Raw genomic sequence first — 144,179 nt, forward strand, 5'->3', positions numbered from 1 at the left:
AACCATATGCTGCTGTTTCAAACACCTCCAAAAATACCAACAAAATTAACTTTATACTGATGGTGTTTTGCTGGATGGGGATTTGTTGAGTGCACTGCTATGAGCACAGATGTATAGAAAGTTGAGGTAGTTGTAGTAGGGTTCTACACTCTTGATGGTCAGAAATGCAATGTATTTTTGTCAGATGTGGTTCAAATTTATGCCAAAACAGTGCTGAAATCTGGTGTTTAAGACTGCAGAATTGCTACTTGAAAACTTAGTTGACAACTTTTTCTATTTAAAATTTAGTTGTTTTCTGAAACTGTTACTGAAGGTCAGATTGCAAATGAAAAAAACATGGTAAATTATTATTAATTTGTTCTGACAGAAAAATACTGACTGCTGGGATTGACAGAAGTGTTATGCACGTTCACAATCAAGCATCTTATAGTTTGCAGTTTATATGTGTATGTGCACACATGCAGTGTTGTATTTGTGTAAGTACACACAGATATGTATATATGTACATTGCCCCATTGTTCTTTTCTCCCTCTCAGAAGAAAAGTATTTTTTAAATATACTGATTACTGGTTAAAAAATATTAATTAAGGAGAGACAGAATTACTAAAGATAATTTTAAAAAATAAGGAAAAATGAATATGCCTTCAAAATGGCAGCTCCTGAGTCATGTGAATAAGTCAACAAAGAATTGAATTCAAGGTACGAGATTATAGAAGTTGATGGACAAAAATGGATCATAAAAACTCCTCAGATGTCCTCCTGGTGAATTCAAACTTAGATATACACAGCTGGAGCTAGGTGGAATTTGTTTTAAAGGCTCATTCAGTTACCTCTGGCCTTGCTTGCTTTCTTATCCCAGCTTTAAACTTAAGGGATAATGCATTTATCTTGGTTTGAGAAAGAGAAAAGGTTTTGTCTTTTTGACATAAAAGTCACTAGTATGTTGAATAAGGGTTTAGGCATAGTGGACAGTAATTAAAGATTTTGGAGATCTGCAACTTCTGTAGATCTTAGGATTCTGCAGACCACTGCTTTCTCACTGTAAAGCCTTAAGAACAGTGTCAGAAAGTCCATTTGGGTGCAAAATAGATAAGGAAAAAAATTTTTGTTATCCTATTAAAGCCCCCCCACCCCAAAAATAAGCCAAAATCCAAAAACCAAACACCCCCTCAACACACAGAGACAAAATCTGGACATAATTACAGTCTTTTCTATCATTTCTTCTGTTGGATATGTGCTTAATATGACAGAGCAATGAAATTTTCAAGTGCCCCAGGGAAAATTTATATCTAGGTAACAGCTGTATGGGGAAAACAGAAAAGCAGATGCCTGTGGTAGCCTGATAAGTCACTGGATATATATGGTTAAACAAAACAGTTATATTTCTTCATTAATCCTTGATGAAAGGGTATTACTATTATTGTAGTTGCAGACAAAGGTTCTGAAAATACAGCTACCACGTAACACTTGTCACTTTAATGGTTTCCTAAGTCTTTGAATAAAGCATTACTGATGCTTTATAAATAGTAATGTGGAATAGGTTTAGCATGGCTTCCAAAAGTTCCAAACGCTTAAAATTTCCTCAGATTTCTCAAATTTTTGCACAGTAGAGTCATCAGACAGGTTTTCAGGTTAAGCTGAAATTTTGGGAAGTGAAGGTCTGTCTTAAATGTTTTGTATCTTGTCATAATACAGCAGGGAGTAAAAAAGAAAGGATTATTTTGTTTTGACATGTTTTATTGGATGTGTTCCTTATGTTCTCATCTGTGTTTCCTACCTAGTATGACCTTCATATGAAGGATTTCAAAGGCTAATTTACCAACATATAAGTGAAATTCCTTTTCCATTACAACATATAGTGTTCATAAGGCATTTCTAAATGGTACAGTTTGGTGTGTCACACAATTAACCTCTTGAAGACTTTTTTCGGGAAATAGCTAAGATGGTCTTCCGAATTGTCATCATGCCTTGCATGTGAGACCATTCCAATTTTCTTCTTCTCTAATTTCTTATCTGTTAGAACATTCTTTTTTGGTGGAGGATGGAATATATTCACTATTAATTGCCTATGCTACTGTAATTAAAAGCAGATACAGCTGAAAGGTAGGCTTTCTAAAAGTCAAGGACTAATAAAAATTAAGGATACAAAATCATTCTACTTGGACAAATACTAGCTTTTTACTACTGTGTAAGCTCATTAGAAAGATGGAAAATACTCTTTATATAGGGATAATTCTTTTGCCACAATGAAAACTGACTTCTTGAACTGCTCTAATATTCTATAAACAGCTATTTTAGTGGGGTTCTAGGAAAGTATGTTTGTATAGGAAAACTTTTTGTAGCCTTGTATGGCTCTTAAGTAGATGAGAGATTCAGTGAAATATTAGAGCAAAAGTGAACTGTTTTCAAATCATATGGAAAACAGAAAGGACTTTTTCAGAAAGTTGAGGATCTGATGGTTGCACAATGAATGAAGCAAGGAATATAGATACAGTGGGGATGTGTGGTCCTTGAAATCATAACAGGACATGATATCAGATCTTAGGCTCTGAGAGATGTTGTAAAGAATAATTAGACCAGACTTGTAGAATATTTGGGTTATTCTAGGATGTGCAAAATATATGCAGTGCAGTCTTCCTGTGGAAGTTGCATCAATGAAGATGCATCACAGAGGGAATAATTCTCTTTGACGTCTGGTTTTCCTGCCTGTCATATTGTAGGTCTATCACAATGCAGAACCTTAGGCTGGTAGTTTGTATTAGGGAATATTGAAGTTTCACAGAAATCAAAGGATTTTCTGGGTTTTTTTGTTCACAACAGGAATGATGGTTGCATCCCTATGGAGGAAAGAGTGAAGGAAGGAGGGATCCCGGTGTCCTTTGGAGCTGAGGAGGAGAAAGAGATGGAACAAGGTGAACAAGCCTGTGTAGGCAAAATGTTTTATATCTGGTTGGTCAGTGTTTTCTTTTTTTTTCTTTTTTTTTTTCAATGGACCATGTATTGCTCTATCTTTGCAAATATGCATGTTTTCTCCCAAAGGTTGTTGAGCCATTTGGCCTACAGGGAGGCAGAAATGTTTTGTAATAAAAATATAATGTATTATTTATATAAATAATTAATGACTAAGTGACATATTTCAGAATTTTATCAAAATGCTTCAGGTTGTTTTTGAAATACAAGACCTGCAAACTTGTGCTCATCTCGAACTGCACATTTCCACAAACCATTCTGGCAATCAAGGTATATTTAATCTTTAGTGTTCAGCCAGCAAAATACAAGGATAGTGGTTAAATACAAGTTTTAGATTTTTGAGAATGTGTCCTATATTTTAAAGAAGTAAACAATATTTAACCTAGAGACTTTTATAGGCACTAGGGGAAATATATACACTACAGGAAATATTTGAAACTTCTCTTGTAACTAACTTAAAACTAATTTTTCTAGTGGTATTTTCTTTAGATTGTCTGTCTTTTTAAAATGCGTGACTAAGGTTTTCTTCCTTCTATGTGTGATTATTATTCTGCAAAATCTGAAATCAGAAAGGTGCCGTTTATTCCTACATATAGACTGAAAGTCATGTTGAAATAATTGAAATTATCTCTGCAGGTATTGTTTTCCCCCCTCAAATGCCTTATGGTAAATTTGCCAATTTACTGAATTACCAACATATACTATGCTATCTTATGAAGACCTTGACTGCTTGAGAGTTTTTTTAAAGATGATTAATGGTGCCTTTCTTTCCTTTTTCTTGTAGAAACAGTAAAATAGATGCTCTTTCTGAGCATCTGATGCTCTTTTCTGAGTTCAGAAACAAAAAAGAAAAAAGGAGAAAGTTTCTCTTGCTCTGATTATTTTGTAGTCTTGCTATAGCAGAGATGGAACATAAACTTTAAAACTTTTTTTCCCACCTCACTAGATATGATTGCTTTAGTATTTAATTTTTTAAGTATTGGAAAATATGTGAATCACTCTGTGAAAATGATTGCACTGACTTTTTCTTTTGGATATCATGCATTTATCGTTACTTCTAAAAAATCATTCTCTTCAAATGAGTTTTGCTTATTGCATACCAGTGCCAAAGCAAGCAGCAGCTGGCTAAGTCTCAAAAAATGTATTTCATCTTTATAGCTCTCATCTTTTCATGCATCAGTAGAAAAGTCTGAAAGGATGTAAAACTGCACCAGGCAAAATAATGGGCCTTGCACTGATTATCATGATTTGATAATCAAGGAACTGGTTGTCTGAAGTCAAGTGGCACATGATCTGTGATAGGGCAATTTCAATTATTCATGCTATTGTAGGAGGCATACTACCATGTCTGCTGCTGCTGCTTGTACAGTGTCAATTCTCTGCTTCTGACTTTGTTTCTTAGAAGTAACTTTGAAGATGAAAGTCAATTTGTTGCATACAAAATTGAAATAATGTGTAACCAGGGGGTTATACTCATGCAAAAACCCCATGAAAATCTTTGAGATATCTTTGAGGACTTTTAAATGGCATCTCACATTGTACCAGGGTGTCTCAGAAACCCATGGACAGTAAGCCAGTGGACTGGATAATTTACTCAGATTGTGCTGTAGCCCAGTACTTGAAGCAGAGCATGGTGATGCCTGGGTGGGCATCCCCAGGACCACAATCTCTGCAAGCTGTGCAGACCATCTGAGCAGCAGCTCCACACTCTATCCCCAACAGCCAAGCTGCTGATCCTGAAAGAACTTAGAAGCAGGTGTAAACTGATAGGTACAAATTAGGTGAGACCTTTTAAATCTGTAAGAGTAAAGACCTCTTTGAACTTGGCAGTGTATTAGGAGAACCTAGCAGAATGATCAGTTCAGGACAAGGTGCAGCTACCCACGTCTCAGCAGCCTTATCCTCTTCTCTTCTTCGCTCTGTTAAAACACTGTATGAGAGAAGGAAGCCAAACATATTTTGAGAGGTGTCTGAGTCTAGGTAAGCAAGGGACATGATTGAAAATCATACTATGGAGAAAAAAATCTATTCTATCAAGTTTTTCCTATCCATCTGTTCTCATAAAATCTATTCTCATATAATAATGCCACAGCTGATGTATTGCATTTGAATGATTCTCAAAATTGAAGCAGTTGTCACTTTGTATGATTTTCCTTCTCTGTTTCATTAAATCTAATTTCTTGCTCTTACCCTGTCTTTAACAGCCCAACCTCTTAACTTTCTAGTGAATACTCCTTCAGGCATCCTTGCTTCTTCCCTTTGCTTTTCTTCTCCTCCTGGGATGTGTTTCATTTCTGGCTTTTGTGAGAGTCTCAGTGGCCTGTGCCAAGAGTTTAAAATAACAAATTTGATTAAATTAAAAATATGTGTTTTCAGCTCTTTGGAAAACAGATTGTCTTTTATGCACAGCTGTTATCCCTGTTCGAATCTTCTAACTGCTACAGAGTAACAAATATTAATAGTAAATATTGCACAATAGATGAGACATGAGATTTTATGACAGGTTATCTTGGGTTAGATTTAAAGGCAAGAATTTTAGTTGTCTAAAAAATCTAGAGAAAACAGTGGTGTATTAAGGCATCTCATTTTAGTAAAAATTGAATGTGTCTTAATTTTTTAGGTAAATCAATATACCAGATAGTAACCCAGACTTTCCTTAAAGATCTAAACAAAAGAACTATCTCAGTTTCATACAATGACAAGGATGGAGAAAAAGTAAAACATTGTGTATTACTACCTTAAACTAAAGGACCACTAAAAATGCTAAGCTACTAGAAGTTCCTTTGGAAGAATGGAAATATTTTAAATCACTAGGAAAATAGTATTTTACAGTCAAAAAGGTCATATAAGTTTAGATGCCTGTAAGCCTGATTAAATTATAACCTTGCAGGCTGATCTTGGTATTTTTTGAAATTTGAAGGAAATTATTAAGGGAATTTATGAAGAAGTCCATCTCAACAAATAGCTTTTCTACTACACGCTTGCTATTTATTTTTTTAAATTTTAGTGAAGATCATCAGTAAGAGAGGGATTTCAGGAAGTAAACACCTAGAGAGAAAATACCAGATGTTCCAGAAGTCTTCTAGTTGGAATGGAAAACATTTATTAAACAAAAAGGGGAAGAAACAGAAAAAGAGACTGGTGATTTGCACATGAGATTAGGAATAGCTACAATGTATCAGGAATATAATTTCCCCTTTGTTTTACAAAACACAAAATACAAACTTATTTTTAAAAATGTTAGGCAGTGGTAAAAATAAATAAATCACAGATGATTCAAATTATGCAAATCCCATGAACAATAATCACTAAAAACTACACTTTTATGTACATGTTCCACTTTGCTTAGAGCAACTCTCTCTGCTCAGTTTATGAAGGGGGTTTATTATTTTAGGACTTTTTAAGGGCTGGTCTTTCAGAGAATGTTATGGGGAAAAAGGTATTCATACACTCATGTATTTTTCTCATTTTTATTAGTATGAGCATGTCCTTCTGTTTTGATCTGTTTCATCCTTATGATGAGCTGGAAGTATTGTTAGAAATGTTTGATTTCAGAGCAGCTGAAATTAATAATGAGCATATAGAAGCTGCAATTTTGTAGAGGTTTCTGGGAAAATGAAGCTTTTCTGGATATTAATAGAAGGGAAGTGTTTTAGCACTTCACAGTAGCTGGTAATTACCTTTTCAAGAGCTGTGATTTTCTCTGTTTGAATCCTAGCTTTTCTTTGGCATAAGGCCTCTTGGCCATCACAGTAGTTCCTATTCTCATACAGAAATGTTTAATTGACTCAAATTTGGAGAAGCATTTGGAATAATTTTCTACAAATTGCACAAACATCTGGAACGATTTTAATAGGTGGAGCTGGCTCATGAACTTGGTTATCTTTCTACCCTTTCATGTTGTGGACTGCTAGCCAATATTGGCTCTTGGAAATGGCACTTTTTGGCACGTTGATGTCCATTGAAGGAAGGTTTTAAATCAGGGGAAGAAGGGAGGGAAGAGTGTGTTCTTCATTTAATCTGATTTCTTGCTCTTACCCTCTCTTTAACAGTGAAGTGAAATTTATTCATATGTAAATTAAGTTTCAAAATTGTTCAGCTAGGGGAGAGTAACAGTAGACTGGATGACCTCCAGATCTTTTAAGCTTTTGGTTTTCTTCCACTTGATGATATTACAAGTAAGTAAAAGTGTCATAGTCTTTAAAAGTGATTGGGTAGCCAGAGAGAAGAAGAAACTTTTACCCAGTTTAAGATTCAAGTAGCTGCAGAAGTCTACATACCTGGAACTTCACACATCTCTTAAACCCAAACTACTTTTAAAATTGTTTAAGATCAATGTTTAATCATTATTCTTTCAAGCTGACCAGTAAATCCTTTTGTCTTAACCTTTGGAAAGAACTTATATCATCAATCCTATCTATTGTAGAGCAGCAAAAAAGGCAAAAATAATGTAAAAAATATAGTCAAAAAGAAGAACTAGAAATTGGCAGTTTATCAGTTCAGACAGATATGAAGTGATACATTAACATGTGAGCTGGTACATTAACATGGTGACTATAAATCTACTCCTCCCAGACTATTAATTCCTGTATTAACATATTATTCACATAAAAGCAGTACTTTTTTCCTGTAGAAATAGAAAAAGTATTTTTTTTGCCAGACAGTGTTTTATGATTGTATAAAAAAAGATGGCAGAAAATTCTTGTGCCTTTTTTAAATTTGATAACAAAAGTTTTTCCCTGTCAGGTGCTAATGAGAGCAACAATTTATTGGAAAATGGTATATTTTATGGAAACAGTAGTGTAATTTTTATCATTAATGGGTAATGGATAAAATGCTTTTGACATCTCATCTAAAACAGCCATGCATATAATTTAGACAAATTTCATATCTCTGTTTTGGGAAAATGAGAAGTTGATTTGCATTTTTAGCAACTGCAGTCTTTAGTAGCCCAATTTTTTTTCCAGCTTTTGCATGGTAAATGCTGAACTGCTACCTATTTCTTACTTCATAAAAAATAAGTGTGTTTTCATTGCTTATCACATTATCCTAGTGCTGAATAGAATTCATGCTGACAAATCTGTTTCCTAGTTTTCAAATTGTCTGACACTTTTCCCCTTGATTCATCAAAATAAACATAGTTCGGGTTCAATTTATCAACAAAACTATAATTAAGAGCATTCTAACTCAAATAATATTGTAAATTTTCTCAGCTTTCAGGTACCTCACCCTTTTCAATTCTGTTTGCTAATTTAGAAGTATATTCCTCTCTGAGGCTGGTTAATTTGGGATTGCTTTAAGGGGTTTTTTGGTTACAGTTCCTATGTCTCTTGGATCACTACAGATGGAAAGTTAGGGAAATTGTTCTTAAGCAGGGTGTGTTTCTGATGAAATCTGTAATGATATTTGAAACATGTGAATATCTGCTTTATTAACTTAACTGGTCAAGGACTATGGAGTATAAAGGGAATAACCAGGAAAGTGATAAATATACAGACACAATTGTCCAACAAAAGATGATAAAAGAGAAAACAACAAGCAGTAATGTTTTTCAGCTACTAACTGATAAGCCATTAAATAAACTATTCAGATACTGAATTTGGCAAGATGAATCTTAGATTCATGTCAAAGATCAGTAGTGAAAACAGTCAATTTATCCAAGCAACTTATCAGGAAAAGTCTAGAGAGTATATATGTGTGAATGGTGGGACTTGAAATTGCTGTTTGTGTGGGTGGACAAGGAAGTGCTGTTTGTCTCTGTGGGTGCAGGTTCATCATTTACTGTGATGTTGAGTGACCACTGGCTCAGGCTGCCTAGGGACTTTGCAGAGCTTCCCTCCTTGCAGATATTCTGGATATATATGTGGATATGGTCTTGGTTGCCTTGCTAGAGCAGGAGATTTGACCCAATGACCTTCAATAGTCTCTTCCAAACTCAGCCATTCACTGATAATTCACTGTGTTGGAGCTGGAATTGCCAATAACTGTGGTAAACAGCATTCTCTCTAGCTTGAGAAGACACGGAGTCTGAAGCATGGATGTGTGAATAGTGACAAGCAAATGCCATGTTTGATCTTAACCAAACTCTGTACCATCTTCAACTTCAGTTATCCAGGCTCATTTCAAGTGTCTTGCTTATTTGTCATTCTTAGGAGAAGATTTTTACTTAAGTGTATGTTATGTTGTTATGCATAAAGGTAAGCCGAAAGGAATATGCCTTTTCTTTTGCCATGGAAAATAGTGATATTGTGAGCTGAACAGCTTTGCTCTGAAGAAAGTGGCCATGGTTTCCTATTCTTATTTTCATTCTCTTGAAGGCCTTTTTCCCTTCTTTTCACTTGTGGGGACAATTTGATTCCTTCAGAAATGATGTTCATGCTGAACAAACATTTGATGAAATGACAGTTACTAGAGGGGTTACTTTTGACTCCAAATGTGTTGCTTTCATTTTAGTTTACATGCTTTCTTGAATTTAGTCTAATTAAAAGGAGAAATTAATCTGCATCAAAAAGAAGTATTCGAATTTCAATATCAATACAAAAAATATTTTCTTTCTAGTTTCAGTTGGTTTTCTAAAAAGAAACCAATGAATTTGGTGTCTTTTTAGTTTATAATGTGTTATACGATATTTCTAGATGCTTTAAGGAGCAATATTTTATATCAGTATTAAGAATGTACAGGAAATAAAAAATTTTTTACAAATTTTTCATTTTGTTTTTTTCCACATGTCAAATGAAACTCCACTGTTTTCAAAAGACCTCTTCTTAGAGCTATAATGTTCAAGTAGATAATGAACAAAAATTGCTCTTTAATCATTCATACATTAAAAAGCCATTTGTATGTGATTTTCTTCACCTTTGAAGATCAAGATATGAAAATTAAATATAAAAGCTCTTCTGAAGTCTTTAAAAATCAGGTAGCTCATATCCATATACAACCCCACCTATACTTTGACAATGTTCAATTTAAGAAATTTTTAAAAAGTGAAATTCCATGTGTTTTGCTGTATTAATATACTGCTTATGCAAATTTTCTAATGAATATTACGACTGTGAGATTATAAGCATATATGTTTTTATTCTCTCTTCAAATATGTAACTGGTAGTCTTATCAAGAAAACTCATACAAAGTTAGTTCTTCACACCAGGTGAATGTTCAAAGCACTGTTAAGGCTTGTTCCTAGAGCTGCTGACAATGAAATCATAAACACCCTAACAGCAACTGTTTTTTGCAGTCTGCAGATGTAGGCTAGTCACAGACTGGAATAAACTCCTCAAGAACAAGGAATATCTCCGTGTCTGCCCATCTGAGAGCAACCATCAGAATGAAAACAAGGCAGGCAATGGCTCTGTTAAGATGAGGGAAAGGCAGGAGCGAAATAATGCATCTTGTTACAAGCTAGGACATTATCTTCACCTGAGTGCTGTGTTGGCATGGTTACCCAGCTCCTAGGTTAGAGCTGAGCATGCTTGGAGGGCTCAAGGACTAGACAGGAGGGTTCTCTACAAATCTCTCTATGGGATGTGTGCTGTACCCTCAACAGTCACTGAGGCGTAAGGGTTGGAGATATTGACAATATTCAACAGAGAGCTGCTGGAGATATGGTTTGTTTTGCTTAATCTCAGTCCTAAACAATCACAGTTGTATATTTTATTGAAATAGTTAATCTGTGGCTTGCTGGGACTTGTGCTATATCTCCTGGTTTGTTGTAAATGAAAAAAGAAAAAGAAAATTTAAAAAAAGTAAACAAAAAAGGGGGAATGCTATACAAGAGACTTGGGAAGAAAAATTGGTAATCATTGGAATTTCAGCATTTTCTGAAATTCTAAATTATGTTTTAGGCAAGTGTTTAAAAACCAAAACCTACTCTTTTCACTGTTGTTCCCCTGTATCAATCAGTTCTCCTGGCTCCTACTGTTGCCAGTTGTCAATAGTATGTATTATTTTCTATTTGGATGGCAGTGGTCTCCTAACTTGCTTGATCTTTCTAAACAGTGTGATTTAAGAGAGTATATCCTATTTTAACTTAGTAACCTGAAAACATATAGGGGCAGATAAATTCAGAAATCCTGTACAGGTTCTCAGGGACTCATGCACAAGCTCTGAATTTATGGCTTGGATAGCTTTCACAGAACCTTTAACTTTCATGGAATATTCTGAGTTGGAAGAGACCCAGAAGGATCATAGTAGAAGACAATTCAGAAAGAGGCTTTTCTACTTTTCAGGGAGATTTTGCTTTTTATCTGTACCTTTTAATGTGACGTAGCATGGTACATTTGTCTGTTTATCTGTTTACTCCTGCAAAAGAGCATTAGACATGTGTAGCATGACTGGACAATGAATCCAGCTGATCTGGAATGGTGTTGGATCCATTGTGACTGAACAGGGCACATAGGTACTCAGTCAGCAAGATCCATGGATGCATTCGGATTATACCATGTGAGTAACAGTTTTGCTCAGTAATTCAGGGCATCTTGATTGTGTCATTTCCAGGGGTAAGTATGGAAAATAAATCTGTACTCAGGATGGGGTTAGTTCTGCTCCAAGATTTTGTTGGAGAATTTGAGGGTTGATAAAGCTGCTAAAGAAAATTTTGCAGCCTTATTGAAAGGAGAGATGAAAAGTATTTTTTAATTTTTCTATAGTACTGCACAGTTTCTGGTCAGAAGTCCTGAATTATCTTTAACTCAAATTAAAATTTCAGTGGCTTTACTGAGCTCATTCTAGAAAGCATCTCTGTCAAACCACCTGCAATGTTCTGTGAGGGCAGACAGACACTGATTTGCACATGGAGTAATTCCTCTGAGATGCATGGTAGCTATGCTGCATGTTGCTATGGTCTCTCTTATTTTCTTTAATTAAAACATGGCTCTGGCTGAGCAAATCTTTTAAAATATGTTCTGTTCTCTTGCAGTCCTTCCTTGTGATGGATTGGCCATGGGATTCTTTTTCTTTCAACTGATACTTTCTGAGAAATCATTGACATGTATGGCAGTAAGCCAGGCAGTGGTTTCTTTCCTGTTTCTTTTCTGTCTCTTTTTTCAAAAGGTCCCAAATCAAATGCTGTCTTTAAGGTAGGCTAAGACATGCCTGTTTTCACTGGCTGTATTTGCAGCTATTGTAAGGAAAGCACATGACACTGACCTTTGGCCTTCCTTTGTATGTAGTTTTCAGAAATTTGCAATTGCTTCTTGCTAAGATTCCTCATATAGGAAAGCATATGTTATCTTCCTGACATTTAAGGACTTTCTCAACCATTAATTTCTTTCAACATTTCTTTAACTCTTTTTTTCAGTGAAATTAGTGGGAAAATAAGTAATCAATACTATCTTTTTATTTAAACCTTTTAAAAATTCTTATTCTAATTAATGCAGTTGGCAAGTTTCACTTAGTAGGGCTAACACAGGTAGCTGTACAGGAAATACTGAGCAAGTTATCACTTGTTCATGTTAAACAATTCTAGAATAATAGAATATTTTGGGTTGAAAGATCACCTAGTTTCAACCAAAAGATATAAACTAAAATCCAGTAATTGATTGTATAATGGAGATGACTTTATTCATATGCTAGATTTTTTTGGTGTAAATGCTGGTGAAATGCAAATTAAATCCTTACCTTAATTTCCTTGTAGTATATACTTGTAATATAGTCTTATTGTAACTTAAGTTATGTAAATGTAATGCAAACATGCTCAGATCAGAACACATAAAAGCAAAATGAAGTATCCTTTGCCAAAGCATATTTAGAAGTCCACTTTCCTTGTTGTTTTCTTTTTCAGTTTATAATTGTTTTATTCACAGTTTTTAAAAGGACAGACTGTACATAATTGCAACATATTGCTCCCTAAGCTCCAGATAAAAATTGATTTACACTTAATTTAATTGATTCTACACTTAATTTTAAGTGTAGAATGAGGCTGTTGAGTCTCAGTTCTGCAAAAGCTTACGTGTACTTAAGTTCTTGAACTGATCATATTAAAATGCTTGAATGAGTAAAGTTACTTCTGTAGGCATTCCTAAAGAGGTGGTACTGTAATCTGCAATCTCATTAGGCTATGTGGAAAATTATAGAATGGTGGAATAACAGCCTTGTAATTATGATCTATAATTATTATAAAATTACATGAAGCTCTACCATTCTACCTCAGCTGCTACCCTGTAACCTGAGATTTTTATAGGAGAGCAGAAGCCTTCTCTCACTGGCAGTCACTAATATTCCTACAAAAGCAGTTCATAGGGCAAAAGAGAAATTATTCCTACTTATTACCAAATAGATTAGAAGGTCTAATTATCTTCCAAGTGTATGAGTGAACAATAAAATGAAATAATTAGGGTCAAAGGATGGCCTGCTTCTGAGCAGCAATAATTTACAATATGTTGGCATTCAGAGTTCTGAGGATTAATTATTATGATAATTTTGTCACTGTATATAGTACTTGCTTTTTCCCTCTGTTCTGGATGATAAAACAAGAAACAGATACCTTTTAGCTGAATTTGGTGTAATTAAAATTCTTTTGTCTTAGCCCATTATCATTGGGTCTTCATGGTATAGAATGACAGTCATGTCTAGTCACAGCATTATGCATCGCAGCTCTTCACAGAGCACAAAGTTTTTCATTCAGTGAATTAACTTTTTTTTCCTAAATTCCAGCTTTTGATGAGCAACCCAGGTTGGCAATTGCTATCTGTTCAAACTTCACATCAGTCAAGTCCCAAGCAGTTATTTTAATCAAAAGTACAATATATTGCCCAAATGAGCCAAAGCTATTTCTAGAAGTAAAAGTAGCAACGCTAAGCACTTAGTGTACAATAAATTACCTTATATTACTTGATGGATAATGATTATAGACTTGGAGCAGTATGTTAACAGCAGCTTCTAGCACTGTGGATATTTCCTACAGTTCATCTATAATAAATACAGCAGTGTGAGAAACATAAGAATTAAGATTCATGAAATATCCATTCAGTTTCTTTCACAGTTTTACATTTGGTTTTATGTTTTAATATTAATTCTTTTACCATTAGTTTTCCTAGTTCTCTTTTTTTTTTCCCTGACAGAATCAGCTGCATTTTGTAGCATCAGAAAGATTTTGGTGCACTGGACTGCCCACCAGGCTGAGATATGTGCCAACTTACTGTCCTTTGTGAGCTCTGATAGCTGATAGTGATGGGATGCAGACCTGCACAAGTCACAGTAATGGGTTTTGACAGGTCCTGTGAATTGTTAGTTTTTCTTAAGTTTCATTCTTGTCACTATTGCCTGTGGCACTGTGAGCAGAATGACAAAACAGGCAGTGCAGCTCCATTAATGAGCTACCTGTGCTGTTCATACAGGAGAACAATCAGCCTTCTCTTATTCCCTCAGGACATTAAATTAAGCTTGGCAATGCATGCATAACTGCTGCTGAGGCCCGATGCATAGGCTTAGTCTGCAGTCTCCTTAATTGCATCTCTACCTGTAAGCTTATGAAATAACCTGCTTGCATCTGCTGAGGCAGAGCCAGATCAATTTGGAAGCATGCAGGTACAAAAACAATGTTTAGTGTACCTAAATGCATTTTGTAGAACATGAATACACAACCCAACACTGAGCTAAGCAGTTGATATGCTGCAGGGGAGGGATGACATCCGCAGGGAATGTTACAGGCTGGAGAAGTGGGCTCGTGAAAAACTCAAAGTTCAGCAAGGCTGAGCACAAGGTCCTGCACCTGGGTCAATGCAATCTCCGATATATAAGTGCAGACTGAGTCATGAATGGATTGAGAGCAGCCCTGTGGAGAAGGGCTTGGGGAATACCAGTGGTTGAAAAGCTGGAAATGAGCTGGCAATGAGCTGGCAATGTGTGCCAACAAACCAGAGAGCCAACTACACCCTGGCTACATCAAGATAAGTGTGACCAGCAGGTTGAGGGATATGATTTTGGCTCTCTACTTTTGTGAGACCCCAGCTTTTGGCCCACAAGTACAAGAAAGACATGGATTTGTTTAAGTGGTCCAGAGAAAGACCAAAAAATTGACCAAAGTGCTGCAACTCCTCTCCTGTGGACAAAGGTGGAGAGAGCTGAAGTTTGTTTAACTTGAGGAAGAGATCTTATTGCATCCTGTCATGCAAGTGGGTTTACTAGAGAGATGGGGCAAGAATCTACCAGGTCCTGTAATAACAGGACAAGGGCACCAGTTGTATATGAAATAATAACCTCATTGCATCAGGCCCTCAGCTTTCATGTAACAAGAAATAATTTTTTCTAGTGAGCACATGCAGGTAATACACCCCAGGAAGAGTAGTGGCATCTGTGGTTTTTCTGCCCAGCCTCCAGAGAGGAGGTTACAGAGCTGTGAGAGGTAACTGCATAGAACTCAGTGTAGGTCCACATGCAGTCCCCCGAAATTCCCTGATCTGACACCTGGTTTAACAAGCCATGACTAGCTATAACTCATTAGCTCTGAGTTACAAAGCTTAGTTAACATAATTAGACTGCATTCAGAAATGAGCTTTGATTCTTGTGCTGTGGTGCATTATGTGAACTCTTTGTTCATTTGTTTATGCTGTGTTGATCTCAGTTTCTATTTGGGCTTTTTGGTGTTTGTTTGTTTGTTTTCCCCCTATGTTTCATGAGAAACTAAATTCCCTACTGGATAAATCTAAACATGGAAATTGTGAACTTTTCACCCCTACTGTATTTTGTAAAGAAACACATAAAGAAATTAAGCCAGTCTCTGGCTGTTTGAGTCAAACTAGGTAATTCCCCCATAACTATTTGCTCATTGTAGTGCACAGGTGGAAGACCAGGTAGCAGCACCACCAGCAATGTGTTGCATTCTGAGATATTCAACTTTATCTTGAATCAGCTGCGTGTGTGTGTGTGTGTGTACCCCATGACAGCACAGTAAATCCTAATTCTTCTGTTCTGCTCTTCGTGGCTGTCAGCCACGATGGCTTCTCTGGCCTGTAATGAGGGAAGGTAACAGGGTGTCTCAGACAAACAGCACAAGTAGTCATGCTCTCAGACCTGATGGAAATGCATTGCTTCATGTTGTCAGTGGCATCTGTGTAGCTTCCTGGTAGACCAAAAGGGGAAGAGAGTATTCACCATGCTGATTTGTGAAGCAGTAGTCTCACCCGATCAGTTTAGGTGTTGGCTCCTAGACACATTCTGTTTTCTTTTAATATAGATGGAAACAAATTTATATGAAATGGTTTTGATTGTTTAAAAGTGATAGAAAGAAAAACAAAAATATATTTATGAAAATTATATAAAAAGGATGCTCTCTTAAGAGACTTATGGGAAGCTATAAGGCCTGTGGTGGTGGGGAAATAATACAGTTACAGTCAGTTTTGGTTTGGGGTTTTCTGCATGTTTTCCCTGTCTCTGACAAGAGGGAGGTAGAACCTGTGTCTAAGAAATTGGTCTAGAGTAAATGTGATAGTACAGTTCTGCAAATTTTACAGAAATGGGAATGCAAGGGATGTCAAGAGATGTTATGGTCACTTATTCCACATTTAAATAAGACTTCTGAACATAATACACCTTCACCTGTGGAAGATACTTTTTTTTTTGTGGGACTAAGCTGTTGAGCTGGGCAGTCTTAGAGTTGTCCTGTATACTACCCAATAAATGTGATAGTAGCTCAGTAGGCAGGTTGTCATAGTGTCTATGTGTGATGGGCATTGTCACAGCTGCCATGTGTGACTTGCTGAATCAGAGACTTCATAGAATCATTAAGGTTGGAAAAGACCTTCAAGATCATTGTGTTCAACCTTGTAAAGTGATAATGCAAAAAGAGCTTACTTAGCTTTGTAAATGTGCCGATGTAACAGTTGCAAATGTGATTGGTCATCTAAGATTGGTGTTTTCTGTTTATTTAATTTAAAATTATGTACCAAGGAACCTCAAAGACTTAAATAACAGTCCTGCCACAATTACAGTTGCAGTGCCTGTTTTAACAGGCAAGCCAGAGGAGATTCATAATTATTTTTGCCAAATTCATCATTCTTTGATCTCCTTCAGCATGTAGCATTGACATTGCATGCCATTGAAATTGATAACAATGCTTTGTGTAGTGGACAATCTGCTTACTTCCCTCCTGTCCCTGTAAAAAGCTACTCCTTTACTTTGTTTACATTGGTACTCTATCGCCAGGCAATGGTGAATTAAAAATAAAATCAATGAAATAAACAGTGTGTGTAAATAAAAGGTAGGAAACTCACTTAAATGACATTTGAATCACAGGAGTGAAATCTCATAGACTTTATTGCCTGAATTTAACCTTATTCTGTTATTATGTTTCCTTATTTTTAGCACAACTACACTGATTATATATTGGCAGAAGCATTCCTCCTCTTGTGAGGAGGGTAAAACCATCTTGTACCTAGGATTTACAATCTGACTAGGTATTCAGATAGGTAGAGAGGAAATAGTAATGTCTTGTGTAACTTGCATGCTGAAGAGTTCTGGAAGCTAGTGTTATTAATCATCCTTTTCTTTGTCCTGGCTTTCAATGAAGAATATTTTTATTCTGCTGCACACACAGAGAATGACTCCTTGAAGCCGCAGTTCTAGAAAGTACTATTTGTAGTTTAAAGAACTATTCTTGCTCACAGAATTGTAGAGTGCTTTAGTTTTATTTTGCACTTATATTTGCACACAGTGGAATACCTGCAAGTACTCTGTTAGAGAATCGAGCATATGGATCCATCTTGGCTGATTGTGATAAAACCCTGGGCTTGCCTAGTATGGGAATATTTAATGAGTAATTTTCATCCTCTCCTTTTATTTTTCTATATATTGAAAAGTCACTGTATTTAATTTTTTTCTGTGGAAATTAGTACAAGAGCAATATTGATTTATTTTACATGACATTTAGAACTTTTAGATCATGCTTCCTTAAAATATTCTAGCTTCATAAAAAACCCAAACAAAACTCCCAACAACTTAAGTTACCTCTGTATATTTTATTTTCCTAAAATATCTTTGAAAAATTACTTAATAGCATTTCCTCAAAAATTACTGGTGCTCAGGAGAAAATTGCTTCTGTAAATCAGAGTGAACTCTAACATTTATGAATAATGTGAGAATCTGTTTCCCTCTCTGTTCTCACAACTTCATTGAGAAATTAGATATGCCTGTAGCCTCTCAGTTTGATGTGATTGTTAGTGTTTAAATGCCTTACATCTGAATACTAATTTTTATTTTCAGGATTTCAGTCATTTCATAACAGCTTAATTTCCTTTGGCGCTTAGGATCATAGATTCTAAATTGTGTATACTAACTTGTATGCTTTCATTAAAGAAATGTAGGAAAAATTATAGTCAGATAGAACCCATTCACTTAAAAAATACAATTAGAGACTCTGCAGTCCTGTGTGGAAGATCCTCTTTCAGCTTTCCAATATCCAAATTTTAAAGGTGACCTTCACAGAGGTTTAACCAGGGATTTAGTGAAAGAAAAATATGTACTTGCAAGGAAGCCAGAAAACTGACTGAAAAGTGCAGCATGGCCCATCATCTGTAAGAAATATCCTGCTCTGCTTGTTGGAATTGTGCTCTGAGCACTTCTGCCGGGGTCTGATGAGACTTGACACGTCTAATTCTGTTAGGAGCCTGGGATTTTAGCCTTTATTTTTGAGCTGTAAAATATTTTTGGTGTTCAAGGAAATATTTATGAAATCTGGTAAATAATTTGAAAAATTATGCTTATATGAACTGCTACACAAATGTATTAATTTAAACCAGCTAAAAGTAAGGACCTTAAAAAGATCCAATGTATTTATTGTATGCTTGATTATTTTCCTGAATTTCATATGTCAAGTGAAACAAAAGTACTGCACCAGAAGAAATAAACTGATAAAAATACATCACAACAGTTTTAATACAGCAGAAAAATAACAGGAAAAAAAATGGTGTTATCCATAGGATTAGTCTGTAGAAAGGGAGCAACAAATAAATGCAGAGGTAATAAGGGCAGCAATTTAATTATGCATTTTATAGAAAGGGAGCTTTAGTTTTAAATATGAGCCGCAAGCATTTAATTGTTTCAACTTCTAAATGACAACTACCAAATTTGATTTGAAAAATCAAATTTGAGGCACATTTTGTGGACTGCCATGCATCTCATGTCATATAATAAACTTTAAATGGACTAAAAGCATCAAAGGCGTAAAATGTCAGTTGAAGCTAGGACTCAGAAGTTTAACTCCTTTTCAATATTACCAGTGGAAGACGTGTCAATAACCTTTATACAGCTAAAGCTTCAGTGCAATTTCCAATATAAAGATTATAAGAGGCAGAGATCGTTCAGGTCATGGACTTTTTTTTCTTAGATAGTTTTCTCTTTTTAGGTAGAGGTATTTCTTCCCCTTGATGCAAAATTTTCTGTGTGCAATTTCTTATGTGGGTACTCAGCATTGCCAGACACTTTACAGTTGAGCACTAATTTTAAAATATATTTTATTATCTGCAAAGTTTTTTAAAACACTGCTCACTCTTTCCCGATCCTTCATGATTTCTAAAGATCAGACCCTGCAGGTAATTTGCTTAATAAAACAACCATGAGACAGTCAAAAGGCTGTAAGATGTTAAAGAATAGTTCCAAGAAAACAGAATACAAAGGGGAATGTAGCACAAGGCAGTGGACCTATCTGTCTTTCTCGTGTCTGAAGTGGAACAAAGACACAGAATAGAGAAAGCAGGTTTCCTTTCACTGCTCTTTATTAATCTTCTATCTGTAAGATGAAAGAATGGGAATAAGAAAGGCTTTCCTCCGCACCCCCAAAAAGCTGAGAAAAAGCTGATCATTCATACTGAAGGTTCCTGCTGATATTGTCTCTAAATTTCTTAGAATTTTTTTTCCTGAGGTGATTTCAAGTTATGCCTCTGGTGATTTCTCCCTAAGAAGTGGCTGACACCCAGTTCTACTGGCATTTGCATGGTGTAGATGCTCTAGTATCAGGCAAACATGAGAGTGTGTTGTGCCACAGCGTTGTGCTTGCACACTCGTCCCAAGGTATGCAGTACTTTGATCATCAGCAGTATTAGCTTTGTGCCTCTCATTACAGGAAAGACATTGAGGGGCTGGTGCGTGTCCAGGGAAGAGCTGGTGAAAGATCTGGAGCACAAATCCTATGAGGAGCAGCTGGGGGTGTTTAGCCTGGAGAAAAGGAGGCTCAGGAGAGATATTGTTCTCTACAACTGCCTGAAAGGAGATTGCAGAAAGGTGGGAGTTGGTCTCTTCTCCTGGGTAATTAGCAGTAGGAATAAGCTTCAAGTTGCTCCTGGGAAGCTTTAAATTGGGCATTATGAAAATTTCTTTGCTGAAAGGTTTGGCAAGCACTGGAAAAAATTGCCCAGGGAAGTGATTGAGTCACCAAACTTGGAAGTATTTAAAAAATGTGTAGATGTGGTGCTTAGAGCTGTGGCACTTAGGAACTTAAACGTACTACTTAGTGGAAGACTTGGCAGTTTTAGGCTTATGGTTGTACCTGGTGATCTTAAAGACTTTTTCCAACCTAAATAATTCTAAAATTCCGTGTGCCAATTTATTTTTTCTCACTATCATTTGCTCTGTTATGGTTCATCTTCCTCTGCTATTTTAAAAATAGAAGTAATGTGCAGAGAAAACACTGCTGTCATTTAATGAGACTAAATTTTAAAATGAAAATAATTTAAGCAGTGAAATAGGTTTCTTAGACACGAGAGTTTCAGGAGTGAATGAGAAAGTATCTACCAACTGTGTGTAAGTACAAAGGATGTGTAGACAAGGCCTGATTTTGCCTTGAAGTTAGCCCTACTTTGAGTAGGAAGTTGAACTGCTTGACTCCCCTGAGCTGTCCTCCAACATAAACTTTTTCTATGGGGGTATAATGTGCAACAATGTTCAGCTCCTGCTTTATAGATGTAATTCACCATGCTGCAGGAGTTGGTTTTGTTGTTGCTGTCAGAAAAGTAAAATGTATTAAATATTCTGACTTATAAACTGAAGATAACACTGTGATTTTAACAATTAATGCAATGAAAATAATTTTGGGCCATAGCTTCCAGTTTCTTCATGTCAGTTCTCTATTCTGTTTCAAAACTAACATTTTTCCTGTCATAGGCTATGTGTAGATATTCATTAAAAAACTAGATAAAACATTACAGAAGGTGAAAGATTCTAAAGACATGCTGTATACCAGCATCCCCTTTATCCCATATCTTCTTCCATGTGCTACACCAAAGCAACAAAAGGCGAGACAGCCTGTATGGAAATCTCAGTGTTTTCTGCTATGTTCCTGATGATTTTGCAGTCCACTGCCTCTCTACCACTTTAATAGTCCTTAGGGGCGTTCATTAATGAATGATGATTCAGGACAGTTCTTGTTTGTCCAAGTGTTAGTAAAGAATCAAACTGATTCCCAGGAGCCCATGGAGGAGTAACAGGAGCACTGTCTCTGTTTCAGTATTTAGCTGGTGCACAGGCCACAGGATGATGCTTCTGCAAATGGAGCATCCTTGATGAACTGTAAACCACATTATGTGAGAAGACTGCCTGTAAATGAAAAATCTGAAAAGTTGTTCTCTTCTCAACTAATTTAAAGGAACAGATATGGATTGAAGAGGAAAAAAACCACAATATTTTGGCCAATAGTATGATTTCCTTTAAGATAGTGTACAAAAATAAGGACAGTAAAGTCAGTCTTCCTATCTTCTGTCTTTTTGTATTGCCTTGAGTCTGTTGCTTCTTTGAACAAAAAAGTGCAAAGTCCAGCCCACAAGAAGTCCTAACTGTATTCCAAGAAGCCCAAGGGTTTATCCCAATTCTGACTATGACCCTACAGAGAATGCCGCAGAAGAATCATTGTAGCAGCTTTGCTACCTTCTCAAGAAGCTGCTATCTGAACTAAATAAAACCTAAATGAGCCTAAAAATTCGTAAAATAGACTCAGTTTAGCTTGAGTTGTAGGTCTGAGGTACTCATATATGCTCATCTTCCAGCATTGTATAATATGGTAGTTCTGCCTGTAGTGTAAAGCAGAGAAGGATCAGCTTCCTAGTGTTCTTTTTTTTTTTCATACTCCTTTTGGTAAAAATTTTTAGAAACTTTTTGTCAGAAACAGCTAGAGCTTTTGTACAGGTCTACTGTGGATAGGTAGTTACTGGCAATTGGGTCATAGAAGATCTTTTCTTTTTTCCCCTGTAAAGAATTGTGTAGTGAAGTTGAAACAGCAATAAATAGGAAGAAATGATTTATTTTCATTGTAGATAAAACTCTCAGCATCAAATAGGAACTTTGATGTATTTGTATAAGAAAAGTTAGAAAAGAATGTTTGAATCATTCATCACGAAGCATTCCAAAGCTAAAAGGTCAAAAGTTTCTCCCATCTGTCAGAAAACAGTCTCCAAAGCCAGAAGACTGCCAGAAACATGCTCAGTCCAGCTTGATTTTGACCATTGGGAAGTGCTGAAAATGAGGAAAATAAAAGAAAATAGCTTCAAAATTAAAGGGGAAAAGGTATTTTCAATTGGACATTTTTTAGAAAGAGTTGTTAAATTGTGACTCCCCCAAAATGTATATACAGCACTGCAAAAATATGAATCCTAGTAAGTCTTAAAAGCAGATAGGAGTCAAATATTTCTGCAGCCTGCATGTTGCCTTTTCTGTGTGCTTCATGAGATGAAAAAATGATTTTAATAAACAAAGGAGTCAAAGGGCTCTTGGGTGACTCAGAGACAATTCAATATGTCCTTTTGCATTACAACTTGAAATATGAGAGAAAGTGAAGGCAAGTTTTACATAATAAGAAAGATAGTCTAAGCTTGCTGCAGTATCTGGGGAAATGATAGCATCTGGAAATAGAAGGTCTTTAAGTGATACTGCTGAATCCAGGGCCACTCTTGTGAATGATTATAACTTGGTTAAATTCTTATCTTTCTGTATGTTGCAGAAAGCACTAACACTCTCAAATCAAACTTTATTTTATGTTAAGAAAATGAGTTTTGATCAGACTGCTTGGAATTCTATGGTTTCTCTGCTGTGCAGTAAATGTAACTCTTTCTGAAGTCTTGCTGAAGTAATACCTAAATATGTAATATCTAATAAGTAATACCTAAATATGACCTATACTTACAAATATTTCTACTTTTATGATTTTATTTTTAAAATATACCAAATAAGCAATGTTTCTTTTTTGAAATGATTGTATAAATATCATTATATATATAGGCATATGCATACACTACATTCACTTCAGAATTTTTCCTCTTCTTTTTCCTCATTTTCACTAATGTATTAGGTTAGCTCATTACGGTATTTGGGCTTATATTTCTTTTCCTACTTTAGTCTATTTCTATGTTTGAAATCTATTTCCCATCTTATTTGGATTCCTTCTCATTCGTTCATATTTTTCTTATTTCACTCTCAACTTCTGCATTTCTTTTTAATTTTTCCTACAATGATAAATACTGATATGGGGAAGAGATTTAGCTCTGCCCTCTTAGGTCACCTTAAAAACCCTCCAGGGATTTGTCATACTGTCTCCATCTTTGAAATCCATTTGAAAATCTTTCATGACTGATCTTGAGTTATATGCAAACTTTCATTTCCAGTAGGATTTTTGCTTATCACTTTATGAATACACTCTATATGTGTAAAAATATGCTATGTATTATTTCAGTCTTCTTCTCCATTTCCTTAGGCTTTCTATTTTCGTGCTTATTTTTTTTTCTCCATCACTCTCCTCCCCTCACCCCCACCCCTTTTTTGCTAATATACATCCTTTTTCTCTTTGAGTTTCTTTCTCACACAGAATAACTTGTGTTCCTGGAATATACATCTGTTGCAAATTCTCTTGCTGATTTTTCTGTTTCTATTACTACTTCTGTTAATGACAAACCATGACATTGCTTATATCAGCCCCTGCCTTCTCTGTGTTATAGCTTTAAGATTTCTAATTATGTAGTACAGAGTGATGACCTTGGGCTGCAAAAATTCCATAGAAGTAAGCAGCCTTTCACCCCACCTGCAAACTGCAGGGTTACACCCAAATCCTGTGTGATCCTGCACGTGGATGTTTGGGGATCCCCTACTTGCTCCTACGCTGGGCCCTGGAAATTGCATGAGATATAAGGCAGGATATTTCCTCTAGGATTCTGGGACAAGTGGATAATTCAAAAGAGCATATTAAAAATCCCTAACAGAAACTCAGTATTTATTCACTCAGAGGTGTTACATACCACAGAAAAAACGCCTTGTCTATTCACCTGAGTCCCTCTGTTTCTCTCAAGTGTAGGGTGTGTCCTGATCTGCCAAAGGAATCATCCCTCTGTGCCTTGGACTGTCTTTGTAGGAGGTACTTTTAAGACTGAATTATCATCTTCTCAGAAAATGTTTAGCTGTCTAAATTTGTTTTTCAGTCTAAAGCTGTAAGATTTATAATATCATCCATAGACTTTTTGAGCAGCAATCACTCTTTCAGACATCATCACCTTAACTCAATTTCTTATCTTTGGCTTCTGTTGTATATATCCTTTTTTGGTAGCCTCAGGCAGGGTAAAATATAAGTCCTAAAAATGTTCTTGACTGTATAGGGAAGAACTTTACATGCCTGGATCTTGGCAGGAGTGCCTCAGTAAATGTGATGATATGGCTTGAATATGTTTCTCATGGAAAGAGCAGAGCCTCTCAGAGTGCTCTAAATAGAAACAGAGTTACAGAATAATTAGGAAATGGCTATTATGCCTCAAGTTGTGTGTGTATCTGGTGAGGAAGGATTACAGAGAGCAGGGAGTGCTGTAATTTATTTGGTGTGCATATTCTTGCAAATCCAAAGTATTTTCAGATATTTCAGGTGATGCTGAATTCTGGCTAGCAAGAGATAACTGCTCAGGGTACTTTTCCTACTGCTAAAGCTATTTTTTTTCTACCATCTGGAACTTAACCTTATGAAACAAATAAAACTTTAGTATGTTTTTAAGGTTTTTTTTTCCTTAGGCTTAACCCAATATTGTGTTCTTCCTTGAAGGGGATAAGGATATTTAATGTCATGTTTTTCTGATGCTGTAGAAATTGTGGAGGGAAACATAAATACTTTTACATTGATTTTTATTTATTATTTAAAATGCTGCAGAATTTTCAAGGTAAGTGTTTCTGAGATAAACCAAGAAACAACATCTGTCAGTGGGAGGAATTCTGTCCTTAAAACCTTAAAAGCTCTCAAGTTTGGAGCAAAAGCAACATTTATACAGTCTCTAAATTAATTTGTAGGAATAGGATCACTGCCAATGGATCCTTATACCTAAATCCATTTCTCCATTTTCAAAAACTGGGCCTCATTTAGTATTCTGTGCATCATTATCACTTTTTGTTTTGTTTTCTTCTTTGAGTTTTTCTAAAAACATATCCCAGTCAGATGCTTTTAGTCAGGTTGTCGTACCTGTAGCATATTTCTTTTCAATTTTATAGACTGAAAGCAAATATTTGCTCTTTGGGTCTTTAGCAGATATTGTTACTGTTTTGAATCCCACAGCCAGGACAGATATACTGGGTTAAATGCAGCAGGTACAGAAAGGTCACACCTGATAGCTGACATACCTGCTGATTATTGTGTAGCAAAACATTTCTCTTGGAAGCATTTTTTAATAAATGCAAGTGAACACTCCAACAATTTGAGTAAGATATACAAAATATTTAGAATTTCTCAGACCTAGAACACTATGACTGTGCTATCTGTAAGTGTAATGATTCATAAGAACTTCAGAGAAAATAGTAAACAATTTTTGACAATAATAGCAAGCAAAAATAGCAATCTCTAGTAACAAGATTTAATAAAAGTAAAGAGATTGCCAAAATAGACACACTTGCTACAGTAACCCATGGGTTTTGCAGAAAGATATAGACACAAATTACACATAAAAAACCATTTATTCTATTGACAGCACAAAAATTGCCCATCACCTGATTTATAGAGTGTAGAGACTCCCCAATTTAGTTCATGCTTTGTCTGAAACCATTGCATACTAACTAGCAGATATTGCTAGCTTCTAATTTATTATTCTTCCTGCAGTTTCTCTCCACACAAAATAATTAAAAGAACAAATATTTTGTCTTGGAGATGGGTCAAAATAGCAAGAAAATAATTATATTCTTGTACTAATTTTTCTGAATAGCTGAAGCAACCTTACAGTCATTTGTCCTATAACAAAAGCTTCTGAGTCTGTGTTGCTTAATTCTTAAGATTCTGTTAAATATTTCAGGGCTTTTTGTCATATGCCAGAAATGAAACCAATCTCATATGGCAATGCTGGAAAAGATAAATCCATATCTATTAGTGTTTTTATCTTAAGACCTTATCTGAAAATTTTGATAGCATGATATAGTTGTAGAGATTTCTAAATAGCTATTGATCCATTGATTGACAATATAGAAGATTCAGTCAGAAATCTAAAATAAACCCAAACACACAAAAAAGGTAGAAAAGGAAAAGCTGAGGACTTCTTTCCAGAATTTTGCTGAAACATTAATGACTACTCTCCCTAGGTAACCAAACATTTATCCCACCATAGAAGGTTTATATTAAACATATAGAATAGAGAGACAGGTTGGTTCTTGCAAATTTTGTGTAGAATGTCTGATCCTCTGGGATGCAAAGTAGAAGCGTGCAGCAACTAGTCTGATAAAATTTCAGTAAGAGGTGATACAACAAAGGCAAAGGAGTCCAAAATTTGGAGTACCAAATTTTGGTACCAAAGGTGTACCACCAGGCTGAGACAGATCTGTGCAGTCAGCACTCAGTTAAGCTCTACACAGTCACTGGGCTGGTGTCACCAGGGCTCTACCAAGACTAAAAAGTGGAGTCAGAAACTCTTGTAAAGGCAGAAACACCCTCTCTCCACCTCACTTTTCCTCCTAAAAGAGAGAGTGGATGTCTTTTCTGAGTGAGGAAAGTGCCTTTTTACATGCAATACAGTAGTGGCTGTAGCAGTTCCTTGGCCAGAGGGTATTTCTACTCCTTCATTCCTGGCCATTCTTCTAAAGGCCAGAGCTGTATTTTACACTGGGCAGCACAGGGCACGTGTTATGGAGACAGACCTGGAGCCAGTGAGAGAAGGCAGGGCTCCCTATATCTCCTCCTCCCTGCAGCTGATCTCCATTTAAAGTTACATGAGGTGCAAGGACAGAGTGCCTGCCTTGGCTGGAGAAAAGCATCAACCTCCCATGAACAGTCCTGCAGATGGTCACTGGAGCACTGGGCAGTGGAGAGGTGGGACTGAACCCTCTCACTCCGGAGGGCAGGGAATGCCCCAGTCCAAAAGCAGTAAATTTTGGACAGAATGAAGGAGATTTCCATTGTCATCCATCTTTTAGAAGAAAGTGGTCCCCAGCACATCAGTTACATGGTGCAGAGATCTGCAGGAGCCATGGGTGGTGGAAGGCCCAGCTGTGCAGGTGTGAGGTGCTGACATGAGTGGAGTGACGAACCTGCAGTCACTCGAACTGCGGGACACCTGGGCTGGTCCATATCAGCAGCTCTCTGTGCCTGCTGCATGTAAGAGCAGTTCAGGAATTACATTTCTTTATGGCATGAACTGACTGATGGGGAGGAGCAGGGATAAAGTTCAGGATCATGCTTCTGGCCTCCAGCACTTTTTCCTGCCCCTCACAAGTGTAGTGCTGTGATTTTATCTGGTACTTCACCATGGGCTGTGTGGACATGGGACAAAACAGCTCTTCCTCAGTAGCTTTTATTTCTGTAGGGTAAGAGTTTCAAGAAACTGAAGGCCTAGTTTATTTCTAATTTAAAATAATGTATGTGGCTACTATGTGAGAGTTATTTATATATTCCAGTGTATCCTATTCTAGTTACTGACCCATCATACTACTGCTTTCTTTTATGAATATGTATATTGAAGCAGGGTACTCCAGAAGTGTGGAACAGCACTTGAGATGTTTTGAGTTCAACTTCTACTATCCAATCTGTATTTCAGCAACAACATTTTTCTATTTCTGGTGATAGCTGTTTTTCTGATTAGTCATGGGGTGTTTTACTAAGACTTGAAAAAATAAGTTTAGTGGCGTGGATGCACTGAGGCAAGAGGCAAAGAATTTATAATCCACTTGGAGGTGGCTTTCCAGGGTAGCTATATTGAACCTCTTGTGCATGATTCTCTTCTCAGAGTCTAAGAGATTTCAGAAGAGTCTATGAAAGAAACACTGTGATGAACCAATCAAAATTTTAATATTAAACCACCAATCCATTCAAAGAATCCTTCAACTTTAATTTAAACAAAGATAAAGGTTGGGTTATTTGTACGACACTTTATATTTGTGTCTCAGTTTGCTCTGTTTCATACTGGACTATATATGGAATTGAACATCCCCATTCTCATCCATGTCTTCTACTGTGTGGATTTTCCACAAAATCAAGTCTTCTGACTCCAACTTCTATACAATGTCTCTTATGATAAATTATTATTCTTACACAGTTTTTATTATCAAAATAGTGACATTAGTTTTTCTTCAGCTAGATTTTTGCCAAGAAAAGCAAACTCACTCGCAATTTCATCCATGTGACTTAGGATTTACAGGTTTGCCATGGTGGCTATTCTGCATATTCTGCAGCTCTTTGCCAATAGTAGAAAATACTATGTAATAAAATAAATTAAGAAAAATAGAGATGGTAGCTTAGATATTTAGAACTGGAAAGTAGTCCAGATTGTGGCATGAGTCTAAACAGCCTCATTGCTCTGGAGCAATTACAGAATTAAAAGACACAAAACATGTACTCCACCAACAATAAACAAAGCAAATCAAATAGTTCTTCCATCCCCAGACAGTGGAATTTAGGGTTACAGCTCTAACTTTACATCCTGCTGGGCTTCCTGCTAAAGTGCAGAGAGGGGGGTGTGTTTAAGAATATGTGAAGCAAGTGGACCCAGTCAGTGCTGCTTAGGCAAATGACACTCTGCCTAGCTGGAGTGTCACATGGGTGTAGGGTAACTAGCGGTGTAAAAAGTGCTTCAGCCCCCTGACTCATCAGTTATGAATCTCCATCTAAACTACAGTTTTGTATTCCCAGTGTGAGGAAGATGTTAATGTAGTGGAGCAAATCTAACAGATGGCACTAAAATGAATGGAGTGTATAATGTGCAGGAGAGATGGGTTTGTTCAGTCATAAGAAAGCTAAACAGGGACCTTACTGCTGTTATCACCTGCCTGATGGAAAGCTACAGAGAAGGTGAAGCTGGACCCTTCTTGTGCACTTTAAATAGGAATGAGGACACAAGGTACAACAACAGAAAATTCAATTAAATATCAAACATGTGCTTTACCATTATAATGACCAAATGTAGGAATATGTTTCCCAGAGAGGCTCTGCATAGAACTTTCCTCCTTGGGGATATCCAAATCTTAAATAGGTAAACATCTGAAGAAACTGATCAAACCAGAACTGATATGAATCAAAGGCTGGAGTAAATGCTCCTCAGAGATCCCTATGGGACTCTCAGTGGAAATATAAACAGACTTATTACAGCTGTTGTTTAAGAAGATGCAATAGCTGCTTTGACAAAGTAACATTTGTGAATGTTTCCGAATAGTGCTAAGCAAATGTTGCCTAAAATGAGTAGGGAAAAATTATCACAAATGCAGAACCCATCTCTGAAAACCCCTGGATTTGCACCTTTTAGATGTTGTAGGGGTTATTTTTCTGTACAGATTCACACAATCTTAGAATATCCAGGTTTGGGAAGGACCAGCAAGAATCATCAAGTCCAACTCCTGGCCCTGCACAGGATAGCCTTAAGAATCAGTTCATGTTCTTGAGAGCTTTGTCCAAATGCTTCTTGTACTTTGGCAGGTTTAGTGCTGTGGCTGCTTCCCTGGGGAGCCTGTTACAGTGCCAACTAACCTTTGTGTGGGAAACCTTTTCCTCATATCCAGCCTAAAGGTTCCCTGATGGAGATTCATGCTGCTCCTTCGGGTGCTGTCACTAGTCACCAGGGAGAAGAGATCAGTGCCTGCCCCTCTGCTTCCCCTTGAGAGAAAGCTGTAGACTGCGATGAGGTGTCCCCTTCCCCTTCTCCACTTTGAACAAATCAAGCAACCTTCTTATGCTCTGATACCCAAAACTGAACACAATATTCAAGGTGAGGCTGCCCCAGAGCACAGCAGAGCAGGACAGTCCCTCCCTTGCCTGGCTGGTGATGCTGTGCCTGATGCCCCCTGGGACATGGGTGGCCCTCCTGGCTGTCAGGGCACTGCTGACTTTTGTTCAGCTTGTCAAGGATCAGAATCTCCAGGTCTCTTGCTGCAGGACTGTTCTCCAGCCTCCCACTCACTGGTCAGTACGTGCAACATGGTTGGTTTATTCCAAGTGCAGAATCCAGGATAAGTCCTCGTTAAACTTCATATGGTTGGTGAATGTCCAACCCTCTGATTTTGCAGGATCTTTCTGCTGGACCTCTCTGCTTTTAAGGGAGTCAACAGCTCCTCCAGAATATCTGTCATAGGCAAACTTACTTAGCATACTTTTTGAAAATTTTGAAGTTTATGAAGACATAGAAGAATATCGGTGATTATGCTGGACTTTGGTCTTGTGAAGTTGTGCTGGCTGTGAGCAATGACTGCACTGCCCTTCAGGTGTTTTCCAGTAACTCCTAGAATGATCTTCTCTGTAACTTTACCAGGCCCTGAAGTTAGACTGCCAGGCCTGTAGCTTCCAGGAACATTCTTCTTGACCTTCCTGCAAATTAGGACATGAACTCCCAGTTGATGGGCATCTCTTTGGATTCCCAAGACCATTCAAAAATCAGAGGTCTCATGATAATGAGCTACTCAAACATTTATGTAGTCATATAATTTCAGCGAGACAACCAGCAATTCTGAGGATGCAAGTGATTGCCCTGGCATATGAGTCACGCTAGTTTTAGCAGTGCAGAGTTTTTTCTAGCGAAATCAGGATTACCTCAGAAGTTAGGGTTGTAAATGATTGCACTGATTATTGATTACATGGGGAACTGCATAATTGCTTCACCTCAGAACATGATTAATTTGTTGTTAGTGGTTGAATCCTGCTACAGGAGCATTAAAAGGATGCATTTACTACGTGCTTTATCTCTACTGGGTTGATTAATGCTGGGAATATTTTTGTGACACTGAAACCACACACACACATAATTGTAAACAAAGTAATTTTTTTAAAATCCATCACATATATATATATATATTTATAAGGAGGCCTTCAAAATGACGGAAGCATAGAAGGGGTGGGAGCAGGGATGTATGGCCTGAGAGGAACATGAAGACCTGGCCCAATCATGCTTGGGGACAGGGTTAGGAAAGCTAAAGCCATGTGAAGTTGAATGTGGCAAGGGACAGGAAGAGCAACAAGAATGGCTTCTGCCAGTTTACTAGCAGCAGAATGAACATGGGAGAATGTGTGGGCCTGCTGCTGAACGTATCTGAGGGTATGGTGATGAAGGGTATGGACAGAGCTGGGGTACTCAACATCTTCTTTGCCTTTGGGAATCCCACAGCCCTGAGATAGGTGGGGAAATCTCACATGGACTGTATTTAAGCCTGAGGGACTCACTAGTGCAAAGAGAGCTGGCCAACATCGCTGAGAGCCTGTGCTTGATTAGGTGTGAGAGGCTGCAGTAACTGGGAGAGGCTTTTGACTGTGGGTAGATAGCAAATGTCATCCTTCTATGAGGAGATGACTGGATTGGTGGATGGAGTGTAGTACTGTTTTTTGAACTTAGCAAGGCTTTCTAATATATTACGTCCTCACAGACAAGCTGAAGAACTACGAACTAGATATACAGACATTCAAGGAGATTGAAAAGTGGTTAAACTTCAGGGTTTAAGGCGTTGTGACCAGTGGTAATGAAACCCAGTTGAAGACTATTCACATGTTGCACCCAAGGATGGTACTGGCTCCTATACAGTTTAATATCTTTGTTACTTTTTTGGATGGTGGGTCAGAGTGCACCCTCAACAAGTTTGGAAGTGATGCAAGGCTGGGAGGGGTAGTCAATAGACCAGTCATTCAGCTAGATTGTAATAGGTTGGAAAAATGGACTAACAGGAGCGTCCTGATGTTCCACAAAGGGAGATACCAAGTGCTGCACAAGGGAAGGGATAACCCCAGGCTGCAATACATATTGGGGACCAGTTGGATGGAAAGCATTTTTGCAGAAAATGGCCTGGGAATCCTGGTCAATAAACAACCTGAATTAACAATGTGTTTCAGTGATAAAAGCAGTCAACAGCCTCCTGGACTGTGTTAGGAAGACCATTGCCAGCAGGTTGAGATTATCCTTCCTTTCTGTAGTAATGACCAAAGAGATGACAAGAATGCCATGGAAAAAGAATATTTCCTGGAGGCCTTGTTGCTTAGGAGGCAACTTCTACGGTGCAGACTTGTATAAATTTTATATGAAATGGTAATAGTAGATCTTGTTCTGTTTCTGGAGGGTCTAGGTTTAGGTAATTTAGAGATTTTAGGCCTCTGGGTACTTATGTCCAGACCCTGGAGTGAAGGTGCTGTGCTCAGACTGCTAACATAATGCTTTAGGCTGTACAGTAAAGTGAATCTAAAAGTCAGCAATCTGAGTGAGAGGACCACTAGATTTGGATAAAGGGGAAATTTGGATAAAGGGAAGAACAGGATGTCACTGACATTTCATTACTTTACCTAAGGTCTGTGCTTTCAGCCCTGAATCAAGCCCGTGGAAAAACTGCATATGGCACCCATCCAGCTCAGCTTTCAGGAGTTGATTAGAAGCTACTGCTCTCCAGAAATGGCCTCTGTACTTTTATACAATAGCCCTAAGGCTAGAGCACTTTCATCAGATTTGAGAAATTTTGTTTTAGCTACCTCAGTTTATTTTATGTCATAAAAATATTAGATAAACTGATTTACAAATATGAACAAATTTTAAAGGCAAATTAAAAAATAAGCAGATTCTGTAAATTTTTGTCTTTTTATCACCCTTGAAGTGATTTTAAGGACTTCTCTGGAATGAACAGTAATTTAAGTCATGCATTGCTCCTTATTCTTGTCATAATTTTGAATGTGCATAATCTTTCAAAAAAGGCCTCATTTTATGATGGACTGGCAACTTTTATGTCTCTAATTATTATATATGTTAATATGGGACAATTCAGTTGAATTCATGTATCTTTAGAGGCCTTAGAAATCTTGTTACAGAGAACAAATATATTATTAAACTCTGCTCCTTTAGATATAAGTTAGGAATTACATAATTCTGTTGAATAATAATAATAGTGCTGCCCCCATCAAATAAAGGGATTATACTGTCATGGGTAAAACACATGGACTAATAATGTTTTTCTGCATTTACTTTGATTATAATAATTCCCCTTACAGTCAAAAAGTCTGAATTAGTTGTTGCCATTTTTTTCTGGTGATATAAAGGATGTGGATAATTATGAATATTTCTCTCAGGTCTTAACTGTAACAGAATTAAATGTCTGAAAACTTAGCTGGAAGGAAGATGATTGTATTTATTCTTGATTACTATTTGTTCTGTGCTTACTGTAATATTTGATGTAAATATTTAGAAAACGGCTCTCTTGATTTATACCTGTGCTAAGAATGGCAGAAATAACTCTTTGTTAACTCTTTGTTGTGCTTTGTTTTTCATGGGACTTTGTGGATTCTTATCTACTTCTTGCCTATCAGCATCAGGAATGCTGTAAGCATCCCCACTGTATTTCAGTCTTCAAGGGAATAACTAAAATGTATCACAAATCACATATATTTGGCCTGATTTTTCTAGAAATGTGTTCAGAATATTGTATTTACACCGAGTATTTATAAGCTTCAGCAGTAATTACAGCAGATAACTCAGAACTTTGGGAATTAGGCAAGTTCAGGAGTTTCTTTAGCTGAAGATCACACAATTCATAGTAATGATTTCTTATACAAACTTCTGAAAAATTCTCTTTTGATTCTTCTTTTATCTATGGGTACTGATACTTGGAATCACCAGGAGACTTTGCAAGTCTAGCAGTGTTGGCTATGATAAACCACATGCAGTAACACCTTGGAAGTGTTACTGGAAGTATGTACAGAAATACACCTTAGGGTATGCAACACAACACAGAATTTTCATTCTGCCTCTGAGGTTATTGCAGTACACAATCTAAAATAACTTACAGTTCTAGATATCTCTAATAATCTTTCAGTACATAAAACTGCAAAGAGACAGCTTCCATTTCTTTACTCCATGCATTCAGTTCATTACAGCAGAATAAATCCTAGTAACTTAAATTGTCTCACTGTTATCCGGTAATTTTATTTATGAGAATGAAGCAAAATTATGAGATTAACTAATAAGAGGAAAATAACAAATGCTATTGTGTGCCAGCTGGAAACTGGTTCAGGAACTGAAATTAGCTGTACAATGTTAGGCACAATATTATTTTGGAGTAGGATTTAGGCCTTTTTGGACAGCATCAGTCTAGAAATGGTAAAGTTATAGGAGGATATCTGCACTCCTAGCATTTTTTTCCACTGTATTTTTTTTTTGCAGGTGTCACTCTGTCATGAAGATTTTTATTTTAGATAAGAAATCGTGCAAATGGTAAAGTCAAAGGTCAGCTTTAATCCATCGTTAGTTGGACTTCCTAGAATGTATTTAAAGTTTCCTGGTAAAAATATCTGTCTTTTGTGATTTGTGACAATGTGGTCATATTATAATCAAACCATTAAACTAAATGGGCTTCAAAATCTAAAGATGAAACATTATTTGAATTGTGACACAGTTATCAAATTGCAGCTGGGGCCTTGCCATTGTCAGTAGGAAAAATATGCTATAGGATTCAGAAACATGCAATTTAGAGTCAAATATTGATGTTTGTTATTATAGATCATGGATGTTGAAGCAGAGATTACTCAAGAGATTGTAGTGATTGAAGTGTATTCCTTTTCATACCCTGCAAGTGCTGGAATAATCTATTGTGGATAACACCAAGCTATGTAAAATGCAAAGTTGTTCTCATATACTTAAATTTTTAGTAATTGCATGGTGATTTTGAATACTCATTGTGGTGGATTTTTTTGGGTCCTAGCTAAAACAGTGAGACTTTCCAACTGAACTAGTCCAGTTAGTGACATTTGTTACAAGTACTAAAAATGTGGGAGAGAAAAAAAGCCCACCAATATGGTAAATTCCTCAGACTGTGCATTAAACACAATTTAGCCCTTAGTGAGAGACCAGAAGAATGGTTTTAAAACCATCATGCAGCAGTGAAGTATTTTGCAGCAGGAAGAGCTGCTGCATGCACTTCCTGAGCATCAGAGCCCTGTCATGATGGCATCAGACAGAGCAGAACAGAGCACAGTCAATACACAAGCAAAGGAGGTGCCTGTGCTCCAGGGTGGTGCAGGAGATGAGGATTTTGTCTGTATCAAGGACCTCAGGGGGGTAGTTAGGGTGCTAGTCTGAAAGGCTGGAAGAAAGGCTTGGGATAGCTAAAGTCTGACCTCAAGTTTCTGTGGAAATCAGTGTAGCTGCTGTGTTTTATGCTGAGCACACCGCCCAGCAGGACTAAAGACTCTCCTCCAACTGGACCTCTCAGAACATGCAGGCTGGGCAGCTGCTGACTGTGAATGATGTCTTTCAGTCCTCATCCTGAGGTGGAAACTACATTACAGGCTTTCCTGTGTGACAGCAGTTGTGGTCTTGCTCTGAAGTACCATTCAGTTGCCAAAAATCATGCGTTAATGGGCTCAGCAGCAGGTGGAGGACTTGCTTTTTGGTTTAAGGTCAGGAATCTTACCCAGACCCTGGTGTATTTGCCATCTTATTTGTGTGCTTCCAATGCTGCAGTCAAGGTCAGTTAGAGTAACTGTGATGTAAGGCAACCAGAAACTATTTTCAGTGTTGGTGAAATTAATTTTTAAATACCACTCTGCTATAGCTAATTCACTGGGGAAGCACTGGAGAAATTTACTCTGTTACGTACCACACAGAAGTTCTGAAGTCAGAATGAAGTACTTTGTCGTTTGTTTTCTTGACTTGAGAATTGTAATATTACATTTTGAAATGTTAAATGTTAAATATTTCCTGCTGTGGTGAGTTGAACTCAACCAGCAGCTAAATTCCCACCCAGTCACCTGCTTTCTGCTCCCCTTCCACATCCCCCCTTCCCTGGAAGGCAAAAGCAAGAAATACTCATGAATCGAGATGAAGGCAGTTTAATAGAAGAAGGAAACAACCCAACAAGTGATGCAGAGATGATCCCTCTCCACCTGCCACCATCAGATCAATTTACCACCAGTTGCAGGAGGAAATAAAAGCCCTCCAGGCAACACCCTCAGTGTGCTCCTGGGTCCTGACAGAACTGAGCATCAAACTGCTTGGTGCTTGCAAGATGGTATAGATTCTGGACTTTCTCACCAGCAAAACAGTAAGAACTGATTGAAATTTCATATTGAAATATGAAATGTCAGTGGGAATGGGATGTTTCAGGGTTGGGAAGTATCTGAGATGGTGCAGAACTGAGTTCTGGTTTCAAGAGAGAGATTTTGGCTCTGGAATGTTTTTCCAGCTCTGTCCCTGAGTCCCTAAACCCTATATATAGTACATATATGTAAAATGCAACTATTTAATGAATTGCTGTTGAAAATCCTGGATTATTCACTGAAGAGTTTCAGAGCCTTATTAATTCTGGGGTTAAAATCCACTCCTGATCAGTCAAGTGTCTATTGTGCGTACTGATAAGGTGCAAAAGATTACCTTTTAAATTACTGTCTTTTAACCTATGAATACAATTAACATCTGAGGGCTTCACTTTCTGTGAAAAAGACAAAGTTTGTCAATGAAATTATTGGTATTTTGAGCTGAACTCTGCAGAATTAATGCTTTCAATTTAATGAGTGTTTGAGTCAGTTCTTGTAGTGTGGTTCAAGCTGAAACAAAATTCTATTTCTCTCCTGGAAGCTTTCTGTTTCTCCTTTTCCTATGAAAATCCTGATGACCAGAGCTTGTACTTTTGGCCATTTCCCGCCCAAGCTCTGGTATTTCAGCAGAATGTTCCATGTTGCTGATGAAGTCAGCAGAGTAGTACTTAGCCTTCTCTGAACTACAGAAAAAAAATGTTTTAAGGCTATGTAAGTAGTCATCTGTTTCTTAATAACACTCAGTTATTTTCAAACTCACATCCAATATTATATATTTGTTTTATCTCAATTAAAAACAAAAAAGCATGGAAACTAAAGCTGTTCACTCTTCATAAGGAAATTAAGCTTGATTCTTATTTAAGAAGGCTGTGAGCATATGTAAGTAAAGGTTGTGTTCTGCTATATACAAAAAAAGAGTTCTGGATTTTGGCACTTTAATTATTAAGATGAGTGAATAAAAGTGACTTTCTGGTTCATGGGATTTTTTAATTGAAGTCTTAATTTTTATCTTAACTTTTCCACAGGACATTCCTACCTGTCCATTCACATGAACGGAAAACTGACAGTTTGACTAGGTGAATGTGAGCATTACTGTTTCAAAAATAAACCATTTCACAATCCTTCATCTGCTTAGGTAAATTTCAACATATAAGATAAAAAATTATTAACTTATTAGCTGCCTGCAAGTCTTTAGTTTGGAAACTCTAGTGGCTGGGGTGTGGTGCAGAAAATTACTGGACCCAGTGGAAAGGAAAATCAGAAACCTCTGAGATCTTGTCTTGGAGAATGCAACAGCAAACTGACCCACAATGGCTGAAAAGAAGTATATCCAGTTCAGTGAAAACACCTTTCATGATAAAGTATTGAATTTTTTAAAAACTTAAATGTATCACATGTATATACTTAATAATGACCTTACAGAATTGTACAACAATTCTTAAAACATAGCATCTACCCACCCCATCACCAAATAAAAGAAGAAATATAGAAGAGTGATAAAAGGTGTTTAGGATGTTTGTGTTTCCTGCATAACTACATAGCAAAAAAAAAAAAAAATCAATGAGCTTTACTCAAATATGTAGGTAGACAAGGTGTATTTATGTTCTGCTATGTTGTGTATTGACCCCAACCAGAAGGTGGGTGCCCACAGTGCCATTTGTTCCTCCCCACCTCACCTTTCCAGGTGGACAGTGGACAGAATAGGAATGGCAAAAAGGAGAACACCTATGGGTTGAGATAAACACAGTTTAAACAAGTGAAGGAAAGGGTGGAAAAACCTCAAGTAATGCACAGGCAGCCACTCACCACCTCCCATACAAGGAGCAATGCCCTGCCAGTCTCTGAGCAATGACCAACTTGGAAACACTCCTCCTTTCTTCCTTTACACAAGTTTTGTTACTGTGCATGATGTTTCATGGTACAGAATATCCCTTTGGCCAAATCAGATCAGCTGTCCCCTCTGTGTCCCCTTCCAGCTTCTTGCCTATCTCAGCCTACTCGCTTATGAAACTTTTTGTGCATGTAAATCTGATACTTTGGAGCTGTTATGAATTTTTTTTCTCTCTTTCTTAAGCTAAATGCAATTTCTTTAAAATATAGTGGATTTTTGTCTTTCAAATATGAGAGCAGAGATGTGGCAATATGCTCTGAAAGGATGGATTGAACTCTGCTTGCACTAGGGTATCTGCAATTTAATATTTCATCTTGGTCAGTTGTATAATTTTTTCTGTTCTCAGAAAACATGTTTTGACCTTTTATATCTGTCAACAATTTTGTTTATAGGTTTTTGAGTGATGGGTTCTGAAGGAATATTTTTGTTTTCTCTCTCTTTCTTGAAGCCTCAAAAAAAAAATCCAATCTGTTGCCTAAGATTTTTATTCTTGTGAGTATTTAAAGAAAAATGTTCTTGTTCCTTTTTAAAATATGTATTTTAAGACTATTTATGCACTTTGTTACATTATGCATACTTATTATTGAACAAATTTAATGATAATTCTGTCTTATCAAAATTTATATCGAATTTCCATTTTCCATATAAAAGCTCATATAGCAAAGCTCCATACTGCATCTCAGTACTCTGAAACCTTGGACAGAACAAACTCTGAGCTGCTCATGGGTGCTCATGGTGCAGATCTGTAACAATTCTAAGCACAGCATGGAAGAGAAATTAATCCCAATACTCAATGTATGATATCTATCATAAAGTAACTTCTGTCAGTTAGGACACTGGAGATATAGTTAGCATCCCTAAAACTCATTATTAGATCTTACACTGGATTTTTAAACTGTGAATGCTGTTTATTCATATTTGTTTCAGTAGATGATGTTGTTTCCTGGGGTGTTCTTGCTCTACTCCAGTAGTGACTCCATTTGTGTGTGATGTGTGTTGAGAAGAGCACTGGGAGGTGAATTCTCTTCAGCAGAGTGATGTTTTGTGGAATATCCCCAGCATATTGTGGCAGCCTGGTTTAGTTTTTAGGCTACAGTGCTTTGTATGCTGTGTTGTTATAAACAAGACAAGCCTTTATTAGGGAACTACAGAATAAAAATCTAAACTGCATTAGCTATTCTATTTATGGGCTGGAAATAAGAAACATTTTGATGGTTTTTGGGGTATGATGGAGACCTGTGAGGATGCAAAGAGCACAGCTAAATTTATTCTATATAGAAGACAAAGCTATTGATTGGATGCTTCTTTATTACTCTGGTATGGAGCAGCATCAGGTCTGAATGACCTCTCCTGCTCTGGAGTACTACTAATACCCAGGTCTCTGCAGTAGATGAAGAAATTTCTTTTTCTTGGGGAAAGAACTCTGAATATACTAACAGAAAGGACCAAACAGCTGAAACAACAATAATCAAAAGCTGAACCTAATGAAATCTGAAGTCTAAGCCCTCTCACTTCTTCTGTATTTGACTTTCTGCAAGGTACAAAATATCACTGATTGCTGAATTCAGACCCCCTACAACACTTTGGAGAGTAGTTAGTCTCTTAAATGGTTTGATTGTTTGCTGTAGGCCTTGGTGCTGATACTTTGTTGTGGTTTTCTGAAGATGGAGCAGTTCTTGTGGCACTATCAGGACTCTCAGTAATTCTTATACCTGAACCAGCACTGCTACTGTCCCTTTTCCTCTGATCCATCACTGTCAGGTTCTGCACTTTTCCCTGGGACTCTGAGGAATTGCATACTTTAGATAAGAATTGCACAGGATGTTTAGTAAGCCTTGTTACCAGCTGAAAGCAAAACAGCTTTGTCATCCTGGTTTGCTCCTGATCACAGCTACTCACTGGGGCAATCTTTGCCCCATGGTACCAGGAAGTGCAGACCCTGAAAAACAAATCCATTCAAGATTCTACAAGGAATTTAAAATTCTCAGGCTCAATTTGAATGTGAATTTTATATATGTGCAAATTTTATTATGACAATGACTTAATTTTCTGCTATTAAATAATTTTTTAAAAATTTTTTTTGCAGCATATCCACTAATATTTGAACTATCAGTTAAATTTTAGTCTGTTCTTTATATCTATAGCTATTTTGATGTTTGACTTTCCACTTTTTATATTAGAGAGTATATATATATGACCTGCAATTTCAGTGGTTTCTTTCTGGCTAGGAAGAACTGTAGATTAGCATGTTATTACTAGTAATGGCATGTTATTACCACTTATTCAGGCAATTTGGTGACATGATATTCAACCACAAATAGCTCTTGGAGATGCTCTGTAGGCATGCTGGTAGGCAATAAACCTACTTGTTTAATGTTAAATGATTGTTTAAAGCATTTTGAAAGAAAGTTTTTGCAGTAATGGGACAAAATAAAGGATACTGTATAAAGAAGCAGTGGAGATCATCAGCCTAAACAATTACAGAATTAAACCAGTGAACTTACCACTCTGCATGGCACATGAAATTGTCTTTCACAGACAAATCTATGCCTATACTTGTTACTTACCTTTACTGGCTGACTAGATGCTAGGGAAATTTGACCAGATTTTTCTTCCTAGAAACTGTAAGATTATGATGGAGAGATGTCAGCCAGTAAAATCCACATTGGTCTGTCAAGCTCATCTGACCGACTGCTTTGACCTCCTTTCAGATTAGCCTCAGTGCTGTGCTTTAGCAATTATCTGTTTCAATCACTCACAGGGATTCTTCTCTACCTTTCATTAATTCAGAGGGCCATCCATAAGGCTTTTGATGGTGTGTCATCCCCAGGATACTTCTCTGTGGATTTTTTATGTGTTTTGTGATAGAGGGAAAATGCTGAGATCTGTGGAAGGTGAAGGACGTGGTTATTGGCTCCACCCTCCATCCTCTCCCTCACTTGTGAAATGTGCAGCTTCATTCCCTGTTCTGCAACACACATCTCCAGGGGCTGGTTGTGATCCTACTGCAGCACTCTGGAGTGTGCCTTTTGGTAACCCTGGCCCACACCAGCAGTGATAAACATCACTCTACTTCATTTCTACTACCATTTTCCTCTTGAGATCGGTAACCCTGCTTCACTGCTCCAGTAATGTGAATTAGTATGTAGTTTTTTCATATATCCTTCTACACCAACTAATTTGCACTTTTAAGGTCTGTGAAGGAAAAAAGGGGGTGCATGAAACAGGGCAGGAACATCCATCCACTTTACAGTTAAAAATATACAAGACTGAGCATCAAGTACAGCTCCACTTGCTCTATGCCCTCAGAGAAAAAAAAACCCAACAGTTAATATATTGTATTTATTGTAATGATCTCTAAGTGCAGTTTAAAAATGAGGTGAGGATTTAATATGCATTGTGGATGAATCTTTTGAATTTGTCTCTTAGCCTGAATATTGTGATGACTTCATTCTACAATATTCTACTGCTTCTATGTAACATTTCATTAGGTTTTTTTAAAGAAACTGAGAGACAAGACTGTATTAGATTTTAGAAATTGAATTTGGATGAACACAGGTTTTGGAAAGCTGTGTATTTAATACAATTTTCAGACTGTCTGTTTGACTATGAGCCAGTGACATTGTGTCTGTGCACAGTAAACAGAAAGTTGAACAGGACTCCGTAGCCAAATTATTTGATTCACCTTCATAGTCTAAGAAAAGACATATGCAAATTGTTAAGATCAAAAAACTAAATTGACAAACTTTGGAAAATAACAGGACGAAATTTTTTTGGTCTAATTAAAACAATGGGTCAAGTAAGGTTCATTATAATGTCTTTGAAAAAGTACTAAATATTAGAATCATAGAATAGTTTGGTTTGGAAAGAAACTTAAAGCTCATCTTGTTTCAACCCTCCTGTCATGGGCAGGAACACCTCCCACTAGACCAGGCTTCTCAGAGCTCCATCCAACGTGGGCTTAAACAGTTCCAAGGTTGGGGTATCAAAAACTTCTCTGGGTAACCCGTTCCAGTGTAAAATGATGCACTATTTTTCCTGCTAGGCCTAAGTTTTAGGATTTCTTCTCTAGTCTGCTTTAAAAATAATGCATGAGGTCACAGAAAAGATTATGGAGAGTTAGAAGGAGAAATATTTCCATGGAATTATATGATGCATAACACGTTCAGATAGTTGTATCCATGGCCCATAGATGTTACTTTTGTTTAGAGAAGGAAAACCAAAATGGGCCGGTTACTTTTTGTAAGTTCATGAATAGACTTTCTTGGGAATTTTGAATGCAAACTCTGTTAGCATTGAATACTGAGTGCAAAGCTAGAGATGATTTATTGCTGTGCACTCATTAGTCTCATCTTCCTTTCACTCTTTTGGTTTTGACTAATTTTTTCTCTTTTCCTTTCGGAGTTCACTACCTGCTCTTTTTGTAACCCTTGCTCTTTAATGTCTACAACTCTTAGTCCTTCTGCCATCTCACCTTTTATAGACAGGCTCCTCTTGTGTGCAGCCTGAAGGGGACTGTGTGTGCATCATGAAAGGACCTACAGAAGGTCAATCCTTTTCCTCATATCCAGGGGTGGAGTTCAGCACTTGACACCAATGGAGAGAAATCATTGATGAGGGCCCCCACAGAGCCAAGGCAGGCTATTGACAAGGGCATCTCAGGTCCCCACCAGCCTGGGCTGGAAAACTCAAGACGGAATGGTCATATACTAGACATCTGCAGAGCAGCTGCAAAATACACTGTAGGAATGAAACTGGACATCTCTTAGTTTTAAAAAATATGTCCTGTACACATGTAAGTGCAAATCTTCTTATAGATTGCCTGTAAGTTGCCGATGTCTTAAAAGGAGGGAAAAAAACACAAATATTTCTCCTTTCCCTACCTGAAAAATGTCTGAATTTTTTCCCCTTTGTAGAAGGCTGAATTATTCATGGTCAAGATAGAAGCTTATTTTATAAGAGCCTAATTTTAATAGTTTTTGAATGTAAGAACGCTTGTAATATTATATTGTATTTCAACTCTTTTTATGATAGTCAACAGGATAGGAGAAAGAGGCCCAATGAAGGTATGGGTACAGACTCAAAAAGAAGAGTTCCAACTGGAATGTTTCACTCTGTAAAGTAAAAAGTTGCCAGAGGTATAGGAAACTGCAAACCCAATCTCAGAGTGGAAGGAGTCAGGTACTGTGGTGCAAGCACTCTAATTGATGGACAACATATAAACTGAACATTTTTTGTGCTAAACGACACTGTTCTGTCTTCCTGCCTCCTTCTTCTGGCATATTATCTTCTGAATTTCTCTGAGGATTTTTAATGCTTGCTTTAATTTATCTGTCTTTCTTGCTGTTTTCTCCTCTCTGCACTTCCTGCCCTCCCCTGCCCTTGCCTCTCATCCTCTTCCAGGATGTATCAAATTTGGCACTGTACCAGTTAGTCTGCTCAAAGGACAACAGCTATTTCTGAAAACTCATTTGCTGCGAAGGGTGGAGTTTGCCAAAGTCCCTATTCAGTTTAAGGGACAAATAGTTGGCTTCCTGCCTGTCCTAAATGCATATTCAAGCAATTGTCCTAAACAAAGCCAGGATAATGAGAAATTTCATAATGAGCTGAAAGCTGTATATTTCCTCTTTTTATTATGCCCTAAATAGTATAATGATCTCAAGTTATTATTTAGTTAGCAATATGAAGTTAAAGTGAGATGGTTATGAGGACAGTGTTTGATGCAAGAGAATTTTTGAAACCCTTTAAAAATAAAAAAGGGAAATTATTCTCTTTCTCCTTAAGCATGCTCTTTGCCTCAGTACATGAATGAATTAGTGACAAATAAATAATCATTGAGTTTTCCTTGAATGGAATTCTCTAAATATCTCCAGGCATCATCATGAATTGCACTATCACAACCTTAAGTTACCCGCTCTGAATAATAGAAGCAGGCAAACAAAATGCTATCACTGCATATAAGACAAAAAAACCCCAAACCAACCCTTACTGATAATGATTACAAGTGACAGTTACTTTCATGCAATCCATAAGCTGGGGTTTGAACTTGCAGTAGTGCCACATCTCATTATACAAAGTGATTGTGGCAAGGGAGAGGAAAACAAACAAAAAATAACATTCATATAACATGGAGGCACACTCCGTTAAATAGGAACGTTTAACTCCAACAGCCTGCTGTGTCAAAGACCACAATTATTAAGTGTCTGAGATAAATCAGATTTATACGAAGATCTCACTTGGGTTAAAAAATAGCGCACACTTTCATCTTCCACAGCTTAAGAACCATCAGAAAAAATGTTAGGTTAAGAAAGACTAAACTATATAGTGTCTCAAATAATCAAAGAGAAGAGATCACTTCCTCAGAAAAATGAATGAATGAAAGTCTATTATGCAGTCTGAAACCCAGAATCTAACAGAGACATTCAAAATTCAAATGTGTTTCCATGAAAATTTTTAGATAATACCTTTTCTGCCTTTTAATAATAGTGGAGTCTCCAGTAATGTGGTTATGAATTCAGTCATTCTTCTGTCAGATTTCAGCCTGGACCTTGTGTTTGTATTATTTAGGAAAAGGTCTTTCATCCTTTAGACGATCAGGCTGAAGATCAATCTTTTTGATGAGATGAAAATAACACTTATTATTCTCAAAGAAACAAGAAAATGATGGATGGGTAAGTGCTGTTAAAGACTAAAAGGGAAGGAGGGAGGGAAATGTCTCCTGCCTATGTCTCCTTGTGAAAACTTTCAGAAATACCTACTGAGCACTGGTTATAGACTGAATATGGAAATCCAAGTTTTTGCATAATGTCCTTTGTCAGGGATTTTTGCTTCTCTGCATTCATACCAAAATGCATTTTTTAGGACAGAAGTAAAAGTGCTTCTTAGCAGAATGAATCGTGCTATATGCATGTAATTTTTGTTCCATGCATCAGTTAAAAATACACTTTCATCTGCTCCAGACAGCCTAGTGAGTTTTGAAATGTGCCCATGCGATGACATTTCTCATCATATTGAGTATTTCAAGACCCAACTTTTATCCCAAGTGTTTATCTGAAGAGGAAGGAGGCAGGCTTTGAGGTCCACCTTATTTCTAAAAGTATTTTTGGTGTCACCTCAGGTAATCATCAGCAAGAATTTTAGCTTAGCATGTTCTTAATTTGCTTCTCTGGTTAGGCTGTTTACACAAAAGTAAGGAAAAAATACCAATCTCACCATTTGCAAATATTTCAATTACTCATCTCCTAGTGTGTGGCAATGTTTGTGTGAGGTTTTCTGTTTATCCTACAACACCATAAGGGAGACATGCACTAGAACTTGCCTTATGATTCCTGGAGTTCTTTTGTTCTGTAAGTGTCTATATGAAATGAATCAGTGCAAAAGAAAATTACTACTGCTTTGAAAAAAAAGCACAATTCTGATCCTCCATGTACACTTGTCAAATAACAGAAATGTGTTAAACCTTTGACATTAATAAAGGTTTGATCTGCTTCATAACTCTCTATAGTGGATGAAATTCATAATTCTTGATATACAGAAAGTCTTGCAGTTAGGCTTTAGGGTTTCTCTGATTGTTCACCATCCATGGAAAATAATGGGCTAGAAATATATTTGGAATGGTTTTATCTACTGTTGAATCTATTGCATAGACCTGAATGAGGACATATGATATCTTTAACATGTTTAGAAAACTGCTCCGCTGAAGTGGACATGAAGCATGCTAATGTATTTTTTCCTCCTAAGGAAATCTAAATAACTTCAATGCATTTTAAAATGGTGGAGATGAATATTCTACATATGACAAATAATAGATTTTCATTGAAATGCAATGAATGTTAATATGATCAAATAGAGGAGGTCCTTAATAAAACCAGGCCACATCCATTTCAGAGGCTCAGCTTTATACTGAGGTTCAACACACAATGATTCTTTCTGATACATATACTATGTATGTTTGAATATCAAGTGTATATATATGTTTCTCTTTGGAAAATAGGAGCCAATATGCAATAAGATGCAAAACTATGCAATAACTTTGCACGCATTATGTAGGAAATGCTGAAATTTTGTGGAATCCCACAATAACAGTTGTGTGGTTTTTTTAAAAGACAATGTATTTATGCAAAAATGAAAGATAAATTTCATTAAATAAGAGTGGAGATTATTCCTTTTATAGTTTCTCATTAGTTGTGTCACCTTGTGTACATGATGTAAACCAGGAGCCGTGACCAAGGACTATCAACAGGAGCTTTCACAGTGTGATTGAGAATAAATTAAGGACTAATTCTCTTTAAGTTAGAACATTTTTAATGCTAAGATGCTCCTTCAGTTACCCATCAAGATTGCAAGTTGTGTAAAATAATTGCATGCAATGAATATAATTCAGAAGTGATACAGTTTTCCTGTTGAAACTGTTTTTTCCATCTTCAGTGAGATGATAATATTTTAAAGATATGTGAAAGAACTTTGCTATCATTTATTAGTTTCAACAGATTTTTTGACTGTAAAGCTTGGCTGTAAATCACAAATGTGATTTACTACTAGAAATGCAGTTTTTGTTCCCACACAACCTTTCCAATTTTAAGAGGAGATTGCAATATTTTATTGAGAAAACCATAGTTTATGTAGTGATTGCAATTTTTGAAGTAGAGTTAGTAAGGCAATTTTGCATTTTGAGTAATTTTGTATTTTTAATTTGTGAACTCAAATTATATGTAAAAACCTGTTGTTTCTATCCAGTACCTGAAAACCTAGCTTGTGGGATAGATACACCAGTCATTGAATGGGTTTCTCTCTTCTTCCCAAGAGAATTCTTTCTACCAAAGTTTCCTAACATTCAAAGTCTATCTGTTGAATATTCATGGCAATTAAATGCAGAGTGGATGACAATGTCATTGTGATTTTCCTGTCAATTACAAGAAGGGAAATGTGTTGGGGAAATCCTATAGTTACAGTTGATTATGAATCTATCATTGCAATATTCTTGGCATAAGGATCTTGCACTGTAAGGAACCATTTCTTGCCATCCTGAGTCAGCTGTATAGCACTCATCTCTTTTTCCTTTCCTTGTCAGAAATAAGGTACCTGAGCCCCATTAACCTGACTGGCATATTTTCCTTTTGGGAGAAATGTCTGTAAAGCAGAGTAGGTACTTACCTCTCCCTCTCCCCGTTACTCTTGGCGAGGAGCCTCTGTCTTTGGGCAAGCAGTGGAGAGCAGGGAGCTGGAGTTGGGACATCCAAGACATACTTGCCTGCACCTTCCTTTCCAGATTACACCTGCAACTTGTTGCATGTGGCCAACAGAAGTCTCTACTGCCTTCTACAATTTAGGGATGCAAAAGAATAGCAAAGTAACTCTTAACAAAGGAGGATGGAAAAATAAGATCCAAGTATCCGTTTTTTTTTTGCAAGGGAAAGGTCCTTACCAACCCTTTAGTGTTCAGTCCCAAATCACACACTGAGTTGTTACTCATATTTTTAAATTTTTTTACAAAAGTTTTACAAATATTTTCCTCACTGAAGTCTTGGTGTGCCTGACTCTGGCTAGCTAGGTGATATACACCGTGACATATGTGTTTTTGTGCATGGGTTTTAAGTTAAAATAATAATACAGTTTCAATATTTAAAGCATCACACTCCAAAGATGAAGAGAGAAAAAAATAATTGGAAAAAGTTTATTTTGTTCTATTTATGAGTATGATGTTCTGAGGCCTGGGGGAGAGTTCTATCTTGTTGGCCTGGAGTTTTTGTATTTTAAATTTCTTATAAAATAATGGAAAATTAAAAATAACTAGCAGGAAGAAAATGCATGTTTTCATTAAACAGATTGGAAATAAAGCTGATAAAGATACACTGAAAACTTGCAAAGTTTTGCTATGAAATTTTGTTCAAGCCAATGCATAATAGAGAAAATTTATATTTCTTGAATCCACATCAAAATTTAAATTTCAAATGAGAAGGTTTAGAGCTTTTCTAATATATAGTTTGGGTGGGATTTTTTGTTTGTTTGTTCCTTTTTTTTTTTAATTTATTTAAAACACGTCTTTCTGTCATTTTATTATATCCAGAGGAATACCATCCTGAATAAAAAGTTATTTGTTATTTCTAATTCCAAAATTTCTTTAAAATTCTTCCTATATAGAAAAATTAGTGAACCAATTTGCAAGTAAAATTTGCCTAGAGTAGTTTATCCTGATGCTTCAATATTTCTAATTCAATTCGATTTTTAACTGCTGACTGTTAATGGGTTTATGGCTTAATCCAGTTTTTAGGTAGAAATGATAACTAAATAAAAGTTAGAGAATCTTGAATAATATTGTAGTGAATTCCACATAACTAGGAAGGCTGAAGGTCTTTCCTAAGGAGGTAGCACACACATCAGTGCAGTAGGTAGGCACACACAGCAGTGTACAGTTTTTGGAAAAATAAAGACTGAAACAAAAGTGTAAGAGAAATCATTCTTTCAAAACTAATCTGAAGTACTTCTATAGTAAAAAGAATTTGTTGATGGGTGCCAAAGTTACTGGAAGTGCCAGTTAGTTGCTGGAAAATCCTGATATTTATACATTCAGATATTTACATCTATTTCAAGTGAAATATGTAAGCATTGCTCTTCTTGTCTCTTGTTTTCTCATTCAGTAGTTTATCTGAAACATTGTTAGAAGGTCATAACTCAGAAATTAAGAATGATAATAATATAATATGATAAAATAATAAAATAATATAATCTAATAATCTAATAATAAAATAATAAAATAATGAATAAAATCATGAAATTCATGATCAAAAAAGTTAAAACCTGAAAACATAGTTCAATTTAAACAGGTTTTGTGCCCTAACAGAAGGAGAATGTCTTGAGTAGGGAAGAAAATCAGCCACTGTATTATGTGAAATGAATGCGACTAAAGAAACGTTCCTCATTAGATCAGTCTTGGGATAATACCTTCCTCAGGAGTGAATAGCACCTAACTTTCTGCTAAACTCTGGAAGTGCATTGCTGCCTTCACCTTTTTAGTTGTAACATTCTTTTTGTGTTTGTCTTGTCAGAGAGAAGGTTAAAGAACTTGTGAAATGCCAGGTTAGATTTATGTGGTCTTGTTCAACAGTACATGATGTAGACCTTTAATATCAGTTCTACAGCTAGGTTCAGTGCTGAGAGATGCATTTTGAAATGCTGAGAGCATCAAGAATATCTTGTTACTTCAGGAAATTAGCACTGCTATCAGAAAAATGTTGAAAACTGAAATTCTATATGACAGGTAATGAAGCTTTTGTGTTATTAATAATGCAGAAACTGTATTTCTGCAAAGCACACAGGCACATGCCTGTGCTAGAAATGCAGGTCTTATTGGAGAAAGAAAACTACCTCTTCAGATTAAAAGTCTGGACTAAGAAACTTAGTTTTGAGAGGATTCTTTGTTTGGTTGGGGTTTGTTGTTTTCTTTAAAGAATAAAAGGTCTTTTTAGCCCTTTGTGTAAACATATTATCTACACTTGAGAGCATTGCTATATCAAACTAGGAACTGCTAATATCTTATGTAATGAAGAAGTTCAATTTTCTCTTGAATTATAGGTTAATGTTTTTAAATGATGAAGTGCACATGAAAGGAGTGTGAAGGAAGTATATTAGAAAACTTGAAGCAATCACACAGTCATAGAAATGTTCTCCATTTTTCAAACAGATGAAATATTGAACCAGCAGAAGCCATGATTTGGATGTGACATTTACTCGTGTTCCACCACTTAGGTTCCTAATCTTCCTTCTTACTGGACTTTCTTTCTCCCAGAATGTTCTGGAATAAGATATTAAAAGAAGCATAGAATTGTTGGGGGTTGGAAGGGACCTCTGGAGATCATTTTGTCCAACCCTCCCCTGCTCAGGCAGGGTCACCCAGAGCTGGTACTCCAGGACCAAGTTCAGATGTGTTATGGATTGAGTGGCAGCTTCAGGCAAGCCCTGCCTTAGCCTCAGATTTTTGGCAGCAGCTTAAATTTAGGTGGCCTAAACTTGTTCTGGCCTGCAAGTTCTAAGGATGGCAGATCGGGTCAATTATAAAATGAGTTACTTATTGAATAGACAGGAGATAGTAGAAAAAAGGCCTCAAACAGAGTTACTTATTTTACAGTATAAATCAAACAGAACTGCTAGTAGATGACATGGAAGTACACAATCTCATGGTATTTCTACTGAAGCTAGCAAAGAAATAGTGCAGATTAAGAGTCAGTGTAATTTACTGCCAAAATGAAATAGTGAACACAAAGTCCTGTTACTCAGCCTCCAGAGAAATAACCACAAAGTAGGTGTCCCAGCTTTGGGGAGAAATTCCAACACTTTTCCTGGAAACATGCAGAAAATTTCTGCCTTTTGAAAGTTTGGTGTAGTTTGTGTCTGTCAGTCAGAAATTCATTTTATCTTTCCAAACTTCACTTCCACAGCAAGGTGTTTTATTGCCAGCTGGAAGTGTTACTGTCATGGTGCCAAATTAACTCCCTACAGGACAAGCTGTCCTGATTGCGTGATTTCATCAGTTAGCAAGCAGCAGGGGGGTCGAGATGCCCTGAGTTATTTCACCAGCTAAAAGCAACAGGTAAGCTTTTCTGGGGCAAGATGCCCTGCTATATATGGTTTTTGAATATCTTCAAGGATGAAGAACTCCAAAATCTACTGAGCAGCCTGTTCCAGTGCTTAGCTGCCCTCACAGTGAAAAAGTGTTTTCTGGTGTTCTGCGTTTAATTTTGTGTCCATTGCTTCTGGTCCTGTCACTGGGCATCATTATAACAAGTTCTTTTTGTACTCTCCCTTCAGGTCTTTCTATACATTGATAGGACTCCACCAAACCTTCTTTGCTCCATGCTAAACAGTCACAGCTTCTGAGCCATTCCTCACAGGAGAAATGCTCCAGTTCTTTCATCATTTTAGTGACCCTATGCTGCACCTTCTCCAGTAGGGCCATATCTTGAATGTGTCTGTTCCTCAATATACATAAACAGATACTCTCCTTCATGATCACACTTGGTCCCAATGCTCCTTGAAAACTGCCACGGGGTGGAAGCTCAGCTGTTGACCGAATTTATTACTACTGGGCAGCTAAAATAATGATACAAAATGAGTCAGTGGTACATAGCAGAATTAAATCCCTGAGTTACGTGCAGCATTGAAAGGAAGTTAACCATTGCCATACTGAGCTCAGTTTGGGTTGTTAACTTGCATTTCAGCTTTTTTCTTTAAATTCCCCTTTTATTTTTTTTTTTTTTTTTTTGAGATTTCCCATCTATTAGAGTTTTGTCACAATCTGCTCACTTATGAGAGTGATGCCTCATCCTTCTGGAGCTTTTCAGTATTGCTGTAGCACCTATTTTTTTAGTGTCAGCCATCATATTTGAGGATTTTTTAGCACTAAGATATGTACTTGAGCTTTCAGATTTTGTGTACTTATCTGAACTAATCTTCTATTTCTTTGAAGGATGTCTGTTTCTAATATAATTCAAATTATGAATGATTTCAGTATGAAGAATTTTTTGTAAGAGTGCATTAAGAAATGTGAACTTCAGACTTTGTAACTGGAGGAGGGTTGAAGAAACCTCCTGTGTTAACTTTTCATATCTCTCTATAAGAATTTGGTCATGGTAATAAGAAAGTGATTAGATATGAAAACTCTGAAAAGTACAGGACGATTTTTGCTCTTCATTCTAAAGAGGGCTTCAAATACTCCCCACTTCTGAAGGAAAAAAAAAAAAGTGACTAAGTCATTCCAGGCAGTAAGAATTCCAGTTACAGTGTTCATTTGCACACAGATAAAAACGTGCAATGTGATTTTGTGTGTCTTTCAATTTTAAAGTCACTCACAAGTGTGTTAATAAAGTCAGGATCTGGAGAAAAAGTGTCTATTCTGAAATGAAAATATTATAACAAGGGCTGAATGGCCTTAAAATTATGCTTTTCCTGTGTCATAATATTGTTATTAAATTCCTTTTCTTCTTCTAAAGTAGCTGGAAAGCAAACTGGCAGCTACTGTATTTCTCCTTTTTTCTTAGCAAGATGATATTGGTATCCAACCCACAGTTTCACAAGTATTTAAATGAAACAAAAATAACACTCCCTGTGTTTATTTACATTAGTTTATATTGATCAGGATTTTAAAAGCTGTAGTACAATGCAGTGTACAAGCTGATTTCTGCAGCAAATCACTGAGGCAAAATACCAAATTGATTTCTTCTATGTAATCTATGAAAAATGCAAAATCTAAGTTATGAAGACAATGATTTAACTTGAGTTAAATATACACCATAGTTCACATCACTACTGGATATCTACTTGGTGTTTTGAAAAGACTAACTTAGCAATTAGAAAGCAATTATAATCCCATTCAGGTGGAAGACAATTTAAACTGAAATAGAATGATATTAATTGGGAGCAGTTTAAGAACATTTAATTAGATGCCCCCAAAGCCCCAATTCAATAATTGGAAAGGAAAACCAAGCAGTTTAAAAAAGAAATTAGCTTAGAGAGGAAATAAGCTTTGTTTTTAAAAGAAATCCTAGAGAACAGAAAAGGTAGAGGAGAGAGTAACTTATTAAGAACCTGTATTATCATAAACTGGTAATTTCATTTATGAGCTAGTAAGTGGAAGAAAAATAACAGAAAAAAAATTGAAAAAACCGTTAGTGACTAGTGAAGCAAAGGCTCATGTCTTACTTTCTAAAGGATATTAGCAATCATATATGTCCATATCATTCTACTGCTAGCTGAAATTCTTGGAAATCTCTTTAATAAGGATTTTGTTTTCAATAGCTATTACTAATCTATACTTGTGGGTGGGATGCCAGATAATCCCATAAATCCTGATGAAGAAGGAATAGTTGCTTCTCAGTTACAGCTAAAGTGACTGAGAAATGACAGCTAGATACTTTTTAAATTAGGAGTGTGAGATTTTGCATTATTTTTCATCAGAAGAACAACAAAATTTCTATATGACCTGATCTTTTTGGCTTGCTAAATTAGACTAATTGGTAACTAGTTTGCCAGTGAAATCCTCTCAAAATTCCAGAATATATCACATAAGGACTTAAGGAGCTTCAGTTCAGCCTGACATATTTTTTGTCATTATTTTGATAATGGTGGAAAACCAAATTAATTCCTTTTTTATTATGTTTACAAGCAAGTTTTTACTTGTTTGTTCTTATGGGAGATCCTGAGAGACAGGAAAGTGTGGTGAAATTTTTAAATATTTTATAAAATATAAAGACAAGAATTGTTAAGGTAGAAAAGGTCACGTTTGGACCTGATGAAATTTGAGATGAGGAGACTGTTTCTAAAATGTGATGTCTGAAAGGAAGAAGACAAGAATTAAAAAGGGAAAAAAAAAATACCCCTGAAGACCATTCTTATAAGTCTAAATCTGAACTACAGAAGTGATGGTGAAAGAAATCTGTCTCATACCTACATACATACACTACAGCTCATGTAGAAGTAAGATTTGTTCTGCAACTTAAAAATCAGATTTGTCTTTGCAATCCTAATGATCCTTTTATTTTTGAGGATGAGTTGGAGGAGCCTTGTATTAAAAAGGCTTCCACACTACTTTCTAGCCAAATCCAGTCTTAGCTTTGCAAAAATGTATAATGAACTGCTGCACAGACTTGTGACCTTTGGGTAGCTTTGAAATTTGATTCTGATTCTACTCCAAGCTGCCTGATTCCTGTAAATTCTCTGAGAATGTTGTGGGGCATTCTGCATTATTTTGGTTCCAATAAATTAGTCCTCAAGCTCTGTATAAAGTGTTTCCTAATGCAGTAAAGTTTTTGTAAAGATTTTCCTGGACAATAATCCTATCATAGCGTTAAATCTTGGGATGTGCATTGCATACTCTCTCTTAATGTTGAAGTTTAAAATTTTCATTACTGAGAGATTGCCTTCAAAAATATTATCAGCATTTGTCTGAAGAAAGCAACTCCCAACAGATCAATGTGTTCTTTATATACATTATGTCTTATTACCCTCCATCACTTATCTCAAACATCAGAGCTGGCCTAATAGGACTATCCAAAATTAAGAATATGAGAATATTAAGAAGAAGGTATTTAAAAACACTCATCTCGGACTAGCCAAAAATCTGCTTTGGGAAAGCTATATCTTCTGGTTTCACCATTAACCTAAGTTTGGGTAAAAGCCTGTTAGCTTCAGTTTAAGGTTCTTGCATGACCTGTATTTGTTTCAGGTTGCATTGTATAAAAAACTGGACAAACTAACATTGAAGTGGAAGCACCTTTTTTATTCTCTCCACCGAATCAAGTGCTAGTGCTGATTTTCTAGACTTGCTGCATGTAGAAGCAGATGTAAGAATATTTGCATGTGCTTGCACATTGTGTCTATACAATCTTGATAGCTGTGTTGTCAACATTAAACAGTTGTTGACATAACACTTGGAATGGTATCTTGTAATTAAGAAAAAAAAAATCTTCTATGTTGTACTTTCCTGGTAAGGTAAGAAGAGGCTGTTGGTGTTGAACTTCTAGGAATTTGCAACCTCCAGATAAAGCATGTACCTTTATCTGTTAGGTAAAGTAGGACATAGCTTAGAGTATAAAAGATGTTGCTGGGAATAATTGCCTGTGTCTTCCTTTACAGGCTGAGTCAGAGAGTGTCTGAGAGCCTGTGGTACCTATCAGACACATGGGTAGGAAGTCTCAGTGCTCCTCCCAGGGAGGACTCGGTGGGGCTGGGGTTGCTGCTTGCCTCAGCTCTCCCACCCCCACCAGCATTGCTTATCAAGGCCTTGCAGACCCTTCCCTGGCTTTCTAGACTATTTCTCTTCTCAGGTTGCTCCTCCTCTTCCTCCTCACTTCGATGACACCAGCTGTGGTATAGGTGTAAGGTGCAAGGAAAAAAACAGACCCATCATGTATGGGGCAGGGGAGAAGAAAAGGTTAAATCTGAAAAATGGTGGTAGAAGTAGTGGTGGAATTGTTAAGACAGAAGGGTACATAGGAATGCAGGTAGAAAAGTGCCAGTGTAGGCCCTCTAGACTGACCTTTTTTTTTTCTTCCTCAAAGACAGCTGTGTATTTGTCCTTGTCTTCTTATTGCTGTTTGTTTTTCTATCATTTTACAACTTGATTACTTTTATTTGTTTTTTGTATGACATTTTGAATGGTTTTCTCTGGGGAAGTGCCCTCACAATACCTCAAGTGTATCATTTTTAAAAGCTGTATTGTTTTCAGGCTATGTTGAATAACTCCTCCTTGACATATTTACCTTGATAAACAAGAGGTTTTTAGAGTCCTGCAGAATGTTTCCCAGTAGAGCGGCAAGAGCCCAGGATGTTCCCTGAAGGTTGCTTTGTTTAATGTCAACTTCTCTTCAGTTATCCAACTTTGTTTATGAATTAACCAAGGAGCACTTTTTTTATATCCTCATCTACTCCAAATCCTGGCTAGGTAATCGCAAAATTATGACTTTGGGTACTGTTTCCACCTGAAGCATGTGATAACTTTAATACTAACAAGCCTATTCAAGCACACTTCTCATGAGAAAAGTAGTCCTGATGAAAGAGAGAATATTGCCTCAAATTAAGTTCACTTTAAAGTAGTAGTAATTCATAATGAGCACATTAATATTATTCCAGGGTCTTTCAGGAAAAGAAAATGCAGAGAGTGCTTATGAGTATCCTAAATATTGAGTGAGATTCCCTGGTAAAAGGCTCTGTGGAGGGAGCAGGTGCTTTGTTTGGTTACTCACAGGTTAAGGAGATTCATGGCATTCTGTGTGTTGTTCTTTGCTGGTGTCCCCTGTCTGGGGGAGGGCACAGGGAGGTGCTCAGCTTGTTGGGTTCTCAAACCAAGTGCTATCTGGTTTGGGGGGCTGGAAATGGCAAAACAAATTAGAAAACACTCCTGCCCTGAAGGTCTTGTGTCTCCTTGTATTAGAGACAAGAGTGAGTCCTGTGCAGATTGTGATTCATTTTACCTCATATTGGGCACATGAAGAAAATCTAACAGGCTTCATGCACCTAGAGATTACTCTCAGCAGTAGAACATCTTGATTTATGTATATTCTGATCTTCCAGACAAGGTCTGTTAATGGAGAAGGACATGAAGACCAAAACACAACAGAAAAGGATAAAAAGAATGGGGTGATGGTGTTTTCTGGACATTTTTTTTGGTGGCAGTTTTGAATTTGTTTGTTCAGACTAGTTTTGTGTGGTTACTGTAATTCTGAAGCTGCTGTACTCTAGGCAATCCTTCTGCAATGCATTTAATTCTTGTGATGCAATAGAATACTCAGTACAGCCCACCACACCAAAACCAGGTGTGTGTAGCCTGGGTTGCATTTTGACATGGTGCCAGAGCAGCTTCTGCCTTTGCCTGTCTCATAGGCTCTGCTTTAAACACTTGTCTCCATGTTTTATAAACATCCAGATGAGTCATCTCTTCAGCTGTCCTCTGAACTCATACTTTCTGTTCCTATGTGCTTTTGACAAAGTGCTTTATAACTGTTTTATTTAAAACAGAGGTAACTTTTACGGAGTTGAACCTATCAGAGCAGCTTTGAAAAAGAGAGGATTTAATCCAGGATGCAAGGACTGTGCCAGCCAGGCTGCATTGGCCCTGTGCTGGCCACTGTGTTTGCTGGAGCTGAGGGCCTCTGGAAGTACCTCTGCCTTAGCCCTGTGAATTAGTGCTGGATTACAGATGGCAGGTACCGCAATACTCGGGAGGAGGGATGACTTCCCATGGAGCAAACCATGTGCCTGCAGCATGGCACAGTAAATCCCCTGCTGGATGTGGCACTCAGAGCTGAGAAAGAGAGCTTGTTTAGTGTGTATTGAATTGAGACCGTCTATCACAGGGCTCCATCTTTAGTGGGACTTTCTGTTAAATTATTAATAATTAACTATTAAAATGCTGCCATATAGGATCCAAACTTGAGAAAATTACCTTCATGGTAATACCAGGGTAAGTAAAACTATTTTATAATTACACTGAACTACATACAAATGAAAGTTTTCTTAGTCTTTTACCAAAAGTGCCCAAAAAATGAATTTCTAAGCTAATTTTCATTAGCTTATGGTTTCAAAACTTTAAGTTCATGGGCAAAAAGAGGAGGCAGATGAACTGCAGGGAAATAAAAGTGTTTTCCATTGTTACTTGTCTAAAAGCTGTTTGTGGCATGTTTCTTGACATATGTTTAGCATACAAGTGAATTATTCTGCCCTTGGTTTGGTATAATGGACGGTTTTGAAATTAGATGTTGCTGTTGCATCAAAAGAATGGTCTATGTTTCAGCCTCATTCAAAATCACTGAAGAGAACAGCATCATCAGAGCAAACAAAAGCAGTCCCATATTTAATTTATAAGTCTTAAATAACTTTTCCATTTCACAGGAACCACCTGTAGACTAACAAGGTCCTTGCTTAATAGATTTTGATATTCAAAACACTTCCTAGGTGATAAAATTGCCTCATAAAAAAATTAATTCAGTAATAAAAATTATTTTGATCTTGTTTTCTTTTTACCATTTCTTCCAAGTGTTGATTCATTTGCTGAACTGTAAGCTTGAAAGCTTATACTTATGTATTTTATTAGTTTGAAAAGCTATTATGGGTTTTTTTGCACCCCACTAGGAAAGTTGGTGTTGCTGTTGGTTTGATAAGTGAACACTTAGGCTCTTTCATGGCTGGACCAAAATTTTTCCCAGAACAATAGATAAGCATGTTTGAAATACTCCCTTAAGCTTTTTCAATTTTTTTTTTGAGTTATTACTTGCTGCTTCCTGGAAATGTCAACTTAAAGGGAATATATGTGAATTCCAGTCCATGTCAGTACAGTCTAAAAGGGCCTTGTTGTGTGCTAGTACAAAATATAAATGCACTTTATGAATAATAAACTTTACTTATTAGTGCCAGCAGGACAAAAGTAAAATTGAAAGCAAGTAAAATTACTACTTAAATATCAGCCTGTGGGAGTCTACTGCCCTCACCTCAAGATCAGCCTGTGCAGGCTAGTTAAGGAATAATTAGGAAAATTATGTTCTCCAGTATGATCTCTGGGATTGCTGCTTTCTGTAGCTATCTAGTTATGAACCCCGAGAGAATCCCCACAGAGCAGAGAAACAACATGTAATCCAATTTGTTCTCAACAATTCTCACTTCTTCCATAGTAATATATTACATAATGAACAAACTTGGTGTTCTGGGGTTTCATAACATATTGACTGGAAGACTCTAAACTGGTTTTACAGTATTCTTGATGAGATTTTAATGTGAGATATTGAAAAGATGTTTGATGTCTGTGAAATGTAGGGGGGGACTCCTCTTGGAGGTGAACTACTGCACTAGTTCCATGACAAATGATAAGTGCCAGCAGTATCAAAATAATCATCCTGGGAATTACTGTCAAAGACAGTGTTAATAAACATCCAAAGGCATTATGTTATACAGGCATAAATGAGCACACATAGTCCCAAAATTACATTAAGTGGTACAAAATAACAATGAAAAATCTTTTAAATTATGAACTTTTTTGCCTGCCTGAACTATTCCAGCAGAATATGAGAATCTGGGTAGTAATGCATAAAATCAGTGTATTCCAAGCAATTAAATTTCTTTAATGACACAGTACTTCACTGAAAACTGTTCATTGTCTAAACTGCAATTAGTTTGCTAGGACTCCATTCTGTACCTTACATTATCTGAAGTGCAGTGGAAATAGATTCTCAACTTGCAAAACCACTGTATTTTTGATGCTAAACAGTTGAGTGAGAGAGAAAACCACACCCAAGAATACATGATAAAAATTAAGAATTTGTGATGATATCCCTTTGATGTTTAAACTTGTATAATAAGCATGATGATGAAAAAACTCAAGCTTTCTTGAGCCTTGAGTTTTTTCAGTTCATAAAAGTGTAAGTTGAAAAATGGCTGCACAGGTATCAAAAATTTATCAGATAAAATACTGTTTGGACAATAAAGAAGTTGCCAGTAGAACTTTGGAAGGAAGGGAGAGAGTTCACCAACAGTAAGATTGAAATAGATCTACAGATAGAAGAGACCAAAGTAGTTTAACTTTTCATTGTTATGGTTTTGAGGAATGTCTGTTGTAGGCACCCAAGCTTAGGAGGAGGTTGGGTTGTGCCATTTCCCCCCACTGTCAGTGAAGAGGGAGAAGCTCCTTGAGGCAGCATGTTGGAGCTGCAGCTGGACTGACAAGTCCAGTACATCTCTGGGAACCCCACCACTCCCCACTGGCAGCAAATGAAAGCATTTGGAGGTAGAGTTGATAAATGAATAGCCTAAAATGAACACTGGGAAGGTAGATATATTTCCCCTTGTCTCAGCTGTGTTGTATAGTATTTCCTTGAGGCTTTTTGAGGCACAGCAGGTGATTCAGTCAGCCCTTGACCTCTCTCAGGAGGCAGCTTGCATGTGATTCTTTGGTTGGGAGGAGCTGTGAGCATCATGTCAGGAGCTGGCCAATGTACCTGCTGATTCAGCAAGAGCTCTGCTGGGCCTTCTTAATCGTAAATTACTTGGCCTGAGGAGATACTGGAGATTAAAGATGTGACAGTCAAAGTGTAGCATGTGTATTATAAGGGAAAATTTAAACTATTTTCCCCTCCTCCTTAATAAAATGATTTTAAAAATAATTTTGTCTGATCAGAGCTTGCACATTAAAATGTATACCTCATTAATTGCATAGTGTACTTATTTGAAACATGAATATCATACAGGATTAGACTAGAGTGTTCACACATTCAAGTTCTTTGAACTTCAGGTTTATTATTATCATTGTGATTGTGCATTGAAATAGTAAAATATTTCCTTGACTTATGAAACTTGCTTTGACATAATTGCAATATTCATGCTCGCTCAGCTTAAACTCAATATCTAATATATCATAGTATTATGTTGAAATATGGAAATTTAATAATATTTCCACTAGAAAATAAATGGGATCAGACTTCGGAAAGATAGAATTAGACTTCAGAAAACTCCTGTTATTTTGACTTTCTGAAACAGCACTTTGATAATCATTCAATATGATTTTCTCACTATTTTGGTCTATTTTTTTCTTAAAATTCTGTGGAATTTAAATATGTGTAGCAAAGGACCTATTTTTTTTTTAATTTTGGTATAAAAATGGCACAGTGTGGTTCAAGACAGTGAGCTTTTGGTGAGAAAAAGTGGAAATTAGGGTCCCAGTTCTCACTGACTTTCTCACTGACTTTCTCACTGACTTTTAGGATCGGCAGGGTAATCACTGAACAGTCACAAGGAACCAGAGAAAATACTTCACTGTTTGCTGCCTCAGGTTTGTTTGAAGAAGCTGATTGCTCAAATGTTCTTGGTCCTCCTGCTGCCTCTGGCCCCCGAAGAATGGAACAGAGCAGGTCTCAGCTGTCTGTCCATGGGGTGGGGTGTGAGGCTCTGAGAAGCTGTAGGACCTCAGCTCTCTCAATCTAAAGGAGGGCATCAGCTTTTATAGTTTCTGCTCTCTCTTTCCAAAAGTCTATTTCTGCAAGTCACACATCCCAGAAGGAAATAGTCTTAACACTATGTTTTAACTTAGACTTTTTTCTACTATTTTCCTCTGGATTTAGTAAGTAATACAGGAAATTAGTTACTTTTAAAAACTTTTATTTTTTTTACAAGTATTGGTTGCTTGATGGCAGGACTCTTTTTCTTAGGATTCTTTCCTTTCCCTTTGATCTACAGTGGATATAAACTTCAGTGTATTGAGATGCTTTGTAGATAGCAGGACTCAAGCTAGCATGTGACTAGGAAAAAATATACTGACAGATGGGTCCATTAATCTTTCAGTAAAGTCTACTGACACTATTGTCATCTGTACTTTACTTGATAGAAGTGACAATGTGTTGAAACACAGGAGAAAAGCTGCTGCGCTAAATTTTATGCTTTTCTAGCTACAATAAGACCAATAAAAATATTATCATAAAAATGGCCAGAATAAATCTGTTTTGGTAGAAAGTGTTATGGATTTTCAGAAGTACATGCAGTGAAATTGGAAGCAATTGCAAGTGTATTGAGAGAACGCACACCAATAAAAGAGCCATTTTTGATCTGGCTACTTATAAGGTTTACATTTCAACCAGAGAACATATAAAGATCAAAGTTTTGTGTTTCCATGTGTTGAATAGTAGATAATATTCTATCTTGGAAACACTGTTTTGAAGAATTTAATTTTCTAGTATAACTGAAATCCATGTCAAAATATGTAAGAGGTATGTTGATTCTCTTGGTAGGGTTTTTTTTATGAGTAAGATGGTCTGAGAATATAGGTGCATCTCAAAAATAGCATAGAAAATATGTGTTGGAAGTAACTTTTCAGATACTAGCCTTGATCAAACCAGATGCACAGAGCACTCTGCATCATGTTAGCACTACATTCCCTGTAACATCTTGATGTTTTGTGATTTCCTATGGTGCAGTTGGCTTGCAAATTTAGGAAAGGTCATTCATAATTTCTTTATATAGCATAAAATAAGCAAGTTCTTTATGAATTCCCTATACTTCTGCTGCAGGAGGAAAACCACTGTTATCATACAGGACAAGTTTGCCATCTGAAAAAAACCTGACTTTTTTAAGATCAGGACTAGAATATGTACTAGTTTTAAACTATTGTTGAAACTGTACTTTTTAGCAAGCTAATGTTTTTGGACTAGTGCAAAAAATGTTTTCAGTAATTAAAAATGTATTCTTTATTCACACAGGGAATTTCTACTACCCAATATCAAAGACAAAATGTAAGTTGCTCATTTGCACTCTGGGGACACAGTAGTCCAGCTCGCAATCTTTCTCCTTGATACAGGTAGGAGTTCCTCTTCCACAGAGAAGCAGGTGCATGCTGTCAATTATTCTTGTCTTTATTTCCCCTTGGAATGCTTGCTGTCTTATTAAGACTAATTGTTGGGTAGCTGAAAGCAACTGCAGGGCTGCAAGATTGTGCACTGAGATAGTTAACCTTCTGTTTTCTAGACATTTTCATTCATCACCATGACTTGTTACATACTTGTGAGCACCAAATTCTGTCCAAAATGTGACTTTGTACAGAAAGTGTACAAAGCTCATGAAGTGTCTTTCCTGTTATTCTGACTTTCTGAAAGAATGGAAGGAAATACAACAAAATGAAAATCCTTTTTAGTGTCAGCGTTCTCCTTAAAAAACATCCCCAAATGTTACTGAAGGTCACTCTGCTTTTGAATGTGTTACTTCTCACTAAATAATAAAGTCTGTGTGAGCATAATATAAATTGGATTACCACTTCATGCAGTGCTATACATGAAAATGCATTACTTTTCCTTCATCTGGAAGCTTTCCTGACTTCAGAAATAATAAACATTTTTTAATAGATATATGTGTTCATTTTTGGGCACCACAATTTAAGAAGGATATCAAGCTATTGGAGAATGTCCAAAGCACAGAAGGATGATGAAAGATATGGGGGGGAAGCCATGTGAGGCGTGGCTGGGGTCACTTGGTCTGTTCAGCCTGGAGAGGAGGACACTGAGGGAGACCTCACTGCAGTCTACAGCCTCCTCATGAGGGGAGGAGGAGGAGGCAGACACTGATCTCTTCTGTGTAGTGACCAGAGACTGGACCTGAGGGAACGGCCTGGAGTTGTGTCAGGGAGGTTTAGGTTGGATATTAGGAAAAGGTTTTTCACCATGAGGGTGGCTGAGCACTGGATCAGGTTCCTTACAGAAGTGGTCATGGCACCGAGCCTGACAGAGTTCAAGGAGTGTTATACAGCACTTTCAGGCACATGGTCTGAGTCCTGGGGGTGTCCTGAAGGGCCAGGAGTTGGACTCGATGATCCTTGTTGGGTCCCTTCCAACACAGGATATTCTGTGATTCTATGATTTCTGCTCTCAAAGTTGCTTAAAAAAAAAGGTTTCATTAAAGGTACAATTTTTTGAAAAGTTTTTTTCTATTTTATTCCTAATGCACACTTAACACTCATGCACAGCCACAAATTTTTAATATGAAAAAAAGTTTCGTATTTTTTTTTGTTTTCTCCCTGCTTCTAGGGAATTTCTGCCCATGATGTCAACAGCAAAATTATGATTGATTGAGCCTCCATTATTCTGTTGGTGTATTCTCCTGCTGTGAGGTGTGTATATAACTGACTAATTGATTCATTTGTAGTCTTATGATTCCATGACTTAGAAAAGAAACCTAGCAATGTGAAAAGAGCAGAAATGATGCTCAATATCTTCCAGTGTTGAAAAAGTTTTATTTATTTTATTTTTATTTTCTTGGGTTTGTTTGACTAAACTATAAACAAACAGAGTATTACCATTGCTCTAGTGTCATTGAGAAGAGGTTTTGCACTCAGGCTCATCACACTGGACTCTGAAATGATAACAGATGTGCATCCACCCAGGAAATTACCGTTTTCAATAAGAACCAGGGCAGCAAATGGATTTTCATGCATGGGAAAATAATGTAATAAACTGAGCAAGACCCTGGCTTGATGAATTATATAGTCATAGGAGGGAAAAAATACAATTTGTTTAAATTTCTGAAACTTCAATAGAGCTATAAAACAGGAACACTTTCTACTCCAAGTAATAAAATAACAAGCAGAGGCTTACCAAGTAAATACATTTATGAGTCTGAAGCTTCACACTATTTTTATGTATTTCCCTACAGACAATTTTATCTTTTTCTGTCAAGTACTGAAAATAGTTAGGAAATATTAGGTGCACTTTTATATTTTTATGATACAGTGCTCTTTCTCAGGGGACTCATGATGGTAGGAAGAAGGAAAATCATATTCATTCCATTATAAATCTTTCTATTCCCTAATTCCTTACAGAAGTAAATGAAAAATTCTTCACTGAAGTCCAAGGCTGTCATACAGACCTTGAGGATGGAAAAGAAACAGGAGCATTGTGAGTGAAAACGAGTCTAAGTCTGAAATAAGAAAACATCAGAAAAACTGTTTATCAAAATCAAAATTGTTAAAAAGTGTTTTAAAATTAATTGAAAGAAACAAATGGTTATTCAGAGTTATAGAATCAAATATTTTAAATATTTAGAAGCAAATATAATCTATTCTATTACATTATAATTATAATATTATAGCTAAATGGAGCAATATCAATAATAAAAATAACAATAATAATAATTTGATAATATATGTAGTATAAAGATAATGTATTTACAGAACTGAAGAATTGGATTTGGAGGGACCTTAAAGATTATCTAGTTACAGCCCCCCTGTTGTGTGCAGTGATACTTTCCATTAGACCAGGTTACTCAAGCCCCATCCAACCTGTTCCAGTGCTTTACTATCCTCACATCCTCACAGTACAGAATAATGAACATATTTGTGTCCCCTTTTTCCCCCCCATGAAAAACTGATTTCTACCTTACTCATGAGGCTTGTAGTACCACTTTTGCTATGGCAATTCCCTGTTCTTTCTTTAGTGCCTTGCTAATTCTGTTGGAAAAATGCTAATGACTGTACAAAGCACCACGTTAAACCTTGAATCTCCACTGACTGCTAAATAAACAATTTCATTTCTTTGCTCTTAGAATGCACACAACATCACCTCACGGTTTTCTCACTTCTGTTATTTTCTTTACTCCCCAAACCTTCTTTGCATGCATCCAAGGGGATCTCTCTCCTTTCCATCCATCTCAGAACTCACATACATTGCTGTTCTTAGGTGTTATTGTGGTTTGACCATGACTGAGTGACTGGTATGCACCAAAGCCTTTATCACTCCCCTCCTCATCTGGGCAGCAGACAGAAAATACAACGAAAGGGTCATGGGTTGAGATAAGGGCAGGGAGGAATAAATAAAATAATGTTTTGCCCACCAATGGGCAAAACAGACAACTTAGGGAAATCAGTTGAATTTATCACCAATCAAAATCAGAGCAGGATTATGAGAAGTAAAAGAACTCCTAGAACACCTTGCTCCCTCTATTTCCCTTTTTCCTGGGCTTAATTTTATTGCCAGTTCTCTGCCTCCTCTCCATCATTAACCTGGGGAGATGGGGAATGGGGGTTATGGTCAGTTCATCATATGGTTTTTTTGCTGCTCCTTCCCATTCATGCAGAAAAGTCCTTCCCTTGCCCCAGTGTGGGGTCCTGCCCAACTTCTTCAGTGTGAGTCGTTCCCACGGGCTGCCCTTGGTCATTAACTCCTCCTTCCACAGGGTGAAATCCTCAGGAACAGCACAGTGCACGAGTTACAGTAACTTGACCCTGAGTGAGGTCACAAATTTTATTTATTATTGATAAACTGATAAAAATGTGTTATCTGCTTCACAGTCTATAAATCAAGTCTTCTGCTTCAGGGATTTTATAGTCTCCTCTATTAGTTGTTTTTTGAAGGGAAGTGCAGGAAAGGCTCTGCAAGTTTTTTCTCACCTTGTGTTTCTAAACAAAGTACAATGTCATTCTTTTGTTGTCCAGTGAGTAACCTGAGGCATGTTGTCTGTACTCTACCAGTACTCACAGCTACTGGTAGAGATTGCCTGGGAGGTGAGTATGATCCCAGGAAGGGCAAAGTGGCAGAATCAGACTCTGCCTTCTATTTGCTAAGCTGATCTGCATTACGCGTGCCAGCCAAGAAGGGACCAATAATTCACTTACATAAAGTAAAATCTGTAGAAAGGAAAGAGCAAAAGTAATTCCTTTTAAAAACATTGCATTGCTGTTTTAGCATTTCATAATCAATTCATGAATTAGCTGAGTCACATAGACAATCAATTATGCTAAGTACATTTATTAGAAGCTGCCACACTTAAACTAATCACCTTGATGGCTTTGCCATAATTTAAACCCAAGTATTAAAGCAAAATGCGTTAAAACCATCTATCATGAAGCTTAATCAATCACACTTTGGAGCTCTAGGTTTGCTAATTCATGCACTTGGGACACTACTAAAAATTAATTGCAAGATAGAGAATACACGTTATGAATGCAGCCTTTAGTGTGTTTGCCAAAGCAATAACTGTAATGGAGGTCAGAAGATTAGACATTGCTTAAAAAAGTTGATGTCTATTTACTCTAACTTAATTGAATGAAACATTGAGTGGCTTAATGGTTATCACATACTCCATAAGTAAAAAAGGAATGAAACATAATTTATCTCGCAGAAGTTGCTCAGCAATTTGCAGAATTTATAAATATCATATGATTAGAAGGTGAAAAATGAATAATAATTTAAGTAGCCAGAAATACAAAAAAGTAGGGAAAAAATTAATTTTGTTAATTTTAAAATGTTGATTTAAACTCAAAAAAGTCCACATTGTACATTCATAACTTTTCAAAAATTTGCACAGAGAAAAAAAACTAAAGTAGAATTCTTAAAAATTCTTAATTGCTTGAGTCCTCTTCAGAAAGACTTTTATTGAAGAAAAAAAATCTTTACCATTTAAACAAATTATGTATTACATTTAACCACATAAAAAAATGATGGTGGAAAAAAGTTGAGCATGAAATATGAATGCTTGATGCAGCTCAGCAACTGCAAATGAAGGAGTCATTGACAGAGAGCAATCTATGTGCCATAAAGATGCTGAAAAATTAATAGATATACCAGCATTTAGCTTGGGACAAATAAGGAATCCATTACACTGGATAATTTAAATTTAGCAGTTTTCTGCAAGAAATCTTTACAACATAATGTCTGTGCTGTATCCTGCCTCTGAAGAGAAAGACAACAAATAGAATCTGAATTTATGTCTTATTTTTACTAGTATGTTATTTCTTATAACATTAAAGTTTCCAAAAAGGAATTTTGAATTTAGATCAAAATCCACCAAATGGTTGTTAGATTTTTGACTAATTTCCTTCACCACCCTCTGTAACTTTGTATCATTCTCTTTGTTTTCCTAACTTTTATAATTTTTGTACAAAACGCTTCTCTCTGCCTTCCACTGTCATTTGTTCCCTTCATCAGTCATGGGTCATAGCTAAGTAATTTCTGTGCAGTTCTACTTAAAATATTGTTTTTAATATAAATTTGTGTACTAGGATATGCATAAGTAAACCATGCTCCAAAATGTCTATTTCTTGTGTGGCCAGGCTACTTTTTGGTCATCAAGCAAACATCTGGCTGTTTACTTGAAGGGAGCATCCTTGGATAATTTAGTTTTTCTGTAGCACCTTGAGGAGGGCTAACTGTGCAAATAAATCTGAAAGTTGTAATGGAATTTTTTACATGAGTTTACCTATTTAAATGGACCTTTACAAGACCTGTGCTACAATGAAACAGTGTGTTCCTTCCTTGCAGTTACCTTTGTGGACATTTTAGATAAACTCCCAGCAGCTGTGTTTCCATGGCGATTGAATATTGCTTATTGCTTCAAAGGCAGTAATACTTAAAGTTTTCTAAAATCCATTGGATTTTATTTGGAGTGCTCTAAAACACAGTAAAAATGTAGAGACTTGAAAGACACAAACCTGATGCATGGGCACCTGCTTGATGTTCATCTGGTTTATTCCAGGGAGCAAGAGGCAATAAAGGAAGGCTGAACACTGAGAAGTGTTTCAAACTGTGTTGTTTTCCCTGCTGATTCAGTGGGCACACCCTCAGCACTGTTCTCCATGTCCAAAAAGGAGGTGGGTCTGCAGCTTTCCATTTGCGCTCCCACATATGCTGCTTTAGGGTGATGTGTTTTATCAGCACCAGTTCTGGGCAGGGAAATATCAGGCAAGTGATCTTGAACCTGATTTTTTATGGATGCTCTATAATAACTCAGGTTAAAAAAATCTGACTTAAAATTTTCATATTTCTGGTGAACCAGTCTTTCTGCTGATACCAGGATCAATTCAAACCCTGGTGCTGTGTGTATCTTGACAGCTAGCCTACATTGTGCACAGATTGCTATTAATTGTGCTGTTAATTATAACAGTTAGGTGGTGTTCTACACAGGCTGTATGATTTCACTTCTGAAGTACAGGGCTGCTTTTTTCCCGTACTAAATTTCAAATGATAGCATGTTAATAATGATGTGTTGCAAGAATGGCAACAGATTTTATAAATAAATGATGTAACTTGAGCTGGTGCTGTTTCTTTCCCAAAAACCTGTTAGTTTGATCCACACCTGTATTAGATGTGAGAATTCATCTAGCTTTGCATGTTTTCATTTAGATAATCAGCTTCTATTGTCCTTAATCTGTTTTAAGGGGTGCCCTAATTTTTATCTTTTAATTCCTCACAAGAGAGGGCTTTACATAAACCCACAGCAACAAACGGTAAGAGTATAAGTAGGTCTGTCTTATTTGTACTCTGTCTTGATCTTTTTTTGGTGGTAAAAGGGTGACTGAAAGCATTTTGCACTTAAGTGTGTATTGCTATGCTACAGTAGTGTAGCACTGAGCATTGTTAGGGAATGGTACTTTAAATTGATGAGCTGTAGGGAAGGTGTCATGCCTGTTTAAATCTTAGATATTTTTGAAAAATAAATTCTGCTTTCTGCTTAGGAGCTGAATTTGACACCTTTTTCACAGCCTTCTTTCACTCCCTATTCCTTGTTTTTTGTGGTAAAGAAGAAGTTTTATTTGACCATATTTGAATTACTCTGTGTTCACACGCATCTTTCGGCAGTCTTTTATCCAATCAATATTTTGGATAAAGATTGACGGCAAAGCACTCTAGAGAGCAATTTCTGTACTCTAACTGGAAACACATTTGAAAAAAGTCATGTCAATTGGCTGCACCTGAGCCCAGAAACAGAGCAACAAACAAATAAAAGGGTGAAATATTTAAGTTTAAAAGATCCATGAAATGGAAGAAACACCACCTTACAAGTGGAAATAATGGTGCTTCCTGAACTAAAATGGATCACTTGAACTGCAACAAAGACTCTAAGACTTGTGTGGCCTTTCTGGAAGAGCTGGCTGAGCTACTCCTCTAAGTTTGGAAAAAAGAACAGCACATAACTGGAATCAAATTTGAGAACTGATTTTGTTGAAAAATACTGACATAAAGGGAGGATTTTCTGTCACTAACCATTGAGCAGTTGGTAATCCTGACCACTGTAGCATGGTTTAATGCATTTCTTAAGGGCAAAAATGACCTCTCTTCTGCTTTCTTGAGCAAGCTGCCATTTTAATTGCCTCTTTCAGCCCTGCAACTTTTTTCTTGCTTAATCTCTGTCCATGATTTTAATCAGCCATCTGTCACCAGAGGTGCTTTACCCCATAGTATATCTATGAACCTCATTGTAGCTGAAGAGAAGACAATACCAAAAAACCCATCTGAAACAAAAAGTAATGAAAGAACATTGAAATAAAAATACATACAGCTCTGTAGGATACTCAAACAGGTTCATTTTGTAGAAATCAGTTGTTTGTTGAGGACTGAACTTAGCTACTGAAATTCTTCCTAGTCAACATCCATTTCTGCCTTTATGAAACATAGAAGAAGACATAATGGTTGTAAACAAATCTATTTCAAGTGAATAGGGATTTGTGCAACCAAGATGGTATTCTTTAGAATCCAATTTTTGAGAATATTTTAGCAGAAAATTCAGAGCCAGAGTGTGTTTGTATTTATGAGTACGCTTACAGCAATGAAAGCAAATGTTTTCCAAGGTCTTATAAGAGTGGCACTCAGCATCTCACTCTGTTTAATTTACACAGGGCGAGCTCCAGTATGTCAGGTACTATTGTGTGGTACATTTCTGGCAAATGCTGGCATAGCTATAAGGGCTACTGCTGTATCCAGTTTTGTTCTAACTGCAACACAAGTCTTGGTGCTTCCAGGCATTACTGTTTTCTAAGTTAAAAATTTAATTTGCTAACAAGAGATATATACTCTATGGAATAGTATCTGGTAAGGTTAGTTTAACTGTTTATGAAGTGCTAGAAGTTCTAAAATATTTTTATTTTTTAATGGAAAAATACAAAGAGGAAAACAAAAAATAGCACTTTTATTGTTTTAGTTCTTTTTAAGATATGAATTTTAAACTTTTAAAAAAGTATAAAGACAGAACAGTATAAACACTGCACAATTTTTCCTCCTTTAATAATCCAAAGACTAAAGTAGTAGGATTAAAATCTCATTTGTTGATTCAATAAATATTAGTTACAGATATTGAAAATTACAGATATATGAGAACTAAATGCAGGCTTTATTTAACAGGACTGCTGCCAAACAACACAAAATATTTCTGTTGAACTAAAAAGAGAAATTGTTGTTTCATTTTTAACAACATAAGGATGGATTTTTTTAATCTATCTAAAGTCAAGTAATAGTGATAGTAAGTTTCTTGATCTGAAGGTGAACTGATTGATTACATTATCACAGGATTAACTTAGTCTGATGTGTGCAATAATGAGGTTTATGTAATTGATATTTGTTACATAAATTGCAAGATACTTTTTTGATTTAGGACTAAAGACAGAATCATCATCTTAAGTTGTCCAGGTCTGAGGTGACAGATCAATGTAATTAATCTGTGTGGTGATTGTCTCAGAGGACAGAGCCTGAAAATGTTCCTGGATCCACCAGGTAAAATAATGAGGAGAGTCTGGGAAATAACCAACGTCAGAAACAAATTCTGCAGGAGCTGAGAAACCACAGAATAGCTTAGAGTAGATCATTGTACATCTGCCAAGTGATGGACTGATACGAGAGCAGACCTACCTAATTAGTAAAGCCTTCATCCTTCCCATCTGGAGATTTAACTCTGGTGTGTGCACAAGGTGGTCTTTATTAATCATGAATTAAAAAAAAATGCCTATGACTCCTAGGCAACATTTTCAGTAGCTGAGCCAAAACAGTTTCCTTTGGCTAAAGAGTATCAATGCCATACAGTGACTCAGGCTTGTTTTTGGCTATTCCACATAAGCTGAATTAAGGAAAAAATTAGAAAATGCAGACATGAAAGTCATAGTTTTCACAGCTGTCAGATACATATTTTATATTGCAAGACATAGGCAATAAGAACTGGTTTTAAAAACCAGTTTCTATAGTGGCTAAGTGGTTCCAAGTGGCTTCTCCATCAATAGTTAGTTTAATGTCTGTATCCAAAACTGTGGTCCTGAGGGTTTCTCTTTCCAGTTAGTTGCTAGGCAGTGCACAGGTAAGAGTTTCAATGCAGAATTGAGGTGGATTTTTTTTGGACACATCAATAAACAACTCTGTCTGAGTTAAACATCTGTTTCACAGCTAACCTGACCTGAGATAAAAACCAAAACATTTTCTGCATAGGGCCCAGCAGGTGGTAGCCCCACAAAGCACAGCCACAGGAGAATGGCTATCTTATTTCTTATCAAGTGTGAGAAAGGTATAGAAGACTAAATTTCTTTTTCTGATGGGGACTCAGATCCAACTCTTTCATTGACACAGTGACATTTTCTATCAAATGCTGAAACATTCATCATGCCAAGAGAAAGTGTAAGACAACGTGCTGAAAATGTACACATGATGATAAAGAATGTAGGGTTCAGGCCTTGCAAGGTATTTCCATAATTTATTGGGGGGGAGGGGAGGGGGCATTTGCATTTGATCTACTACTGAGCCATTAATTAAAATACAAAAACTTTGAAGAGGGACTGATAATCACAACTCATTAACCTTCTATTTTTTTTCTTCATGTTTGTTAAAACACTTTGATATGCCCCCTTTGACAGCCTGGGTGATTAGAGCGGTCTCTGTCAAGGTGAGACGTTCAAGTCTAGATGTAGGAAGAGATTCGTGATTACTTCCACAAATGTTAGAGGTATCACAAAACAACAATGGCATGTGGTATAAAAGCTTCTGATGGTGTTATATATTTCACAGTCTTTCAGGAGTTTTAAATTCATCTTTGAAGTGATTAAAAGATAGGTGGATGAAGAATAAAAGGGGAGGACAGAGAAAGAATTTAAAGTGTTAAGTGATTATTTGACAGAAAAACTGAGATTTTTTCAATATTCCGTATCAAGAAAACCATGTCTTATAATTTGAAAACCTTTCCTCCCCCATTTTTACTTATTGAACTTTCAAAAGTAGAAGTGTTGTTGTTGCTAAAGGATAAAACGAAAATACAAGGGTGATATTTTATAACTCTCCTTTCCACCAGAACAAAAAGTACAAATTCAACATCTCACTAATGGGTTCCCTTTTAAGTTGTTGGTCAGAAAAATGTGAATGCTCTCTTTGGATAGACTGGTAATAAAAATGACAAAAATCAAACTGAAGCACAGAAATAATGTTTTGAGATCAAAGCTAAAAAAAGCAAAAGCTGGGTCTAAAAGCTCAACAACACACAAACAAGTGAAAGATGTAATTATGCACAGATTGAGAGAGATTGCATTAATGAGACCTTATATTGTAAAGTTACAGTGCCACACCACTGTTTCTCACTGACATTGTACTTTCTGAATATAATACTTTCTATTTGATAATGATAAACTTTTGCATTTGTTGAGGGCAGTCTGACTTGAATACTGAATTCTGTTCTTTAAAATTAGCTTGTGATTGTCTTGTCTTATTTGGTATCAGTGGAGGAACAGATTTTCACTCTTGAATTTTTACTTCTGCTCATAATTTATCAGATAATACTCTTTCCTCACACCTTATAAAATTCTATAAAATTATTTATAAAACAAAATTACCTATTTTCCTCTTGACCCTGTTGTCATGCCTTATTCCAGAATAGGCAACATGTGAAGCCTTTCTGCTTCACTCAAATCTGTGACTTTTATTCCAGAAGACTCTCTTCTCCACTTTTGTGCTGTTGAAAGCATCTCTAAATTTGTTTCACTTACTTCTGCTGAGCACTTAGTTCTTACCAATGTTTCTTTATTGCCAAGTTCAATTGTCTTTCTCTGACTTCCCTTCAGACCCCAATGTTAAACCTCTCTGGTTCCAAGTCAATTCTGCTAACATTGCAGATGGAATCACAGTTCACTCCCCACTTTTACTCATCCTAGAAGAACCTTTATACTGAAAAGTAGGACCTTGTCCCAGGAGGTGAAAGTTGACTTTAATCTTTCATGTGAAGGACTGTTGCTTTTGCAGATTTTACTCACATCGATAGGTACTTATTCCCACAAAGACTCAGGGATGTCCTCATGCCACCTGATTGATTATATTTATTTTTTTCCCCTGCACCTTCCCTTCCCCTTTCTCATACTACAGAAAACATTATACTTTTTACATCTTTTTTCCCAGCATCTTGCAAAACTGTGAACCTCCAAGATTCTAAGTTTTGCCTTCATATTGCTACTGTATGTCATTTGCAAAAGATGTCTTTCTCAACAATTCATTCTTTTTTGCTGATAGAGTCATGTCCATGCATTCTGTCTCCATGTTGCAAAACCTTTTCTGGGTTGGTTCATAAGGCCACTCTCTGTTGAGGAAGTTTTGAAACATAATTATGATTTTCAGAAATAAAGATCAACTCTTGTACTCTCTGATCAATTCTAACTCTTTTCTCCAGCTCTTATTGAGGATATTTGCTGTTTTGAGACAGAAACAGCCCTTTGGAAAGTACACTTTAAATATGAGTGGCATAGCCTTATATACCCACTGTATTTTTCCTCATGGAAAGCAGCATTTTATTCAATATATATAATTCCTTGCATGACAGTTATTCATAGAAATATTAATAAGAAAAAATTATTCTCATGCAAAGTAAACCATTTAAGGAAAGTAAAACGATATAAATACATCAAGCTCAGATTTCAACTTAGCTCAGCTCAGCAAATTCAGTGTGTGGAAGAAGGAGTCATCTGTGCTTTAGCTGAGACAGAAGGCTTCATGGCTGCTTCCTTTAAGAAAGGTCCTTTGAGCATTTGATTGTTCTCTTAGAGGCTAGGAAGTGATTGACCTGTATAAGGAATGATGGGTCCAGCCAGGCAAATTGCTCCTCTGGGTCTCCTTGTCTTGCCACCTTTTATCTTTCTTTCTGCTTTTGTAAGGTCTTTTGAATAATGTTTGCCTTGCAGGCACAGGTGCATGGCTTTGCCCATGCTGCTCCTATCCAAGCTGTGATTTTATCCTGGAAGGCACTATCAGCTGCAAGAACCATATGCACAGGTGCAGGTCACTCATGTTCACTGGATCCTGAAACCTCTTGACCTATGCTAGTGAAAAAATCTCTGATTTGACATGCTTTAGCGGGTGTTCCTTCTCCCTTTTCTTCTTCCTTTGTTCAGTTTGAAAGCCATAGTGGGTAACGTATCAGTAGTATCTTTCAGGTCTTCTAGGATATGTTCAAACAATGAGACTGAGTAAAATCCCAGAAGGGTACATACTGAGAGTTGCCAATTTAGGCATTAGTGGTAGAGTAATAAACAAGCAGGGAGTACTGAAAAGCTAGATTAGTTGGTCATCAGCATGAAAATAAACTCACAATGTTTTTTATCCATTCTATGTAAGTAATTAGTTTATAAGTCTTGGATAGATTCTAGGACATTAGCTTGTTGTTTTGTTTATCATTTGCTACAAATCTATCTGCTGTGTTCTGACAAGAGATAATGGTATATGACTCATCTATTTCTGGAAATGTGTCTTCAGTGTACACAGATGGTGTTTATAGATCCGATGTGAGGGGTGAGCTATTTGAGAACAGCGATCTGCAATGTCAAAGATTTGTCATATATATTGTTCTCTATACTGAACAGAAAAACTATCCTTTCTAGTCTGGTTCTGAGGTGTTTGTATCCATGAAGTTCAGAAGACAGAGGCCATTTACTATTCTTTTGTCTGTGCTAACACATAACTCATGCTTTATGTGGAATGTAGAATTCTCTTTTGTCAATATCGCTCGCTTCAGCTGTTGTCATGGCAACAAGTAGCATCTTTGCTGAAATTCAACTAAAGTTTAACATGGACTTCGACTGTTGCAATATATTGCTGAAATTTTAACCTTTTAATTCAAGTTTTGTCTTACAAGCAAGCATGTTCTGTTCTTCCATGTAAGCAGCCCATGGAAAACAATAAGCTGTACATTGCTTGGAGCAGCTACAGGTTTAATTAAAGGACACCAGTTATTCCTTGATATTCATATTTTATGGCATTCAGTTCATGTGTTTCAGTGCATAAGAATCTCCCAAGTCTTTTCTCTGTCATTCATTATTCTGCATTTTAGCTGTGGTACCATCAATCTATTCTTTTGTCTCATGTAAATGCAGTGCATATGTGTAATACCTAGGTTACAGGAAAATGGCAAAGAATTTTGAAACTGAAATTTCTACATTATACATGCTTTCCTCAGACTATGGAGACACATGTACTGTTTAATTAATAATTCTTCACTGCTTGTGCATTTTACTGTGCAGTCTTTCTGACAGAGTATTGTTTACAAGCAGAAATAAATTCCTGTTAAACATTTATTGTTCTGAAAATTAGTCTCAGGAGATACAGAAGAGCAATAGTGTCACTAGGGAATTTATTGAATTTTGGGGTATTTTCTTATTGTTTGAGAGATCATAAAAGATTCTGCTATTTCAAAGTTTACTTAATTTGATATAAAATATGAAAATCCAACCATATATTGAAATATACATTGCCTTGATCACTGCAAAGATAATCTTTTAAAAACTTAAAGAGAAGTAGAAGGAAAAAGTTACATGTTTAGGAAGCCTTTATGGCTTTTGCTAGCATTTTGGTTTTTTTTCTGATATAAGGGACCTGTAAATTAATCAGACTGTGAGTTCATGCCACTTTACAGTCTCTTCTACTGCCTTTCTAAACAGAATGGTATGAAAGCCTAGAGAGATTAATTCAGAATTTCTAGGAAAAGAGCAGCAATTGCCCATTCTACTTCATTCAAAATCGTCCAAGTGAAGTATATTTTGATATGCTAGGATGAAGTTGCACAACATAACTTAATGGCATAGGTTGAGTTAACAGTTCAAGAGAATTTTCAGTCTTCTTTTCCTTGCTATCTTCTTTCCCTGTCCTCCTTCCAGGACCAGATTTCCCTGCTTCTCTTGTGCTGGTTGCATGGTAAATCAGATAGATTATTAAATTTCCCTTTTTAACTACCAGGATAGAGTTCTATGATTTTCCTGAGACTGATCCAGGAGTTAGAGTATAGGAGAAGGGTGAAAGGAGAGGGTCAGGACCTCCTATTTCACACTCAGGAAACCTCAGCTAAACTGAAATATCTTATGTCATCTCTAATAAGTTCTGCTACCTCTTAGCACATGGGAAGTGAACACAACATGTTTACATGTCTTGGAGGAGCATTAAATTGCTGCTGAGAAGGAGTTATTTAGAGAGTCTTCCTGGAGTGTAAGATAAGAAAAAATAACTAATCCTCAAATACATAGAGCCACTGTCTTCCTGGTCCAAATTGTGCAGAACTTTCTCCTAGACACTACGCAGCTCAGGCCTTTACTCAATAGAGCTAAACCCATTGATGACATTTATCTTTGAACAGCAGCCAAAGAGGAAAATGTCCAGAATATTATTAAGATGCAGACAGAGTTGGATGTGACCCTGAATAAGTTTTATTTTTTAAAAAAATTGCACAGGAAGCAATTATGCAGAATGTGCAGAGAAATGGGTTAGGCTGGGAGAAAAGGAATGGTCAAGCTCTGTCTTGCCAAGTTTGTTTTTTTATTGAAACCATGGCCAAATCCCCCACAAATTTCAGAGAAAAAATTGTGCAAGTGGGATGATATCATAAATCTACCAACTGAAGGTAAAGAATTTCCTTAAGAACATGGAGGACATTGGATCTAATGGATGAGGTGGCAGAAGTAATTGTCCTGCTGGAAAAACTGGTCAGATATTGTCAAGCTGCAAAATGCAGATGCAAGTGTGAAGTCACTTGGATATTTTAGGATTTTTCTTAAATAAGGATAATCTAATTTTTTCTTTTACTGATCTTTCAAATGACTCTTTTACATTTATATTCTGTAAGTCACTGTTTACAACATTGGTGACTAATATTGAAACAGCAATTATTTATCATTTATTACTGTGGATGTTTCATATTCTGTTTTAAGCAGTTGTGAATATTCTGCAAGAAGGCAGTAGCAATGGTAATTTTCTCTATTACTACTGTAATTACCTATTTCCAACCACAGAGGCAGTGCTTGAAATGATCAGCTCTGTCAGGAAGAAAATGCTAATGTTTTCTTCTTTTAATCCCTTTTCTGTCTCCTGTTCTTATGTTTTATAATCTAATTAAACAAGTTTTAATTTTATTTTTTTAAATGTAAGTTTTCATATTAAAAAAAAAAAAATCTGTAACAGTAATTATATTCCCTGAAGTTCATTATAGTGAACAGTAGCATTTCTCCTTGAAGATGGTTTGTGACTGGAAAGTGTAAATGGCAGTCTGTGCAATTACAGCATGTAGGCTTCACCCTTTAATTTCTATTAAGTGCTGAAAGGAAAGCCACATATTCTTCGTATCCCTTAAAATATGGTTTCTAGAAAGAATATGCTATGTTTGAAGAAATAGTTTACCATTGGATTTTTTTCTGGTATATAGTACATGAGTATTATATCCAGTTATATATTCAGAATTCTGCATTTTCTTAACTGTCGAAGTAGATATTACATTAGAAACCTGCTTTTCTGTGGGCTTGCTACAAGAGATGGACACCAAAGGACTTTATCTGTCATACCTCCTGCTCTTTCTGCCCATCTGTGAGAAAGCAGATCTGAGATCTTTAAGACCCCTCTTTCACTAACATCAGCTCAATGCTACGTTCAGACTGAGAAAACCTCCTCAGAAACCAGGTAGCAGTGTGTCCCCTTAGTCCTCTTCAGCTCAGGAACCACAGGCACTGTGCTGGTTGCATAACATTCCTGCTAGGGGTAGGAAGAGAGAAAAGCCAGTCATCCAGTCATATCCATCATGTCCTCATGTCTGCTCGTGCCTTCATCAGCAGTGGGACAAACAGGGTGTGGATGGACAGATGCATGTCTTGTAGACAGGCTTTCAGCAGTCCGTTGCAGCTATCAAAGCTGTCCTTCTGTTTGGGACACTCCAAATGTTTCCCCCTGTACAGATATTATGTGATGTAAGGGAAAGTAATTTCATGCTCTGTTTAACCCCCAAGGCTCATTCTCTTCCACTGTGTTGCTGATTGTAAAATTGCAATACCTGTTCAGTCTCTTACTATTTTCCCAGTGTGGTTAAGATTTCCTACAAGTTTGAAATAATTTAGGAGGGAACCAACAGACAAAATGTGAATATTCCCATTTGTTTGTGCATGTGCATAGGGATGAAATGGAAACATTGCTTCCTTAGGAAGATGGTGGAAAAAAAGAAAGTGTTTCATTTGTGTAATGGAAGACATGGTAACTATTTAGTTACTACTTTCAGTGAAGTATTGCTTTTTGCTTGGTTAAAGTTATTAGATTTGTTTTGTGAATTATCCTAGAAGCTATGTAGAAAGCAAGGCTATTACCGTTGTTAAGCAACAGGACTTTGGCCAAGATATTTTTACAGTGACTGATTAGTAAGCCTGACTGCAATATATCTTTCTATTACTTTAATTAAATGGAAAGGTAACATCCTCTAATGGATTATGGCATAGTGCATAGTGCTGCCTACCACTAAATGGACTGGTTGTGCCTTGAATTTGCACACAATGCTAAGAGATGAAGAAAGGACACACAGTAATCGATTTTGGCTCTTCTGAAACCTTTTAGTGATTGATCTGGGTTCTGGTTCAGCCTGGTTCAGTAATGTGGACACACTACAGCACTGAAATAAAGCACCTTTACTGACTTGAGCAATGTCTGAGGAGCTCAGGGTGCAGGCAAAGTTCAATTCCATCCACCCATGTAAGCAGATTCTGAAGCTCCTCAGAAGAGAACCTGGGTGAGTTACAAGCAGTATGGGTAGCAACCATGAATAGCCAGTGAGACAAGCTGACTATCCTAAGGGGTCCAAGATCTTGCTTTTCTTCTCAGACACACTAGTCAGGGTTAAAAATTGAGACCTCTACTGATCTTTCAAATAACTGATCAAAGCTCACTTTTTACTTTTAGCCCCAAATTGCCACAATATGTAGAAGATGTATCTTCTCTGACTGAAGTAAACCTCACATCTTCTGTCAGGAGAGTGACCTGACCCAAGAAAGTTGAACTGTCCTGTCTGGACAGTACCTTTTGCAACAAATAATATGATATTTCAGAGATAGGGAACATGATGCTGAAGCCTAGTGATCATCCCAAATTCCAGAGACAGATAGACCTGGAGAAAGGATTCTGATCCTTTCTCCAACTTAACATGAGGAAAACCAACAGTGTCTGATCTCTGCTATGACTGCACACTAAGCATTGGTGACATTCATGAACAGCTTTCAGACCACAGCTTCAGCTTGAGAGACATCTGTCAAAACTATGCTTCAAGAAGCTAAATTTCTTATTGGATACCTAGATCTGATGGGTGACATTTCAGTACCCCTGAGGAAAAGGTCAGCTTTTGTTTTTTCACTGCCTATAGCAGACTCTGGCAAGTTCTGGTAAGGAAGAAGCAATCAATGGCAAGCTGACTGAGCTGGCACCACCTGCCTTGCTGTGGGTGGCATCAAGCCCTTCTAGAAAGGCCTTTTAGAATAAAGCAGTCAGTTTATTAAAGCATATATTAATGACCTGCAATTTGAGAAATGCTGGATTGTTCTTAAGTTTTAATTGCTTTCTGTTGTTTTTCTCCCCAAGTTCTTTTATGAATTATTGTAGCACTAACCAAATCTTTTGCACTCTAACTGGGAGAGGAATTTATAATTAATGCATTGTATTCCATAGCAACCAAAACATTTCTAGACACAAATGAGACCAGAGCTAATGACACCATCCAAAAATACAATGGTTCTGAGTCTTCACTGAAGGTGAATACTGTGACAGATTTTATTTATGAATGCATAAACAACAACAAGAAAAAAAGATTACAAGTCTGTCAGATAAAATTATTATCCAAAAGATGAAAAGAGTTCTCAAATAATTCTAGTGTCTGATTTTTAGCTTTTCTACCTTTACCATGTTTTTTTTAATGTTTACCAAGTAGAGAGTATTAATCCCTAGGCTATCCTTTGACATTTCTATACACGTTTGCCCCATGCTATCAGAAGGATCACTGTTCGTTGTTTCACAGTTTTCACTCTGCTGTATCTGGTGCTTCATGCTCTCTCTGCTTATAGCATGTCAGCCTTTTCTCATTGAGAAGTGAAATTGTAAAACTGAATGTTCCAGAATAATTTATAACATGTTCTTGATTTTAATAGGACTCCCAGCCTTTAATATGATAATTTTATATTTTTACACTTCTGATATGGTTTGAACTTGAGCTTGTTTTCTTACTAAGGGAAGAGATATGCTGGAACATTAATTTACAGATCTGGAGATGTTATAATGTAGAAACCAAATCTAGAGATGCTAAAAGGAGTATCCTGATCTAGTTTGGCTAGTACACATAAAATTTGTGAAATAGACAATGGAGTTTCTTAGACCTTGGCAGAAAGTTCACCAAAATACTTATTATAAAAAAGTGAAATCTCTCTTTTAATACAGTCACTTAAGACACAACCATCAAAATAATAGCTAACAGTATTATAAGTAACTCTGTAGGGCTTAGTTGAATTTGGAATTTCATAACTTAATGCACCATGTAAGTGCATATCATGTCTTAGTCTAAATAAAAAAAATGGAATAGAAACAGCGATATATAATGCCTGTCATGAGATTTCAGCATGGAAAGCTGAGACATGTCCACAAATAAACTTTTTTAGATAATTAAGGAATTTGGAGAGTTCTCCAGAAGAAAATAAGTATGGAAATAAACTAGTAGTGCTTGTTCTCTCTGCTAGTGAATACAGACAGCAGATGTCACTGGGGTCTGCTGTATGGTCTCCCACACAGTTAAATTATTAGAAATTTAACATGGTCCTGGACTTAATGTAGTTCCAGGCTCTGAGTACCAATATTTGCATGAACTACTCAAGTGCAAATGGGAGCTTTGCCCTTTGGGGTGATGTAGCGTTGGATGGATGGGGAGCTGGTTAGCAGGAGGTGCTGTGTTTCATGTATCCCAGTAATACTTCCTCTGCTGTTTTTAATTTACAGAACTAAGATGAATGATACATGGGTCCAGATGACCTTTACTGTAACTGGCAAGGATGTCTTCTTTCTTGCCTTGATTGTTTCTTTTTAAAGGAAACCTTACTAATAGTTCGTGTAGGTAGTTTCACTTCAGGAGTGAGGCGGTAGCAGGAGTGGTAGTCAGAGGCCTTGAGGTCCCTGGTGACATGGAAGCCACAGTAGCATGTAGGTGCATGCAGGGTAAATGGTGTCTGTGGAGCCCACAAGGCAGCTGTGACAGTCTCTCCATGGTCTAGTCCCCTGGGGGTGGCACAAATATTGTTTTCATTTCTGTTTCCGTTCATGAAGTAGCCCTGGCATAAGAAGGATGTTCTTTGTCTGTGTCTCTCTCTCTTCCGTTTGTAGATCAAGAGAGTAGGGATGATATTTAGTGATTATACTGTTGTAGCAAAGCATCTTGAGATTGACAGATGTTATGGAGGACTGATATTAATGTCAAGAGGCGGTTACTGCTACAGCTGTAAATCTGGATAAAAAGTGTCACATTGAGCAATTCTGACAAAACAGCATCTTTCTAAAGAAAACTGAACCATCTTGTGGGCCTGCATCGCTTCTAACACCATTTTTGACAGGGATGTGTCAAAATGAATTGTTTCACATTTTGTTTAACTTCTGTTATATCAAAATATTTCATATGAAATCATTCTTTTTTCATATCTTTTTTCTTTTGACTGCTTCTGGGTAAATTGCACCTGTGAGCTCTCCTTTATTCTGTCCTGTGGGTTCTCCTACTGGGGGAATCTTTCTAACCCAGATAGGTGACTTGATAGCACTGCTTGTCCTCAGTCTGAATAGTGGTAAAAGAGGGCTTTTTACTCTTTCTTTGTATTTTTTAAGAGAAGAAACAATCTCTAGGTATCAGTCCTTGATATATTCAAATACTTCTGTGTGTATTCCCACAAATCTTCCGTCTCAGTATGGAGCTCTCTCACGTGTTTGAAATCCTCTGACTGTGAAAGTGCAACATGGTTAAGGTTAAAGGACACCTTCATCCAGGAGGCCTGGGCATGTGAGTAGTTACAGAGACATGGAATGGCCTCTTTTAAATAGATGTACTGTTTATTCACCCCAAAGTACACAGGATGCAAACAGCCAGGGGATCACCTACTGCAACACTTATTTGAGATCTGCAGTCTTGAGAAATGGCCTTAGCTCATTGCCACACCATTGCAATGGTCTCTGTCTAACTTGGCACCAAGAGACAGACTTTCCTCTTCCTGTGACTCTTCCTTCCTGCTGCATGTTCCCCTCTGCTTTCCTCCAGGCTGAGTTCCTTACAGATCAGTGGCCTTTCTAACCTTGAGAAATGGACTGGTGAAAGAGATTTGTTACTGACTGATTCACCAATTATTTCCCCTGACGAGTTCTAGTATTCTGACTGAAGATATCCTAATGATGACATTAGTTTGTTTTTGCTCATTATGGCTAGCAGATCCCTTTGATTTAACTTCACAGAGCCAACCAAAATAACGTCAAATAGGTAACAACAGATACATCAAAGCCTCACACATAAAATAAGGAGGAAAAAATAGCTTTCAAAATAGGATCAGCATATCATATTGGTGAGGGTTAATAAGAAAATATTTTCGCACCTCAAATAAATTAATGAAATTAGATTTCAGAAAAGCTATGTAAAATGAGGACTTGATATGCAACAAAGCATTTGTGATAGAGTTTTAGTTTTGGTTTTATGCCATCTTAGTTTTTGTTATCTTCCCTTTCCATTTCTATCCAATGAAATCATCTAAATCTGCATCAGAAATTGGGATTCTACAGTGGTCAGAGATAGAAATACAGAGGAAATTCAAGAACTACAGTGTAATTCTACTTGCTTAGCTGTGTCCCCACTCTATTGTTACAGTAGCCATTAAGAAATGCAGGAAAATGATGAAAACATAGGAGTAGTTTCAAATCAATAATTTCTTCTTATAGTTCTCTGGTCTCTTTTATTGGACAGAGCTATTGCCAAGTATATATTTGGTATATCTAAGTTTGAAAAAAAGTATTTAAAGAAAGGGAGAATTGAAGAATGGGATATGATATAATATCTTATATCTTTCTTTAATAAGGACAGCTAGACAGAGTTTACAGGGTGTATAGTACTATGTCTGAGTAATAAAATATGCACTCCAGTGACATGAGAAAATTACTTGGAAGCTGCAGAAAGTTGAAACTAGCAGAATAATTATTAAAAAAGTAAGGACCAGAAGAAACAGATGACAGTAGATAAAGGAAGCTCTGAGGTAGGGACAGTGGCTGTACATTGTTCCTGAAGGTATTGTTTTGAACAGATAATTTTTAATATTTTGTTTAATTTTGTAGATATGAAAGCAATGGAAAAGAGCTTTAAAACCCGCATATGGACTGTTTCCAAGGCACCCTTCATTGTTGGCTTCTGGTCCAGCTCCATGTACTTACAATTTCAAGTAAATGCCTGTAAAGTCTATTGTATGATACAGTAGGAAATAATCCCCCTGGTAATCACAGTTCTGAAAGCCTCTTGGAGATTTATTGCAGAAAATATTTCTTTTCATGATGCTTCAAATACTTCATCTTCTGACAAATTGATCAAAGCACCTATCCCCATTATCAATCAATGCCATGTTTGTTTAGCTAAACTCTATTCCTGTTCCTATCACACGCTAGACGCCAAATGATGGATCCAGGCTACTCAGGAGTAGGCTGTAATAGTTGTGTAATGCTGTTAGAGATCAAAAAAACCATTAAATGATTTATTTTGTTAAGTAGGTATTTCATTGCTGTGATTTCTTTGATGTTTATGTCTATTTTTCCTGTGGCAAATCCATAGTTAAGTAGTATGCAGAAACACTTTGTAGCTGGAAAAAGATAGAAATCCTTCCTGCTTTACTCCAGATTGTAGGGCAAATAAAACAGTTGATAGTTTTCTGAAATGACAAAGATCCTAATTCTTAGATGTAGTCCTAGTATCCTATTTTTTAGGAAGAAAGAAAAATCTTTCCAGTGATGTATGACAGAGCTCAGTAACTATAGAAGATACTGCTGTGAGGAATTGTCTGCTTACAATGTCAGATTAATTTTCCCCTATACCTTTCAAAAAGGAATGTAATTTCGGCATTCGGATTGCCGAACCACAACTTAAAGTCTAACTTCTCTGGTAGCCAACACATCCTGTAGGTATTTAAAATCATTCAGTGAACTGCTGAAATAAGATTCTAATCAGGCTAACACATATTTTGTATGCCACAATTCAGGGAAATATTTCCATAGGTTTATGTTTTTAATTACAGTACAAAAAGTAAATAAATGTTATTTAATTTTTAGTATTGATTGAACCGAAGTACCAAAAATTTACCTTTAATGAAAAGTTTTTATTTAGTTTCATTAAGACTCCATAGACAGTAATGTGTGGTGTATTTTTAAAATATAATGTTAGATACTGATTCTTCCATTCTGCACTTTTTGTCAGTCAAGAATTGATAAGTAATAATAGTTTTCAAATTATCACAGCCATAATTTTATTGTGTGATTTCCTATCAGATGACCTAATGCTGTGCTCTATTTTATTTTATTGCTGTTATCTAGTAATTTCACTCATCTATATACCAGAAATAAATGTGTATATATTTTTAATCAGTCTGACATGAAAGGCAAATAAAAGATATGCTTATATTTATTTGTGTAAAAAGCTGCAGCTCATTGGCATCTCATTCACTTATCTGTGTCATCTTATGATCCACTGGTACTGGACACTGCACTGCTACATGAAGTGGGAATGAAAACTGTCTTATGCTCCATAGACAAATGAGTCTTAATCTGCTGATGTTATATGCAAGCTTTTACCTGGTGCCCAAAAAGGCACCTCAAAATTGAAGGATGTAGGATTCAAGTTCAGTGTACTCACTATATAGGTTAATGCTGGACAATAAAGAAAATATCCCAGATGTTACTGCCAGCAAGATTTGGCAGAAAGTAGGGCAGCAAGGAAGGCAAAATGACCACAAATTTTTCAAGACTGAGATCATTCTTTATCGCTTTATTCTATAATGGATATTGAAACTAGGTTTTCACAGTGAATAAAGTTCTTAAAAGCCTGAAAACCTAAGAATAGTCTCCATGTTTCCTAATAGACATATGCCTTAAAATTAAACTCATTTGCATTAGATATTGCTGAAAGAGGATGCTCTTTAGTTTTGGGAACTCTGAACCCAGGGGATATCAGACGGACAAATTTAGCCCAATGACTCTTTTTTTTTTCAGGCACGTGTATGTCTGTACTGGAAGTTAGATGGGATAGCCTAAAGCTGAAAGTTTAGTTTTCCCCTTTTAACAGTTGATAGGCAAAGGAAACAAAAAATTATGACTCCATGAAAATTAATCAAAAATCAGTCAGTATGTTTTAAGTTTCCTTTATAAAAGGAAATGGCAGGTTGAAATAGCATAATTTTCTAAATTGCTTCCCAGAATTTCTGCTAGTAGGTATTGCACTGCAGTACAAACAGTTGTTTCTGTTCCTATAGAAGCACCTGGTGGACCTGAACAAGTATGGCCATGTTTTGTTAGGTGCCCTGTGAATACTGAAAGAGGAAAAAGTATCCTTGGTCTCAGTCTTAAGTCTGAATTGTGTCAACTGTTTGAGCAGTAAATTTTCTGTGAATATTGATACGAAAGGGATGAAAGATGCAGGCCCAGAAATCCTCTAGTGCCACGTTTCTGTTCTTATCAGAACAGAAAGCTTCCAATTTCACTAATTTTTTTATTTCTTCTTTTGTATGTGTGTATGCACACATACACATACTGCAAATAGAGAAATTGAACAGTAAAATTGAAATGTCATGTGTATTCCTACTTCCATGTTTCTGTTTTTTTTTCTTGCAGGTGTGTATTTAACTGTAGATGAAAAACAATAAAGAGCAAGCATGAAGTACAAAAACTTTTCGCTTTTACCTGTGCATACAGAAAAATTATATTTCTTGTTCTGGAGCCGCCAAAATACTCTGAATTTCTTCTTTCAGTGGGCTGTGACACTGAGAAGACAACACTCAGAATAGCATGTGAAAGTGTCTTCCAAGACAGCAGTGGTGTTGGACACTTGCACTCTTGGGAAAAACAATTGAATGTAAGAACTGAAAAAGTGATGTACAGAAAACAGAAATGAAAGTTGATTTTAGGTTTCTTTCCCTGAGCATCATGCTGGTCTTTTCCAATGTTTTCTATCTTATATATAACAAATATCTTTAATAAAACTAATCTTTTTTCCCCCTTTGAGGTTTTGTAAAAGTAGAAAGTAAATTCTTGAAGTTCTTGGTGTCTTATTTTTTATTTTCAGCCTGTATCTTATGCAATTCATCTCATTTTTGTGGCTTTTTTATGCCATGTGTAGCAGCATGAGAATGACATTAGTAAACAAGAATGCTTACTCATGGTTTTGGGACTCCTGAGACATTTCTTCTTCAAGATGAGTTGAATAGCCAAGAGCTAGAAAGATGAGAATTGTAAACTTAAACTTTTTGAAAGTATGTAGGAAATTTTTACTAGGTTACTGTTACTAAAATAGTAATAATAGTAAAAAATCAGAGCAAGTTAGAATAGTCTCTCTTTTAAGTGTCACTGTTTTACAATATATGATTAAAATAAGAGTTATTAGATACAATGGCAAAAATCATAATGAACAAGCAAGTTCTGAAATGCTTTGCCAAGTTGTAATCAAACTGAGCACATACAAAAGGGTAAGTATGTAAACAAACTCCCTTTTCATTAAGGATGATTGATTTACATAATTGTCAACTATCAAGGGAATGAATAACTGTCAATCTTGGGCAGAACAGCTAGTTCACTGGAAATTCTGATAATAAAAGTATTTAAAGGTTGGATATTTGGGTGATAATATCAATGAACATTTCTATCCATAAGAATTGGTATTTTTCTTCCCTGAATTTATACTTTAAATCCACGTTTTTTTTACACTTAGGGCATCACTTTCTGCAAGGACTGAAATATAACAACAGTGATAGAACACATTCTGTCAAATGTGTTGAAAAAAGGTTATGGTGAGCCTATGGCAAATAGACTTTAGTAGAGCACTGAAGCAAAAACGAGGAGAAATGTGTTCTCTTTCTTGTTTTCCTTGCAGTATGATATCATAGTATCACAGAATGTTTTGGGTCAGGATGGGCCTTAGTAAAGACCATCTAGTTCCAGCCTCTCTACAGTGGACAGAGACAACTTGGATCAGGCTGTGTTGCTCAGAGCCCCATCTCGCCTGGCTTTGAACACTTCCACGGATGGGACATTGATGGTTTCTCTGGACAACCTGTTTCAGTGCCTCACCACCCCCACAGGTAAAGAATTTCTCCCTAACATCCTACCTAAACCTACTCTCTTTCAGTTAAAACCATTAGCCCTTGTCCTTTCACTACATGCCCTTGTAAAAATTCCCTCTCCAGCTGTGTGACAGTGTTCACAGGGGTCTTAGGATGAGGAAAGAGACGAGAATGTTGAGTCCATGTTTCAGAAGGCTTGATTTATTATTTTATGATATATATTGTATTAAAACTATTAAGAATAGAAGAAAGGATTTCATCAGAAGGCTAGCTAAGAATAGAAAAGAAGGAATGATAACAAAAGCTGGTGTCTCGGACAGAGAGTCTGAGCCAGCTGACTGTGATTGGCGATTAATTAGAAACAACCACATGAGACCAATCACAGATGCACCTCTTGCATTTTACAGAGGCAGATAATTATTGTTTACATTTTGTTCCTGAGCTTCTCAGGAGAAAAAAATCCTAAGGAGAGGATTTTTCAGAAAATATCATGGCTATACAACTGTCTTGTAGAGCCCCTTTAAATATTGGAAGGTTCTATAAGGTTTCCTTGGAGCCTTCTCTTCTCCAAGCTGAACAACTCCATCTTTCTCAGCCTGTCTTCATGAGACATGTGCTCCATCCCTCTGATCATCTTTGTTGCCTCCTCTGGAGTCACTCCAGCAGGTCCATATTCTTCCTGTGCTGAAGATCCTGGAGTGGGACACAATAATCCAGGTGGGGAGTCAAGAGAGCCGAGTAGAGGGGGAGGAAAATCTCCCTTGATCTGCCATAATATTACCTACTTGATAAAAGCCATGAGATAGTTTTTTATTTATGACTGCTCATAGTTTTTTATGAGCTAAGACTGGGCTAGGTCATATTCTCCAGTTTATAAAATTAAAGTAGGCTAAACTGTAAAGGGATATAGTTTGTATAGTTTCAAAGAAGTGGACTGCTATTCTCCATTGTTCAACAAGGTCTGGGGGGGGAAATGATCTGTCACAGACAACTTCCTTCAGGCCCCATCAATAGTACACGAATGAGATTTTTAAAGCTGCCATCTTTTCAACATCTATTGAAAAAAGCAAGGGCGTATGAAGCTAGGGTCAGAGGGACCTTGCCTGTCTACTTGCAGATAATACAAATCAACTTTAATAATTATATGATTATATCAGGGCAGTATTTATGTATTACACTGCTTATCATACTATTTCTGGTAAATGAGAAAAGACTGAACTTCAGGGACTGCTCTCAAAGGGACTGTCATCAGTGTCTAAATATACTTAGCTCCAGAAGGAAGGGTGGAACTGTTGCAGCCTACTTAAATTTAGGCTTTTAAGTTTAAAAACTTCAGGTGCAGCAGACAGTCTGACAGGAAGCCTTGTTTTTCTGCTTGTATGATTTTGCTGTGAACAGAGCTTAATCAGGATAGCACTCCAGTTTTGGAGCACATCCTAGCTCTTGCTTGAGTTCACACAACTGTATTACTTGTGTTAGGCAAGAGCTAAAGCACAGGAATCAAAATTTTTGCAAGTCAAAACATTTATGTATGGTTCCAAGCCATTTTACTAACCCTTTTGGATTTCAATCAAGCTATTTTGTAGTTATAAGGAATTTCAAAGAAGTAAGAGTAAATTAGAAAAGGAAAAAAATATGCCTGTAGCCTGTACTGTCTTGAGAAAACTTACAACTGTTTAATTGAGGTATAAGATCCCAATGTAATATTTTTAAAAAGTCTGATAAAAGTGAAATAAATCAGAAGAGAGGTGCAATTCCCATTCTTTGTCTGGGTCCTTTCTGAGATGTCTGACAGTTGCAATGATACTGAGAATTATGTTTTATTATTCCACTGAAGCCTAAGCCACAGATCAGTCTTTGGTTGGCTTATGTATGTTTAAATCATAACAAAAAGATTCAGTGGGCAGCTCTAGTGAAATCCTTATTCAGCAAACTGCCGATGTTCACAAATGACTTATAAATATTGCAAATTGTACTCAGCAGAAATCATGGCTGTAAGAATAGTGTGGGATTCCTGCAATTTTTTATGGGACTTGCAAATAAGTCATAGACAGATATAAGCAATAAAAATAATCACAGAATCCCAGAACGAGCTGGGTGGGAAGGGACCACAAGGATCCTTGAGACCAATTCCAGGCCCTGCACAACACAATCTCCAAGAGTCACACAGGTGTCCAGGGATATTGTCCAAACACTTCTTGAACTCTCTCAGGTGCTGTGAATACTTCCCTGGAGAGCCTACTCCAGTGCCCAAACACCCTATGAGTGAAGAACCTTCTCCTAAGATCCAATCTAAACCTCCCCTACACAGGGGAGGCTATTCCCTGGGGTCTTCTTGCTGGTCACCATAAAGAAAAGATCAGTGTCTGCTCCTCCCCTCATGAGGGAGTTGTAGACTGCAGTGAGGTCTCCCCTCAGTCTCCTTGTCACCAGGCTGAATAAACCAAGTGCCCTTGGCCACTCCTCATATGGATTCCCCTCAAGGCCCTTCATCACCTTTGTGGTATGCAAAACCCTCCTTTGGATTTTCTCTAATAGCTTAATGTCCTCTTACACTGTGGTGTCCAAAACTGCCTCCAGCACTCGTGATGAGGCTGCCTCAGCCCAGAGCAGAGTGGGACAATCCCCTCCCTTGCCCGGCTGGCCATGCTGTGTCTGATGCTCCCCAGGATGGGGAGCTGCTGCCTCATGTTTCCCATGACCCCCAGGATCTCATTTCCATGGCACTGCTTTCCAGAATCTGATTTCCCAGTCTGCACATACATCCAGGGTTACCCCATTCCTGATGCAGAATCCAGCATTTTCCTTTGTTGAACTTCATATGGTTGGTGATTTGTTGAGGTCTCTCTGAAAGGCCTCTCTGCTTTTGAGGGAATCAAGAGCTCCTCGCAGTTTTGTATCACCTGTAAAATTGCTCAGTATTCCATCTGGTCTTGCTACATCACTAATGAAGATGTTGAAGAGGACAGGGCCAAGGATGGAGCCCTTGTGGAGCCTAGAGACAAGTCACCACTCTGATGTCACCCCATTCTCTATAACCCTTTGTACCTGACCTGTCAGCCAGTTGCTCACCCACCCCATGATGTTTTTATTCAGATGTGTGCTGGACATTTTGTCCAGAATGATCCTCTGAGAGACTGTATCAAAAGCTTTGTTGAATTCTTAACAGATTACCTCTTATTACTGGTTTCCCTTGATAACTAGGTGGGTTACCTTATTGTAAAAGGAAATCAGGTTTGCTAAGCTGGGATTTCCTCTCATGAGGCTGTGCTGGCTGTGACTAATGACTGTGTTGTTCTTCAGGTGTTTTTCAATACCTCCCAGAATAAAAATCCAAGATTATAACTAGATGGAAATAAGATAACTAGGCTCAAAAGAATTGGGCAAGAAATCTGAGCTTTCAAGTGTTTACCCCAGGAGTGGATTCTGTGCTCAGAATGTCTTCTGGTTATAGCTCCAGTTTTACACCTCTTGTCAGGCACCTACACAAACATGACCCCTGGGAGCAGCCCTGTGTGTTTCCTCCTGGCCAGATGTACATTAGTCCAGTCCCTGTGGCCTGTTTGTGCACTCTCTTGAGGCTTGGAAACCCTCTTCAAGGATCAGACATGGAGCATTTAGGGTTCTCATCACCGGTCTTGAAGGCAATTGTGTCCTTCCTGGAAGGTAGCTCTAACTGCTGGGTGGTACTGTGGAATTAATGCATATGTCGTGTATACGACACAAAGTATTGCTTTCCTTCTCATCTGTTCTAGCTTGTAAAGTAGGAAGACAACATTGCACATATTCCTTCTCAATAAAAGAGAATGGAGGAGTCTTTTTAGCTTAAAAACAGCACTGACCTTCAGCTGACAGAAAAAAATGTACACATGTCAGCATATTTATGTGCATGTACAAGAGTGTATGTAATCTTTTGTGGTATTTATACTTTAAAAATAGCCTATATGTTTTGTAATTCAAGAGCAATTAAAATATTTTGAAAATAATAGTATGATAGCTGGTATCATAGCTAATCATATTACAGAGACAAGAACAGAGACTGTTCTTGTCTCTGTAATAACAGTACCAGTTAAATTGCTATGATGAGGAAAGCAATTCATAAATATTGCAGTAGCAGATGTGACTTAGGAAGTGCTTTGCAGTTCCAAGGCTATCACTTTGATTGATTGTAGTGACAGTGAAGTTGCTGGAGGTTATATTTTTAAATTAGACTTGAATTTAAAATAGAATACTAGCTCCCTCTTTTGCGTCAGAATCTGTTATTTATCTCTGATACAAAAGAGAACATGATCTGAAAAAGCAGACATTACTTAGACTTAAATCCATGATTTTTAAGAGTAGTCTACCTAGAAATAGTTCACAATAATTGACTTTATTGAATTTATAATGCTCCAGATAATATATCCTGAGGAACAGAGTGAAGCATTTATAGAACCATGACGTAAAAGGGTGTATGTAGTGGTTTCTATTTGTATATCTGAGCAGCTCTGCTCTTCCCATTGTATCAGCAGGCCATGCCAAAGTGTCATCATGCATCATGAACTGATTTCCAAAGACCTCCTTTTCCTGAGGCAGAATCCTTGTTCTAGTGCAGGGGCAGGAATGTGATGAGTATCTACCTCATTTATACTTGTACTTCTACTGTGGGTAACCACCCAGAGCACAGCAACTTCTCTTCATTGAGATTATAAACAAATTGTTGCATTATAAACAATTTGTTGTAATCTCTTTTGGATTTCATAGGGTCCTTTGATGCAAAAAATATGCAAAAAATTGATGATTTGATATTTTCTTCAATATTCAATCACGTCAGTTTCCTTTATATCACCTTTTTTCCTCCAGTCTCTCAATCTGCAGAAAAACATTTTTCTGGGTACATACTAATCTACACATATGGAGTTTCTTTCAAATAATTTATAGCTAATTTGATGCTGCTTTGTCATCTGAAATTTATAATGTCCATCTCATGTTTTTTTGTTTGATTCGTATTTCCTGTGGGTAAGGCAACTTAATGGTAAAATAGAGGAGTCACGAAAGTGGTATGCAAAACTTTAGATCCTGCATACTAAAGATAAAAAGAATATATTTCAGTTTCTTAGCAACACCTGCATAATGATTCAAAAAATACATACCCATTTTGGAAGAGATTCTAAGGCCTATTAGCATAGCACATTGATAAACCTTTCTTAGAACATACATATTCTATATGCTGGTCTTTTAGGAATATGTATCAATCCTGTTGACCTGCACCTAGGAGTGGGTGCTTTTAATTACAGATGGCTGTTCTTGAAAGCCTATTTTCTAGTAAATGCCAGAAACTCTGCCTCCTCAACATAAATAAGACATATTTTGATCTAAATAATAAAAGATCTGCAGATCAAAATAAAATTTTGACATTGCTAATTGAAATTGTTGCCTCTTCATATTAAATTCATGTGAATTTTGTGTCCTACTGTTATGAATGAGCATCGAATTCTGGAAATGACTCAAAATCAGCTGCAGTAACTACTATGCCAGAGGGTCATGCTGCCATCCAGAAGGACCTTTAACAGGCTGGGGAAATGAGCTGTCAGGAACTTAATGAAGTACGACAAAGTGCAGTCCTGCACCTGGGAAGGAACAACCCCAGGTCCCCGTACATGCTAGAGACCAAGCAGCTGGGAAGTAGCTTTGAGAAGGAACTTAGAGATCCTGGTGGTCTCCAAGCTGAACATGAGCCACCAATCTGCACTTGGAGCAAAGAATGTTAGTGGTTCATTTGAAGTGCTGCCAGTAAGTCAAGGGAGGTGACCATTCCCCTCTGCTTAGAGCTTTGGTAAGGCCACAACTGGAGTGGTGGGCTCTCTGGTACTAGAGAGACATGGACATACTGGAGAGAATTCAGCAGAGGGCCACAAAGATGGTGAATGGCCTAGAGTATTAGGAGAGGCTGAGACAGCAGGCAATGCTTAGCTTAGAAAACCTGGGGTGCTCTCAGCAGTATGTACAAGTTCCTGAAGAGAGGGTGCATGAGGGATTGAGCCAGGCTCCTTTCAGGTGTGCTAGTAAGCAAACAAGAGGCAGTGAATGCCAGCTGAAACAGAGAAGGCTCAAGATGAATATCAGGCAAGACTTTTTCACTGTAGGGTGACTGGTCACTGGCATGGGTTCTCCAAAGAAGTGTGGAATCTCTGTCCTTGGAGATATTAAAGAGCTGCCTGGACATGGTCTTCAGCAACATGTTCTAAATGGGTCTGCTTGAGCAGGGGGTTTGGGCAACGTGACCTTTGGAGGTCTGCTTCAATTTTCACCATTCTGTGACTCTATGACCTCTCACTTCTCATTCTTCTAATTTTATATCAGCTTTCATGCTTTGGTATGCAGGAAGCAAAAACAGCCAGAGAGACTGCTGCAGGACTATATGCACAGTAATCTCAAAAAATTGTATTATTTTTGCTAATTTTAGCATTTTAAAACATTTTAAATTTTAACAATTTTAAATAGTTGAGAAAAACTTTGCTTTAATATAGGAAACATCTCAGAAAAGTAGAGTTTAATACATACTTTGATTTTATCTGTGGAATTTAGCCTGGCATTTTGTTCCTCTTGAACTGTGAACATTGCATGTATTTTCACACTGCTTTTCTCAACTATTCCTACTAGGCACATAGTGATTTAATCAAATCTTACAGCTGTAGCTGAAAAGTGTTCTGAATAATAATAAGGCTTTTATACTGAATATGACTTCATTTAGAAAATATTACTGATGCAAGATGACAGATTCATTAAACTGCCTAATTGATCAATGTGCTTATACTTCAGAAAATTCTATTTTTTAAAGTTAGATGACTTGGTTATCTAATAATATTTTATATACCTTGTTTTGCTTTACAGTTTTGTTTGATGAATAGGTCTTGTGAACCAAAAAATTAAACCACTGATCCAGAATTAGCTTCATAAGACAGGTGAGACTTTCTAGTTTGGTGCTTTTCTCTGTGAGGAAGAGCATGGAGATTTTACATGGAAACACAAGATTTATTCCTTAAAGCAGCTGGTCTTTGCAAGATGTAAAGCATCAAGGATGCTTGTTTTTTTTGTTGAAAAAGACATTATGCTGTCACTATGACCAGTCCACTTGCTTGCCAGTAGCCCTATTTCATTAGTGCAGATAGATGCAACCAAAATAATTCTTTCTTCAATAACTAGACAAGAAAAGAAAAAAGGATAGCTAGACATTAGAGTAAATTTGATCTCTTTGCTATGCATTGAATTTGTTTTAGCCTATTGGTACTTTTTGATTATTAAATCAGCATATTTTTGAAACTACTGCTCTATCCTTTGACTGAGACTGAATAACTGGTTCAGTCTTTCTCATGTTAGTAAAAACAGAGTGTAACCTTGACACACAAGTGTAGTAATTAAAGTTTTTGTTTGAAAGTAAAACATAAACACGACTGCTTTCTATGAGATTCTGTTAAGTTTTTACTTTAGCCTTTACTGTTGAAGAAGGAAATTTTTACTTTAGCCCTTACTGTTGAAGAAGGAAATTTCCAACCAAGTGGGAGTCCCCACTTGGTTTCTAATCTCTAGTTTTGTTGTCTGTAGTAAGGAGTAACTATTTATTCTTTCAATGTCACATCATACACTGATCTCATGTATTGAAGAAAGATTAATCACACTCTCATTCTCGAAGTAAACATTTCTCCCCTAAAATTCTGCTGTGTTTTTTCTAATTATGATCCCATTCCATTATATCAGTTAAATATTTTCGTTCACAACTAAGTCTAATTAATAAAATATCTGTCTACAAAATGAATTGCCTAACAATTCTGTCAGTAGAAAAACTGAAAATATTTGCCATATATGGCTGGGGAATGACATGACCTTGGTCAACAATGTGCTAGAATCAAGACACTAGAAATGGACAATAATAAAATAAAAATATCTGGTGTTCCATGTGTTCACGCTGATTTTAGAGGACATGGGGATAGAATTCGCCTTAAGGAAACAGTGCACAAAAACACTGGAGCTTAGCAAGTTGGCATTTGGAGTTTGTGCTCTATACATAATGAAGCTTCAGTCAGGATCATTTACATTGTACTAAGGAAAAATGTTCTAGGTTCTATGGTTAGTTAATATAATGGTTGATTGCTTATATAGATCATATCTGATCCTGCTTTAGGGAAAATACAGAAAATACAATGTGAAAATCTAATTGCATAAGCAGCTATTTCTGGTAAACACAAGCAGCTACAAGAGAAGTAAGCACTATCCTTTCTTCTAGGCAAGATGCAGAGGAAAATTATGTCACTGGGTACTGCAAATTATATCCCTGGGTGTTGCTCCTGCTCCAGCATTAAGCATAAGATATATGGTGACAAGGCTTCCAGACTGTCAGGCAACATGTGAGTGAAACACCCTGGCAGAACATAGAGGTAAAAGTTGAATTGGATGAAAATGTTCGTTGATTTGCATTATTAAGTCATATCATAATGTTTGTTTTCTTTTTTCCCCAAAGGATTCTATTTTTTTCTCCTGGTTGATATGCATGATTTTTTTAGACTCCTATTAGTATATAGCAGAAGAAAATACAGTCTAAAGAAAATGAGGTGTTTCATGACAGGGTGAAAAAATATTTGTACAAATGTTTAACCAAAGAAAAATGAACCCAATAAAATCAAGAAAAATAATTAGTAGGCTTTTTCAGGAAAATTTCCAGGCAGTGTCTGCAGTTTATTAGTAATTTTGTGACTAAGCTCACATTTTGAATGTCACTCTTTAGTGTCTGAACAATCCTATCAATCATGTTAAGAAAATAGAAATTAAGTAGTTTAAGACATAAACCAATGGAGTTATCAGGTATGGCCACTAAAGGAAAACAACATAAGTACCTGTTTAAATAAAAATCTGCCTCATTATTGTGTAGGACTTTGTGGCTACAAGGATATGGCATACAGTACCCCTGAAATTCTTCTGTGTACCACTTTTTAATGAAAAATGGATAGAAGAGGTGTAATGTGATTATACAGAAATCATATTCATTTTTCAGTATGTGCAAAGTTCTGATGGATGAAGGATGAAAATCAGTTGTTGTAGTCAGTACTTTCAATCTTTCTTCTCTAACATTTAGTGCATGTAAGATGGCAGACACTCTATTTATCCATGCCCTTGGGTTTGTAATAATTACTCTTTTCTGCTATTTTAAGAGATAGCAAGAGATAGTGCAGGTAGATGAGAAGTCAGATACATGGGTTCATTTGTCTCAATGTCCCTTATCAAAATATTAGACCTCTAACCTTTTTGACATTTCAGCTGTAGTATTTAATAAATAATAAATTCATTCTGCAATATAGGTGATTACATTTAAAAGTGTATGGTACCTGAATGTTTCTTTCTGCTTTTCAAATTCTGAAAGTCACACTTTCTGTATCTATTTGTCCAATTGCATCTTATCTTAAAGAGTTGCCTTGGAATTATCTATGTCATCACCATCCTCACATCCTATATTACCTGAAGGAAAATAAGGCTGGCGTTTCTTTCCAGAGTGATGATAGGATTTAATACAGAAATTCAGGAAAGCTAAAATAGTAAAATTTTAAATTCAGAAGCTTATGTGAAATGTGATTTTTATTTATTTGAATATATGTAATTTTTATGAATATAATCCACCCACACCTTGAAGGCAGATGCCGCTGGTATTTTCAGAGATTTCCTTCAAATTGTAATAAACACATCTGTGTACTATTTTTGTCTATGTCAACATCATGAGATACAAAAAGATACATTAATCCTTTTACATGGTAAATTAGGCAATAAGCTAAGGGCATTTTCATTCTCTTATAAACCAGTGAATATTTCTGTTTTGCCCTCCTGATACTGGAAGTTTTCAGAATAGTAGAGGTGTAGAAAGTAATGAGAATGGAGTTGCAGAGATTTGGATGCTTAATTTTATTTAAGTGGACTATGTTTGGGTGTATTTTCAATTTCATATATTTCACTTAGAGAGCTCAGGGGTGTCCATCTTTTCAGCTTTAAAAATAAGGCTCTGTTTCAAAGGTGCGTGGTTGATTCTGACAAGTGGATGCATGTTACAAAACTTGCACTTTCTGCTTCAGAAGGATGATTAAGTGCCTCCTACTTACATACATAGACTGCTCAAGGCAGATTAATTAGCCTAGAAAAGAATTCTAAAAATACTTTTTCTTCTTATCAATTTCCCATGAAAACTAATACATGCTCTGTTTCTTACAATGACTTACTGCTTTGTGGATAGCAAAATACTAAAGAAATGACCAGAGGTACTCTAGTGATTTAGTCCATTATGAAAATATTTAGAAAGGAAAGTGTCTCTTAGTTCATAATTGTGTTTAAAAAAGGCCATTAAATTCTAATATACCTTCTCAAATTTGATGTTATTTTCTCAGCATATTTAACAACCTGTGAACAGTAGAAAATGGAGATGGAATCCCCTCATTACCTACTGCCTTTGGAGGGGGGTTTTCTCTGAACATGTATAATATATCCTGCATTTTGAATTCAATTTAGGAAAAAGAGTTATTGAGATAAAAAATTACATAACTCATATTTTTCTACTTGTGTAGTCTTGGAAAAGATGTTTTTTCTTTTTGAGATTGTTAGAATTAGGTCTTTCTGATAATACTCTGCTAGATAAAGCAGGTTATTGTATCCTCTGAATTATTATTTTTAAAAAATAGATCCCTATACATTAACATTCATTATAAATCATGACTGAAATGGAAAAATATCTACACTAGCAGATCTCAACATTAAATATTCACCCTGGCGCCTATAAAAATTACTGGAGTAATGTCAAGGTAATTTATACCCAGTCTTCCAAGTTTTCTGCAACAACTGACTGGACAAATTACAGCCCTGTTGAGACAGAGACTTGTCTTTCTGATATATAAGTAATGAACAAGGTCTCTTTGGAGGAGTTATACTGTTCTGACTCAATTTCTTGTGCTGTTTATGACACAAATAGTGTAAACTGATTATGCAAGGTTTTCTGTATTGTAGATTTTCTGGATTGGAGCCAAGTGGGAAGTGAAAGGAGAGGAATGAGAGAAGCAGAAACTGTAATCTGCTGGAGGATTTCTGAAGCTGAGTTTCACCAATACATTAGACAACAAACCAATCAATATTCTAGAAATTGGACTGATCATCTTGGTTTCTCTCCCAAAACCTGTGGGAGAGAAATTGTTGCTATATTGCACCTCAATGGGACAGACTTGTTTCTTCTATAGCTAGTAGTCATCTGATCTGATGATCTAAATAGCCCCAAAGCTTATAAAGTCCTCTGCACACTCTTATGTGAAGGAAAATAGCTAGGAAGGACATTGTGTATAACATTATTTGTTACCTCAGGAATAGCCTTTCCTTCTCTTCTCCAAAACTGAGAAGTGGACAGTGCTGAAGTCCAGGGGGCATTGGTACTCTCTCTTGAGTGTGAGGTGCCTGGTTAATTTGTTCTCATATGCTCAGGATGAGAATGATTCATGAATTCATTGGAGTTTCTGCCTGAGAAACTGCCTCTTGCACATATTCACACACACAAGCCAATGTGCACGTGACTGGCTGTAGACCACTGGCTTAACCCTGCACTGCCACAAGCTGTTTCAAAGGAAGTTAACACAGACTTTCTAGAAAAACTTAATGAGAACACCAAATCTGCTCTCTCTAAGATTCAGCAGTTGAGATGGATATTTTCAAATTTTCTTGACTTCGTGGGAAATTGAGTTTAGTTGATATTGGCAACATTTTAAATGCTCTTATTGCTAATAGATAAGTTATAGCTACAAAAAAAACCAGTTACAGATAATAGGGAAATAGATGGCTTTCAAATGTACAAAACCTGATAGCTTTTAAACTATTTTTTATCAAATGGTGCAATTCTTTATTCAAGTAAATAACAGTTCTTAGCTCACCAACTAATGCAAAACTCAGCCATAATAAGTATATTAACCTTCTGCTACAGGATCAATTTTCACATTTGATATTTTCAGTCAGATACTGCAATAAAATTTTAAAAAAAAATTGCCAAATTCTTAATTTACAAATTCTTTTCACTAGCACAGCAATAGCAGAAATTTTTTATCTTCTTATTTGAATCACCATGTAAAATTGGAAAAAAAACCACCAACAAAACAACAAAGCTAGAAACAAGTACAAATTCACTTCAACAAAGTGTGACAATATAAAGGAAAGCTACAATAACAAGATGATAAGCAAGATAGATACTGAAAGTGAAATTATCTGTCTTTGCATTCTTCTAAATAGGTATTCAAATTAGTAATTGTTGTAGTAAAAGAACTGAATGAGAGAAGTTATAGTAAAGGACTCTGAAAAATTAAAAAACTATGGAAAAGAGTTTAGACAGAAAATATATTTATTGCTTCTTAAAATGAAATAGGTGGTTGTATTAAAGGATGGTGCTAGGCAGAAGATTTTAAGTAAACAATCTGAATTATTTTTGAAAAATGTATACTTTCACTTTGAAACTTGTTCATAAAACCGTGGTGTTTAAAAGAATAAATGGAAATCATAGCTGGATTAAGTAAATTAGTTATGTAATGCAGGCCAGGCAGATCCATAGTCTTATTTCTCTGACATGAAAGGACAGAGAAATGAAAATAAATTTCTGTATTTCTCCTAATTCAGATATTTCCAATTTTTTCCTACTGGCTTTCTTCAGAAACAAGACATGGGAATGTTTGGACCTATCATTACAGCTGTTGGATTACCTAGGAGAAAAGAAACTAGGTATGTCTGCCCAAACTTAAACATCTTTCATGCAAAGAGAGATTACAGGACTAAGTTCCTTGTAATTCTGAGGGAGATGATGGGCATGAAAATATACACATGTGTAATGCTATTGGTGAGATAGGAAAAAACCATTTTTCATCTACACTGTAAAAATGGCTCAGTAAGTAAATCAGATCTTAGTTTTGAACCCCTTTGACAGCTGTTAGATAACAGCTAATCCTAAAAGAAATGGAGATGTTAAATCAGGCTTTCAGAAATTTATGAAAACACTATTGAAATGCCTGTTATGCGTTTGTCTATCTATTTTGGGACAAGGATTGTTATTTTTCTTATGCAAGCCCACATTGGACATTATGAGAATACACCTGCATAAAATAGTAAATTTTATTGAGAATATTCCATTAATAAAATGAAGAAACTTTCTGAAAGAAATAATTTGGATCACATCAAAAAAGCCTGTATGAAAGAAACGCACAAAAATTAAAGTACTTGACAGCTTTTTAAAGGAGTAAACTTATTCCAAAAAACCAGTTGTGTGCATGATAAATAATACGAATTATTTAACTTATTGAGTATAGTCCCTAGTCACATTAAGGATTTAGTTTAACATAATGAGCATTTTCTTATGGTGAGAACAGCCAAGAACTGAAATAGGACTGCATAGAAATGTCATGTAATTTCAGCAGCGGATGAACTTTAAAATCACTCCTGACACATGTTAAAAGTGGTGCACAGACTTGATCCTGGTTTAAAGGAATAGGATGGGCTATATGATCTTTCCCATTCCTTTTCAACTCTACTATTAAAAATGTCTATTATTTTATAATTTAATGAGAGTATCTAACATTTACTCAGCTTCAGTTTTACACAGTGCTACAGGTTAGATAACAGAACTGAGATTCCTCAATCTCAAGTGAAGAGCCTGAACATTCTGATTAATAGCTGCCAAGTCCTGTGAACCTGTAAGCAGCACAGTACACTTGAGGGCCACACAAGTTTCTGGAGAGCCATGAGATCCTTATCTCTGTGTGCTGCAAAGATATGAAGCTGTTGAGGCATCACAATGCAGGCAGGCAAATGATTGCTATGTCTCAGAGAGAGACATGAGCAAGCTGCAAGTTAAAGCTGATGTAAGTCACCATTGGCAAAGTAGTCACAGAATAAGGAATTTTTGTGCAAGCAGTTTACCTTGCTGCTCAGACACTGCACAGCTATGTCAGGAACACAAATGCTGTGAAAATGTTGTCAGACTTGACATGACTGCATACTGTTTACCTCCCCATAAGACAAATCTGAATCTGAAAATGGAGTAGTTCTTTATCTCTCTTGCTTGAAAAATGCACACAAATGGATGTGCTCTGAAAATATCTATTCTACAGTCTCTGATCTGTGTTCATGATGCATTTGATGTTCAATCCAAGAACACAGTGCCTCTCACCTGTTTATACACCCTTCAGATAAGTGCGAAAGCTAGCAAAGGAAAGCAAGCAAACTCAGTAAGTCTACATATGCATTTCTCTTCTTTTAAAAATGTGGAGATTGTGGACTATTATCCCCTCTCTCCACATAGCTCTTTAGCTTACAAGAGACCTGGGTGGAATACTGTTTGCCTTTGAATGCTTCAAGCCCACATCTCCACCTCCCTAGACAGAGGTGAAACTTAAGATCATACACTACTCTCAAGACTCCCTTTTGAAATATTTCCACTCTTCAACAGAATGAGGAAATGAAAAAAATCCTGGCTTCATTGAGTGATTGGAGGAATTCTGCTGTCCATTGTGTATGTTTCAAGGACAGGTTAAATTGATAGTGAAGAACTGAGAAGAGAAATAGGTTTTAAATACCTCTTCTACAGTTCTCTGTAGAAATGTCTGGTTCTGTGTTACAAGTGGGACCCACTACAATAAACTGATGTTTATTTTTATTCTGAAGGACTAAGTGAGAAACATTTACAGTAAAGCAGATATAGTAATTCTGCTCAGCTTGTGTTCAGGTTCTATGTCTGAATCTTGGCAAATTGTTGCTGAACATACTTGTTATGTTTCCCTTTCTGAGATTCCTTGCTACATAAACAAAGAAGGGAGCCAATGCATCTAGCCAAAAGATCTGGAGACAGCTGTGGAAACCAGGCATCTAGGAATGCAGGCAATATCTACTCAACAGTCATTGTCACCGGGGTTTATGGATGTGGCTCTTGTCCTGAGCTGGTGGACTTATTTCATATGCTTTACTTTCCACGTTTTCCATGTAAGGTGTTGCTTCTATGTGTAGAAGCAATTTCATTGAGTTTTCTCAGCTTCCTACTGGTGAGCATTTGGCAAGACCATAGACTGGCTCTGCAATTTATTGGTCCTTGAAATGGACCTTATCCTATCCCTTCCATACGTTCCTGAGAGCTATCTAGTGATAGCTAGATTTCTCTTTGGGGAAAGAAAATGTAGAGGATGCAAACATCAAATAAAGCTATGCTTATTTCACATGCATAAGTGTTAAAGCTTTGCAAGTTTCCCTTTCTAATTTCTATAAAAGTAGTCTGATAAACAAGTTAATGTTTCACTGCTTCCTCTTCCAATAACTCTACCTGAATATTTTAATTAATTCCACTTCTTACATGGGAAGAAACGGTGTGAGTTTAACTTGGCACGAGAAAAATATTCCTTACAGTCAGATCCAGCAAGTCAGAATAGTCTTCTAATGGAAGACACAAATCGCTGCATCTTCTGTAAGTTAAAATGATACTAGGCAAAATACTCCATCACCGCACTGACCATTTACACAAGAGTTTTCTTAATTTATCTGTTCTTCCTGTTGACCCAATGGTTTTCTGAGGAACATTTCTGTAATGGATTTCAGGGCATGGCTGATTTTCAGATTAAAAATAGAGAGCTTTGAAAGTGTCAATTATATTTCTAATAATAGAAGCGAATATTCAGTATGCAACATTTCATAGGCACTTTTAATGAAATTAATTGGATAGATCTGTCTAACAGATTCTTGATTTCCTTTTTTTGATCCAGTGACTTTAAGAGAAAATATTTGCACAAAAGTTTCTAGTATACCAACATAACACAACTTGTAAGCACTTGGGTGGAATTTCGTCGACCTTATTTGGTTGAGAAGACTGAATCTGTTTGTCCTTTTGGTGGTTGGGAATCTAACCTACACTTGCAGGTGCTGGGAGATCCTCACCAATAGTGGCAGGTGGTAGGAGATTGGAGGCTTTACCATGGGCCAATAAGTGAATTCCTGTGTTCTTCAGATCCTTTAAAAAGCTTGCACATATTGAATTCAGAGAACTGATTTATTTCCACTACAATTTGTTGTGTTACATTCATGTTCTAAATGAAAATGCAATCTTCCCATCGAAGGACATAGGACTGTCAAATAAGTTTGGCTGGAAGTTTGGACATTTTTTCTAGTTATTGCTCTAAGGCAGGACCAATTACGAAGTTAGATCAGAGCCTAAAGTTGTGCTGATTGTAATGTGACAAAAAGGTGAGAGGCTTGCCTTAACAAAAGGCCTGAAAATGTATCTTTTTACTTTCCATCTGTGTCTTTTCTAGGGCAGAAACATCTTTATCTGTTTCTTTTAAAGTCAAATTTTAAAAGGCCTTTCTAGCTGCACAAACTCCACATGGTCTTACCAGAATGCCTTGAAAGTCACGTTTTTTCTCAGTTCTGAGGTCTGCTTTTGGAATTGTGAGGTCAGGACGAACCAGTCCCTTTGAAGAGTCAGGGTTGCCCAAGCAGGCTTGGCGATGTGCCTGGGTCTAGGGTGCCCTTTTCAGTGCTTGGGCAGGTGTGTCTCCTCCTCCTGACGCACTGCACAGCGCTGAGGACAGCAGCACCAGCACCCAGGGGCTCTGGCACGCGGCAGGAGGAAGCTGTGGGTGGTGGCACTGACCTCACAGATTCCGGCACTTCTCATCCGCCACCAGAACTGCTCCGTAAGCTCCTGCCTTCCCGGGACAGCTCTGTGCACCTTCTTTTCCCCTTGCCTCCTGGACCATGTGGTTGCCTGGAGGGCACCATCCTGGGGGAGAGAGCTGGCACCATTCTCTGTCTTCCTACACGCCATTGGCAGTGGGGGTGCCATGTTGGAAGGGTGGTGCCCAAACATTTTGGGCGTCTCTTTGTTCCCCTGGAATTTCTTCGATTTAGCAACTTTGTATCTAGTGATTATTCACTTTATTTTTTTTTTCTTTGCCCGTTGCTCATTTCCTTGTTACTAAATTATTTTTTCCACTTATATCTACTTGTATTCGTATTGGTGGAAAAGGATTGGTTAAAACTGAGAGAATGTAACTCATTTTAGAGAATCCACCTTTTTAAATTGTCTTAAAACCAAGACACATGGTTTCTTCCAAGAAGTGAAACTCTTCTAGAGATTCTCACCTGACCCAGGGCAAAACAAGCAAGAAAAAGGACCTCATACACACATTTGAAAACAAATCACAGTTTATAATACACTGAAACCAGACAACCACCACAGTGTTCCTAAGGAGTATCTAAGGGGTATTAGTTTTCTAGGGATCCCAATTGCAGATGAGTTATGTACAAACAAAAAGATTAAGCTGCTTTTTGAAAGAGGTGAAGCCAAATTTTCTTTTTTAAATGTCCCAACCCTTGTCAACTCCAGAACTACTTCTGGCAAAAAAACGCATTTAGTTTCTCACTTAAGGAAAAAAAAAAGTAAATTGCTTGTTAGTTACTTCATGTAATTGATTCTGATTGATCTATTAAGTAAATATTCTGGATCTCATTAATTACTTAGAACCTTTGTATTCTTCATTAACATAGCTGTGAATTACTAAATTTCTTCAGGCCAAAAGGGGTTTTTTTTGTGTTTTAATAAATGTTTTTTACTCCTTTAAGAAATGCTAAACATCTCTCTATTAAATGATCCAGTCTATTAAACAAAAATTTTTGTTGTCAGAGGCACAAACGTTTGTAATTTTTCGCATGTAAAATTCATAGCAACTTTAATAATACCTCAGTATATGGAAGGCCAGCTAGATAGATTAAAACATAATTATATATAAACCAGAATGCATTTAAAACGTTTTAAATGCTTCTTGGCTTAAATAAATTATTTATGTTTTTCTTTCCTAACAATTTAGCATTTCATAGTCTAAGATTTATACAGATTACTGTCTCAGAAATTAGGCATTCTGGGACCTATAAGGTAACTGATTCTGATTGAAAACAAAGCTATTTATTAATTTCAATTCTCTGTAAATTGAGGTATTAAATCTTTTCTCCTAATATCCAAAACTTTTCATGTGGAATTACATTGACTAGATGAGTTACATTCTTTAGATCTAAATGTTTAGCCAGCCATATGATGGAGGGGGGTTAAATTTGCTTTTTTTCTTAAGGAAAGAACATGGCTGATTTGCATTCACACATGTGCCCTTTGATTGCCATAATTTTCAAATAGTGCATTTCTTAATGTTTTCCTAAAAGGATAAATTCTCAGAGCTGAAGGGATTAGGGAACATTAACAAACACACTTTGCCACAAAGCAGGTAATAACCCTGGCAGTGACTTTTAGTAGATGATTCCAGTCCAATATTTTCTGAGACTCCAGGTGTTACAGGAAAAGGGGGATAATCACCATGGCTATGCTAGCTACTTTTGCAGTACAACTGCCTTATGCCACGCTTTTGGCTGGTCAGGCCCAAGGGCAGACCTGGGATGTATGCTACCCATACATCATGGATAGCAGCTGACTACAGACTCATTTTGACACCTCCAGAGCATCTTGTGTGCGTGACGTTTGCTTACAGTTCCCATCTTGAATTACTTTCCCTATAGATGGCAGCGTAAGAGTAGGAGCTTGAAACCCTAAACAGCAGTGAGATGCTGACAATGGGATCCCTGACAGTGACCACAGGTGATTTGCTCACAATCCCTGTGGAGCCTGTCCTCTGCCGACTCACTTGTCTTGTTCCTCTCTGCTGGCAATATGTTGAAGCTGTAATTTCCCTTGCTCTAGCTCCAGATCTTTATTCACCCTAGCCGTCCAATCCCTCTTTATGGACTGAGAGGAGTTCCAGAGTGTGCTGCAAGTATAGCTGAAGTATAATCTTGGAGTGTAGGAGAGAGGGAGTCTGTGTGATGTCTAGAGCCTGTGACATCAGGTAGGCATCAGGGAGGAAGGAGAAGATCCTCAGTAAACCCCACCTGTAATCAATTTGCTTTTGACAGAAAACCACAGAAGGTGGTAGCCCTGCCAGAAAGTTTTTTTCCAGGATTTCAGTTTGTTTTCCTTGTGGAGCAAACCAAGCTCCTTTTTAAACCAATGTTATGACACAGAATTTGTGGCTATTTACATGAATTGTCTATGGATGCTTAGACATGTCTATGCTCTTGTCAAATGCATATATTGCTGGAGAGCTGGGCTCCGCTGGACAAATGAGGTTTGATTGCTAAAAGAGTCTTCCTTCTGGGCTGAACAGCTAAATAGTCTAGCTAGGCTGTCTGTATTCCTCCTTCCTTGGGCAGTTCTGAATTACAAACTGCTAAGCTTAATGGAAACACTATCTATCTCTTTATCTGTGGAGAGATATGCTATCTGCTCTTAAAATATCTGTTCCATTTATTTTTCATGGCTTTCACTACTTAGTATAAAAGAGTTAAGCACAGATTTCTAAGATTTGCTTTCAAATTTTCAGTCTTCACAGGAGTGACTATCAGATGGAATTCACTTGTCTTTGTATAGTTCCACCGAGAATTATAATTTCTGTAAGTTTTTTCTATTCCTTTCTAAATTGTTGCTGATCCCCCTATGATCTGATTCAATATTCATTCCCTCAGACCTGAAGGCTACTGATGAGTGACTTAAGCTGAGCTCTGTGGGAGACTCTTTTTTCCTGTGGATGGTCTGGGACAATGACTGACAAGACTATGCTCTTTTCCAGAGGATTAATCAATCATGATACAAAGTGAATATATAATTATTTTTCAATTATATTCTAAATAGTTGATAATTGAACAATTTTGTTCTTGATGTGGGATAACTCCTAGAAGAGGAGAAAGTCTTTGAAAATTTAATTCTCTCTGGGACGGTCTAACACACTGTGAACCTTACAAGCTTCCAAGCTTAATGGGCTTTCCTTCTTGCTTGCCAGTTCTAATTATAGGCAAACTCTGTTTCAGTATGTTATTCTATTAGCTTGCATAAAATCACTCACATTTGCATTAGCCTGTCAAACCTCATATTTGATCCTGCCTAGTCTCCTGAATGAAACAAGGGATTTCCTTTCTTTTTCTTCTGGCCATTGTAGTCTTCTGAATTAATTTTTCTAACTCTTTGCTTCTGCAACTGTGAACCTGACAGGTAGTACATTTCTCATTAACAAGGCATTTGCTAGTTCTGGTATCACACTGCTACTTTTCTTCATGCCACAGTAAGACTATTTCCTCATCAAAGAAAACATAAGTTGAAGGGTCTCAGGGGCTCTCTATAAAAAAATGACTACATAATGGCACAGATTATACAGACAAACTTGAAAAAATTTTCTCCCATTAGCAAAGAAATACTGATTGGATTTCCATTACTCTTAATTCCTTTACATCTTAATATACATTAGTAACTTCAGTAGTGATTATGACATATAATCCTTGAAAATACCATAGAAAATGTAGTGATAAGCCAGCAAAACTATTCCTACAAACTCTTTATAAAAATATTGGCTTTTACTTTGAAAAATTAGGTAATGACAATGCAAACCAACTGAATATGTTTTCTTATTAGATATATATTTACTTACTTTCACAACTAAAACATTAATTTAAAAAAGGAACAGAATCTGTCATAACCCGAATTTTCTCTGTCCAGAAAATTTGCAAACTACTTTGCAAATCATACACTTTTACATTGTTGATACATAATTCCTTTATAGGGAAATAGAATGTTTATCTATGTGGAACAACTCTGTAAGTATGTTTGAGCAGATACTGTAGCACATGGTATTGCATCAAGTACAAATCCCAATGTAATTTTTCAGATGGATAAAATTTAAGTTTTATCTAGGGCCATTTAGCCATCTGTTTAATTTGTTCCTACTGCTTTGAGTAGGAGGTTTTATATTGGAGTGCTCCACTGGACACCAATGCCACCAAGAAATGATAGTATGATTAAGTTTATTAGACAAAAGCAGAATTGAGATGCTGAGAAACAAAGGAGCCAAGTTAAAACCAATTGAGAAATTAAAATATTTGGTCAGCTTCAGCTGACCTTGGGTCATGCCCAAACTTACATTTGAATCCTGAAACGACTATCATTGGTAGAGAGTTTCTTAAGCAAAAAATTATTCTATAATGCAAGAGGAGTAGAATTTTTAATCAGTGGAAGTGATATGAACTTCCACTGATTAAAAAACAGGGTTCCTGGTTTGAAATACCAGGAACACTGAAATGTCAGTAGTTGTACTAAACAGTCACCAAGAAAAAAACACCATTCGTAGTTATCTCCCAAAAGAAATGCAATTAACCTGACAGTTTTTCTTGAATAGTATTTGATTTGTGATTACAACAGAATTACTGTTCCTGAGGCCTTCATGTAAGTATGCATATATGTATGAAGACCTTGCTGCAGGCCCTTTCATAAAACAATATCAGCAAAGAACTCCTATAGTGAATGCATCCATGCATCTGTCAGTGCAATTGGCTTCTCTCAGGAAAACTGTTTCCTCACAGCAAGGGTTCATACAGCATCTATGATAGAAGAGCTGCAGGACTCATCTAACATTAGTGCACAAAATACTGTGAACACAGATTGCTGGAAATGTAAATGTTAAGTTGGAAATGTATTATAAAAATCCTGGTAGATCTTAGCTGATATGATTTAGCTCAGACAATTTACTATGGACTTATATATTGAGGGTGACAATAAGAAATTCTAACATTTTAGAAATTTTAAAGGATCTTTTTTATCCTCTTTGATATTTGTAACTGTAGTGAACTTTAGTATACCCAACTCCAGCTTCTGTCAGAATTAAAAAGCTCCCCAAAGCTCATTACAATTATCAGAACAGCATCTGTGTTAGAAAACAAGTTATGAATTCCCTTATGAGAGAGGTCAAACAAACTGAAACCTTCAGCTCAAGGTCTCACGTGCTATTACTCAGATAAACTCATCTGTTGGGATGCTCTGTAAATAAAAACAATTTAACATTTTTTACTCTTAAAAAGAGGAAAAGGCAGAGAAACCTACTGTTCCACCATATGGGATTTCATCATTCTAATGGATGTATTTGGAGCACTGCAATTACCCAGCTGCTCAGCATTTTGTTATGTCAGTTTTCCTAGAATAATTCTTCCAGACCTGTTCTTCATGTGTTTGCCTCTGGCCATCACAGCATGCACAAGGGGCCATTTTTCCCATTTGGCCATGTTCTTCAGATGAAAGTTTTTTTAACTCTAGTAAGAAAAATATTCTACAGACAAATTCCTTGCTTTACAGCCCACTTCAATAGTTACCTCAGTCCTTTTTCCTAAATTTTCTGTTCTGTACTGAGAATCATTAGACTTATCTTTTAAATCATAATTATAGGAAAGTTCAAATAGTAGTTTTCCTTGTATTCTTGTGTTTGTTAACCAGTCAAAATTATTCTAGTAGTCAGACACAAAAAATATCAGTGTGAGCGACCTGAAGAAAGAACTTTCAATGGAGCAATAACAAACTTTTATGTTCTAATACAAAGTTAATCTCCTTGAACTTTAATCTTAAATGTTAGAAATGTATATCAGATTGTCCAACAGATTATTGGACAAAATTCTATGAATAACCCTTCTTGAAAGAAGACTTTTCAGTTTTGCCATTCCCAAACAAGATCTTACACTAGTGTTGGGTTATGAAGCCACATGTTGCAATTTATAAGAAGATTTTCAGCCATATCTCATAAGTTGTTCTGATTTCTCTGTTATGGTTTTTCAGTCCACATATACATTTTCTGACTTTTTGGCCCTCATACATTATTTTATTTTATTTTTACCTAAGAAATTAACATTGTACAGGCTGCTGTCATATTTGAAAATTCTTGTGTAGCCTTCCTTCACATGTGTATATATTACCTGCCTAGATTAAAACTCCCTGAAGCAATGATAAAAAAATTATATCACTCAATTGCTACTTTTCTTGAAACAGTCTGAGGTATTATTAAATTTTTAAAAAATTAATATATAATCAAACTATGACATATTCATTTCAGTTATGATGCAAGAACAATAATTAAAGACACAAATATTGCTTACAAGTACCAAGAAGTCTCAAACCACCTGAAGTTTAAAATTATTGCATGCACAAAAGGTACTTTAGAATTTCCACCACTTCAAAGAATGGCATTCTATTTTTACCTCTGTCACCTGAAATATATGAAAATTGCAGTTAAGACGACTGAGGCCTGAAGTTGCTTGACTTTAGTATCTCTGGGGAATAAGCTGACCAAGCATTGTGCTTTGATACACAAGTGAATACAGAATGATCTCATTTCTGCATGCAGTTCTGCTGAGACACTCTGTTAAGAGACTACATTACCTAAGCTATTATTACATTGGAAGAAAATTGGAATTAGAGAGACATTTCAGATGACCTGCATGATTTCAGATTTAAATAAATCACAAAATTATACAGGACAAGGAAAAAAGTCATTGGCAGAAGCAAAGATACGGTGACATGAAAGCAAAAATTTATATGGTCCATAAAGTGTGGTAAGAAATAAGATCTGTTTCTGTTGGTTGTGTGGATATCTTAGGAACAGAAAAGAAAGACATACAAACACTCTGGAAAGGCGATATGATATGGAATAGGTACTGAAAAAGCAGCAACAAAATATCTTAGAAAAAGTGAAAGCTATCAAAAGGCATGTGATGCCATGAAGTGCAAGGACATAGACCAAGGCTTGGCCAATTAAAATGAATTGAAATCTTGTGAACTCTAAAAGAAAGGCTTATAAACACTCTGGAAAGGAGATAGGATCAAATGAAATGCAATTGAAAAAAAACCCCAAAAAACCAGAAAATCGGGAGATTTAGTGTCTTCAAAAAATGGTCTCTGAGGAAATGAGTTGCAGTGCAAAGGACCAAAACATACCAAAACTAATCTCACAGATGTTGAAAAAGCAAAGGAAAAAGTCAAGGAGGAAGACACAAGAGCCATTGCATTGATGCTGAAAAAAACCAAAAAAAATACTCGCCAAAATGAAAGCCATCAAAAGGCATGGATACCATCAAGTGCAGAGACATGGACAAAAGCTTGCCAAAATTTATCCCCATTGAAATCCTGCAAACAGAAAAGAGGGATTTACAAATGCTCTGGAATGGAGATACCATCAAGGAATTGCAGTTGGAGGAGAAAAAAAGAAATTTGGAATATTTGGTGGCTACGAGAAAATTGACCGGGATTACATCAGGTGCAGTGGAAAGGACCAAAACAGGCCAAAAATAAGCTCACAGACGTTGCAAAAGCAGGGGAAAAAGTCAAGGAGGAAGACACAGCTTGGAGGGGAAGATATGAGGGACATGGCATAGATCTTGAAATAAAAAATCTTGCCCCAAGTCAAAGCCATCAAAAGGCACGGGATGGCATCAAGTGCAGGGACATGCACCAAAGCATGCCCTACTGGTCCCCATTGAAATCACAAGATTCCGTTTCCCTTCCTGAAAGGAAATGAAATTTCGGAAAAACGGAATCTTGCGAACCCTAAAAGAAAGGCTTACAAACACTCTGGAAAGGAGATAGGATCAAATGAAATGCAATTGAAAAAAAAACCAAAAAAACAGAAAATCAGGAGATTTAGTGTATTCAAAAAATGGTCTCTGAGGAAATGAGTTGCAGTGCAAAGGACCAAAACATGCCAAAACTAATCTCACAGATGTTGCAAAAGCAGGGGAAAAAATCAAGGAGGAAGACACAACTTGGAGGGGAAGATATGAGGGACATGGCATAAATATGATAAAAAAAAAGAAAAAAATCTTCCCCAAAGTCAAAGCCATCAAAAGGCAGGCCATATGCCATCAAGTGCAGGGACATGCACCAAAGGTTTCCCTATTGGTCCCCATTTAAATCACCATTGAAATGGAATTTCATTTCCTTTCAGGAAGGGAAACGGAATCTAGCGAACTCAAAAAAAGGCTTACAAACACATTGGAAAGGAGATAGGATCAAATGAAATTGAACTGAAAACACCCAAAAAACTAGAAAATTGGGAAATTTAGTGACTACCAGAGAATGAACCAGGATTAAATCTGGTGCAGTGCAAAGAACCAAAATATGCCAAAACTCAGCTCACAGATGTTGCAAACGGCATGCGAAAAATTCAAGGAGGAAGACACGACTTTCAGTGGAAAATACGAGAGACCTGGCATGGATACTGAAAAAAAAGAAAGAAATTGTCTCCAAAGTGAAGGTCGTCAAAAGGAATGGGATGCCATGAAGTCCAGGGACTTGGACCAAAGCTTACCCAATTCATTCCCACTGAAATCCCAATAGTTAAGTTGTAGTAATCTGCTTAAGAGGCGTCCAGGGACAGGACTGCAATATTTTCCTGATGAGTCAGAAAAAAACAGCCATGGTCTGCACCAGGTAATAATTACAAATGTATTACAACCCATGAAATTTGCACTGGATATCCCACATGCAAAGGACACGATACAAAATGTACCAAAATCTTAATGCATGATGTATATAGATTGAATGTTGTTTCCTGTCTCTGAAAACTATTTATAACCCTTTTAAAGGCCATCAAATAAGCAGATACTGAGCACTGAATGTATATTTAGAAAATTTGGGTGGGGCTGGTTGTTTGTGGCCTTGGCTTATGTGTCCTTTCAGCCTCAGCAGTGCGCTGGATGTTTGCTACCTCTGGAAAGTTATAGTAGAAAATCCTGCTTTAATTCCAGCTTTCACACCTAAGGTGAGTTTTGGAGCTGAGTGAATGCCTTAAAGGTTGCCTGGACACAGACATTTTTTCTCTCTGAATCTTGCAGATCTGCTCTGTGCTTCCAGGAATCAGGGTACCACTGTAGTGAGTTTTGCACTTCCCTTTTATAAATTTATATGTTTTAGTGAAACTAGTTTATTCCTCCCAACAAAGGATTAAGAAGAATTGGAAAACACTGCAGAGACTTCCGGTCTTCCAGCACAAAAAATGCCTCATTCTTTCTGGCTTTGCTTATTTTGGCCCTGCTTAGAGCATCTCTAATTACCTTACTATTGCCACCTTATTGCAGGGGTTCCATACTGTTGTCTCCTTATCATAAAAGTTTCATACCTTCATGGTATCTTCTCCTGAGTAACTTCTCAGAACACTAACTCAACTGACAGCAGTTCCCCTCTCAACCACCCACCCCACTCTTTTATAGCGCTCTTCTTCTCATTGGTTATGACTGTGGCCTGTTAAAGTTAGGCCTGTTCCTAATCTTTGATAATGGGCCCAGCTGCAACTCCTTAGGGGTAAGATTACTTTTTGCACTATCTTCATTTTCTTATATTCTATCTCCCTACACCTTAATAATTGAGGAATTAAATGCAGGATCCAGCCAAGGGTATTTCTGCCTTTGAATGTGTTTTTGTTGTAGTTCATCATCCAAACTTCTCTGAATACACATCTCCCAGGCTTCCCTGTCTTATATTAGTCCAACAGCTTTCTCTATTCTGAATATTAATCACTGCTTACTGCAAGTAAGTCCAAATGTCCTCTAACACTTATAATGACAGATATGCCTCTACTTCAGCAGCTTCCTCTCCTGGCATGGCTCCCTTATGTCCCCCTGTCTCCTGGCACAGCTCTGCTTTCAAGAGTTAGTATTCCTTTCACTTTTCTGTTTGGCATTTCCATGCCTCTTGTCATTAATAAACATCTGTTCCTTGAGTTCTGTGATGCACTATTAATCATCCAGGTAAAGCTACCAGGTACTTTTTTTTACTTAATCAATTTTCCCTGCTTCATCTTGCACTGTCACTTTGATACTGCTCTCCGTAGATTATTCTAAGAAAAGATCTTCTTCACTTCCAGTCAGACTGGACGGTATGCAAGTATTAAAAAAAAATAGGAAAGTTCTATTAACCGTCACATACGTGACCCAAATAAAATTCAGTCAGAGCCCAAAAGATATAAAAAAACTTTTAGAAATATTCTGTCAGGAGAAAATTCAAAACATAATAAATGAGAACTGATTTGTTTATTTCTTTATTCTTCATCTTCAGTGTGAAAAGAATTCTTTCATTGAATTTTCTTTGAATTTTATTTCAAAGATAGATCTTTACCGCTTTAAAATGATCAGTTGTAGGCTTTTCATAGTATCACAATGTAAAATATCAGTTCTAAAGACCTGAATGATATAGCTTACCTATGAATATGTAGTCTAATTTGGTATTTTTCTTGTACATACCTTGATCTGGAAGTAGAATTTCCAGTATTTACCTGAATTTGTTTGATTTCAATGATAAAATTTCAGTAGCTACCCCATTTTCATTAAATTTATTGAAGTTGTAAATAATTTTAAGTAGATGAGTATAATAAATGCTAACTTCAGGTATTCATGATTTAAATTTTATTTACCTACATCTCCAGAGTCTGAAGCTACACAACTGCTTTGAGCAGTCAATCAAAGAATGCAAAAATGCATATAATCAGATACTACATTTTTAACCCCAAACTATTTGAAGTCAAGCCCAAAAGATAACAGCAATTACTTCTTACATTGTAGGTCAAGAGAAACTGTATCTCTTCTGAGAATATAAAGTATTATACTTTTCCTCTGTCCATTACTGAATACTAGTACTTAGCTGGTATTCCTGTTAGAAAATAGAAAAATGCTTAAGGGTTTTTCTCATGAATTTCCATTCTTCAGTTGAACCAGAAGTCAAAACAATCCACAAAGTTGGTGCATTAAATGGCTTTCGAATTCAGGTAGAGAAAGAGTAATAAAGAGTAGTCCTTCCTACTAATTTCTTGGCTTATTTACTATTAAAAGAACATATAGATGTTTGTATGAGCTAAATTAAAATTAATATAATTTCTGTGTTCTGAATAAGGCTAAAGTGTTATGCTTTCATTGAGAGTGTGCTCATGTGTGCCTGAATGTCCTTTCCATATGTATGAGCACAACCTGCAGCACCAAGACATTAATAGTCTGCACTGCCTTTCCAAAGACAAAGTCGAGACACATGAGTCACTTAACTATTGATTCAGGCATTCGCACTGCCAAGTTGTTACCAATAAAGTAATTTCCTAAAATCCTAGCAGTTGTGGTCTAAAATTTATCACTGTCTTTATGCAGCAAAACATCACTTTTACAAGACAGAAGAAAATTAATTAGAAATCCAGTGATGTTCAAATGCCAGTAGCAAAGCTCCATGAAATAATGCAATATATAAGAAAAAGATGTGTTGACAGTGGGAAAGAAACTGTAATGGTTATGTGTTTTTTCTCTAAAAAATCACTGGGGAAAAAGACTTTAAAATAGTGATTCATCTGTAGTATTACAAATTGTATTATAGTTCAAGAAAAAAATTAATTTGAATAATCCTAGACAGTGTTCTATACAGTTAAGGTAAAACAGCCTATTCACAAAATATATGGTTACCTAAAGCCTTTCTTATTTCTCAGGAATGGTTGTAGATTAATCAGGTGGTAGTCAGATCCACTGTGTTAATTTCAGCACTCCTGCTCTACCACAGAGAAAGCCCATGCCATTTCTCCTTCCTATCAATATGACCTCATCTATCTTATTGCTGGGGTTACAGAAGAAGCCTATAGAATCCTGCTGTAATTTAACTACAAAATGACTCTTTTTTTCACACCACTATCTTAACGAGATGTTATTTAGTTAGTGATATTATTTTGCTGTTTTGTTTTCTTGCTTTCCAAACTTAATGTATTGCTATGGAGCCAGAATGTGAAAGCCCAGAAACATCTCCAGACATGTCAGTCCAACATTTTAACCAAAATAAGCAAAAATTATATATATTTTTTTTCTGTTAATATTAACTCTACTTTAAACTGGAATAACATTCTCCTTAAGTTATTAAAACCAAGATCTGCCTCTGCCTCCTAAATTTCATCTCCATTCTCAGCTGGATGTACATCATTTGCTGTTATGAAAGTTTTCAGATATTTGTGCTAGTTCCCTTGGCCCAGTGGCACAACAAAGTGTCCAGCAACAAAATGTCCTTGATAGATTATCTTGTCTGGAGAAGATACAGTCACAAAAGCATATGAGAATCAACCCTTAGTTTACATTGAAAAGTATTATACAACCCCCCTGAAAATGTCAGTTCTGGGTTTGTTCTTTCCCTGGATCCAATTGCTATACTGAAATTTGGGCAAGGTACCTTTGCCCTCTGCAATGCAAAAAATTCCTCAGTGATATTTCTTCTGGCAGCCCCTTTCCCAAGTCCTATTAGCTGTAGCTATGAGCACTCTTTTGCTCTGAACCCCAGCTCTAACCATATATAGGTTAACATACCCCAGGGGATCCCTCTCCCTCTAGGAACCAAACTCTCCACTGGAGAGTTCTAGCATCAGCCCTTGGCTGTTCGTACATAATTCTTTCCTGTTCCCAGCCTTGTATGTAGCTCCGAGCATCCACTCTCTTTAATCCTCACCCTTTACCCTAGGCTGAACTACAGGGAGCCAAGGCCCTTTGACTCATCAAGAAACAAAATGATAGTTATTTAAAAATGCTTAATTTCCTTTGACAGCTATTCTCTATTAATATTTCCTTTGTAGCTCTGGGCCTTCCTTCCTCTCAATTCTAAAGTAAAACTTAGACAAGACATTCTTTGCCCTCCTCTCTTCCTCACAGAGAAGAATAATTCTCATGTCCACCATTTGCCTCTCACAAACTCTCTCTGACTGTTTTACATCTGTATTTTCTGACCTTTCCTTTCTTTCATAACTTAACTGTACACTGAGCCATTGGTCAAATTCCAATACTTCATCCAGGGACTAAACCAGTAGCAGCTTTAATGCTGTGTAGTTTCTGGGGACCTCCATGGATTATTCTGAAGTAAGTTTGTGTTTATACATGCTTGTGAATAATGTACCAGGGAATTAGGAGAACAATAAAACAGAAAACATGAAGAGTTTGGGTTATTTACTATCCAAATTGTACCAAAGAAACAAAAAGGTTCTTGCTTGACTTTAGAAAATTGAAAATATTTGTAAATTTTTCTTACATATCCTTCTGCTTTTTATTTTTGTTTTGGTTTTGTTATGGTTTTTTTATTATTTAGCTTGTATTACTAGTGTAATTCACACTACAATTGACTTTGCTCAAGAGCTTTCTACTGCATTAGTACAAACTCCAGTAACATGAACATTTATGAAAAAAGGGTCATGGGAAGGGAAACCTGCTACATGTGACAAATCCCACCCACCCTACATTGCTCCCCATTCTACACATTGTGTTCATATTACAATTACCTTGGCCTTGTTGTTCATGATAGTAGTGGTACAAAATGACAAAAATATCAGTGAGGTTTGAACAGTTCTGCCAGCTTGGCTCTTAGGTAAAAGCTGACCCTAACTGAAGGTGTTTTCAAGTCATCCGCTGTCTATGCAGATTGCGTTTAAAGATGCTTCCCACTTCACCCCAAAATCTGCAGTTAGCCACTGAGATTGAACAAAGATACTTAGAAAACCTTACAAGAAGGTTGGAATGTTTAATTACCTGAGAGTATTTCTTGTAAGGAGTTGAAATTAGATTCTTTGTCCTTAGATGAATTCTCTGGGCACAGTGACTGATTTTGCAAGAGCTGTATCCTAAAATAGAAACTTTAAGGCCTGCTCAGACATAGATATAACCAAGACATGCCCCCGAAATGGCAGGATTTAAGAAATATCTCCTCAGGATCAGTTTTGGCTGTCTCAACTGATACATGACATATTTTAAAGCATGTGCATAGAACATTTAGGGTTATAAAATGCACTCAAGGAGTCAGAAGCCAAGTTCACCACACTAAATTAAAACTCAATGTTAAGACCAAAACCTCTTCAGGTTCCAAATTTTATTTTGTGTGTTGAGAGTCTTATATCCTGTGACTCTTGAAGCACACTAGGAAATTTTAACCAGTCAGGTTTCCTCTTTCTTTTCTGAAAGAAATATGAAGAAATGACCCATATGAAATGTTGATACTCCAGCATCATACTGGCAAGTCTTATAATAAAGCATGTTAAAAAAAAAAAAATCTGTGAATCGATGAATAGAGAGAGATTTGTACAAACAATCTTTTAGTGCAGAAGAAAAGTGCTGTCTCTTGTGAAAAGATGGGCATTCTACTGAATGCTAGAGGAGACAATGGATCAGTAAAATAAGTACCCCATTGCATTTGGTAACTTTATTTCATCTCTGACACTGACTGTAAGTGAAACGAGCTTGATACTACATGTGAAGTCATAATGCCAGATTTTCTATGTTATGCCAAAAGAGAGTGCATTCCCATTGGGTAATTGCTATTTGAAATCCTTTTGTCATTATTTCAACACATAAAGTAGAGCTGACAATGTAATTGGTCTGATTCCTGAAAATCCTAAAGGAAAGATTTATACTTAGCTATGCTTTGTACATTACAAGGCATACCTTTCAGGCTCTTGACCTCTAGAATTATTTATTCCCTCTGTTAACTGGTGAAGCTTTCAAATGTGGTAAGATAGGCACCTAGGGATGGACTCTTGGCAGAAGAGGAAAACATGCATACTGCCCCTTACAGCTAGTCAAAAGAAAAAGCACAAAAAGGTGTGTTTGAAACCCTACTGTTCTCTGCGGAGCAGAAGGTATTTTGAGAAAACACCTCTACTCCCACAAAATTTCCAAAATCACTCCTTAGAACAGGCAGCCATTCTTGCAACCAGATAAACAGGGCTTACTGTTTTGGAAGCATGCAACTCTGAGGGTAAAATATCTCCATGGTAATGGATGAGTATGAATCTCCTCAGGCTGTGGAGAATCTAAAATCTCTGGGACCAGGAAAGAAAGAATAATACCTGTGTCCATGGAAACCCAGGGCACTGGGAATATTTCTCTGTCTGCTCTGGGGTGCCCTGACCCCCAGCAAAGCACTGACTTTGACCCTTATTTATGGAGAAAGTTTCCTAGACTTCAAGATAGACTAGAATCCACAAAAGTGTGAAATAGATTATAGAGAGAGAGTAGTGTAAGTGTATCACTTGGTGAGAAATTTAGGTTTTGGGATTTTTAGTATGTTGTGGATGGAAGCAAGATGGAGGGCACAGGGTGTCATCCTGGGTTTCTTCTTCATGCTGCTTCTTCCTTCTTCTTCATGGGTTTGGGTGGCATTTTGTAATTGGGCAGAAAAGTCCACATTGCAGGTTCTTTGGTATCAATTATTGGGTAAAAAGGGAAAATAATCCAGGTGTCAGTTCTTAATTGGATAGTTTAGTCTTAAAAGACCTTGTAACAAGAGATTGTTAGCCATTTTGTGCCTTCTAATGAAAAGCTGCCAAACTCACATTTGTGAGACTGTTTTACTGATAAGAAATAATAAACATCTGAGTCCAAACATGAACTAAATAAAGCCTCAAGTCCCTTCAATCCAGACCCAGAGAAACCAACAACTGGTACCTCCACATGTGTCTTACTCCTTCCCTGGAGAATTACAATATTACTATGTCATTATAGCTAGTGGTCCATTTTCTAAATTTTTTAGATCTATACATGTATTTGAGGAGAAAATACATATATATTCATCTTTTGTGTGCAGAGCAGAAATGCTTTTGCCTTACTGATGCAAGATATGTAAATATTTGTGAGGACAAGCATGCTTTTGATACTGGAGTTTTAATTCTCTAAAGCTGTGGTAAAGTCACCTTTCCTTGTATATATGAGTGGGAATTGGAAGAAGCAAGTTAGCTCAGACACAAAAATGCCTGTATGGCGTTAATGAGCCAGTTAACTCAGCTCCAATTTCCAAGTACACAAATTAGAATATTATCAACTGCACAGCTCAGATTCAATGTAAATTTTTAAAGGCTGTGAGATTTGAGATTTGGAATAGTTTGTTTGGTTTTTCCCCTCCAAAAAAGTAAATGTGGATAACAAAGCTTTTTGGAGAATTGTTGTGAAGTTGACATGACCTTTCTCATCTTGATTCCGTCTGTATTAGCACTAATTCGGCTACAAGAGGAGATCTGCAAAGTGAAACAGTTGATGCTGAGGACCTCATATGCAGACTAAAATTGTTTTTTTAATACTAGCTTTAGTTTGATCTGTGGAGTGAATGGTTGGAATGCAGTAAGTAAGCACCTGGATTAGATCTTGTGCTCCTGTTTCAACTCAGAAAAGTTTTTATTTGCTCCAGGCGCACTCCACATTGTAACCCAAAAACATGTGTGGGTTGATCATCAATAGATTGAACAGGACACTTGATGCAAACTAATACATTAATGTAATTGCATCCTTAGCCTCTTGCAGGGGTATCATATTTGAATAAAGGGAGGGTTTCTTTCTATGTTTTCACAGAAATGAGATAGCATAAATTCCATCCTCTCATAAGACCTCCTTTAGGGTATCTGCTTCTTCTAGACCAGTCAGACCGATCAGCTGTGATATATCCCAACAGTCCCTCTCCCTCAAATTCTTAATGTTATTTTGGAGAAGGAACAGATTCCTTCTCCAAATCTTTTTAATGCCAGTTCTGAAAGAAATTTTTCTAAGGATTTAAATTTTTCCAGACAATGTTTTTCTTTATCTTCAGTCTCTTAATTAGGTAACTATGATTTAACTAAAAATCTTGTGCAGAACAGAATTTGTAGTTACTTTATACCTCTGTGTCACAGCTGAAACTTCTCCTTTGGAAAAGACCATAATCAGTAAGTAATAAAAATCACCACAGCTACTTTTTTTGAATACAGGGAAAGCAATAATCTGTGTGCTCCAATCTGCTGCACAAGAGAGAAGAGCATCCTAACTCTCACAATTATGATAAAGGCTGGAAGTGAGGCAGGGAAGAGGACCTGTGATGAAATCTTAACTGTCGTTTGCAGACAGGGATTGCCCCTCAACTGGGAGACTATTTTGTGAATACTTTCACACGGATGGTGAGGTAGGAATATGGTAAGTCAGAGAATCTTTATTAAAGAGTTCTTGTCATGCACACAGAGAGGTGACTGAAAAGTACATTCACATATTTCAGTTTGTCTGTGTTGGAATACTAAGTGGAGTATAACAGTAACTAGGCATTTATCAGCTTGCACTTGGGGTTTCAGAGTAGTCCAAATCTGTTCTAGAAACTGACAACAAGCTTATGTGAAACTATGCAGAAAATTACACTAGTGAATTTATATGTAAAGTTTAAATAAAATGTTCTGATTGAGTAATCTCTAAATGCCAACCAATTCTACCTCAGCCTGGGCAGAGTGCCCACACTGGTTTTCAAATGGAATCTGTTCTAGTCCCATAATGCAGAACGAACTAAGTTTGTTCGTTTTTAAATAAAAAGACAGCAGATTGTTCAGACAGGTTGGTATCTGACTAAATAAATACATTTGTAAAAGTATGATTAATACACGTTCCAAATAATAGTAATAAAGGGCTTAAAGAGATGTTTGTACACACATATAATTCTAATAGTGGCCCCAAGCCTGGTTTTACAAACCACAGTTATTCTGTCACTAATGCAAAATCCCCTGTCACGCCATGGTTGATTGTCAGACGCAATCCTCTGAAGCTTAGTGCATAAACATTCCAATGAACTCTTCGTATATGTTCTTCTTAGAGCAAACATGTAGAAAATGGGCAGTACAACTGCACAAAGTGTTTACAAGTTAAAAGAGACTTAATTCTACCCTCTTGTATGCACCTGAAATGGCAGGATTTTCCTGAGAGCTATTTTTCAGTGCTTCACTTTTCCATCTCCATTCTGATTATCAAAAACAACTGTAAAAAGAGCAAGGAATTGTGAAAATTAAACAAGTTGCTAATGAAGATAATCATCATTTATGCAAAGGAAGCTGCAGTTGATCTCTAGGGATCAGCTGATATGAATATTAGTAATTGTAGTCTCAAGAACTCTTTGACAGCCAGCATAATACAAAAAATAGAATACAAAAAATGCCAAGCTTCAATACTTAAAAACAAATGTTTTCCACATTTAAATTTTTTTTTGCAAATAAAATATACTCTTATACAAATTAATTTTCACTTACCATGCTGTTCAGAAAGCCTGAAAAGACCAGCAGGCTCAGTTTTTTTATATAATTATATGTCTTTCTTATGACTATCTCCTTTTCATAGTGAATTCATCCTTTCAAGTTGTCAGGAATCATCCAATAAAAATAACTTTACAGGTGTCATGAAAAATTATTAATATATTTTTGAGAAATCTAAGTTTATCTTAACAAAAGTAAAATTCCTTCTGTTGGAAGGCTGTCTATCTGCAATGAGTTAAGCTGATGCTGGATGTGGTGCTCCCACAGGCCCCACCAAGAAACATCTTTCCACAGTGTCAGCTGAGTCAGATAACAAGCTCCCTAAGGAGTCCATCCCTCCCAGGTATGTGTACTTGCCTTTATTAGCACATAAATAATTGTCTGGAATCCGTTCTTCCCATGAACGCACACCTGGATTCGTTGACATGAATATTATTTTCCCCACCTCTCTCCTTTCTCTGAAGCAGTCTTGGCAACCAGTCAGAGAACAAGGGAGCAGAATGGGAACCCTGTCCCAGTGATCTCTTGCTACAATCACAGCTAAAAAAGTTTCTATCATGCCTGTCTTAAATTGTACATGCATTTTTATGCATAAGTCATGAGGAGTCATGAGGTTGTTTCACATCATGTCTTTAATTTAGCACGTTAAGTATTAATGGTACATATGCGGATGTCATGTGTGTGGGTAGCTTTCTAATCAGTTCTACAAGCCACAAGCACATTTCTTAGAAATGAAACAGTTGATGGTGTACATGTGAAAAAAATTAAACCAGTAAAGATCTTGAAATGAAACGTTGCTAGGATGTTTGAGCATTTTAGCTGAAGAGGGTGTTTCTGCTTTGCAAAAATTTGCACGTGTGTATTTGCAGAAAGAGCACAATGTCACACCTAGCTAAAAACAAAAGATGTTCTGGATGCATTACATGCTAGTGCCACTGCATTGTCTGGAAAAAGCCTAGAAAACTGATCTCTGGATTCAGACATTGTTACTTACACAGCTTTACAAAGAAGATAGACTTCACACATTGCTTCCCTTCCTTGAAAAAAAAAAAAATTGGCTACACTTTCATGGGTAAAATGAAAATCATGATTTAGGCTGAGCTTGAGAAAACTAAAACTTTGAGAAGAAATTCCACTAATTAAAACTAAAAGTAGAATATCTTTGAGTTGTAAATGGCACTGGATAAAACAATGTGGTTTTATTTGTTCTTAATTTCTTTGCTGATAAGAAGTGCAAAATATTTTAGTTCTTGATATCACTGAGGTAACATGCAAAGTGCAAGGTGGGAGTCATATTAATTTTTTCAAATTAATGTCATCATTGCTGGCTGTGCATAAATACTTATTATGTCAACCAGCATATTTCAATAGCATTGCTTTTATTTTTTTCATACAAATATTCTGTACTGAGTGACAGCTGCGTTATTGTGAGGGGAGGAGAAGAAATGTCATAGCTCAGAATTGTAAACCAAAGTGTATGTTAAAGAAAAAGATGAAAGCAGAACTGCTTATCTCTGCTTACCTAAAATGAGATCATACTTATATGGGTAAACAAAGATGCAAGAGGCTAGGATCATGTATCACCAGTAACCCTTACAAGTGAGGTTCCTGCATTGCTTTAATTAAAAAATAATTTTGTTCTTATTCTTTTGTAAGGAAAGATTTGCTTCTCTCTTTCCAGAAAATGCATTGATTCTGTGACTCCTAGGAGAAGGAATTACTATTAGATGGTACCATAGACTATTTTCCATTATCATCTGACTCTCTATTTTGTTATCATTGTTCTGTCAGTTCATGCCTTTAGATTTCAGAGTATCATCCTGGAGACAAAATATTTTGCTAGGGAGCTGTGCCAGTGAAGAGATCAAAGACATGCAGCAAACTAAACAAAATACTCAATGTCTATGCAGTTAAGCTAAGTGATGTTATTAAAATCTTTTCTCTTTCCATTGTTTATGCATCCCCAATGGTGCAAAAATTTCAATTTTCCATTGTAAATACACATAGAAGAAGTTGAATTTGTGTAAGGGACTGATCTTTTGAGTGTAAAATCCAGGCAGCTTAAAAGCCAGTGCCACTGTGAAATTTACAGTACTAATTTTGTCTGGCATCTGCCCAATCACCTCAGTCTAAAATTGTCCCTTTGACAGATTTTCATAGTTATTGGGAAGAACTTTTCATTTTCTGTTCTTCTGCAGAATGTTATAATATATGAGCATCATGCATACAATTGTCAAATTGTGTATTTGTCTGTCTATCTTTAGCCTGTCTTAAAGGTGTCATTGAAGAAAATAAAGAAAAATAAGCATACGGTCACTTGTACAGAACAAGTATCTCCTGAGATACAGATGCAGCCACATACAGAGTTCAGGAAAAAAGTGGTGTGACTAAAAACATTTGATCAAATTAAATTATTATGAAACCAGAAGATGTCACACTGGAAGAGCAGTCATAGGACAAAAGTATCAAAATTTTTGATAAACAGCTCTCTATAATGGGAAAACATAGGAGAATATTCTGTAAAGGAGCTGTCAAAACAAGTATACAAAAGGGAATTTGGTTTTTTCAAATTTGTAAGATATTTCTATCACACTCAAATAGCCTATGCCTTTGACAACAGCGATTTTTCAGTCTTACAAGCATTTTACTGACATTACTGATATCTTTTGTGAATAAAAATTTAGGAAGCAAACCATTCTATTTTTTTCCATAGTAAAAAGAAAGTGATTTTTGTGGGGTAAGACTTTTGAGAAGTAAAATTTAAGTATATAAAGGAACAGAAAAGTATTGGCAAGAAAAGTCACACAAAAATATGGGCAAAACAGACCATGCAATTAACCAATATTAATACCAAATGGAAAGATGTAAATTCTCATCAGTGTCCAGTGAGAGGACAAGAGACAATGGGCACAGATTAAAATACAAGAGCCAAGGAGAAACTGAAAAAAGAAACTTGTTTTCTTGGTGTCTGTATCTAAGACTGGCCCAGCTGATCTAAGAATCCACTGATGACGACCCAGGAAGCTCACACCAATCTCTCCTGTCCCACTGTCAATGGGACAGGGGGCAGTTTTCAGTCACCTAGATACACCAGAAGATAACAGCATGAGATCACCTTGGGGCTGGATGAGAACCTGGAAAAGATAATGGAGTACAGTGCTGGTTTTTGTTAGGAGCAATCCATTATATTCGTTCAGCATCTCATTTCAGATGTAGGCATAGGAAATTGCAGAGCCTTGTGTCGTTCTGAGCAGTGCAGCCTGTGTACATCTCCAGAGAGCCAGTAACACGGCAGGAGTCATGAGTTTAATAGAATGCATAAGTGGTATTTAACAGCTTTATGTTTGGTACATTTGATGAGAAGCAGGCCCACTGAAAACAGGGAAGGAGGATTAGAAAGGGCTAAAATTCACTTGGGAACAGGTAGTAGATATGGGCAGATACACTGAAGTTAGCTCATGGGATCTGAAAGCTGACATGTGCCTTGGAAATAAATAACAGATTCAGAACTTGCAGCACAGATGAGGGTTTATTTGTCCTGACATGTGGGATCCCTGATGCTGACTTCTAGGACAGGTCTCCAGTGAAAGGCTCTGCTTTAGTTAAATCATATTTCCTCTATTTCAAAAGCTCAGAAAAACAGTGCTTAGTCTCAATGTTAAGCTTCAAATGCCACTAAATACATCTTTTCTATGGCCAGCTGCTAATCTCAGCTGTAGCTGAGGGAAAAGTAGATATTGAATTGGTCAGTTGAAGGTTTCTCCATAGATGAATCCAGCTTTGGTGTCCCATGTGATAGCACCTTATTGATGCTGATCTTCTAACTAACATTTTTTAAGGAAGATTTAAGCTGATGTGTTAAGCTTTGACAAAGTCTTGTTTGTAGTAGGTGCTAAAATTTTCTACAGGGAAAAAAGTAATGAAAAACTAAAAGTAAGTCTGGGAAAATCCAGAAATGTAAAATTTCACCTTCAAAACCTTCAATTAAGTTTTAATCAGGTCCCAGGAAATGCAGCATTAGAATAATTTTCAGTAGCCTCCTGAAACACACAGTGACATGTTCTTTGTTGGAGGTTTCAATTGACTCAGACATGAGATTATATTTAGTCACTACTAATGGTACTGTCCCAATGTTTTCAGTGGAGTAGATGACAGTGGAGTTTATTTCCAAGTATGCTGCCTGTTTAAATGAAATTGCTGAAACTCTAGTTCTCCTTCAGTACAGGATAAATCTATTGTTTATAATAAATGCACACTGATATAAGCATTTTGTGACTTGAAATATATAAAGCACTTCAAAGTTTTCTTGCACATTTAGACAATACTTTCCTGTTCCTCCTGCATTTGGAAGACTTCCTAGCCCAAGTAGCCCAAGGCCGGAGGAATTGTGCTCATGTCCAGTTCCACCTGCAGAGGGTATTATCACAGAATCTGTTCAAGTTGGTGCTGCAGTTCATAAACAAGCATTAACATGGGTTGAAATAATGACAAACTAGGTTTCCAAGGCTGACTGCAAGTTTTGATCAACTTCAGAAGTGAGTTTCCACTTTATTAATTTGAATATACATAAAAAGAAAATTACCTAATAAACTAATAGATGGAAAAGGTTTTCCAACCATGACATTCAATTAATTCTTTTTGGTCAAAGGCTGTTTGGATTATCATTAATCTACCCAATAATAGGCAGATATTCTCTGACTTTTTTATACGAAATAAAATTATATGTTCATAATGATCCCATCTATCTTCTGCAAATCAGTGAGTAGAACTGTTCTCCTAAGCAGTCTTGTCATAAATGATTTTGATATAGCAGCAAATATAATGGCTTTTAATCAGTAAACAACATTTTGTGCAATAAAACTTTCATTTTTGATTATGTGGGTTTTAGTTATTTGTGAAAGCAATGCAATACATGGTAATTTGCTATCTCTTTCCTTAAACCTTTCCCCTCCATCTATATGGTTCTCAATGCATTTTTGCTTTCCTTTAAAACAAATTTGGAGACTTATTTTCAACACACATGGAGGGTCTCACATAGAGGAAGATGTTCTGACTTCTATAAACTATTTGCCAGCAGAATTTCAGGAAGGGATCAGAAATATCTGTGCTGATTGATATGTTGGAAACTTTTAAACCTGCCTTCCCTCAGGAAGACTTTCATTGCTTTCTCCCTCCTCTGTGCCATTTTGCTGCTTTATCACATATATATTTCGAGTTTGTCTGTCTCCAATGCCTGAACCCGCAAATGTTCACCACACACTGTCTTCTTTTTGTCCAGAGTTTTGCAGTTTATATATTTGAGCAAAAAATGAAAGAGTAATAGGTCATGTAAGTTGACTTCAGGTATGTTCATTGCTGTTGCACTTGGTAAGGGTTAGAAGTTCAATAAATGCAGAATCACAACAGCAAAACATGGAAGTGGTTGACATCCTGCTCCAGACACAGTATATGATTTCCATTTAAAATACTTAAAGTAAGTTTCCTGCTGCAAAATCCAGATAAATGAACAGGAAAAAATGTATTGAAGAAATGGTGATAAAAGATTGAAAAGATAAAATAATATTTGAAAAATTCTACCTCTTTTGTAGAATCAGAGACAGAAGAGAACACAGGCTTAAATACAAACCAATGAGGTATTTCAAATACATAATAGGAATTCTATCTGTTGGCGATTGAAACAAAACCACCTATGGTACTAAATTAAACATGAAAAAGGCAACTGAAGTTACCATAAAAGAAAAATGCAAAATTATTTGTAGCTGTTAAGACTTATGGTTTGGGTTTTTTTATCTACTTTGACAATTTACTATTCTGTTTCTAAGAACTCTTTGTATATCTCATCTAAATTTTGCTTACTGATAAATCATAATTAACTTGCACTCAATTACCAGTCTTGCAATTACTCATATTAATTAACAGGAGAAATAGATCATCTGTTGTTAAAGATATTCTTCTTGGAAAAGAGAAAAAGAAATCTAAAACTTAAAAGAACAAATACCAAAGTGAAATAATTCCTGTGAGTCTCGGATTTGGGGAATTTGCGTGTGAATGCTGGGGATTGCAATTCCAGTGATTGGTTTTTATCTGTTGGATATGAAATATAATACATCATACTTTATGGATGAATTCAGTGGTCACCAAAAATTTTTGCTGACAGCAGTACTGCAACACAAGAAAGCAAGAAATTAAAAGCAAATGAAATTCAAAGATACTGTGAGTTACAAGTAAATATCTTACTGTTGCCATTGACTTCAGTGAATATAATACACACTTAATGGGGTTTGAAATGCAGTTTGAAATGCAGAAATACAGTATAATTGCTTTATACTCTTCTTTGTGGTGTTCATATTAGGATTACAAGCATCATTTACACCATGATATATATTTTGACCTATTTTATATTTTTCAAGATAGATTTTTCTGTCTCAATATTCATATACACTATTCTTATAATAGCTTTTTATTGTATTTCAAAAGAGCATTTCTCTTATCTTGTGCATGCCTCTAAAGTGCTTTAAGAGACTCACTAAATGAAAGCCTCCTTTCTTTTTAAAGCTCAGGTTTATTTCTTCATGCTGCCAACATTAAGACTAAGTGCATATAGGTCTGCTCTCACAAAATTTAATGGAGTAAAATCAACATTTACCTTTCGTAATTTTATTCTCACTATATGCTAAAATTATTTCTGCTTTTGATGGAATCAACAGATTGGTTACATAAAGCTGTTTTGCTTGCTCAGGTTCAGATGTCCCAGTTTGCTCATAATCAAGAATCTGTCTATGCTGTGAGATTTAACAAGCCTGAGAGGAGAGCACCTGTTACAATCTTAAGTTCAAGAAAAGTATTTATCCTATTAGAACCTGTTCTAAAATAAGAATTACTGAGAAAGATGTAAGGAAAGAAGCCATCAGGTCTTTCTAATTTATGCATTTTTTTCATCAGCTGTTCACTGTTTGCACAGTTTACATGCCGGTGCAACAACTTTTATAAGTGCATTACACCTGCAGTGCCAATAAAGCACTGTGTGTGTAAAATAAAATCAAAAAATTAAATAGTGTGTAAACCCCTGTGTAAATCATTTGCTAGAAGAGGAAGGAAAGATCTTGAGGTTGAATTTTTCATTTAATTGGAAGTGTTTATATCTCACAGATGAGCAAGGATTATGGTTTAGTGGTGAGTAATTTATATTTGCACCAGTTTTTTAAAACCTCTTTGATTCTTGCTGCAAGAAATAAATTGTGGGAGGGGATGAGGATGGAAATTAACATATGAAGGGAAAAATTGAAGCCATTGTGGCTAAGTTATATTGATATAGATTTGAATGTTATATGCTTCCCTGTGTCGTGTCTGTATAGATTGTATGGCCAATGTCAGAGATCCTTATCCTCACAGCACAGAGCGAAATATGAGCAACTGTTCCATATGGTAGAAATACTGGCATGTTTTGACCATGCTAATGTAGATTCATTGAAATTCTAATCCCAGGCTCAAGAATTATTTAAGAACAAATGCAGCTAAATTAATGAATGCATTTTAAATAGTGTATTTTAATTTGCCGGTACAAAAATAGAAAAAAGGCCCCTTTACTCTGTCTTTCATCTCTGAAGCACATCAAAGCCTGACTGAATTCTCTGTGTGAAGGGAGGAATAGAAGCACCAGATGACAGTATTGGGCTGCTATTTAGACAAAGTAGAAGAGGAATAGGTCTGAACCATCAGCCTATACTTGGCTTATGTCTAACTTCACTGTTTAACAGGAATACAGCTGCAAAAACTTATATGGACATATTTGCTTGAAAGGTAACCAACCACCATGGACTCCTTTATCCTTTGCTGTCAAAAGAAGAGATAGAACTTATCCTAAGGAAGTAAAAAGGATAGATCTAAACATTAAAAGTAAGTGCTAAATAGAGACCTGACATGAGTTCATCCTTCAAAGGGTACCAGGCTGCCCTAAAAGATAGTTCTCAGCATCAGTAGAAATCATGGATTTGTCAGATAATGGAAATGGTGTTCACTGGGAACTACAGCTCCCAGTTTTCCAGTTGACAATATGAGTGAATACTTGGGCTAAAAAAGTAATTTACTTGATATTTTATTGACAAATTATTTTTACATATCTAGTAAATCAAAACTTATCTCTGAAGTTTTGAGATATTATTTCTCATCCTTGTGATATACCCCAAGTAATTATAACACTTTTTCATGTCCTGGCTTTTAGAAATTTTAAATTCCCATGTTTCTACCACATCCTTTGTAATTGTTAAGCAAAGACACACATGCTTATGTTAACCCACATGTTCTTAAATATCCAAATAAAATCTTCCAGACCATTAATGGTTTTCTTTAAATCTTTTCTTGAATTACCCATGCAATCTAGAGTTAGTGCCTCCTTTTCCAATCGATACATGACTGATATAAGTTATGGAAAATGTCAATATGTTCAAAAATGTCAAAGTTCAAATATGGACTGTTTCTTCACATCTAAAAGAACTAAGCTATTATGTATTTTTGAAGATGTTCTGATTCTAATTTTTCTATTATAAACTAAAAATGGCAACCTGAATTAATTGTCCTATTCATGTTTGCACTTAGTAAAAAACTATACAGAAGCAAATTAATCCAAAATCTTTCATGAAATTTTTTTTGTACAATTTCTACTGCTGCTCATTGAGAAAGAAGGTTAGTGGATTTATATTTGTTTTCCTTTCATTAAAAAAAAGGATTAGTCAGACAGTTCTATCCATAAAGTTAGAGCACAATGATTAAAAAATCATTTGGAAAATTTAATATACCACTATGCTACAGGACAGTATCCAATTATCTCTTCCTTGCTTGTCTATTGTTGTAAATGGATAACTGGGTATAAAGTGTATATTGCTCTGAATTACAACCAAAGATCTGGACACTTTCATCCTGGGAAAAGTTGACATGCATGCTTGAATTTTAATCAGTAGGTCCTGTATTTCTCCAGTGAACTTCATCAAAGCAAAGATACAACAGCATTTTTGCAAATTTTAATAAGCTAAGACACTTTGTGATAATTTCCTCGGGGTTTGGTAACAATGCCTCGTGGCTCCATAGCTCTAGGATCACAGGCATTTGGTCCAAGAATCACACTCCATCTATTCCAAAATAACCCTGTGAAATATGTAACATATATGTAATAAGTTCCTCATATAATTGAGGAATTCCAATGCACACTGGTTTAATCCACCAATTTACTGGTTTTGCATTTATTGGTAATGTATAATATGCTAACACTGTGCACTGCATTGCATTGAATCCTGCAGGAACAGAGTGTTTGTATTGCAGAAATATTAAAAGGTTGTGACCTTTCAAAGACAGTTTCACACGGTGTAGTCTGAGACTTAATATCAGTTTCTCACCAGCAGCACCTCACACAAACCATCATGATTTTTAAAAAAAAACCCAAACTTCTCTTTTTGTTAAAAAGAAGAGAAATAACAGCAGAATAAGAGCAATTATTTTTCTTTCTAGAACTCATAGCTTAATCTGTTAGAAGTAGTTACTTTGTCAGCCAGATTTTGAAACCAGCTACTCATCTATGAATTAGTTGCCTGTTGTCTGAGGCTATGTATCATTATGCAAATGTGCATATTGCTAAATGACCTTTGTGGTTAAATTTAGATGATCACTTAAGGAAAAACTGTCAGTTTCATTTCATTTCCCCAAAGTCTTTGTCAGTGCATTTATGGATCTCAGTCACCCTGGAGTAGTGGCTTAAAATATGCCAAAATGCATTCAAGATACCTGATTAGCAAAACTAACTTAACCAGTTTTCTCTTGGTTCTTGTGACCTCCTTTTGTTTGAGAGATGCTCCTTGATTTTGTTTTATTTTTTTTTAAACATGCACTATAAATGCATAAATGTTTTATGATAGGTATAATTTAATTTGCATTTTCCCTCAGAGGCTTCCATCAAATTTGGAAACAAATTTTTCTGAAATGGCACATCTCAAGACAAATGATAGTGGTTTTTTTTAAAGTTAAATGTTTTATTATAATGAACAGGTTTTACTTTTATATAAGTGAAAGAACAGGCCTTCCAGATTTATAAAAGAGGATGTCATAGTAAATGTTCTCTTAAGCAATTGAAGTGCATTTACCAAGTAGAAATGCACTGATATTTACCACATTAGTGATTACAAGGCAATTATAAAATCGCACCAGCTTATTAAAATTCATGAGAAATGTTATAGATATACGTGATTTGTTAAAAGTATCACTGTAGCTGATAATTTTACAAAGTATGCTGAGAGAAGATTAATAAATTATGTTGATAGTAAAAAAAGGAACATTTAAATTCTTTAAAAAATGTATTGGTTTTTTTTAGTTTTTTTTTTTCTTTGAGTGAGAGACCACAGCAAAAAAACCCCAAACCTTTACAATTAAATATTTGGCATTTTTCCATTAAAGTTGCAGTAACAAGTCCACTTAAGATCAAGACCTTCCCTGAAAACAGTTCTGTATATTTCCTGTTTCCTTTACCAGTTTTCTAACAATAACAGCAATAGTGATATACTGTAATTTGTCTTTCTGGTTTAGACTGAAATTTTAAGTTTTAGATCATGCAACTATTTAGATAGGTTTGCTTAAGACATAACTTAGGCTCTTCTATGATCCTAAATAAACTGCAATTATTTAATACTTCAGATATGTTTTATTTGAAGTATGTTGAAGCTCATGGGGATGTTTTTACTGACCCACAATGGCTTAGGACACACACATTTTTCATTGCAATTGTCAGGGATTGTTGAATTCAGTAGCCTAGCAGGGGTGAGGCTGCTGCAGCTCTGTGTGAGCTCGAGGTGAGTCTGAGCATGTGAGTCTGTGAATTTGTAGACTGAGTAAATTAAAAAAGGATTACTGCCAAAATTTTTTTAAAAGAACAGTAGTCACAGCCTTATCTTAAAATAGTCTAAGTTATGCTTCTATAAATGCACAAGTGATTAGCTAAAGGGCAGAATTATTAGCAGTATTATCTAACTAATATCCAATGTGCAATACCTAAATTTGGGGTAGTATTAATTATATCACAAATATTATAAAAATCCAAATAATTAGCAAATGTAAAGAAGTTGTAGCTTGTTCCTAAAATTTCAAAAGCGGAAACAGATGCTAAACTACACATAATATTCTTCATGAGATCTCTGCTCAGATCTAATATGTAGCTAATTCCATTTTCATACCAAATGTAATAAGCAAATTAGGGAAACTAGCATAGCAATTTCAGGAAAAAGTAGGGAATGATTCCATCTAATATTTTACTTTTAAACTTTGTTGTTCATCCAACAGTTGTAAAAGTGACACCTTGTGGTAATGAAGGACATTGTTCCAGCGTTCATTAACCACAGAGAGGGTGTTTTAAACTGCCTTCCCTGTAATACAAATAGAATAATGTTATAATTGAATCACAGAGTTGGCCAGTAATCTTTCACTGTGAAAGATACCCATTAAGCAACAGGTTAGTGTTATTTCAGATTCAAACTGTCTTAAATGTTTTTCTAACCTTGCTCTGGTGCTTTTGCAATAATTTCACACCTTTAGAGTACATTTGGGTTTGAACAATTCTCCTTGGATTCAGCTGAATGTTGCACTTGCTCCTGATGCAGATGAATGCACAAAGCAAAGGAAACTTGAGAATCAGATTGATTTCATCTTCTTTATATAGATACCATGTGCACAAACATATCCCTCGAGGGCAATTCAGAGAGCAGATTGTTTAACTATGTCTGCAGCACACTCAAGGGCTATAGGGTGATATCTCTGTTTGCCAGCTTCCTTTGTGTCTATGCACAGTCATTGCTGAGCTAAAGGCTAAAAGGATAGTTCAGAAGTCCTAAACAATGTTGATAAGTGGGGTAGCCAAACTGTTTCCCATTTAAAGCTGCTCTCCTAGCAAGTAATCACAGTTTGATCATTACAACCACACAGTGCTGAGCCTGAGTTCAGTGAGGTCTCTAAACCTGAAAAGAATTAGCTCCTTTACCTACAAGATGTGGTCATAACTTATTTAGAAATCTAATTTGTTAAGAAATCTAATTCCTCAGCCTTATTCTCATTTAGCTTTAAGTCCAGCTTTAGCAATCCTGACTCTCACTACAGATAAACCTACACATAAACCAATCTCCCCTCGCTTGGCAGCAGCTCACATACCTAGGAGGCATGAATGAAAAAGCCTATTCCAACTACCTTCTCATCATGAGGCTCAGAGATTATAGAAATTGGGGGCTAAGTGAGAGAAAAGTTGGTAAAAAAATTTAACAAATGGGTGATAGGTTTCCCTGAGTAGTTGGCCAGACACCATCCAAAATGATATTAATATTTTTGAAAGCAGTAGTTAAATGAATTCCATCTTTGTTAAATGGTTCTTCCAGGAAATGACATTGAAGAATTTGAAATATTGCATGACATGAAGGGATTTATGAAAGGAGTAACTAAAATGTGATAGAATGATAATCATTGTTCCTACTTTTAAAGCCTTTGTTCTACAGGGACAAAAAAATGAAATGTAAAGGTTAGATTGAGTTAAGAACACTGTAACAACCTACTGAAGAAACAAGACAGAATGGGATAAAGATCTTTGCAGGTTTATATAATTTGAGGAAAGAATCAATAAAAATTTTACTCTAACCTGAGGATTTTTTGTGGTATTCTAACACCACATTTGATTGTAATAAACTATTCTGTAGCTCTATATGAAATTGTTGAAGCTATATATTTGGATATTTGAGAAATATTAGGATTTTTTTATGTTGCTGCAATGCATAGATGTCGTAGTTGAGATGGAGACAACAAAAAACAACACACTCCATTTTCAGAAGGCTTCAAAACCATCTTTATTCTAGCATGCATGCTTTTTTATTCACTCCTAAAAAACTCCAAAGTTTACACTTTACTCATTGGTAAGAAGAGACAAACAAAGTGCTTATTGGAATAGAGAGTTGCAGGTTTCTCTTATTTATCCTTCTCTCTTTCTTGGTTTCCATGTCAATGACCTTGGTAGGAAATTCTTTCAGGGGTAAACATGGATCCTCTTATCAAACTTCCCTCTAGCTCAGAGAAGTAGCTGTAAAACCTCTTCCACACATAGAACAGTAGAATTAGTAATGTGGTAATAGATACTAATGTAATAGTAGTAGTAAATAGTAATGTGGTGTAGACAATGATGACTGTTTTTTGCAAAATTCAACATTAAATATCTCTTAATCCAATGAGCAAATAACATCACAGTATGGTATGAATATAATTATGAGTTAATAAAAGTTAATTACACTGGAATATTAAATGAAGAAGGATATTTAAATCTTGACATGCACGTTATAGTGGAATGAAGTGAAAACTTGCAAAGTAGTCAATTTTACTTATGGTCATACTGTAGAGTCAGATCAATTTACTCTTAGTGAAGGATTAGGCAGGTACAAGGTACAGCTGGTTACTGTGGAGAGGTTGACATGCTGGATTTTACTACATAATTTATACTTATTCATATACCCCTTCCATGAAGTTCTCAATTTCAAAAAGCAATCTTTCATTCATCAAGGGAACTAATTAGAATCAACTTGTTAAAGGACTAGTTGATACAGAGGACTGTACAAGACTATACAAATCAATAAAACTACAAGGAGTCAGGATTTCAAGCAAAGGGGGTGTGGAAAGAACTTGCATAATTGAGATCTAGTCTGAATTACCATCTGTGAAGTGCCAAACAAGCTGATAACTTACATGGAACAAAAAGGTCACCTGATCAGAGAAAAATTGCTAACTCTCAGAAGTCATATGCAAGGGTAACATGAGAATTGCCAAGGTTCAAGGAGAATTACATCTTGCCAACATAGTAAAGTAAGGTATAAAAGAATTTTCTATCTTATTTTAAAATACAGATAAGCTGTTCACACTTAGTGTCAGAGTCCTACTCCTGCTACCCAGGAATAACAAAGCTGGCAGGTGTTGTGTAGGACACAAGGGATCAAATAACTCTTCAGGTTTGCAACAGCTAGGAGTAGTGGAGCATCAATCTCATTGTGCAGCTGTAAGATCCAGGGTATGGAATAGGTTTCAAGGCTGTTATCGTTTTCTCTTTCTCCAGTGAACAGTTTCATATCAACCCACATATTTACAGGGGAGCCAACACATTCAAGAAAGGAATTAGTCTGCATCTGCTACTGACCTTTGCTTACATGAACTCCCAGACCATTTGGGAGTTCATCAGTTGAGATGGTTCATTTGGGACCATCTCTCATCCAATACAACAAAAACATTGAGTAGATACAATAATTCAGAAGAATCCTTACTGGCTGCTGCCGCAGGAGAAGAGGAAAAAAGCAGCATCAAATCTTGACCTCTCTGAAGGTCAGTAAATAGTTAGTGGCACTGTCATGAGGCAGGTCTTAAGGCACATTTTGACTTTTAGCATTTGACTGATTCAGTGACCCTCTCCCATCAAGCCTGACCAACTGTGCAGCTGGCAGGCAGGAAACAGAATAGACTGTTCTGTGGATAACAGCAAAGACTAACACACAGACACACACGCAAGTCAAAAAAATGTAGATTCCTGAGAATGCAGACACTGCTTGAACCGTTCTGTCACCATCAGAAGAGCAGCCACTGGGATCTATTCTGAATAAAGATCTTGCTTAATATTTCAACTGATGGCTTCAGAGTAGAATAGAAAAATGAGAAGTAATGACAAGTACATTAATGACAAGTACACTAATAAAACAACAAGGTAGAGAAGAACTGAAGAAGACAAAACCAATATAATCGAGGAAATGAATATAAAATTTCAAAGTACAAGATGGTACACTAACAGATCAGGGAGGACTGGCATTGCTATCAAACCCTGCAGCTAAACACAGCAGCTGGAATCATGTCTGTGCAGTATTGAGTCAGACAGTGGCAGCTGCTGAGATGCAGCTGCAGAAAAGAAAACTTAGATATTTCAGTCAGGTGAAGCATTTAGCAATGTCAGGGAAAATCTAATTAAGGCAGTATTAAATAGTCTAGGCCTGATGACATTTACTGCAGGATGCTTAGAGAATAGATGAATTATCTTTAATGCAGTTGGAGGATATCCATGAAAACCTTTGCAGCTTGGGAAAGGCATCCAAGTCTGGAGAAGCTATATCCTCTTCAAAAAGGGGATATTTTGGGGTAGAAAAACTGGATGATATTTGGATTTTAGCTGTTGAAAAACAAAATAGCCAAAAAACTATATGTTTCAAGGATTCTATATGTAACAGATCTGTGTTATATTTCAGGGATGAAGTATGATAATTAGCTACTTTTTGTGTTAGGCTAGCAGCTTTGCTAGACAACTGACACAACTATCTTTTGGTGCAGGTAACAATTCTGGTGCAGGTAACAATTCTGGTTCTAGTGCAGGTAACAATTCTGTCTTTGGCAGTCCTATAACTGTTTCTCAGACAAAGTATATTTTCTCTCTTTGAGTAGAACTAGATATTCCATCTTAAAGAAATGGATAGCCTTAAGTTAGGTATCAGAAATACCCTTTCTAAGTTTCTAAGATAAGTCTCTGGAGTAAAAAAAAAAAAAAAAGCACATTTTCTCTTTTTCCCTAGGGGCAAATTTCTATTTTAGTTTATTAACTCTGAATCATGCTTCCCAGATGATTTCCAGCATCTGTGTACTGTTTGTTCATAGAGCGTAGCAGACGCTTGTTTAGAACCTTAGAGGGGTGCTGTTATGTGTTGTTCTAAGATTAGAGTTAGAAATAGTCTTCAAATATCATATTTGTTCTTGCTCTATGTATTTGAAGCTCAACTAGTAGATCAGTCTGGGGTTTTGTGCTTCTCTGTGCCTCTATATCATATCACCTTCTGCATAATTTCCAGCAACTTTAAATGAACATGGTTAATGAATAAAAGAAAAGCCCTTTGAAAAAAATTCAAATATTTAAATTCTTTTGTTGTAGGGCACTTTTACTTCTCTGTGCTATTCCTCTTGTAGATTTTGCCTGCTATATAAAACAGTCTGCACATTGCTGTAGGAATTCTTCTCTGGGTTGCTGTTTGGAACATTTATAGACAATTCTTATTCAAATTTGAATATTAGAATAGAGTATCACAAAGAGCTTTTAAAAATTAAAAAATACATTCTGGCAAATATGTATGTATAGGTAGTTCAATTGCAATACCTGTTGCAGAGGGGCAGAATCAACTCCCTCGACCTACTGGCCCAAGATGCAGCCCAATATATGGTTGGCTTTCTGGGCTGCTGTCTACAGGAGACCAGAGAATTGACAGACTGACTCAAATCAACTAGGTAGACTCTGTGTGTGTGTGTGTGTGTCTGTGTCTGTGTGTCTGTGTGTGTGTCTGTGTACGTGTCTGTGTGTGTGTGTGTGTGCTTGGTAAGGGGCAGGGCAAGGTCTGAATAGATGGGACAGTGCAGTGCTCCACAGCCTGCCCCTGGAGCCTCTGGTCTGGTCCTAGAGTGTCTGCCAAACCACATGGCACACTGACAGCCCAAAACTGGTCCTGATGGCTATGTGGGCCCCTGGGGTACATTAAAGTGCAGGCATGTACCTGGGGAAGTGCCCTGGGAGACCAGAGAAAATAAAAAGCAGTGGCACTGTTGTGATGCTGATGAGTCCCACTGCTTTAGATTTACAAGTAGCTGAGGCCATGGTGGATCTAAGTCATTGACTGTATATATCTTTCTCCTTCCTTTTTTCTTTCTCTTTCTCTTTTTCTTCTGCTAATTTATTGAAATATGTCTCAAGCCTGACTAAAACGTTCCAGTCAATGCTTTAGTAAGGGCCCTGTTTTGTCTGGATAACTTGAAGTTGGCTAATTCTAAATTTCCTAAGATAAGGTTTATGAAGTGACTTACTTTAACTGGAGGTTCTTTCTAAATTTGCCAAGTACCTTATTTTATCTTGTGTTCTAAAGTTTGCAAGTAAAACTTTGTATTTAAATGTCCTGAGAATTTTGATTCTTGTGGACCACCAGAGTGAACACAATTACCTTTCCCCTTAAACTCACCCAGCAAGCCTACAGCTTAACAGTGGCATACATTACTTGTCCTTGTTTCCACCACCTGTGTATTTAAATGCCTCTTGCCCTTTAGTTTGACTAGCAATTCCCTACTCTGCCATGCTGGTCTCTTGCCTTCCTTGCCCTGCTTCTTGCTCCTGGGATTGCCAGGTGTTGCTCTCAATGGAAGACTCTCAAAGATTTTTTTTCTTTCCAGCTCCATTGTGCTCCTTTGTTGCTGCAGGCAGTCTCCCAGGGGGATCCTACTGATGATTGCTTTGAAGACCTGAAGATCCTAAAGTTCATGATTCTGACTTTACTCCTTACCTGACCCATATCCCTCAGGACTGCAAACTCCACACTGCATCCCAGGCTGCCTCCAGTCTTGATATCCATGATTAGCTCACTTGTGTTGGTGACCAACAGACCCGGTATGGCCTCCACTCTGGCAGGGCTGTCTATTACCTGGCTTAAGAAGTTATCCTCCATGCACTGCAGGACTGTCCTGCACTGCCTGCAGCTCCCTGTGCTACTTTGCCAGCAGATGTTGGGGGAGGTTGAAGTGTCCCAGCAGGGCAAAAACCTGTGAGCACAATGCCTCCTGTGGTGGGAGAAAGAAGGCTTCATCAATAGGCTCCCCTGCATCAGGTGGCCTGTACTAAACATCAACTGAGAGGTTCTCTTTGTTACCTTGATCTCTGATTCTTATCCATGGGCTTTTGACCTGTTCTTCAAAGACAGCTCCACACACTCAATTCAGCCCCTGATGTAGAAAGGCAATCCCTCCACCTCTCTTAACTCTCTTCTGAACACTCTGTAGCCATCGATAGTCATACTCCAACCATGGTATTCCTCTCACCAAGGTTCAGTAATGGCAACAAGGTCATATATTTCTAGCACAGTGGCTTCTGACTTCTGCTTGTTGTCCTTGATGTGTACATTAGTCATTAGCAATATCCAGCCAAAGAGAGAAGGAATTTGTCTGGTGCTTGGTAGTGTGCCTTACCTATAACTTAATCTTAATTCCTTCTAGTTTCCTCATTATTGTACTTGAGCATTACCTGTGTGGCATTAATCTACCTCAACAGTGAGACTTTCTGCCTTCAGTTATGCTGGACTATTTGAACCTGAGTCAACAGGCTGTCAACAGCTGAGCTACCTGTTAAAACACAAATGTGATCAAAAATTGTCTGATTGCTTCAGTTCCTCTTTTCCCAATAGACTAAAGCTTCAGTTCCTCTTTTCCCAATAGACTAAAACTAGACTAAAGTGTGCTGCATCTTGCTCAAATACTACTTGCATTAAAAAGTTAGGAGTTGCAAAGTAAAGCCTTGCCAAAATCAAGTTCCAGCAATAAGCACAAACCAACAAGGAAAGTGTGAATTACAATATTGTTTTAAAATAATGATAGCTATTTTCCCAGTATACTTGTTCATAGTTCAGTTATCTCTTACTGAACAGCTATTCTGTGATTCAGCTTAATCATTCTGAAGCCCATGATCCTATACTTTATTTGCCATGCATTATTCAATATCTCCCTCTAATACAGCTATTGTTAAATTTCTTTTCTATGAATCACTTCACTACAGAATGTGCATTTCTTGAATGATCACACACAGGGATAAAGAAGGAAGGTATTTTATGACTGTGAATCAAAGACATAAAAGCATTAGTGTCAAATCTACAAGGTGAAGGATTATTTAACTGGAGATGTCTAAGATGTAGGGGTTTTTTCAGAGTACATGAATTCTGTAAATCTGAATTACAAATATCTTTGGTTTCAGGTGGATTTCTGGCTTCTGAGAAATTCTGCCACTGAGCTATGGGTGTTAGTCAGGCAACATAGAATGAACAAAACCTAGAACAGCCTAGTCTAAAGAGAATACCTAGTATCATGTGAGATCTACTTTCAGATGCAAACAGATTAGAAAACTGCCAATAAAACATTTTAAACCAATGATTAAGTACTCTTTTCCAGCAAACTTCTACCTCATAGGTCATCCTCTGTACCAAATACTGCAACAAAAAAGTTTACTTTATTACCAGAAAAACTCCAGTCTAGATTTCAGTCTAATCCTTATTTCAAATTACTTGCTTACTTCAAATAACTTTCAAATAGCAGCTTGTCTCACTGGGTTGTTGTTCATCATTGTGCTCTTCAAGTGTTACTTTATTGGCTAAGAACCACTAAGTAAGAGTAGGAAGCATCTTCCTCACAGCAAAGTACACCCAGTAATCTGGGTGGCTGGAACCTGCTCCTGAGCTCCCGGCAGCTTTAAGCATTGGTTCCAGCTGCCAGTTGACCACATGTGATTTTTCCCCTTGTGATTTCTTTTCTTATATATTTTATACCGCACGGAATTTCGTGCTACGTTACCATTTTTGTTGGAACAGAAATTTACTTTTTATTTCTAGGACAAAATGCTGGACATTTGAGTTCCCTTCTTCAAAGCATAGTCATTCCAGACTTCAAAGAAAAGAAAAGGTGATCAGAATTTCTTTTACCCTCCAAATTTTATTCTTCAAAATTACATTTATTTTTGACATAGCAAAATCTCTCTCAAATAAAAACATAGAATACCTTCAAATATGACTTATCAGTGGAAGAGATCCGAAAAATATCAGCTTCTATTTGAAGCATGGCCACGGAGAAGATAAGCTCTTACATGAAGAGACCTAAGAAAATCTTAATGATAAAGGTAGTATTGGTCCCAACTGTAACTGCTCAAAGTTACATCCTCTATTGATCTAGATCCTAGATGCTAATGGCAACACTTTCTACACCAGGAGTTTTGATGGCAAGCAAATCTCAGCCGATAAATGAATTCAGCCTTTTGCATGTAGTCCTAAAACATTTAGTGTAGCAGTATCTTGTCATCAGTCTCACAACATCAGAAAAATACTATTGCCCTGTCACTGTAGGACACAAAATAACATAATGTGCACACACTGCTGTTCTCAAGGTAAAAAAGGGGAAGTTTATTTTCTGACTCCAACATTTATAGATTTTCAAAAGTGACAGAGGATTGGAGGGTGAAAGTGCCACCTTTCTAATGACACTGGACAAACCAACAGTCCATCAAATTTCTCCTCCTCCATAAAAGAATGCAAAACAGTAAGTTATTTACAGAAAGTGTGTGAGAAAGTTCGTTACAAGAATGTAAACCTCAGAAGGCTCAGAAAATCTTAAAAAATCAGGACGACATTGCCCAGAAAATAAGATTAAAAGGGTAGGAGTTAAGAAAACAATGAGAACTGTTTACAGGAAACAGGTATGGCTGCACACTGTAATTCCCACGCAATCCTTAAATGGGCAGGCTGCCTAAGGTGAAAACTGCACGATGACAGTAGAGCTACTGGCCCCTTTGTAAAGCCCAAGAAACCACCGTACTGAGTCATCAGGAACTTTGGGGGATGGCTGTCAGGGCCCAGATTTTGCCTTGACCTTCTCGGGGATGCGGCTGCCCGGGCTCAGGGCCAGCTTAGAGCAGCGCGGCTGAAGGCCCCGGCAGAGCGAGCGGCGCGTCCCCGCCGAGCGCAGCTCTGGAGCGGGCCTGGCTGCGCCCTCCGCCTCAGGCTGCCGGGCTCTCCGGGCTGAGCCCTGCCTGAGCCGGCTGCAGTGTGCCATGACTGTGTCCTGCTGATCCAGGTCCTCGCTCGCTGGCTGTGCCTGCGGGACCTTGGCCTTTCTCTGTCACGGCAAGCAGCCGTGCAGAGCGGGGCTGAGCGGGGCTGAGCGGGGCAGAGCGGGGCTGAGCGGGGCTGAGCGGGGCAGAGCGGGGCTGAGCGGGGCAGAGCGGGGCTGCGGGCTGCGCTGCGGCCTCCCTGGGGCAGCGGGACGGGCCCCGGCTGCCGCTGTGCTGCCCTTGGAGCGCTGCTCCTTGTGGGCGCTTCTCTGGGGGAAACTGTTGGGTCAGAGGGGTCCTCGTCATTTCCCAGAAAAGCCTTTCACTCTTCTGAAATCACATTTTGGTATTTTATACTAAGCAAGCTGTGCTTTCCAAGCAGACTTGAAAAAGAATTGTTTTACTCCAGCTCCTTTATATTACATCAATTACAATAATATTAACAGATTAACTCACTAACGCCAAATTATTCTGGGGATATATTTCTGGGATATATTCTTGGGATATATTTCCTCTCCCAAAGCTGTAGAAGCTGTATAACTTAATTTCTTTCAGTTCATGGCATGGCTCAGCGTCAGCCAGGCAATAAGTTTACTTCCAACATATTTCCATGCCTTTGATAAAGTTGTTTCTCTAGTATTCATGTGTCTGAAAAATTCCTTTGTTGAAGGAAAATTGAATTGAAATTGGAAATGGAAATGAATTGAAAAATGTTTTTGTGTTGTCCTCCATCTATTGCTATGTGTTATATTTTCTAATTCACATATAATAATTATAATGGTTTATGGAAAGCCAAAGCATTTGTAGAAAAGAGTGCATTTGCCCACTTCTCTTAAAAATAGATCCAGATTGTATTTGTGGTTGCAGCTGGTGGACATCCTCAAGGACATCTCCCACAGGAGGACGAATGGCTGGGAAGTGCCATTGCAGAGGAAAATATGCTACTAGCTCTATTCTAGGGTCTGAGCTGTGGTGAAACAGAAAGG

The 144,179-nt window shown here is 36.7% G+C and overlaps 1 long non-coding RNA gene across 1 annotated transcript; it reads left to right on the forward strand.

Moving 5' to 3' along the window:
• Window positions 1-2,825: 2,825 nt before the first annotated feature.
• On the forward strand, window positions 2,826-100,365 carry LOC118686715 (uncharacterized). Its single transcript, XR_004980219.2, has 10 exons — window positions 2,826-2,912; window positions 60,500-60,567; window positions 61,988-62,085; window positions 63,305-63,387; window positions 67,746-67,860; window positions 86,299-86,402; window positions 87,417-87,624; window positions 94,480-94,550; window positions 95,870-96,020; window positions 100,298-100,365. It is a non-coding gene; the product is annotated as an uncharacterized LOC118686715 (long non-coding RNA).
• Window positions 100,366-144,179: the final 43,814 nt, after the last annotated feature.

This window comes from Molothrus ater, chromosome 4 (assembly GCF_012460135.2).
Source record: "Molothrus ater isolate BHLD 08-10-18 breed brown headed cowbird chromosome 4, BPBGC_Mater_1.1, whole genome shotgun sequence".
NCBI lineage: Eukaryota > Metazoa > Chordata > Aves > Passeriformes > Icteridae > Molothrus > Molothrus ater.